General features: G+C 52.4%; 16 protein-coding genes and 4 pseudogenes across 16 annotated transcripts; 9 read left to right on the top strand and 11 right to left on the bottom strand.

Moving 5' to 3' along the window:
• Nucleotides 1-6,837: 6,837 nt before the first annotated feature.
• Nucleotides 6,838-7,615, bottom strand: LOC137673671 (feather keratin 1-like). Its single transcript, XM_068418629.1, has 2 exons — nt 7,543-7,615; nt 6,838-7,160 (listed from the first exon to the last, which is right to left on the bottom strand). Exon 2 carries the CDS (start codon nt 7,156-7,158, stop codon nt 6,838-6,840), a length of 321 nt encoding a protein of 106 aa, XP_068274730.1. The 5' UTR covers nt 7,159-7,160; nt 7,543-7,615.
• A 1,707-nt stretch (nt 7,616-9,322) lies between these two features.
• On the top strand, nt 9,323-13,219 carry LOC137673962 (feather keratin 1-like; annotated as a pseudogene).
• A 3,715-nt stretch (nt 13,220-16,934) lies between these two features.
• On the bottom strand, nt 16,935-18,669 carry LOC137673961 (feather keratin 1-like). The gene is made up of 3 exons (XM_068419024.1): nt 18,619-18,669; nt 17,640-17,792; nt 16,935-17,276 (listed from the first exon to the last, which is right to left on the bottom strand). Exons 1-3 carry the CDS (start codon nt 18,667-18,669, stop codon nt 16,935-16,937), a joined length of 546 nt encoding a protein of 181 aa, XP_068275125.1.
• Nucleotides 18,670-19,428: 759 nt separating this feature from the next.
• LOC137673960 (feather keratin 1-like) lies at nt 19,429-21,257 on the top strand (annotated as a pseudogene).
• A 2,945-nt stretch (nt 21,258-24,202) lies between these two features.
• On the bottom strand, nt 24,203-25,937 carry LOC137673959 (feather keratin 1-like). Its single transcript, XM_068419022.1, has 3 exons — nt 25,887-25,937; nt 24,908-25,060; nt 24,203-24,544 (listed from the first exon to the last, which is right to left on the bottom strand). Exons 1-3 carry the CDS (start codon nt 25,935-25,937, stop codon nt 24,203-24,205), a joined length of 546 nt encoding a protein of 181 aa, XP_068275123.1.
• A 5,542-nt stretch (nt 25,938-31,479) lies between these two features.
• LOC137673958 (feather keratin 1-like) lies at nt 31,480-33,214 on the bottom strand. Its single transcript, XM_068419021.1, has 3 exons — nt 33,164-33,214; nt 32,185-32,337; nt 31,480-31,821 (listed from the first exon to the last, which is right to left on the bottom strand). The coding sequence occupies exons 1-3, from the start codon at nt 33,212-33,214 to the stop codon at nt 31,480-31,482; spliced, it is 546 nt and encodes a 181-aa protein (XP_068275122.1).
• Nucleotides 33,215-35,022: 1,808 nt separating this feature from the next.
• Nucleotides 35,023-35,801, top strand: LOC137673586 (feather keratin 1-like). Its single transcript, XM_068418478.1, has 2 exons — nt 35,023-35,087; nt 35,471-35,801. Exon 2 carries the CDS (start codon nt 35,481-35,483, stop codon nt 35,799-35,801), a length of 321 nt encoding a protein of 106 aa, XP_068274579.1. The 5' UTR covers nt 35,023-35,087; nt 35,471-35,480.
• Nucleotides 35,802-47,623: 11,822 nt separating this feature from the next.
• LOC137673691 (feather keratin 1-like) lies at nt 47,624-47,944 on the bottom strand. Its single transcript, XM_068418651.1, has one exon. The coding sequence runs from the start codon at nt 47,942-47,944 to the stop codon at nt 47,624-47,626; it is 321 nt and encodes a 106-aa protein (XP_068274752.1).
• A 4,457-nt stretch (nt 47,945-52,401) lies between these two features.
• On the top strand, nt 52,402-53,136 carry LOC137673598 (feather keratin 1-like). The gene is made up of 2 exons (XM_068418496.1): nt 52,402-52,474; nt 52,829-53,136. Exon 2 carries the CDS (start codon nt 52,831-52,833, stop codon nt 53,134-53,136), a length of 306 nt encoding a protein of 101 aa, XP_068274597.1. The 5' UTR covers nt 52,402-52,474; nt 52,829-52,830.
• Nucleotides 53,137-67,355: 14,219 nt separating this feature from the next.
• On the bottom strand, nt 67,356-68,090 carry LOC137673591 (feather keratin 1-like). The gene is made up of 2 exons (XM_068418485.1): nt 68,018-68,090; nt 67,356-67,663 (listed from the first exon to the last, which is right to left on the bottom strand). The coding sequence occupies exon 2, from the start codon at nt 67,659-67,661 to the stop codon at nt 67,356-67,358; it is 306 nt and encodes a 101-aa protein (XP_068274586.1). The 5' UTR covers nt 67,662-67,663; nt 68,018-68,090.
• A 2,031-nt stretch (nt 68,091-70,121) lies between these two features.
• Nucleotides 70,122-72,860, top strand: LOC137673957 (feather keratin 1-like; annotated as a pseudogene).
• A 3,623-nt stretch (nt 72,861-76,483) lies between these two features.
• LOC137673888 (feather keratin 1-like) lies at nt 76,484-81,113 on the bottom strand. The gene is made up of 3 exons (XM_068418947.1): nt 81,100-81,113; nt 77,199-77,247; nt 76,484-76,819 (listed from the first exon to the last, which is right to left on the bottom strand). The coding sequence occupies exons 1-3, from the start codon at nt 81,111-81,113 to the stop codon at nt 76,484-76,486; spliced, it is 399 nt and encodes a 132-aa protein (XP_068275048.1).
• Nucleotides 81,114-85,566: 4,453 nt separating this feature from the next.
• On the bottom strand, nt 85,567-85,887 carry LOC137673910 (feather keratin 1-like). The gene has a single exon (XM_068418983.1). It carries the CDS (start codon nt 85,885-85,887, stop codon nt 85,567-85,569), a length of 321 nt encoding a protein of 106 aa, XP_068275084.1.
• Nucleotides 85,888-86,516: 629 nt separating this feature from the next.
• On the top strand, nt 86,517-90,394 carry LOC137673956 (uncharacterized). The gene is made up of 5 exons (XM_068419020.1): nt 86,517-86,565; nt 87,150-87,294; nt 89,464-89,542; nt 89,640-89,792; nt 90,044-90,394. The coding sequence occupies exons 1-5, from the start codon at nt 86,517-86,519 to the stop codon at nt 90,392-90,394; spliced, it is 777 nt and encodes a 258-aa protein (XP_068275121.1).
• Nucleotides 90,395-94,519: 4,125 nt separating this feature from the next.
• LOC137673893 (feather keratin 1-like) lies at nt 94,520-95,312 on the bottom strand. The gene is made up of 2 exons (XM_068418951.1): nt 95,241-95,312; nt 94,520-94,842 (listed from the first exon to the last, which is right to left on the bottom strand). The coding sequence occupies exon 2, from the start codon at nt 94,838-94,840 to the stop codon at nt 94,520-94,522; it is 321 nt and encodes a 106-aa protein (XP_068275052.1). The 5' UTR covers nt 94,841-94,842; nt 95,241-95,312.
• A 3,365-nt stretch (nt 95,313-98,677) lies between these two features.
• LOC137673892 (feather beta keratin-like) lies at nt 98,678-99,489 on the top strand. Its single transcript, XM_068418950.1, has 2 exons — nt 98,678-98,750; nt 99,158-99,489. Exon 2 carries the CDS (start codon nt 99,160-99,162, stop codon nt 99,487-99,489), a length of 330 nt encoding a protein of 109 aa, XP_068275051.1. The 5' UTR covers nt 98,678-98,750; nt 99,158-99,159.
• Nucleotides 99,490-103,631: 4,142 nt separating this feature from the next.
• Nucleotides 103,632-104,424, bottom strand: LOC137673890 (feather keratin 1-like). Its single transcript, XM_068418949.1, has 2 exons — nt 104,355-104,424; nt 103,632-103,954 (listed from the first exon to the last, which is right to left on the bottom strand). Exon 2 carries the CDS (start codon nt 103,950-103,952, stop codon nt 103,632-103,634), a length of 321 nt encoding a protein of 106 aa, XP_068275050.1. The 5' UTR covers nt 103,953-103,954; nt 104,355-104,424.
• Nucleotides 103,951-108,582, top strand: LOC137673889 (feather beta keratin-like; annotated as a pseudogene).
• Nucleotides 108,583-110,937: 2,355 nt separating this feature from the next.
• Nucleotides 110,938-111,258, bottom strand: LOC137673628 (feather keratin 1-like). The gene has a single exon (XM_068418550.1). It carries the CDS (start codon nt 111,256-111,258, stop codon nt 110,938-110,940), a length of 321 nt encoding a protein of 106 aa, XP_068274651.1.
• A 3,827-nt stretch (nt 111,259-115,085) lies between these two features.
• LOC137673629 (feather beta keratin-like) lies at nt 115,086-115,875 on the top strand. The gene is made up of 2 exons (XM_068418552.1): nt 115,086-115,158; nt 115,565-115,875. The coding sequence occupies exon 2, from the start codon at nt 115,567-115,569 to the stop codon at nt 115,873-115,875; it is 309 nt and encodes a 102-aa protein (XP_068274653.1). The 5' UTR covers nt 115,086-115,158; nt 115,565-115,566.
• Nucleotides 115,876-133,734: the final 17,859 nt, after the last annotated feature.

Raw genomic sequence — 133,734 nt, 5'->3', positions numbered from 1 at the left:
AAGAAAGCTGAGAATTTACTGTCAAATGAAATCAGAGAGCGCTGCTGCTTCTTCCTCTCCTCACATTGCTGGGTTTGAAACCACTCGCTTTTGCCTCATGATTGCCTCATTTTGTAACCAAAATATAAGTGTTCAGTGGGGGTAGAAATGACTGGAGAGATACTTTTTCAAAGCAGAAGGCTGGCAATGCAGGGGCCTAGATTCTGCAAACCACCACCTAGGTCCCTTCAGCTGCAGGATGGGGGTGCAGCCCAGTGGTTAGAGCACAGCATCTGCCTGCACGCTGGCTCGTGTGGGCTGGGCTCAAGAGCAGGTCTCAAACCTGCCTGTGCTGCTATGAAGTGGGACACACAGACCTGGAGAGCATGGATGTGTGTGTAAGATGGGTGATTACAGGGTTCATGAGCTCCCCAGTGGCACAGACATGCTCTGCTCCATGAGGGGACCCCTGTCACAGAATCACAGAATCACAGAATCAATCAGGTTGGAAGAGCCCTCTGGGATCATCAAGCCCAACCATTGCCCTGACACCACCATGTCAACTAGACCAGGGCACTAAGTGCCATGTCCAGTCTTTTATTAAACACCTCCAGAGATGGTGACTCCACCACCTCCCTGAGCAGCCCCTTCCAATGGCTAATGACCCTTGCTGAGAAGAAATGCTTCCTTATGTCCAACCTGAACCTCCCCTGGCAAAGCTTGAGGCTGTGTCCTCTTGTCCTATCGCTAGTTGCCTGGGAGAAGAGACCAACTCCCACTCCACTACAACCTCCCTTCAGGTAGTTGTAGACTGCACTAAGGTCAGCTCGGAGCCTCCTCTTCTCCAGGCTAAACAACCCCAGCTCCCTCAGCCATTCCTCGTAGGTCAGACCCTCCAGACCCTTCACCAGCTTGGTCACCCTCCTCTGGACTCGCTCTGACACCTCAACATCTTTCTTGAAGTGCGGGGCACAGAACTGGACACTGTCCTGATGTTACGTAGTGTCTTTCAGGGATGAGGGAAGGAAGCCTTCGTTTCTCTCTCCAGTCCCCCGATTTCCCAGGGCAAGATGAGAAACAAACATCTGAAAAGAGTTTTCCGCTCTTTGGAGGTCAATGCAGACTCCAGTGTGTTACTCCCTTGCAAAGTTTCTTGGTAAAAACAGGCCAAGAGCATCACAACATGGCCGCATGGACCTCATCCATTCCCATCCACCACGCAGACTTTGATACTTCTCACGAAGCACTTCTGAAGCAATTTGGCTTCCAGGGCTGCTTCTCTGCCATGACTGTTCACTAGTTCCAGTGGGGCTCTGAGCTGGAAAGCCCCTCTCAGAGGGGCACATTTGCAGCTAGTTCAGGTGAATGTAGGACCCATGAACTGAAGACATATCCACAGAAAGGTCTGTTGTTAGGCTGAGGCTCTGGCCCCCTTATGCTGCCCACTCTGACAAAAGGAACACTTCCTAGAGGCGTTGTGAAATCTCTCCAGGAGGCTTGGACAATCAAGGGGCCTTGATTGGAAACTGTTTGGAAACACAGTCTAATTCAGTTTATCTACACTCAAAGTGTCTCAGCATGACTGTCTGTCACCACTCCCTGACTCTTCAGGTCAGGATACGTCTTCTCCTCCCAGTTTTAAGGAGTTCAAACCAATGGAGTTAGCTTTACGTACAGGGATAAAAGCCAGGATATCCTGCCCACCTCATGAAGAGCACTCCTGAGTAAATCTACTTCTGTCACGGTGTTAACCGTGTCTGGGATGGGACACAGGCCCCTCGTGTCCAAGTCAAAGCCATGGGCACCTCTGCAGCTAATTGACCTGACACTGAGTCAGGAAGGGTCTGAGACCTTAAGCACGAGGACAGATGACCTAGTGTCACTGTGCTTTGATAGGAAGTACAGACCATCCAGGCTGCAAAGGGAGAGCCAAACAGCTGAAAACTCATTTGGTCTTCAGCCACACAGAGCTTTTATGTCCCATGCTGAAGTCCTATTCTGCCAGGACCTGCCTGGGAAGGAAGGGTTGTCTGATTCATGGCCACGCTCCCCAAATGCTGCTGCTATCCTATGAGGAGTATCAGGAGAGCTCTTTCCCTCAGAGACTGTTGTCAGTGAAAGGAAAGGCACTGCAGGAGTTGGGGAAATGCTTTCCCCATTGAGAACTGCTTCTGCAAGAAACTTCTTCACGTTTCACCTTAGGCTGTTCCTCTCAGAACCACCTTCTCTTCGAGCCAGGCTTTCCATGTCTTTAATCACTGCACAGTGGTGCTTGCTGGTGAGGAATGGGGTGTGCAACAGCACAGACAAATTCTCTACCTGTGACTGAATCCCCTCTTGCCCCATTCCTCCATGTCCCCTGGGCATGGAGGGCATATTTCTGCCCACACCCCCTTCACCTCGACACAGGTAAGAAACATTGGCTTTGGGCTGCTGAGAGGCTCCAAGAGGCAGGCTCTCACTCTGCTGATCCCATTCATGAAACATTTAATCCTGTCACCTCTGGGTGCTACAGCCACTTAGATGTCCCAGGCTGGGTTGCACACATAGAGAGAGACCAGAGAGGAGAGGAGGCTGAGAAAGTGGGGAAATTTCTCCTTAAACCAAGCAGTATAAGGAGAAAGAGTGCTGAAACCAGAAGCACAGCCCATCAGCCTGAAGAGTGACTGCCACTAGACGGTCAGAATGAGCGGGGATAGAGGGAGAGAGAAGGACAGAGCAAGTCCTTGTGCATGGAACCTGTGGGTATACAGCTGAGGACTGCAACACTTGGAGTACTTGGGACCCTTCCTGAAAAAAGACTTGTAAAGGAGCCCACCAGGGTACCCCAATATGATGTGCCCTGCCTGCGTGGGACCTCTTCAGCACTTGAGTTCTCTGCTCAGCACTCTTGCATTCCTGCTTCAGAAGTCCTGGGACCTCCCATTCCATCATTTGGCAGGACTGTCTCTGGCACAAAGGCCATTTCAGAAATGAGGAAAAGAAAAGAAGGCAATGAAGGAAACCAATTACAAGCTGTGTGATTAAGAAGGGTATTCTCCATTTAAGATGAGTCTGTTGAAAAATTACTGCCTGCAGACAGACAGCTTCAAGGCCTGGGGCGATGCAGGAGCGTTATAAAAGTATACACAAGGCCTTGTTCTCTCATCTGCTTCTCTTGCCTTGCTCTCCTTGGGAACCAGGTGAGTCTGCAGGCCTTTCTTCTTCTCATGATTCCCCAGGCTGAGGTCTCACACCAATGGACACCTCAGCCAATGCCTGCTCCATCATGCCAGAACTGGACTTGGAGATTGTTGTAATGGAAACAGGAAGGAGGGAGAAAGTCTAGCATGGAGAAAAACCGGGTCTAGCTGAGGTGTCTCCTGAGCTATGGGCTAGGTGGGGACCTCCCTGGGCTTGGTTGCTATTGGCGGGGCATTTCTGGGCTGAGCGGAGAAGAAACCCATGGGTATCCCTACAGAAACTCCAGCACTCTGCCCAGAATGTGCCTTGCCTCCCTTGGAGTGGGGTGACAGACTGCTTCTCACCAACTCCTCATGCTCTTCTTCTCCCTGCCCTCTCTCCCAGGTGCACTTCTAGTCCCAAAACTTGTCCTGCTACAACGCGTGCCTGCCATGCCAGCCCTGCGGCCTGACCCCGCTGGCCAACAACTGCAATGAACCCTGTGTCAGGCAGTGCCAGGACTCCACCGTTGTCATCCAGCCCTCCCCCGTGGTGGTGACCCTGCCCGGCCCCATCCTCAGCTCCTTCCCACAGAACACCACCGTGGGATCCTCCACCTCTGCTGCTGTTGGCAGCATCCTCAGCTCTGAGGGAGTGCCCATCAACTCTGGGGGCTTTGGTCTCGGGGGCCTTGGCCTCTGTGGCTTTGGCAGCGGCTACTGTGGCAGGAGGTGCTTCCCCTGCTAAAGCTGCTGGTGATGGCCCTGGGAAAGGCCCCAGAGACCCATAAGATGGTACTGGACTGGGGACAGAACATTGGCTTGTTGCTTCCAGAAGAGCTGAACAACCCCAGCACCCCTTGCAAAAGGACGGGGTCAGCCTGGGCTCTCGGAAAGCACGGCCCATGCCTCCCTTTCCCCTCTTCCACTCTCTCCTTTCCCTCCTCTTTCCTTGTTCTCTTGTGCTCCCCTGTGCTTTGAGCCCTACAGAGCCAGCATACGGAGGACCTGCTGGCAATCATTCCTCTGTGGGGAGGCAGATGGCCACCTGGCAGGATCTCTACCACAGCCATGGGTGCGGACTCTTCTCTGCCCCTGGTACTGCCTGCACCGAGATCTCCACTCAGAGCGACCTCCTTTCCCTCTTTTGACTCATTAAAGTTCTGCTGCATCCCAGCCTGTGCCTTTGCATCTTCCTTTCCTCTGCAGACGCTCTCCCAAGATGCCCAGGGAGACGTTGCTCTGGGGTAGTTGTGGGAGGGGGGTGTTGGGGATGGGTGTGCAGGGATTGTCAGCACAGGTTTTCATTGAGTATTCTTAGTTGTGACTTGGGTGTGACCTCTGGTTTCTAAAGTTCTCGGCCTACGTGGGCTCTAGTGGGCTAGAATGACCCGATGTAGTTCAGTCACTACCATCCCTTTGTTGTGTACACCTTTTGTTTTTGCTTGGTAAGCTCAACATTGTGAAGCAAGTAGGGAGGAGGAGGAGGCATGAATGTGTTATTGACAGGGCAGAGGCAATACCTTCCCAGAAAAGCCTAGGAGAACTTGTCCTAGCCACAGCACTGAGATTTAGAGTTGCGGGGTGAGGAGAAGACGAGGTGGAAAATAAAAGCATGAGAAGAGTAAGGAACACACTGCACTGCCACAGCATGTCTGTGAAAACATTGTCCTAAGAGCTGGGATCCACCGATCTTGTGGTCTTCTAGCTGGTGCAGCGATGCTTTTTGCAATCTGTTGTTTCCTTCCACATAGCATTCAGGAGAGCTCCTGCACACTGCCTGTCTCCTTGACTGGGAGGCTGAGCCCCTCCTCCTCATTGCTGGCCTCATCGCCAGTGGGCAGAGGCATAAAAAGGCGGTCCTGAGACCACAGGATCATAGTGTAATCAAGTTGGAAAGGACCTCCAGAGGTCATTGGGCCCAGACCCTTGCTCCAAGCTTAGTCAGCCATGAGCGTCCAAGGAGGGTTACTGCATAACCGGCCCAGGCAGCCTGTTGCACTGCTGGACTTTCCTCTTCGTAAGTACCGTTTCCCTTCAGCCGTGTCCAAACCTCTCATCTTTCAATGTGAACCTGTTGTCTCTAGTCCTGTAGCCACGCACTGCCACAGTGTTGAGTCTGGATCTGTCTTCTGGGGGAGCTCACCATAGCTACTGCAAAGCTGCTCTTAGGTCTCCCACCAAAGTCTTCTCTTCATGCTCAGCAAGCCTCGTGGCCTCAGCCTTTCATCCCCAACCAAGCGCTTCATCTTCTCACCATCCTGGACACCCTGTGCTGAACTCTCCACTTGGTCAAGGTCTTGCATTACATCTTTCTTGTCTGAAAGCAGTGGTTTAGATGCCATCAGATGAGTACTGAGCAGAGCGGGATAGTCAGTACCCTCTGTCTCCTAACTGGGGTCCTGCTCCTATTGCCTAGGATGCTGATGGAAGTCGTTGGTGTTGAGGAACAGTGCTGGGAGTCGCACTTGTTTTGATGGGGTTACTGCAAAAGTACATTTGCTGGGCCTGCTTTTGGGCTGCTACTTCTCAGGGGCTGAAGGATTCGTGGGAAGACAGGGCTGGTTGCTACCAAGCCAGCTGCTGATCAGGGCTCTGGGTGGGTATGTATCATCTTGCCCCGCTGTGTGCTGCAGCAGTTCAGCTGCTCTTCTTCCTCAGCTGCCAGTCTTTCTGCAGTCTTTGCTGCTGGTCACCGCAGTGCTTTGGGGAGCTCCTGGACAGTGCTTTGAGACACTCAGCCTGTACCCGCTGCCTCTTCTCCTGCCCTGAGTCTCTCCCTAGTCCCCTCTCTCCTGAAACTTTCCCAGGAAGTCGTGGGCACAGGCAGGGAAGGAGCAGGGCAAGGAGCACACGCACTGCCTGTGGGTCTGTGTGCTGTGTTGACTAGCACTAAGCACCCACCAGCTGTTCTCTCGGCTGTCCGAGTGGGATGAGGGGAGAATGGGAAGAGCAAGAGAGCGAAATATCCTTGGGTGGAGATGAGGAGAGTTGAAGAGAGGAAGGGGCAAATGAGAAAAAAACAAGTGATGCAAAGGCAATCAGCCAGCCCCTTGCACCAGCAAACTGATGCTCAGCCATCTTCTGAAGAAGAAGTACTTTGGAAAGACTGCCCACAGTCTTTATGTTAACAATCATTGTTTTAACAAGCACTCCACAACCATCCCCCAAAACCTCCTCCCAAAAACCACCCCTGAGAAACATCTGTCTCGCTGTGCATTTTGGGAGGGTGTCTGCAGGGGAAAGGATGATGCAAAGGCACAGGCTGGGATGCAGCAGAACTTTAATGAGTCAAAAGAGGGAAAGGAGGTCGCTCTGAGTGGAGATCTCGGTGCAGGGAATAGCAGGGGCAGAGAAGAGTCCGCAAGCCATGGCAGTGGCAGAGATCCCACCAGGTGTCCATCTGCCTGTCCCACAGAGGGAGCAGGGCCAGCATGTCTTCCCTAGGCTGGCTCTGTGGGGCTCAACAGCCCAGGGGAGCACAAGAGAACAAGGAGACGGGAGGGAGAGAAGAGAGTGGAAGAGGGGAAAGGGAGGCATGGGCCGTGCTTTCCGAGAGCCCAGGCTGACCCCGTCCTTTTGCAAGGGGTGCTGGGGTTGTTCAGCTCTTCTGGAAGCAACAAGCCGATGCTCCGTCCCCAGCCCAGTACCATCTTGTGGGTCTCTGGGGCCTTTCCCAGGGCCATTGCCAGCAGCTTTAGCAGGGGAAGCACCTCCTGCCACAGTAGCCGCTGCCAAAGCCACAGAGGCCAAGGCCCCCGAGACCAAAGCCCCCAGAGTTGATGGGCACTCCCTCAGAGCTGAGGATGCTGCCAACAGCAGCAGAGGTGGAGGATCCCACGGTGGTGTTCTGTGGGAAGGAGGTGAGGATGGGTCCGGGCAGGGTCACCACCACAGGGGAGGGCTGGATGACAACGGTGGAGTCCTGGCACTGCCTGACACAGGGCTCATTGCAGCTGTTGGCCAGCGGGGTGGGGCCGCAGGGCTGGCATGGCAGGCATGTGTTGTAGCAGGACATGTTTTGGGAGTAGAGTTGCACCTGGGAGAGAGGGCAGGGGGAAGAAGAGCATGAGGAGTAGGTGAGGAGCAGCCTGTCACCCCACCACGACGAAGGCAAGGCACGAAGTGTAGACGAGAGTTGGTGTCTGTGTACAGAGGTCCACAGGCTTCTGCTTTCCCTCAAGAGCCCTGCCAAGAGTGAGCAGGCCCAGGGAGATGGCTTCCTACCCAAAGCTCAGGAGACACCTCAGCCAAGACCCAGCCTCTCTCTAGGTCACACCTTCTGTGCGCTTCTCTCTCCCTTGGCCAGCAGTTCCAAGACCCCGCATGGGACAAAGGGGCATGTATGGGCTGAGAAGCCTCAGAGGAGGCGGTGAAGGAGGAGAAAGGGCTTCAGACTCACCTTGTTCTCAAGGAGATGGAGGCGAGAGGAGTGGATGAGAGAGTGAGGAGAAGGGGCCGCTTTTATACTGCTCCTGCACCGCCCCAGGCACACAGTCACTGCACAGGGGCTGTAATTTTCCAGCAGACTCACCTCCAAAGAAAAATATCCGACCTAATGGCATCGGTTGCGTTTTGGTTTCCGTCAACGCTGCCATTTCATTTCCTCATTTCTGACATGCCCTCTAGGTCACGGAGGCTCCTTTCAAGTACCGGGGTGAGAAGCCCAAGGATTTCCCATGCAAGAACACATGAGTACGGGCAGAAGTCAAGGCCCAAGCAGACCCTCGTGGCATTGGGTTCTTCCTCACTACGTGAGGGGTGTGTTGTGTCTTGGGACAATGTCTTGTTCCTCCCACTCTCCTCACACCACCATACACTTTGGCTGCACACTTTGGACCCCGACCAGCAGGAAACACAACGGCCTGGCCACTTTTCCAAACACTCTGACCATCCTGCAAGCCCGCCGAGCTGTGGGAATGCTGGCAAGAAGGTGAGGGTGATAGGAATGGCCATTAGGGCTTCCTGGGGCTGTGTAGTTGGGTAGAGGCCAGTGCTCAGAGCTTGTTTTCCTGGGGCTGGGACGAAGCTGCCGTGGCTACAGGGGAATTCTGACCTGCGTGGACACGGGCCTGCAGACAGCACACAGTCCTGGCTTGGCCTCACACCAAAAGGCTGATACACAGACAATCCAAAATTAGAGCGTGACTTGCTATGCATAGGGAGAGTCTATCCCAGGAAGCTTGCCTACTGAAGGCGTTCCCTTGCCCTCCTGGGACGCGTCCCAGCTGCTTCCATGTCTGCAGGGCAGGGAAGTGCATGGCTCCTTGATGTACTGTTTTTGTGCCCTTCTGATCACATCCCCTCCCTGAGCCTTCTCAGGCACGTGGCACTGCAGTGTCCTGCCGGCCCTCAGTCCTTGGGGAGCTGGAGGACCTTACCTCTGCAATGGTGCTGGTTTCTGCTTCAGGCTGAGGAGGCCTTTGGGGCATGGGAGGGGAGGCACGCTGAAGCCCAAATGCCATGAGAAGGCATATCGCTTGACACCCAGGGATGAGTCCTAAGCAGTGGGGAGATGCTTTCTGCAAGCCTTTCTTTCCCTCCACGGAATATTCAGGAGATGTCCTCACCACAGCCTGGTCTCTTTGGCCAGGAAGATGAGGCCTGTGCATCTGTTCCCTTCCACCCCCCATGACAGTCCCGTCTGCCCGTGCCTCCACGCTCTCACCCTCCCCCTGAAGAGCAGCACAGCTGTCTGCTGTATGAACGTCCTCCTCCCCCAAGTGGCGTGTCATGTGCAGACTTGCTGAGAGTGTAATCCTTGCAACCGTGCAGGTCATTAAAAAAGGGTTGAACAATACTGACCCTAGTGTGGATCCCTGCAGTGCACCAAGAGTGACTGGCCACCAGCTGGACTGCATGCCACTTGTCACAACTCCTGGAAGCCACCAGCCATGCCAGATTTCAATCTCCTGCCCTGTGCTCTTCCCTAGCCTGTATTTCATCAGTTGGTCTGTCAGGATTGTTACAGGAGACAGCATCAAAAGCCTTGGTTAGATGAGATTAACAACATTTGCTGGACTTCTCTCATGCACAAGAGCCAGGCATGTCATCAAAGAGAGCTGTGAGGTTGGTCAGGCCTGCTTTCCCCTCCGTAAATCCAGAAATCCATCCATTCATCCATCCATCCGTCCATCCATCCATCCACTCCCAATCAGCTTCTTGTCCTTTCATCTTGGGAAATGGCTTCCAGGATGATTTGCTCCATCACCTTTGCAGGAATAGAGGTGAGACAGATGAGCCTGTCATTCCATTGTGCCCTTCCTGAAGACAGGAGGCCCATTGTCTTTCTTCCAGTCCTCATATGCATTCCATGACTGCTGTGACTTTCAAAGGGAGTTGAGAGCGAGCTTGTAGGGACACCGTGTCAGTCCAATCCGTGTAAATGTTCCCACACCCGATCCTCGTCTGCTGTGGGTAAGTCTTTTCTGCTGCAGATGTTCTGAGGAATATCAGGAGCTGGATCTTTCGACATCAAATGCTACCAGTATGTTGCCGCTTGTCTGCGGCAAGCTCCGTTCGGTTGCTGGCTGGCCTGAGGCTATCCGCACCCCAGGGCCATTGAGCACTGACACCAATGTGAGGATGCAACAAATGGTGTTTATTTAACTGCGCAACCGCCTTATATAGTCGTCTTGTCCCGTACGAACTCGCACGATACTTGCACATCCCGCTCCTTTCGCCACGCCTACCTTCCGTTACAGCCCGAGATTTTCCGATAGCCGTACCCTAATCTACCTACATTTCCCTCTCCCCATGCTTCAAGTCATGCGAATTAAAGCGTATCGCTGATTCTGGAGCCTTGTGTCAAAGCGTAAGCGTAGCTGGCGGATACAACATCCCGAGCCCAGGTTCTCCAGTAAGATTCCCCTGCAACTCCTGAGATGCAAAGCAAAAGCAAGCTAATCATGAGCGCATTGTTCAAAGCTTTTGTTTCACTCAGCAACGGTCACCGTTCCTCATCTTTCTTGGCGCCCTGCCGCTTTACCAGACTCTCTGTACTGTCATGACTCCTCACGTCTGAAGGTCGAGGCTGGTGCTGTTTCGGCTTCCCCCACAGGTACTCCTGCAAAACATAAAGCTCGGACAGCGTACATATTACTTCGGGTTAGGATTTTGTTTTAAATCAGGGTGCAAACAGCGTGTAGGGACCCACTGTATAACATCATCCCGTTTGATGGCGGCATACCCCCTCCCGTGATGTAGCAGCTCCCAACCTGTTTCCCACTCCGCTGTCCCAGGGAACCAAACCTTGACTGGGGGGCCCACTTCTGGCACCCCTGGACCCCAATGTCGCTCAATTGGGGCACGCTCTTGGTCTCCCCGGGCAAAATGATTTAAAGAATAAAGAGTGTGATGTAAAATGTGAGATTGGTAGTTGACAGGAATTACGTCTGGGAATCCTTCCCCCTCCACAAGAATCTTAATTCTGTGTTTTAGGGCGCACTACCGGTTCTGATGGATCTGTATCTATTTTACTCGCTCCCCGCTCCTCAGCTTTTTTCGGAGCCGTCCGTACCGACGGCGATAAAGGAGTTGCCACCGGTACAGCCACCGGGGCCGTGGGAGGTGTTGGTCCCGCAAACAGTGAGGGGGTAGTAGACGTCTGCGGTCCTAAAGCCATAAAAGCTGTATGTGTGACTTCTCTCTCTGCTTTTATTCCTTTTAACGCTTTGCTAACCAGCCTCCATGTAGCAGACAATTTAAAGGCTTCCTTATCACCACTTGACACCGCATTCCAGAGAGAGTCACCAATCTTCTCCCATAAAGGCACTTCAAAGACATCATTAAAGGTTGTAAAATGTCCTTTATCTTTTGCCCAGAACAGTAACTGCTTTAACGCAGCTTCATCGTATTTAATTCCTCTCTCAGAGAGTATATGTTGGAGGAGTTTCACCACTGCCACTTCTGTCTTGGTCAGGGTAGACACCATGTAAACACGTCCGAGCCACATCCCATGTCGCCCAGTCCTCCCACGCAGCCCGTAGCAGCCACAAGATAACTCCCCATGTTTTTAATTCTTTGGCAGAACCCGCTGCCATAGCTCGCTCAGCGAGCTTCATCGAGCACCGCTCCCAGGTATTCGGCTGTAAACAATCAGCCGGTCCTGCCACCGCCCCCCACTTTAACGAGACGGTCCACACACTGGGCTACGTCTTTCGATTTCACAGAAATCTTAAATTCCCCGCCCAGTAACGAAATCACCTTTATCAAGGTTTTCATGGTTCGCGAACCCACGCCGACCGCCCGCGGTCCGCCAGCCCAGCAATCACGTCGGGGTCACCATTTGTTGCCGCTTGCCTGCGGCAAGCTCCGTTCGGTTGCTGGCTGGCCTGAGGCTATCCGCACCCCAGGGCCATTGAGCACTGACACCAATGTGAGGATGCAACAAATGGCGTTTATTTAACTGCGCAACAGCCTTATATAGTCGTCTTGTCCCGTACGAACTCGCACGATACTTGCACATCCTGCTCCTTTCACCACGCCTACCTTCCGTTACAGCCTGAGATTTTCCGGTCGCCGTACCCTAATCTACCTACACAGTAAAGACCAAGGCCAAGAACCCTTGGAGTACCTCGAACTTTCGTGTATCCCCTGTCATCGGGGAGGCTGCCCTCTTCAATGCTGGGGTTGTCTTTGCCCAAGCCTTGCATTTGCTAGTGAGCCACCTGGAAGAAGACCTTCTTCTTGACCTCCATGTGCTTTACCCGATTCAATGCCAGATGGGTTTTGGCTTTGTTAACACCAACCGTGCATACTCAGAGAGCCTGACAAATGTTCTCCGCAGAGCAACGGGCATCAAGAGGAAGAGAGCTGAAACGTTAGCAGAGCCTGTCTGCCCAGGGGTGCAATGGGCAGTTACTGTTGGAGCGAGCGGAGAGAGAGGGAGGAGAGAGAAGCACGTGGCGTGTCCTCAAGGAAGACAAGCCTTTGGGTGCTCTACTGACGTGTGGTATGGGGCAAAGTTGGGCCTCTTCCTGCAAGGGAGATGCAAGCAACTGCCCTTCACTGCCCCAAGCCAAGATCCCCTGCCCGCACAGGACCCCTCCCTCACTTAGGAGGCATCTTGTTCCCCAAATGACATGGTCTTGCTCAGGATATCCTTTGTCTTCTGATGCAGGCACATGAAAGGAGGCTGCATGGCAGAGCAGGCATGTCAGAAATGAGGAAAGAAAATGGCAGCTTTGACGGAAAGCAGAACACAAGCTGTGCCATTAGGTAGGATATTTTGTGGTGGAGGTGAGTCTGCTGGAAAATTACAGCCCGTGTGCAGTGAGTGTGCGCCTAGGGTGGTGCAGGAGCAGTATAAAAGCGGGCCCTTCTCCTCAGTCTCTCATCCACTCGTCTCGCCTCCATCTCCTTGAGAACAAGGTGAGTCTGAAGCCCTTTCGCCGCCTCCTCGTGGTCCTGCTCCCTCTTCTGGATTTCTCAGCACATACTTGCCCCTTTGTCCCATGCAGGGTCTTGGAGCTGCTCTTCACGGGAGAGGGAAGGGGGCCGGAGGTGTGTCATGGCTGGGTCTTGGCTGAGGTGTATCCTGAGTGATGGGCTAGGAAGGCTTCCCCCTGGGCTTGGTTGGTGATGGCAGGGCTCGTTTGAGGGGAAGAAGGCCGTGTGTCTCCCTGTGCAGTCTCTAACTCTTGCCTGCAGCTCATGTCTCGGCTCCCTCGTGGTGGTGTGACAGGATGCTCCTCACCAACTCCTCATGCTCTTCTTCTCCCTGCCCTCTCTCGCAGGTGCACCTCTAGTCCCAAAACATGTCCTGCTACAACGCGTGCCTGCCATGCCAGCCCTGCGGCCCGACCCCTCTGGCCAACAGCTGCAATGAGCCCTGTGTCAGGCAGTGCCAGGACTCCACCGTTGTCATCCAGCCCTCCCCTGTGGTGGTGACCCTGCCCGGCCCCATCCTCAGCTCCTTCCCACAGAACACCGCCGTGGGATCCTCCACCTCCGCTGCTGTTGGCAGCATCCTCAGCTCTGAGGGAGTGCCCATCAACTCTGGGGGCTTTGGTCTCGGGGGCCTTGGCCTCTGTGGCATTGGCAGCGGCTACTGTGGCAGGAGGTGCTTCCCCTGCTAAAGCTGCTGGCGATGGCCCTGGGAAAGGCCCCAGGGACCCATAAGATGGTACTGGGCTGGGGACAGAGCATTGTCTTGTTGCTTCCAGAAGAGCTGAACCACCCCAGCACCCCTTGCAAAAGGACGGGGTCAGCCTGGGCTCTTGGAAAGCACGGCCCATGCCTCCCTTTCCCCTCTTCCACTCTCTCCTCTCCCTCCTGTTTCCTTGTTCTCTTGTGCTCCCCTCTGAGCCCCACAGAGCCAGCCTAGGGAGGACCTGCTGGCCATCCTCCCTCTGTGGGGAGGCAGATGGCCACCTGGCAGGATCTCTGCCACTGCCATGGGATGCAGACTCTTCTCTGCCCCCTGGTGCTCTGTGTTCTGGTCCCTCCACTTGGATCGACCTCATACCCCTTTTTTTGACTCATTAAAGTTCTGCTGCATCCCAGCTCGTACATTTGCATCTTCCTTTCCTCTGCAGACGCTCTCGCAAGATGCCCAGGGAGATGTTGCTCTGGGGTAGTTGTGGGAGGGGGGTGTTGGGGATGGGTGTGCAGGGATTGTCAGCACAGGTTTGCATTGAGTATTCTTAGTTGTGACTTGGGTGTGACCTCTGGTTTCTAAAGTTCTCGGCCTACGTGGGCTCTAGTGGGCTAGAATGACCCGATGTAGTTCAGTCACTACCATCCCTTTGTTGTGTACACCTTTTGTTTTTGCTTGGTAAGCTCAACATTGTGAAGCAAGTAGTGAGGAGGAGGAGGCATGAATGTGTTATTGACAAGGCAGAGGCAAGACGTTCCCAGAAAAGCCTAGGAGAACCTGTCCTAGCCACAGCACTGAGATTTAGAGTTGCGGGGTGAGGAGAAGACGAGGTGGAAAATAAAAGCATGAGAAGAGTAAGGAACACACTGCACTGCCACAGCATCTCTGTGAAAACATTGTCCCAAGAGCTGGGGTCCACAGACCTTGTGGTCTTCTAGCTGGTGCAGCGATGCTTTTTGCAATCTTTTGTTTCCTTCCACATAGCATTCAGGAGAGCTCCTGCACACTGCCTGTCTCCTTGACCGGGAGGCTGAGCCCCTCCTCCTCATTGCTGGCCTTATCTCCAGTGGGCAGAGGCATAAACAGGCGGTCCTGGGACCACAGGATCATAGTGTAATCAAGTTGGAAAGGACCTCCAGAGGTCATTGGGCCCAGACCCTTGCTCCAAGCTCAGTCAGCCATGAGCGTCTGTCATGGTTTAAAGCTGGGCTGGCGATTAAACCTGCGGCAGATGCCCTCTGTTATCCCCCCCCCTCCCCCCAGAGGGAAAGGGAAAGGGAAAAGGGAGAGAGACTTCTGGGTTGGAAAATTAAAACAGTTTTAATAAACTATAATAATGAAAAAAAAAGTATAATAATAATAATAAAAATAATCAAATATATACAAATATATATACAAAACCAAGATTGAGCTCCCCTGAAGTCAGCCACGTCACCTCCGGCACTGCAGGGCAGGCTCCGGGAAGGCCCAGCCTGGGCCTAGCGATGGTCGAGAGCTGGATTCAGGAACGCACGGATCGGGATCGGGGGCAGCAGGAAAACAGACGGAGTCCTCCCTGGACACCGACCATAGCAGAAAGAGAGCGAGACCCTTGTGATCCCCCCACTTTATACCGAGAATGACGTGTATGGGATGGAATACCCTCGTTGGTCAATTTTGGGTCACCTGCCCTGTCCGCTCCCCTCTGCAGCTGCGACCCCCCTTCGGCTCTTCACTCGTAAGCAATGAGGAATTCAGCAGCGACCTTGGTTTCTCTCAAGAATAAGTACAGCAAGAGCCTTTCTGCACAACATCCCTACCGGTGCCTCAGTGATAACTACAAACTTCGAGCGTTATCAGTCCTGGAAGCAGACACTGTCTGCAAAAACATGCAGTTACTTAGAGGAGACTTAGCTGAAAGTAAAAATCACTGAAAGGAAAATCGGCCTGGTTTAGGCCAAACCAGGACAGCGTCCAAGGAGGGTTACTGCATAACCGCCCCAGGCAGCCTGTTGCACTGCTGGACTTTCCTCTTCGTAAGTACCGTTTCCCTTCAGCCGTGTCCAAACCTCTCATCTTTCAATGTGAGCCTGTTGTCTCTAGTCCTGCAGCCACGCACTGCCACAGTGTTGAGTCTGGATCTGTCTTCTGGGGGAGCTCACCATAGCTACTGCAAAGCTGCTCTTAGGTCTCCCACCAAAGTCTTCTCTTCATGCTCAGCAAGCCTCGTGCCCTCAGCCTTTCAACCTCCCCAACCAAGCGCTCCGTCTTCTCACCATCCTGGACACCCTGTGCTGAACTCTCCACTTGGTCAAGGTCTTGCATTACATCTTTCTTGTCTGAAAGCAGTGGTTTAGATGCCATGAGATGAGTACTGAGCAGAGCGGGATAGTCAGTACCCTCTGTCTCCTAACTGAGGTCCTGCTCCTATTGCCTAGGATGCTGATGGAAGTCGTTGGTGTTGAGGAACAGTGCTGGGAGTCGCACTTGTTTTGATGGGGTTACTGCAAAAGCAGCTTTGCTGGGCCTGCTTTTGGGCTGCTGCTTCTCAGGGGCTGAAGGATTCGTGGGAAGACAGGGCTGGTTGCTACCAAGCCAGCTGCTGATCAGGGCTCTGGGTGGGTATGTATCATCTTGCCCCGCTGTGTGCTGCAGCAGTTCAGCTGCTCTTCTTCCTCAGCTGCCGGTCTTTCTGCAGTCTTTGCTGCTGGTCACCGCAGTGTTTTGGGGAGCTCCTGGACAGTGGTTTGAGACACTCAGCCCGTACCCACTGCCTCTTCTCCTGCCCTGAGTCTCTCCCTAGTCCCCTCTCTCCTGAAACTTTCCCAGGAAGGCCTGGGCACAGGCACGGAAGGAGCAGGGCAAGGAGCACACGCACTGCCTGTGGGTCTGTGTGCTGTGTTGACTAGCACTAAGCACCCACCAGCTGTTCTCTCGGCTGTCCGAGTGGGATGAGGGGAGAATGGGAAGAGCAAGAGAGTGAAATACCCTTGGGTGGAGATGAGGAGAGTTGAAGAGAGGAAGGGGCAAATGAAAAAAAAGCAAGTGATGCAAAGGCAATCAGCCAGCCCCTTGCACCAGCAAACTGATGCTCAGCCATCTTCTGAAGAAGAAGTACTTTGGAAAGACTGCCCACAGTCTTTATGTTAACAATCATTGTTTTAACAAGCACTCCACAACGATCCCCCAAAACCTCCTCCCAAAAACCACCCCTGAGAAACGTCTGTCTCGCTGTGCATTTTGGGAGGGTGTCTGCAGGGGAAAGGATGATGCAAAGGCACAGGCTGGGATGCAGCAGAACTTTAATGAGACAAAAGAGGGAAAGGAGGTCACTCTGAGTGGAGATCTCGGTGCAGGGAATACCAGGGGCAGAGAAGAGTCCGCAAGCCATGGCTGTGGCAGAGATCCTACCAGGTGTCCATCTGCCTGTCCCACAGAGGGAGCAGGGCCAGCATGTCTTCCCTAGGTTGGCTCTGTGGGGCTCAACAGCCCAGAGGAGCACAAAAGAACAAGGAGACGGAAGGGAGAGAAGAGAGTGGAAGAGGGGAAAGGGAGCGATGGGCCGTGCTTTCCGAGAGCCCAGGCTGACCCCGTCCTTTTGCAAGGGGTGCTGGGGTTGCTCAGCTCTTCTGGAAGCAACAAGCCGATGCTCTGTCCCCAGTCCAGTACCATCTTGTCGGTCCCTGGGGCCTTTCCCAGGGCCATTGCCAGCAGCTTTAGCAGGGGAAGCACCTCCTGCCACAGTAGCCGCTGCCAATGCCACAGAGGCCAAGGCCCCCGAGACCAAAGCCCCCAGAGTTGATGGGCACTCCCTCAGAGCTGAGGATGCTGCCAACAGCAGCAGAGGTGGAGGATCCCACGGCGGTGTTCTGTGGGAAGGAGGTGAGGATGGGTCCAGGCAGGGTCACCACCACAGGGGAGGGCTGGATGACAACGGTGGAGTCCTGGCACTGCCTGACACAGGGCTCATTGCAGCTGTTGGCCAGCGGGGTGGGGCCGCAGGGCTGGCATGGCAGGCATGTGTTGTAGCAGGACATGTTTTGGGAGTAGAGTTGCACCTGTGAGAGAGGGCAGGGGGAAGAAGAGCATGAGGAGTTGGTGAGGAGCAGCCTGTCACCCCACCATGAGGGAGGCAAGGCACGAAGTGTAGATGAGAGTTTGTGTCTGTGTACAGAGGTCCACAGGCTTCCGCTTTCCCTCAAGAGCCCCGCCAAGAGTGAGCAGGCCCAGGGAGATGGCTTCCTACCCAAAGCTCAGGAGACACCTCAGCCAAGACCCAGCCTCTCTCTGGGTCACACCTTCTGCGTGCTTCTCTCTCCCTTGGCCAGCAGTTCCAAGACCCCGCATGGGACAAAGGGGCATGTATGGGCTGAGAAGCCTCAGAGGAGGCGGCGAAGGAGGAGAAAGGGCTTCAGACTCACCTTGTTCTCAAGGAGATGGAGGCGAGAGGAGTGGATGAGAGAGTGAGGAGAAGGGCCCGCTTTTATACTGCTTCTGCACCGCCCCAGGCACACAGTCACTGCACATGGGCTGTAATTTTCCAGCAGACTCACCTCCAAAGAAAAATATCCGACCTAATGGCATCGGTTGCGTTTTGGTTTCCGTCAACGCTGCCATTTCATTTCCTCATTTCTGACATGCCCTCTAGGCCACGGAGGCTCCTTTCAAGTACCGGGGCGAGAAGCCCAAGGATTTCCCATGCAAGAACACATGAGTACGGGCAGAAGTTAAGGCCCAAGCATACCCTCGTGGCATTGGGTTCTTCCTCACTACGTGAGGTGTGTGTTGGGGCTTGGGACAATGCCTTGTTCCTCCCACTCTCCTCACACCACCATACACTTTGGCTGCACACTTTGGACCCCGACCAGCAGGAAACACAACGGCCTGGCCACTTTTCCAAACACACTGACCATCCTGCAAGCCCGCCGAGCTGTGGGAATGCTGGCAAGAAGGTGAGGGTGATAGGAATGGCCATTAGGTCTTCCTGGAGCTGTGTAGTTGGGTAGAGGCCAGTGCTCAGAGCTTGTTTTCCTGGGGCTGGGACGAAGCTGCCGTGGCTACAGGGGAATTCAGACCTGCGTGGACACGGGCCTGCAGACAGCACACAGTCCTGGCTTGGCCTCACACCAAAAGGCTGACACACAGAGAATCCAAAATTAGAGCGTGACTTGCTATGCGTAGGGAGAGTCTATCCCAGGAAGCTTGCCTACTGAAGGCATTCCCTTGCCCTCCTGGGACGCGTCCCAGCTGCTTCCATGTCTGCAGGGCAGGGAAGTGCATGGCTCCTTGATGTACTGTTTTTGTGCCCTTCTGATCACATCCCCTCCCTGAGCCTTCTCAGGCACGTGGCACTGCAGTGTCCTGCTGGCCCTCAGTCCTTGGGGAGCTGGAGGACCTTACCTCTGCAATGGTGCTGGTTTCTGCTTCAGGCTGAGGAGGCCTTTGGGGCATGGGAGGGGAGGCACGCTGAAGCCCAAATGCCATGAGAAGACATATCGCTTGACCCCCAGGGATGAGTCCTAAGCAGTGGGGAGATGCTTTCTGCAAGCCTTTCTTTCCCTCCACGGAATATTCAGGAGATGTCCTCACCACAGCCTGGTCTCTTTGGCCACGAAGATGAGGCCTGTGCATCTGTTCCCTTCCACCCCCCATGACAGTCCCGTCTGCCCGTGCCTCCACGCTCTCGCCCTCCCCCTGAACAGCAGCACAGCTGTCTGCTGTATCAACGTCCTCCTCCCCCAAGTGGCATGTCATGTGCAGACTTGCTGAGAGTGTAATCCTTGCAACCGTGCAGGTCATTAAAAAAAGGGTTGAACAATACTGACCCTAGTGTGGATCCCTGCAGTGCACCAAGAGTGACTGGCCACCAGCTGGACTGCATGCCACTTGTCACAACTCCTGGAAGCCACCAGCCATGCCAGATTTCAATCTCCTGCCCTGTGCTCTTCCCTAGCCTGTATTTCATCAGTTGGTCTGTCAGGATTGTTACAGGAGACAGCGTCAAAAGCCTTGGTTAGATGAGATTAACAACATTTGCTGGACTTCTCTCACGCACAAGAGCCAGGCATGTCATCAAAGAGAGCTGTGAGGTTGGTCAGACCTGCTTTCCCCTCCGTAAATCCATAAATCCATTCATCCATCCATCCATCCATCCATCCATCCACTCTCAATCAGCTTCTTGTCCTTTCATCCTGGGAAATGGCTTCCAGGATGATTTGCTCCATCACCTTTGCAGGAATAGAGGTGAGACAGATGAGCCTGTCATTCCATTGTGCCCTTCCTGAAGACAGGAGGCCCATTGTCTTTCTTCCAGTCCTCATATGCATTCCATGACTGCTGTGACTTTCAAAGGGAGTTGAGAGCGACCTTGTAGGGACACCATGTGAGTCCAATCTGTGTAAATGTTCGCACACCTGATCCTCGTCTGCTGTGGGTACGTCTTTTCTGCTGCAGATGTTCTGAGGAATATCAGGAGCTGGATCTTTCGACATCAAATGCTACCAGGAAAGACCAAGGCCAAGAACCCTTGGAGTACCTCGACGTTTCGTGTATCCCCTGTCATCAGGGAAGCTGCCCTGTTCAATGCTGGGGTTGTCTTTGCCCAAGCCTTGCATTTGCTAGTGAGCCACCTGGAAGAAGACCTTCTTCTTGACCTCCATGTGCTTTACCCGATTCAATGCCAGATGGGTTTTGGCTTTGTTAACACCAACCGTGCATACTCAGAGAGCCTGACAAATGTTCTCCGCAGAGCAACGGGCATCAAGAGGAAGAGAGCTGAAACGTTAGCAGAGCCTGTCTGCCCAGGGGTGCAACGGGCAGTTACTGTTGGAGCGAGCGGAGAGAGAGGGAGGAGAGAGAAGCACGTGGCATGTCCTCAAGGAAGAAAAGCCTTTGGGTGCTCTACTGACGTGTGGTATGGGGCAGAGTTGGGCCTCTTCCTGCAAGGGAGATGCAAGCAACTGCCCTTCACTGCCCCAAGCCAAGATCCCCTGCCCGCACAGGACCCCTCCCTCACTTAGGAGGCATCTTGTTCCCCAAATGACATGGTCTTGTTCAGGATATCCTTTGTCTTCTCATGCAGACACATGAAAGGAGGCCGCATGGCAGAGCAGGCATGTCAGAAATGAGGAAAGAAAATGGCAGCATTGACGGAAAGCAGAACACAAGCTGTGCCATTAGGTAGGATATTTTGTGGTGGAGGTGAGTCTGCTGGAAAATTACAGCCCGTGTGCAGTGAGTGTGCGCCTGGGGTGGTGCGGGAGCAGTATAAAAGCGGGCCTTTCTCCTCAGTCTCTCATCCACTCCTCTCGCCTCCATCTCCTTGAGAACAAGGTGAGTCTGAAGCCCTTTCACCGCCTCCTCGTCGTCCTGCTCCCTCTTCTGGATTTCTCAGCACATACTTGCCCCTTTGTCCCATGCAGGGTCTTGGAACTGCTCGTCATGGGAGAGGGAAGGGGGCCGGAGGTGTGTCATGGCTGGGTTTTGGCTGAGGTGTATCCTGAGTGATGGGCTAGGAAGGCTTCCCCCTGGGCTTGGTTGGTCATGGCAGGGCTCGTTTGAGGGGAAGAAGGCCGTGTGTCTCCCTGTGCAGTCTCTAGCTCTTGTCTCCAGCTCATGTCTCGGCTCCCTCGTGGTGGTGTGACAGGATGCTCCTCACCAACTCCTCAGTTTCTTCTTCTCCCTGCCCTCTCTCGCAGGTGCACCTCTAGTCCCAAAACATGTCCTGCTACAACGCGTGCCTGCCATGCCAGCCCTGCGGCCCGACCCCGCTGGCCAACAGCTGCAATGAGCCCTGTGTCAGGCAGTGCCAGGACTCCACCGTTGTCATCCAGCCCTCCCCTGTGGTGGTGACCCTGCCCGGCCCCATCCTCAGCTCCTTCCCACAGAACACCGCCGTGGGATCCTCCACCTCCGCTGCTGTTGGCAGCATCCTCAGCTCTGAGGGAGTGCCCATCAACTCTGGGGGCTTTGGCCTCGGGGGCCTTGGCCTCTGTGGCATTGGCAGCGGCTACTGTGGCAGGAGGTGCTTCCCCTGCTAAAGCTGCTGGCGATGGCCCTGGGAAAGGCCCCAGAGACCCATAAGATGGTACTGGTCTAGGGACAGAGCATGGGCTTGTTGCTTCCAGAAGAGCTGAGCAACCCCAGCACCCCTTGCAGAAGGACGGGGTCAGCCTGGGCTCTTGGAAAGCACGGCCCATGCCTCCCTTTCCCCTCTTCCACTCTCTCCTCTCCCTCCTCTTTCCTTGTTCTCTTGTGCTCCCCTCTGAGCCCCACAGAGCCAACCTAGGGAGGACCTGCTGGCCATCCTCCCTCTGTGGGGAGGCAGATGGCCACCTGGTAGGATCTCTGCCACTGCCATGGGATGCAGACTCTTGTCTGCCCCTGGTGCTCTGTGTTCTGGTCCCTCCACTTGGATCGACCTCATACCCCTTTTTTTGACTCATTAAAGTTCTGCTGCATCCCAGCTCGTACATTTGCATCTTCCTTTCCTCTGCAGACGCTCTCCCAAGATGCCCAGGGAGACGTTGCTCAGGGGTAGTTGTGGGAGGGGGGTGTTGGGGATGGGTGTGCAGGGATTGTCAGCACAGGTTTGCATTGAGTATTCTTAGTTGTGACTTGGGTGTGACCTCTGGTTTCTAAAGTTCTCGGCCTACGTGGGCTCTAGTGGGCTAGAATGACCCGAAGTAGTTCAGTCACTACCATCCCTTTGTTGTGTACACCTTTTGTTTTTGCTTGGTAAGCTCAACATTGTGAAGCAAGTAGTGAGGAGGAGGAGGCATGAATGTGTTATTGACAAGGCAGAGGCAAGACGTTCCCAGAAAACCTAGGAGAACCTGTCCTAGCCACAGCACTGAGATTTAGAGTTGCGGGGTGAGGAGAAGACGAGGTGGAAAATAAAAGCATGAGAAGAGTAAGGAACACACTGCACTGCCACAGCATCTCTGTAAAAACATTGTCCGAAGAGCTGGGGTCCACCGATCTTGTGGTCTTCTAGCTGGTGCAGCGATGTTTTTTGCAATCTTTTGTTTCCTTCCACATAGCATTCAGGAGAGCTCCTGCACACTGCCTGTCTCCTTGACCGGGAGGCTGAGCCCCTCCTCCTCATTGCTGGCCTTATCGCCAGTGGGCAGAGGCATAAACAGGCGGTCCTGGGACCACAGGATCATAGTGTAATCAAGTTGGAAAGGACCTCCAGAGGTCATTGGGCCCAGACCCTTGCTCCAAGCTCAGTCAGCCACGAGCGTCCAAGGAGGGTTACTGCATAACCGCCCCAGGCAGCCTGTTGCACTGCTGGACTTTCCTCTTCGTAAGTACCGTTTCCCTTCAGCCGTGTCCAAACCTCTCATCTTTCAATGTGAGCCTGTTGTCTCTAGTCCTCCAGCCACGCACTGCCACAGTGTTGAGTCTGGATCTGTCTTCTGGGGGAGCTCACCATAGCTACTGCAAAGCTGCTCTTAGGTCTCCCACCAAAGTCTTCTCTTCATGCTCAGCAAGCCTCGTGGCCTCAGCCTTTCATCCCCAACCAAGCGCTCCATCTTCTCACCATCCTGGACACCCTGTGCTGAACTCTCCACTTGGTCAAGGTCTTGCATTACATCTTTCTTGTCTGAAAGCAGTGGTTTAGATGCCACCAGATAAGTACTGAGCAGAGCGGGATAGTCAGTACCCTCTGTCTCCTAACTGAGGTCCTGCTCCTATTGCCTAGGATGCTGATGGAAGTCCTTGGCGTTGAGGAACAGTGCTGGGAGTCGCACTAGTTTTGATGGGGTTACTGCAAAAGCAGCTTTGCTGGGCCTGCTTTTGGGCTGCTGCTTCTCAGGGGCTGAAGGATTCGTGGGAAGACAGGGCTGGTTGCTACCAAGCCAGCTGCTGATCAGGGCTCTGGGTGGGTATGTATCATCTTGCCCCGCTGTGTGCTGCAGCAGTTCAGCTGCTCTTCTTCCTCAGCTGCCAGTCTTTCTGCAGTCTTTGCTGCTGGTCACCGCAGTGCTTTGGGGAGCTCCTGGACAGTGGTTTGAGACACTCAGCCCGTACCCGCTGCCTCTTCTCCTGCCCTGAGTCTCTCCCCAGTCCCCTCTCTCCTGAAACTTTCCCAGGAAGGCCTGGGCACAGGCAGGGAAGGAGCAGGGCAAGGAGCACACGCACTGCCTGTGGGTCTGTGTGCTGTGTTGACTAGCACTAAGCACCCACCAGCTGTTCTCTCGGCTGTCCGAGTGGGATGAGGGGAGAACTGGAAGAGCAAGAGAGCGAAATACCCTTGGGTGGAGATGAGGAGAGTTGAAGAGAGGAAGGGGCAAATGAGAAAAAAGCAAGTGATGCAAAGGCAATCAGCCAGCCCCTTGCACCAGCAAACTGATGCTCAGCCATCTTCTGAAGAAGAAGTACTTTGGAAAGACTGCCCACAGTCTTTATGTTAACAAGCATTGTTTTAACAAGCACTCCACAACCATCCCCCAAAACCTCCTCCCAAAAACCACCCCTGAGAAACGTCTGTCTCGCTGTGCATTTTGGGAGGGTGTCTGCAGGGGAAAGGATGATGCAAAGGCACAGGCTGGGATGCAGCAGAACTTTAATGAGTCAAAAGAGGGAAAGGAGGTCGCTCTGAGTGGAGATCTCGGTGCAGGGAATAGCAGGGGCAGAGAAGAGTCCGCAAGCCATGGCTGTGGCAGAGATCCCACGAGGTGTCCATCTGCCTGTCCCACAGAGGGAGCAGGGCCAGCATGTCTTCCCTAGGCTGGCTCTGTGGGGCTCAACAGCCCAGGGGAGCACAAGAGAACAAGGAGACGGGAGGGAGAGAAGAGAGTGGAAGAGGGGAAAGGGAGGCATGGGCCGTGCATTCCAGGAGCCCAGGCTGACCCCGTCCTTTTGCAAGGGATGCTGGGGTTGTTCAGCTCTTCTGGAAGCAACAAGCCGATGCTCCGTCCCCAGTCCAGTACCATCTTGTGGGTCCCTGGGGCCTTTCCCAGGGCCATCGCCAGCAGCTTTAGCAGGGGAAGCACCTCCTGCCACAGTAGCCGCTGCCAATGCCACAGAGGCCAAGGCCCCCGAGGCCAAAGCCCCCAGAGTTGATGGGCACTCCCTCAGAGCTGAGGATGCTGCCAACAGCAGCAGAGGTGGAGGATCCCACGGCGGTGTTCTGTGGGAAGGAGCTGAGGATGGGTCCGGGCAGGGTCACCACCACAGGGGAGGGCTGGATGACAACGGTGGAGTCCTGGCACTGCCTGACACAGGGCTCATTGCAGCTGTTGGCCAGCGGGGTGGGGCCGCAGGGCTGGCATGGCAGGCATGTGTTGTAGCAGGACATGTTTTGGGAGTAGAGTTGCACCTGGGAGAGAGGGCAGGGGGAAGAAGAGCATGAGGAGTTGGTGAGGAGCAGCCTGTCACCCCACCACGACGAAGGCAAGGCACGAAGTGTAGATGAGAGTTGGTGTCTGTGTACAGAGGTCCACAGGCTTCCGCTTTCCCTCAAGAGCCCCGCCAAGAGTGAGCAGGCCCAGGGAGATGGCTTCCTACCCAAAGCTCAGGAGACACCTCAGCCAAGACCCAACCTCTCTCTAGGTCACACCTTCTGCGTGCTTCTCTCTCCCTTTGTCAGCAGTTCCAAGACCCCACATGGGACAAAGGGGCATGTATGGGCTGAGAAGCCTCAGAGGAGGCATCGAAGGAGGAGAAAGGGCTTCAGACTCACCTTGTTCTCAAGGAGATGGAGGCGAGAGGAGTGGATGAGAGAGTGAGGAGAAGGGGCCGCTTTTATACTGCTCCTGCACCGCCCCAGGCACACAGTCACTGCACATGGGCTGTAATTTTCCAGCAGACTCACCTCCAAAGAAAAATATCCGACCTAATGGCATCGGTTGAGTTTTGGTTTCCGTCAACGCTGCCATTTCATTTCCTCATTTCTGACATGCCCTCTAGGCCACGGAGGCTCCTTTCAAGTACCAGGGCGAGAAGCCCAAGGATTTCCCATGCAAGAACACATGAGTACAGGCAGAAGTCAAGGCCCAAGCAGACCCTCGTGGCATTGGGTTCTTCCTCACTACGTGAGGGGTGTGTTGGGGCTTGGGACAATGCCTTGTTCCTCCCACTCTCCTCACACCACCATACACTTTGGCTGCACACTTTGGACCCCGACCAGCAGGAAACACAATGGCCTGGCCACTTTTCCAAACACACTGACCATCCTGCAAGCCCGCCGAGCTGTCGGAATGCTGGGAAGAAGGTGAGGGTGATAGGAATGGCCATTAGGTCTTCCTGGAGCTGTGTAGTTGGGTAGAGGCCAGTGCTCAGGGCTTGTTTTCCTGGGACTGGGATGAAGCTGCCGTGGCTACAGGGGAATTCAGACCTGCGTGGACACGGGCCTGCAGACAGCACACAGTCCTGGCTTGGCCTCACACCAAAAGGCTGACACACAGAGAATCCAAAATTAGAGCGTGACTTGCTATGCGTAGGGAGAGTCTATCCCAGGAAGCTTGCCTACTGAAGGCGTTCCCTTGCCCTCCTGGGACGCGTCCCAGCTGCTTCCATGTCTGCAGGGCAGGGAAGTGCATGGCTCCTTGATGTACTGTTTTTGTGCCCTTCTGAGCACATCCCCTCCCTGAGCCTTCTCAGGCACGTGGCACTGCAGTGTCCTGCCGGCCCTCAGTCCTTGGGGAGCTGGAGGACCTTACCTCTGCAATGGTGCTGGTTTCTGCTTCAGGCTGAGGAGGCCTTTGGGGCATGGGAGGGGAGGCACGCTGAAGCCCAAATGCCATGAGAAGACATATCGCTTGACCCCCAGGGATGAGTCCTAAGCAGTGGGGAGATGCTTTCTGCAAGCCTTTCTTTCCCTCCACGGAATATTCAGGAGATGTCCTCACCACAGCCTGGTCTCTTTGGCCAGGAAGATGAGGCCTGTGCATCTGTTCCCTTCCACCCCCCATGACAGTCCCGTCTGCCCGTGCCTCCAGGCTCTCGACCTCCCCCTGAACAGCAGCACAGCTGTCTGCTGTATCAACGTCCTCCTCCCCCAAGTGGCGTGTCATGTGCAGACTTGCTGAGAGTGTAATCCTTGCAACCGTGCAGGTCATTAAAAAAAGGGTTGAACAATACTGACCCTAGTGTGGATCCCTGCAGTGCACCAAGAGTGACTGGCCACCAGCTGGACTGCATGCCACTTGTCACAACTCCTGGAAGCCACCAGCCATGCCAGATTTCAATCTCCTGCCCTGTGCTCTTCCCTAGCCTGTATTTCATCAGTTGGTCTGTCAGGATTGTTACAGGAGACAGCGTCAAAAGCCTTGGTTAGATGAGATTAACAACATTTGCTGGACTTCTCTCACCCACAAGAGCCAGGCATGTCATCAAAGAGAGCTGTGAGGTTGGTCAGGACTGCTTTCCCCTCCGTAAATCCAGAAATCCATTCATCCATCCATCCATCCATCCATCCACTCCCAATCAGCTTCTTGTCCTTTCATCTTGGGAAATGGCTTCCAGGATGATTTGCTCCATCACCTTTGCAGGAATAGAGGTGAGACAGATGAGCCTGTCATTCCCTGGCTCCTCCGTTGTGCCCTTCCTGAAGACAGGAGGCCCATTGTCTTTCTTCCAGTCCTCATATGCATTCCATGACTGCTGTGACTTTCAAAGGGAGTTGAGAGCGACCTTGTAGGGACACCATGTGAGTCCAATCTGTGTAAATGTTCGCACACCTGATCCTCGTCTGCTGTGGGTAAGTCTTTTCTGCTGCAGATGTTCTGAGGAATATCAGGAGCTGGATCTTTCGACATCAAATGCTACCAGGAAAGACCAAGGCCAAGAACCCTTGGAGTACCTCGACGTTTCGTGTTTCCCCTGTCATCAGGGAAGCTGCCCTGTTCAATGCTGGGGTTGTCTTTGCCCAAGCCTTGCATTTGCTAGTGAGCCACCTGGAAGATGACCTTCTTCTTGACCTCCATGTGCTTTACCCGATTCAACGCCAGATGGGTTTTGGCTTTGTTAACACCAACCGTGCATACTCAGAGAGCCTGACAAATGTTCTCCGCAGAGCAACGGGCATCAAGAGGAAGAGAGCTGAAACGTTAGCAGAGCCTGTCTGCCCAGGGGTGCAACGGGCAGTTACTGTTGGAGCGAGCGGAGAGAGAGGGAGGAGAGAGAAGCCCGTGGCATGTCCTCAAGGAAGACAAGCCTTTGGGTGCTCTACTGACGTGTGGTATGGGGCAGAGTTGGGCCTCTTCCTGCAAGGGAGATGCAAGCAACTGCCCTTCACTGCCCCAAGCCAAGATCCCCTGCCCGCACAGGACCCCTCCCTCACTTAGGAGGCATCTTGTTCCCCAAATGACATGGTCTTGCTCAGGATATCCTTTGTCTTCTCATGCAGGCACATGAAAGGAGGCTGCATGGCAGAGCAGGCATGTCAGAAATGAGGAAAGAAAATGGCAGCGTTGACGGAAAGCAGAACACAAGCTGTGCCATTAGGTAGGATATTTTGTGGTGGAGGTGAGTCTGCTGGAAAATTACAGCCCGTGTGCAGTGAGTGTGCGCCTGGGGTGGTGCGGGAGCAGTATAAAAGCGGGCCCCCTCTCCTCACTCTCTCATCCACTCCTCTCGCCTCCATCTCCTTGAGAACAAGGTGAGTCTGAAGCCCTTTCGCCGCCTCCTCGTGGTCCTGCTCCCTCTTCTGGATTTCTCAGCACATACTTGCCCCTTTGTCCCATGCAGGGTCTTGGAGCTGCTTGTCACGGGAGAGGGAAGGGGGCCGGAGGTGTGTCATGGCTGGGTCTTGGCTGAGGTGTATCCTGAGTGATGGGCTAGGAAGGCTTCCCCCTGGGCTTGGTTGGTCATGGCAGGGCTCGTTTGAGGGGAAGAAGGCCGTGTGTCTCCCTGTGCAGTCTCTAACTCTTGCCTGCAGCTCATGTCTCGGCTCCCTCGTGGTGGTGTGACAGGATGCTCCTCACCAACTCCTCATGCTCTTCTTCCCCCTGCCCTCTCTCCCAGGTGCAACTCTACTCCCAAAACATGTCCTGCTACAACGCGTGCCTGCCATGCCAGCCCTGCGGCCCGACCCCTCTGGCCAACAGCTGCAATGAGCCCTGTGTCAGGCAGTGCCAGGACTCCACCGTTGTCATCCAGCCCTCCCCTGTGGTGGTGACCCTGCCCGGCCCCATCCTCAGCTCCTTCCCACAGAACACCGCCGTGGGATCCTCCACCTCTGCTGCTGTTGGCAGCATCCTCAGCTCTGAGGGAGTGCCCATCAACTCTGGGGGCTTTGGCCTCGGGGGCCTTGGCCTCTGTGGCATTGGCAGCGGCCTCTGTGGCAGGAGGTGCTTCCCCTGCTAAAGCTGCTGGTGATGGCCCTGGGAAAGGCCCCAGGGACCCATAAGATGGTACTGGACTGGGGACAGAGCATCGGCTTGTTGCTTCCAGAAGAGCTGAGCAACCCCAGCACCCCTTGCAGAAGGACGGGGTCAGCCTGGGCTCTTGGAAAGCACGGCCCATGCCTCCCTTTCCCCTCTTCCACTCTCTCCTCTCCCTCCTCTTTCCTTGTTCTCTTGTGCTCCCCTCTGAGCCCCACAGAGCCAACCTAGGGAGGACCTGCTGGCCATCCTCCCTCTGTGGGGAGACAGATGGCCACCTGGCAGGATCTCTGCCACTGCCATGGGATGCAGACTCTTGTCTGCCCCTGGTGCTCTGTGTTCTGGTCCCTCCACTTGGATCGACCTCATACCCCTTTTTTTGACTCATTAAAGTTCTGCTGCATCCCAGCTCGTACATTTGCATCTTCCTTTCCTCTGCAGACGCTCTCCCAAGATGCCCAGGGAGATGTTGCTCTGGGGTAGTTGTGGGAGGGGGGTGTTGGGGATGGGTGTGCAGGGATTGTCAGCACAGGTTTGCATTGAGTATTCTTAGTTGTGACTTGGGTGTGACCTCTGGTTTCTAAAGTTCTCGGCCTACGTGGGCTCTAGTGGGCTAGAATGACCCGATGTAGTTCAGTCACTACCATCCCTTTGTTGTGTACACCTTTTGTTTTTGCTTGGTAAGCTCAACATTGTGAAGCAAGTAGTGAGGAGGAGGAGGCATGAATGTGTTATTGACAAGGCAGAGGCAATACCTTCTCAGAAAAGCCTAGGAGAACCTGTCCTAGCCACAACACTGAGATTTAGAGTTGCGGGGTGAGGAGAAGACGAGGTGGAAAATAAAAGCATGAGAAGAGTAAGGAACACACTGCACTGCCACAACATCTCTGTGAAAACATTGTCCGAAGAGCTGGGGGCCACAGATCTTGTGGTCTTCTAGCTGGTGCAGCGATGCTTTTTGCAATCTTTTGTTTCCTTCCACATAGCATTCAGGAGAGCTCCTGCACACTGCCTGTCTCCTTGACTGGGAGGCTGAGCCCCTCCTCCTCATTGCTGGCCTTATCGCCAGTGGGCAGAGGCATAAACAGGCGGTCCTGGGACCACAGGATCATAGTGTAATCAAGTTGGAAAGGACCTCCAGAGGTCATTGGGCCCAGACCCTTGCTCCAAGCTCAGTCAGCCATGAGCGTCCAAGGAGGGTTACTGCATAACCGCCCCAGGCAGCCTGTTGCACTGCTGGACTTTCCTCTTCGTAAGTACCGTTTCCCTTCAGCCGTGTCCAAACCTCTCATCTTTCAATGTGAGCCTGTTGTCTCTAGTCCTCCAGCCACGCACTGCCACAGTGTTGAGTCTGGATCTGTCTTCTGGGGGAGCTCACCAGAGCTACTGCAAAGCTGCTCTTAGGTCTCCCACCAAAGTCTTCTCTTCATGCTCAGCAAGCCTCGTGGCCTCAGCCTTTCATCCCGAACCAAGCGCTCCATCTTCTCACCATCCTGGACACCCTGTGCTGAACTCTCCACTTGGTCAAGGTCTTGCATTACATCTTTCTTGTCTGAAAGCAGTGGTTTAGATGCCATCAGATGAGTACTGAGCAGAGCGGGATAGTCAGTACCCTCTGTCTCCTAACTGAGGTCCTGCTCCTATTGCCTAGGATGCTGATGGAAGTCCTTGGCGTTGAGGAACAGTGCTGGGAGTCGCACTTGTTTTGATGGGGTTACTGCAAAAGCAGCTTTGCTGGGCCTGCTTTTTGGCTGCTGCTTCTCAGGGGCTGAAGGATTCGTGGGAAGACAGGGCTGGTTGCTACCAAGCCAGCTGCTGATCAGGGCTCTGGGTGGGTATGTATCATCTTGCCCCGCTGTGTGCTGCAGCAGTTCAGCTGCTCTTCTTCCTCAGCTGCCAGTCTTTCTGCAGTCTTTGCTGCTGGTCACCGCAGTGCTTTGGGGAGCTCCTGGACAGTGGTTTGAGACACTCAGCCCGTACCCACTGCCTCTTCTCCTGCCCTGAGTCTCTCCCTAGTCCCCTCTCTCCTGAAACTTTCCCAGGAAGTCCTGGGCACAGGCAGGGAAGGAGCAGGGCAAGGAGGACACGCACTGCCTGTGGGTCTGTGTGCTGTGTTGACTAGCACTAAGCACCCACCAGCTGTTCTCTCGGCTGTCCGAGTGGGATGAGGGGAGAATGGGAAGAGCAAGAGAGCGAAATACCCTTGGGTGGAGATGAGGAGAGTTGAAGAGAGGAAGGGGCAAATGAGAAAAAAGCAAGTGACGCAAAGGCAATCAGCCAGCCCCTTGCACCAGCAAACTGATGCTCAGCCATCTTCTGAAGAAGAAGTACTTTGGAAAGACTGCCCACAGTCTTTATGTTAACAAGCATTGTTTTAACAAGCACTCCACAACGATCTCCCAAAACCTCCTCCCAAAAACCACCCCTGAGAAACGTCTGTCTCGCTGTGCATTTTGGGAGGGTGTCTGCAGGGGAAAGGATGATGCAAAGGCACAGGCTGGGATGCAGCAGAACTTTAATGAGTCAAAAGAGGGAAAGGAGGTCGCTCTGAGTGGAGATCTCGGTGCAGGGAATAGCAGGGGCAGAGAAGAGTCCGCAAGCCATGGCTGTGGCAGAGATCCCACGAGGTGTCCATCTGCCTGTCCCACAGAGGGAGCAGGGCCAGCATGTCTTCCCTAGGCTGGCTCTGTGGGGCTCAACAGCCCAGGGGAGCACAAGAGAACAAGGAAAGAGGAGGGAAAGGAGAGAGTGGAAGAGGGGAAAGGGAGGCATGGGCCGTGCTTTCCAAGAGCCCAGGCTGACCCCGTCCTTTTGCAAGGGGTGCTGGGGTTGTTCAGCTCTTCTGGAAGCAACAAGCCGATGCTCTGTCCCCAGCCCAGTACCATCTTATGGGTCCCTGGGGCCTTTCCCAGGGCCATCGCCAGCAGCTTTAGCAGGGGAAGCACCTCCTGCCACAGTAGCCGCTGCCAATGCCACAGAGGCCAAGGCCCCCGAGGCCAAAGCCCCCAGAGTTGATGGGCACTCCCTCAGAGCTGAGGATGCTGCCAACAGCAGCAGAGGTGGAGGATCCCACGGCGGTGTTCTGTGGGAAGGAGCTGAGGATGGGTCCAGGCAGGGTCACCACCACAGGGGAGGGCTGGATGACAACGGTGGAGTCCTGGCACTGCCTGACACAGGGCTCATTGCAGCTGTTGGCCAGCGGGGTGGGGCCGCAGGGCTGGCATGGCAGGCATGTGTTGTAGCAGGACATGTTTTGGGAGTAGAGTTGCACCTGGGAGAGAGGGCGGGGGGAAGAAGAGCATGAGGAGTTGGTGAGGAGCAGCCTGTCACCCCACCACGACGAAGGCAAGGCACGAAGTGTAGACGAGAGTTGGTGTCTGTGTACAGAGGTCCACAGGCTTCCGCTTTCCCTCAAGAGCACCGCCAAGAGAGAGCAGGCCCAGGGAGATGGCTTCCTACCCAAAGCTCAGGAGACACCTCAGCCAAGACCCAGCCTCTCTCTGGGTCACACCTTCTGCGCGCTTCTCTCTCCCTTGGCCAGCAGTTCCAAGACCCCGCATGGGATAAAGGGGCATGTATGGGCTGAGAAGCCTCAGAGGAGGCGGCGAAGGAGGAGAAAGGGCTTCAGACTCACCTTGTTCTCAAGGAGATGGAGGCGAGAGGAGTGGATGAGAGAGTGAGGCGAAGGGGCCGCTTTTATACTGCTTCTGCACCGCCCCAGGCACACAATCACTGCACAGGGGCTGTAATTTTCCAGCAGACTCACCTCCAAAGAAAAATATCCGACCTAATGGCATCGGTTGCGTTTTGGTTTCCGTCAACGCTGCCATTTCATTTCCTCATTTCTGACATGCCCTCTAGGTCACGGAGGCTCCTTTCAAGTACCGGGGTGAGAAGCCCAAGGATTTCCCATGCAAGAACACATGAGTACGGGCAGAAGTCAAGGCCCAAGCATACCCTCATGGCACTGGGTTCTTCCTCACTACGTGAGGGGTGTGTTGTGTCTTGGGACAATGTCTTGTTCCTCCCACTCTCCTCACACCACCATACACTTTGGCTGCACACTTTGGACCCCGACCAGCAGGAAACACAATGGCCTGGCCACTTTTCCAAACACACTGACCATCCTGCAAGCCTGGTGAGCTGTGGGAATGCTGGGAAGAAGGTGAGGGTGATAGGAATGGCCATTAGGTCTTCCTGGAGCTGTGTAGTTGGGTAGAGGCCAGTGCTCAGAGCTTGTTTTCCTGGGGCTGGGACGAAGCTGCCGTGGCTACAGGGGAATTCAGACCTGCGTGGACACGGGCCTGCAGACAGCACACAGTCCTGGCTTGGCCTCACACCAAAAGGCTGACACACAGAGAATCCAAAATTAGAGCGTGACTTGCTATGCGTAGGGAGAGTCTATCCCAGGAAGCTTGCCTACTGAAGGCGTTCCCTTGCCCTCCTGGGACGCGTCCCAGCTGCTTCCATGTCTGCAGGGCAGGGAAGTGCATGGCTCCTTGATATACTGTTTTTGTGCCCTTCTGAGCACATCCCCTCCCTGAGCCTTCTCAGGCACGTGGCACTGCAGGGTCCTGCTGGCCCTCAGTCCTTGGGGAGCTGGAGGAACTTACCTCTGCAATGGTGCTGGTTTCTGCTTCAGGCTGAGGAGGCCTTTGGGGCATGGGAGGGGAGGCACGCTGAAGCCCAAATGCCATGAGAAGACATATCGCTTGACCCCCAGGGATGAGTCCTAAGCAGTGGGGAGATGCTTTCTGCAAGCCTTTCTTTCCCTCCACGGAATATTCAGGAGATGTCCTCACCCCAGCCTGGTCTCTTTGGCCAGGAAGATGAGGCCTGTGCATCTGTTCCCTTCCACCCCCCATGACAGTCCCATCTGCCCGTGCCTCCACGCTCTCGCCCTCCCCCTGAACAGCAGCACAGCTGTCTGCTGTATGAACGTCCTCCTCCCCCAAGTGGCGTGTCATGTGCAGACTTGCTGAGAGTGTAATCCTTGCAACCGTGCAGGTCATTAAAAAAAGGGTTGAACAATACTGACCCTAGTGTGGATCCCTGCAGTGCACCAAGAGTGACTGGCCACCAGCCGGACTGCATGCCGCTCGTCACAACTCCTGGAAGCCACCAGCCATGCCAGATTTCAATCTCCTGCCCTGTGCTCTTCCCTAGCCTGTATTTCATCAGTTGGTCTGTCAGGATTGTTACAGGAGACAGCATCAAAAGCCTTGGTTAGATGAGATTAACAACATTTGCTGGACTTCTCTCACCCACAAGAGCCAGGCATGTCATCAAAGAGAGCTGTGAGGCTGGTCAGGCCTGCTTTCCCCTCCATAAATCCAGAAATCCATCCATCCATCCATCCATCCATCCATCCATCCACTCCCAATCAGCTTCTTGTCCTTTCATCTTGGGAAATGGCTTCCAGGATGATTTGCTCCATCACCTTTGCAGGAATAGAGGTGAGACAGATGAGCCTGTCATTCCATTGTGCCCTTCCTGAAGACAGGAGGCCCATTGTCTTTCTTCCAGTCCTCATATGCATTCCATGACTGCTGTGACTTTCAAAGGGAGTTGAGAGCGACCTTGTAGGGACACCGTGTCAGTCCAATCTGTGTAAATGTTCGCACGCCTGATCCTGGTCTGCTGTGGGTAAGTCTTTTCTGCTGCAGATGTTCTGAGGAATATCAGGAGCTGGATCTTTCGACATCAAATGCTACCAGGAAAGACCAAGGCCAAGAACCCTTGGAGTACCTCGACGTTTCGTGTATCCCCTGTCATCAGGGAAGCTGCCCTGTTCAATGCTGGGGTTGTCTTTGCCCAAGCCTTGCATTTGCTAGTGAGCCACCTGGAAGAAGACCTTCTTCTTGACCTCCATGTGCTTTACCCGATTCAACGCCAGATGGGTTTTGGCTTTGTTAACACCAACCGTGCATACTCAGAGAGCCTGACAAATGTTCTCCGCAGAGCAACGGGCATCAAGAGGAAGAGAGCTGAAACGTTAGCAGAGCCTGTCTGCCCAGGGGTGCAACGGGCAGTTACTGTTGGAGTGAGCGGAGAGAGAGGGAGGAGAGAGAAGCACGTGGCGTGTCCTCAAGGAAGAAAAGCCTTTGGGTGCTCTACTGACGTGTGGTATGGGGCAGAGCTGGGCCTCTTCCTGCAAGGGAGATGCAAGCAACTGCCCTTCACTGCCCCAAGCCAAGATCCCCTGCCCGCACAGGACCCCTCCCTCACTTAGGAGGCATCTTGTTCCCCAAATGACATGGTCTTGTTCAGGATATCCTTTGTCTTCTCATGCAGGCACATGAAAGGAGGCTGCAAGGCAGAGCAGGCATGTCAGAAATGAGGAAAGAAAATGGCAGCATTGACGGAAAGCAGAACACAAGCTGTGCCATTAGGTAGGATATTTTGTGGTGGAGGTGAGTCTGCTGGAAAATTACAGCCCGTGTGCAGTGAGTGTGCGCCTGGGGTGGTGCGGGAGCAGTATAAAAGCGGGCCCTTCTCCTCACTCTCTCATCCACTCCTCTCGCCTCCATCTCCTTGAGAACAAGGTGAGTCTGAAGCTCTTTCGCCGCCTCCTCGTGGTCCTGCTCCCTCTTTGGGATTTCTCAGCACATACTTGCCCCTTTGTCCCATGCATGGTCTTGGAGCTGCTTGTCACGGGAGAGGGAAGGGGGCCGGAGGTGTGTCATGGCTGGGTCTTGGCTGAGGTGTATCCTGAGTGATGGGCTAGGAAGGCTTCTCCCTGGGCTTGGTTGGTCGTGTCAGAGCTCGTTTGAGGGGAAGAAGGCCGTGTGTCTCCCTGTGCAGTCTCTAACTCTTGTCTCCAGCTCATGTCTCGGCTCCCTCATGGTGGTGTGACAGACTGCTCCTCATCAACTCCTCATGCTCTTCTTCCCCCGTCTTCTCTCGCAGGTGCACCTCTAGTCCCAAAACATGTCCTGCTACAACGCGTGCCTGCCATGCCAGCCCTGCGGCCCGACCCCGCTGGCCAACAGCTGCAATGAGCCCTGTGTCAGGCAGTGCCAGGACTCCACCGTTGTCATCCAGCCCTCCCCTGTGGTGGTGACCCTGCCCGGCCCCATCCTCAGCTCCTTCCCACAGAACACCGCCGTGGGATCCTCCACCTCTGCTGCTGTTGGCAGCATCCTCAGCTCTGAGGGAGTGCCCATCAACTCTGGGGGCTTTGGTCTCGGGGGCCTTGGCCTCTGTGGCATTGGCAGCGGCTACTGTGGCAGGAGGTGCTTCCCCTGCTAAAGCTGCTGGCGATGGCCCTGGGAAAGGCCCCAGGGACCCATAAGATGGTACTGGACTGGAGACAGAGCATGGGCTTGTTGCTTCCAGAAGAGCTGAGCAACCCCAGCACCCCTTGCAAAAGGATGGGGTCAGCCTGGGCTCTCAGAAAGCACAACCAATGCCTCCCTTTCCCCTCTTCCACTCTCTCCTTTCCCTCCCCTCTACTTGTTCTCTTGTGCTGTTATCCCCACAAAGCCACCCTATGGAAGACCTGCTCCCTCTGTGGGGGAGGCAGATGGCCACCTGGTGGGATCTCTGCCACAGCCATGGGATGCAGACTCTTGTCTGCCCCTGGTTCTCTGTGTTCTGGTCCCTCCACTTGGATCGACCTCATATCCCTTTTTTTGACTCATTAAAGTTCTGCTGCATCCCAGTCCATGCTTCTGTGTCATCATTCTCTCTTCAGGCACCCTCCCAGTGTACCCAGGGTGAGGTATATTGCTCAGGGGAGGGTGTTTTGGGGGGTTTTAGTGACTGCCTGGAGCAGTGACTGTTAACACAGGCTTGCTTTGAGTTTTCTCAGTCATGCACTGTGTGACTCTGTGTTTTATAAATTTCTCTGCCTATCTGGGGCTGGATAGAATGACCCGACTCAGTTCAATGACCATAGCTACTCGAAAGCTGCTTTTAGGTCTCCCACCAAAGCATTCTCTTCTCCATGCTCAGCAATCCCCACACCCACAGCCTCTCCTCACCATCCTGTCCACCCTCCAGTGAACTAGCTCCACTTGGTCAAGGTCTTTCTTGTATTACAGCCCCAAAGTTGACAGCATTCTAGATGCCATCAGGCGAGTGCAGAGCAGAGTGGGATCATCACTCACATCGATCTCCTGGCTACACTCTTGCTCACAGAATCCAGGTTTTTGATGAGAGTCCTGGGAGGTTGAAAACTTGCACATGAGTCAGCAATGTTCCCTTGCAGCCTAGAAAGCCAATCGTATCATGGACTGCATTGAAAGAAGCATGGCCAGCAGGTCTAGGGAGGTAATTCTCTGCTTCTAGTCCACTCTCGTTAGACCCCACCTGGAGTACTGCATCCAGTCTGGGGTCCCCAGTACAGAAAAGAGATGGCCCTGTTAGAGCAGCTCCAGAGAAGGGCTCCAAAAATGATGAGAGGGCTGCAACGCTCTCTGATGAAGAAAGGCAGAGGGAGTTGGGGTTTTTCATCCTGGAGAAGAAAAGACTCTCAGGAAACCTTGTTGCAGCCTTTCCATATATAAAAGGGACTTATAAGGAAGTCAGAGAGAGACATTTAATCAAAGCCTGCAGTGACAGGACAAGGAGTCACAGTTTAAAACTCAAGTAAGGTAGATGAAGTTTGGAAATAAGGAAGAAATTTATTATGATGAGGGTGGTGAGACACTGGGAAAGGTTGCCCAGAAAATGGTGGGATGCCTCATCATTGGCATTGGAAGTGTTCAAGGCCAGGCTTGATGGAACCTTGAGTAGTGTGATGTAGTGACAGATGTTCCTGCCCATGGCAGGGGGATTGGACTAGACGATCTTTGAAGGTCTCTTCCAACCAAACCAATTCTATGATTGTATGATAATATGGTTCTAGTATAAGGCAGCCCACTGCACTCTGTTCCTCCCTTTGAGAATGCTATAGTTAGGATGGGTGATCCTGGTGTCTCCTGGGACACTTCAGGTCATTAAGGGAGAGATGCAACATATAGATGGGCTCACGACCGAATGGTGGACTCAACCACGGACTCTATTGCACAGGTTGTCCATGACTGTGAAACATGTGCCGCAATTAAGCAAGCAAAATGTTTAAAACCTTTGTGGTATAATGGGCGGTGGCTGAAATATAAATATGGGGAGACCTGGCAGATTGAGTATATCACACTCCCTCACACCCACCAGGGCAAATGCTACGTGCTTACCATGGTGGAAGCAGCCACTGGATGGCTGGAAACATATTCTGTGCCCCACAGCACTACCCGAAACACTGTTCTGGGCCTTGAAAAGCAAATCTTGTGGTGACACGTCACACCAGAAAGAATTGAGTTGGACAGTGGGACTCATTTCAAAAACAATCTCATAGGCAACTGGGCCAAAGAGCATGGCATCAAGTGGGTATATCATGTCTCTGGTAAAACTGAACGATACAATGGGCTATTAAGAATTACCCTGGAATGAATGGGTGGTGGAAGCTTTAAAAACTGGGGTAAGCATTTGGCACAAGCTACCTGGTTAGTTAACACCAGGGGATCTATCAACCGAGCTGGCCCTGCTCAGTCAGACCTTTTAAATATGGTAGAAGGGGATAAAGTCCCCGTGGTGCATGAAAGGAATTTATTAGGGAAAACTGTCTGGGTCCTTCCTGCTTATGGCAAAGGCAAACCCATCTGTGGGATCTCTTTCGCTGAAGGGCCTGGTTGTACTTGGTGGGTGATACTGAAGGTTGTCTCCCTGAAGGTGATCTAATTCTGTGTGAGAATACTTAATTCTGAACTGTATGTTGTTAATTGCTACATAATACTAACAGTGTTCAATAAGTGTCTTTCAGTTAATGCAGTGGTGATGAGACTGGAGCTAGCTTCATCAAGTGGCATCCAGTAAGCTCCTTGAGACTGACATCTTTAACCTGCACCCCATGGGCACAAACCATGAGAAATCTCATACCATCTCTGCTGCAATGAGAGACTGCTATGCCAGATGGAAACCCGCAATCATGAACTTGATGAACGTAACTGACTTTTTGTATAGACAGATGAATTTTAGAATCATAGAATCATAGAAATGTTTTTTTGTTGGAAAGGACCTTTAAGATCATCGAGTCCAACTGTTAACCCAGCACTGCCAAGCCCACCACTAAACCATATTCCTAAGCACCACATCTCCACGGCTTTTAAATCCCTCCAGGGATGGTGACTCCACCACTTCCCTGGGCAGCCTGTTCCAGTGCTTGACAACCCTTTTGGGGAAGATATTTTCCTTGATCTCCAATCTAAACCTCCCCTGGCACAAATTGAGGCCATTTCCTCTCGTCCTATCACTTGTTCCTTGGGAGAAGAGACCGACCCCTGAGGAGAAGGAACACGCCTCCACAAAATCCAATGTGAATCAAAGTGAAGATGCTTTATTAAGCATAGGCTGTTCCTTTTATACATTTTGTACTTTCCCTGGCTGTAAGCATGTGCATTGCTACTGGTTAATAATACTAAACATATTCTTCTTTGATGTGTTGATTGGTCACTGCTCTGCCACTGGTCCTTCCTTAATTGGCTCCATCAGTTCTTGTTTCTTCTCCTCTGTGTTCGGCTTCCACCGGCTACTCCCTCAATTCTTGTTTGCTCAGCTACTGTTTTTCCTCATCTCTCCAAGGTCGGCTTGTTGACACTAGCTACATGAATCTTCTCACGCAGCTAGGCCTTCACTCCATACTCTCATACTTCTGGCTCATTACATGACCATTCTGCTTCAAAAACCCCTCTACATTTCCCCCTTTCTTTTCTTGAGCCAGAAAGGCCGTGTTTATTGTCCGCTGCAGGGCCCTTTGCAAGCAGGAGAATAAACACGGTAATACAAGGATGATAATACAAATCACAAACAATCCCATCAATAACATTTTAATCAATCCGACCAGCCACCCTCCAATTCCCAAATTACCCAACCAGTCATCTAGGAACCCATGCTGTTTCCGTATTTTCTGTGTGGCATCCATGAGCTCTTTGATCTGCTTATGAATTGACCTGGAATGATCGTTCAGATCCATGCAACACATCCCATCAAACTCCTGACATCCGTGACCGTGCACTAATAATAAAAAATCTATAACAGCTCTATTTTGTAAGGTAGCATGTCGAATACTATCTACATCATTGGCTAATGTTCCTAAAATTCTAGAAGTTTGATCAGCTCTTTTTGCAACCCAGCAAGCTAAATTTCGCAATTGTGTTAGTTCTTGTGCAGCAGCCACACCCGGTGCAAAAATAGAAGAAAGAACTACTTTGGTCCTAGACCATAGTTCTACCTCATCTTTACATTCTTTCCCTAAGGTAGTGACACTTCTTTTAATCTTGTGTAGGTTAGTGTGGTTTAATATGACCTTTCGTGTAGGCATTAGTAAGCTTAATTTACCTATGGTACACGGACCTCCCAGTTTTTTACTGGCCAGCCCTGGCCAAGCCCTATCTCCACAAATTAGGAATAAACCTTCTGGTAATTTTCTAGGCATGGCCAAATCTGGCGCTGTCTCTGTTCGACTGCGCCCTACGTTTGCACACCAGATAGATTCATTTTGCCACAATGGATTACTGGGTGTGACATTTTGTAATCTCTTTATGTTGTTCTGATAAATGTTTGATCCCTCTGTGTAACTGAAAAACACACAGGATTCTGCCTCTAAAGTTCCTAGGATGTCAAGGTCTTTTGGCTCTAAGGGACTGACAGGCAAGCTATCGTCCCATAAATCCCAATGTTCGCCACATTTCATTGCATTCTCACAGAGGTTCTGTTTCAGCACATTCAACCCTGCCACTATCTCCTTACTTTCAGATCTGTTTAAGGGGACCCCCACTAGAAATGTATGAAAGGGTTGTTCAGGCTGAGCTAAGGAGGCACAAAACTGCGTCTGGTTCAAGCTCCGCATCAGAGTCACCCAAACGTTGTGACTCCCCTTCCACGGTGTCGGTGGAAGGACTATCGGTTGATGACCTTTTGTCAGGTCCAGGATCCAAAGCAGGCTTAACACAGAAAAAACAACCCCTTGCTTCATCATGACTGCGCCTTTTGCTCCCTTTTCTATACCTCCCACGCAAACCTTTTTTCACACTTCCCGCAGTCAGGGCACTGGATCTCTCGAGAGGTCAGTGTTCCGAGGCAGATCCTGAGTTGGCTCCTGTAGTTCAGGTTGTTTTTGTAGCCACGGCTTCACCCACTTAGCTGGTACCCATTTGGCTCCTGTATCTGTAACAACACATGCATACCCTCGACCCAACGTTATTAATTTCATTGGACCTTCCCACACACCAGTCACCCCATTTTTTACCATCACTTTGGCTTGTTCCTGTTCTTTCTGAAAAGCCTCCATACCTCCCTTTAACCCTGCACCATGTTTTACTGCTGGAGGTACAGAGTAGTCCTGTGGCAAGCGTAAAAAGTTTAGTACATAAAGCGCTTTACACAACCTGTCAGGAGGAGATAGCCCTGGCTCTCCCCCTTTTTGTTTTTGTAAAAGGTGTTTCAGAGTTTGATTCATGCGCTCCACAATAGCTTGTCCCGTTGGTGAATGTGGGACACCTGTTACATGCGTTATACCCCACAGTTGGAAAAAGTCCTGTGTGGCACGTGCCACATAGCCTGGGCCATTGTCCGTTTTAATCGTCTGTGGAATGCCCAGGGCTGCAATAGCAGAACGCATGTGTCGTTGAACGTGTTTGCTGGATTCGCCTGTTTGTGCTGTAGCCCAGGTAGCAAGGGAGAAACAGTCAACACTCACGTGGACATATTTCAGCCGTCCATATTCGGGGATGTGTGTTACATCCATTTGCCATATCTCCAACGGTCCAGTACCGCGGGGGTTGACACCAGGTGCTAAACCACCCCCAAGATGTTGACAGTCTGGACAGGACTGGACTATCCCACATGCATCTGCACTGTGTAGCCCAAACTGACGCCGCAGTACCTTAGCAGATTGATGGAAAAAGGCATGGGATCGTTGTGCTTGAGCGAAGCGATCAATTGAAGGCGCAGCCCAGGCAGGTGCAACAAGTTTGTCTGCCCGAGCATTGCCTTCAGCTAAGCCTTCCAGGAGTCCTGTGTGACTACAGATATGTGTGATGAAATATGGATGCAGTCGCTCTGTCAGCAAAAGCCATAATTCATGAAAAAGTTGGTATAGTTGTTCATTAGCTATCTCTTTGAGCAGAGCACACTCCTTCCTCTGGGAATGTATGTGCCCAGGCCACATACATTTGACACATTGTCGGTGAATTTTTCATTCCCTGTGGTAACACAACCCAATGATAGCGTTTCATAGGTGCAGCTTTGTTCACTGATGGCACCGAAAAAGCAAATTTCTGACAGTCATCAGGGTGCAAAGGGATGGTGAAGAAACAATCTTTTAAGTCAATGATTAAAATGTCCCAATCTTTAGGGATCATATTGGGGGATGGGAGCCCTGGTTGTAGGGTTCCCATATCATCCATGACCTCATTGATTTTTCGAAGGTCATGTAACAAACGCCATTTGCCACTTTTTTTTTGGAATAGTAAATATTGGGGTGTTCCATGGGCTTGTTGTGGGCTCAATATGACTTTTTTCCAGTTGCTCCTGTACCAAGCTTTCAAGGTGGGCGATTTTTTCTGCAGACAGCGGCCATTGATCAACCCAAACTGGAGTTTCTGTTTTCCAGGTTAGTTTTAGGATTGGTCGCCCTTCATCAATGGCTGCCTCTAAAAACCCTCACTGTTAGTTACCAAACGTGCCTCTAATTGACTTAATGCATCTCTCCCCAGTAAACAAATGGGGACAGGCATCACATATGGTCTTACTGTACAGGTACTCCCATCCTGCAATTTGCAACAAATCACATTTGTACTGATTTTAGTGGTCTGTATTCCCCCGACCCCCAAAATGGGCGTAGGGGGGATCTCCAATGGCCACGAATGAGGCCACGCTGCTTGACTGATTATTGTAACGTCTGCTCCAGTATCAATCAGCATAATGACCACGCAAGTTTTCCCACCAGGTTCTTTTAGTGTTACCCGTTCTGTTGGTTTTGCCTTGCTGATATCCATTGCCAGATAAATGTCAGCCTGGCCTGTTGATCCAAAACCCCCAGCCCCTCTTATCTGATTCCCAGCTGTGGGCACAGCTGATTTAAAGGGGACCAGTTGTCCAATTTTTTCTCCTTTGGGTATATGAATTGGTGGCAGGGGGGTCCATACCATAATAGATATGACCCCTGTAAAATCGGCATCGATTATACTGGGTAAAACGAAAAGACCTTTTCGGGTCGTAGAGGATCGCCCGATAAGTAAGGCACTCAACCCGTGACCCAGTGGGCCTTTCATATCGGTGGGTATACATTGTACTTGCGGGTCTATCAGAGTCACCTCTACTGCTGTGGCAATGACCACCCCAGCACTCCCTCTTGTGGTGGCGGCGACGCCATCCAGGCAGCCCTGGTGGAAGACCTGTTTTGTGTCATCGCGCTGGGTCTCCTCGCGCTCGCCCCCCCAGTTTCCCAGCTTAGTGAATCTAGATCGGCATTCATCTGCACGGTGACCGTATTTCCGGCAGCGATTGCAGGTCCCCACAAACTCGTGACTTTTTACTCGGCATTGAGCCTTAAGGTGTCCCGGTTTGCCATAGTTGTAACATTTTGGTCCCCGATCGCCTCTCCCTGATCGTACTAGAGGTTTCACCGCAGCCGCAAAGGCTGACGCCATGTATCCTGCTGTTTCTTCCGTTGTTCCTACGCGCTCACACGCATCCATCATTTCTGCCAGGCTAGAATTTTTGGGTAATGTCTGTAAAATGCGCTTACAAGTAGGATTAGCATTGTCGACTGCCAACGACATTAGCAACGCCTCTCGAGCTACGTCGGTCAGCGATGCCCTTTCCAATGCTTCACGCAATCTTTCTAAAAATGTCATATAAGGCTCAGATGGACCTTGCCTTATTTTTTGTATAGGCAGGAATTACTTTCCCATCTTCTGGGAGGGTTTTAAAAGCCTCTTGGGCTAAGGTGGCAGTAAGTGCCAAGGCTTCTGGTCTAAGTCGTGCCTGTCGTTGTGGATCACTAAACTGCCCTTCTCCCACCAGTTGGTCAAATGTTATCCCTAAAAGTGGATCATTATCTCCCCTCCCCAGGTTTTCCACCACTGCAGCCTGTGCTGTGTCATGCCACCTCGTCCACCACAAGAGTTCCTGCATCGGGGTTAAAATCATCGCCATCAATTGCTTAAAATCAAAAGGTGTTAAAAGCGTAGACATAAAGATACTATTTATAAATGCTTGGGTATAAGGTGCATGCAACCCATTTTGTTGTACCGCTTTCCGTGCCTCCTTAACAATCTCCCACTGTAATCCTACCCAGCGTGGTGGTTCTCTCTGATTTCCCAAAATAACTGGGAAAGCTGTGGGCAGAATTTCCCCCTCCACTAGCGCATTCTGTATAACTCCTCGCCACCGTAATCACAGATCGTCTCCTCCCCCGTCCCCCATGACAGAGTGCATACCAACATTCCCATCCATGTTTCTCATGCGGCTAGTCCCAGCCGCCTCAGCACCCCCCCCAGCCCCCCTGGCCCCCCTGCGTAAGCGTTCCCTTTCTTCGTCTCTCCTCTGCTCCTCCTTATGTTGTCGCTCAGTTAAGGTCATCTGTCTTTCCAGGTCTTGTAATTTTGCTAACAATTTTTCCGCCCAAGCCACCGGATCCTTAAATTTCCCTGGACCGCCGGCAGGCGATGGGGGAGACGACGGGGGCAAAGGGGGATTTTCATATTCGGCGCGATTTGTGAGATTGGCGGCTCGCGGAGGCTTGAAGGGTGGGGGGGTGGGCTCGGGCTGATGCTCATCAACCTCCATTTCCTCCGGTTTAGGGGGCTCCCCTGTTGGTTTAGGGGGTATTTCAATTTTCTCCTGCTCTTCTGGTGGTGCGGAGGGGGTTGAAAAAACCGGTATTGGCAGCTGACCAAAAACACGAAGACCTCTCGCCCCAGGGTTAACCTCTGTTGGACGCAGAGCCGTAAAAGCCCCTGCTGCAACAGCCCTCTCTGCTTTCATTTCTTGAAGAGCAGTAAGAACAGCCCTCCATGCAGTTGCCAGTTCTATTGCCTCCTTTTACCCACTGCTTATCGTGTCCCATAAACCCTTTCCAATATCTTCCCAAGTGTCCACCTTAAAAGCGCTCTGGGGGTCTGAAGGGAACCCATGCTCTCGACACCAAACTAAAAGTCTCCGGAGCAAATGCTCATCATATTTCACTCCTCTCTTAGAGAGGATATGTAGGAGAAGCCTTACTATCGCACTTTCTTCTTTCGAAATATTTTGGCCCATCTCCTTTTTCCCCCCGAACTTGCCGTCGATCAGTGTCCCATCGGGGTCACCATCTGAGGAGAAGGAACACGCCTCCACAAAATCCAATGTGAATCAAAGTGAAGATGCTTTATTAAGCATAAGCTGTCCCTTTTATACATTTTGTACTTTCCCTGGCTGTAAGCATGTGCATTGCTACTGGTTAATAATACTAAACATATTCTTCTTTGATGTGTTGATTGGTCACTGCTCTGCCACTGGTCCTTCCTTAATTGGCTCCATCAGTTCTTGTTTCTTCTCCTCTGTGTTCGGCTCCCACCGACTACTCCCTCAATTCTTGTTTGCTCAGCTACTGTTTTTCCTCATCTCTCCAAGGTCGGCTTGTTGACACTAGCTACATGAATCTTCTCACGCAGCTAGGCCTTCACTCCATACTCTCATACTTCTGGCTCATTACATGACCATTCTGCTCCAAAAACCCCTCTACAGACCCCCACCTCGCTACACCCTCCTTTCAGGCAGTTGTAGAGAGCGAGAAGGTCTGCCCTCAGCCTCCTCTTCTCCAGGATAAACACCCCCAGGTCCCTCAGCCGCTCCTCATCACACTTGTGCTCTAGACCCTTTACCAGCTTCATTGCCATTATATGGACACTCTCCAGCACCTCAAGGTCTTTCTTGTAGTGAGGGGCCAAAAACAGAACCCAGTATTCAAGGTACGGCCTCACCAGTGCCAAGTACAGAGGGATGATCACTTCCCTTGTTCTGCTGGCCACACTATTTCTGATACAAGCCAGGATGCTGTTGGCCTTCTTGGCCACATGGGCACAGTGCTGGCTCATATTCAGCTGCCATCGAATAACTTCCCCGTTGTTTTTCCACCAGGCAGCTTTCCAGCCACTCTTCCCCCAGCCTGTAGCGTTGCATGGGGTTGTTGTGACCCATGTGCAGGACCCAACACTTGGCCTTGTTGAACCTCACACAGTGGCCTCGGCCCATTGATCCAACCTGTCGAGATCCCTCTGCAGATCCTTCCTACCATCAAGGAGATCAACACTCCCACCCAATTTGTTGTCATCTGTGTACTTACTGAGGGTGCACTCGATCCCCTGGTCCAGATCATTGATGAAGATACTAAACAGAACTGGCACCAGTACTGAGCCCCGGGAACACCACTTGTGACCGGCCACCAACTGGATTTAACTCCATTCACCACAACTCTTTGGGCCCAGCCATCCAAGCAGTTTTTACCCAGTGAAGCATACGTATGTCCAAGCCATAAGCAGTCAGTTTCTCCAGGAGAATGCTGTGGGAAACAGTGTCAACGGCTTTACTAAAGTCCAGGTAGACAACATGCACAGCCTTTCCCTCATCCAGTGAGAGGGTCATCTTGTCATAGAAGGAGATCAGGTTAGTCAAGCAGGACCTGCCTTTCATAATCCCATGCTGACTTGTCCTGATCGCCTGGTTATCCTGTATGTACCGCATGATGGCACTCAAGATGATCTGCTCCATAACCTTCCCTGGTACTGAGGACAGACTGACAGGCCTGTAGTTCCCCGGATCCTCCTTCTGACCCTTGTTGTAGATGGGTGTCGCATTTGCTAATGAACAGTCACCTGGGACCTCCCTGGTTAGCCAGGACTGCTGATAAATGATGGAAAGTGGTTTGGTGAGCACTTCTGCCAGCTGTCTCAGTACCCTTGGGTGTATCCCATCCAGCCCCATAGACTTTATAAACTAGTAGACATATAGACATTATAAACTAGTAATATCTGTATATATTTGAAAATGTAAAAAAAATGTAGTGATCTGAGCATGACATAAATGGTATGGAATAAGGTGTGGAATGTCCTGGTTTGGACTGAAACAGAACCAATTCTCCTTTTGGTGATTTTTCCTTTCAGCTAAGTCTCTTTTAAGTAACTGCACTTTCTGAAACTAACTGCGTGTTTTCCAGACAGTGTCTGCTTCTAGGACTGACAGTGCTCTAAGTTTATAATTATTACTGAGGTACCAGTAGGAATGGTATGCAGAAAGGCTCTTGCTTGCACTTGCTGAGGGTACAGCACTTGCTGAGAGTGGAGAAGAGAATGCTTTGGTAGGAGACTGAAAAGAAGCTCTTGAGTAGCTATGGTCATTGAGCTGTGTTGGGTAACTCTTCCAGCCCCAAACAGGTAGCGAAATCTCAAAAGCAGAGCGTCACCCTAAGTATGGCTAAGTATACTCAAAGCAAGCCTGTATTAACAATCACAGCAGTACCACCCCCAAAATATCTTTCCCAGAACCACCCCGAGCAATATGTGTCTCCCTGGGTATCTTCAGAAAGTGTCTGCAGGGAATAGGATGACACAGAAGCATGGACTAGGATGCAGAAGAATTTTAATGAGTCAAAAGAGGGAAATGAGGTCAATCAGAGTGGGGTCCCAGTACAGAGAGCACCAGGGGCAGAGAAGAGTCTGCACCCCATGGCTGAGGCAGAGATCCCACCAGGTGTCCATCTGCCTGTCCCACAGAGGGAGCAGGGCCAGCAGGTCTTCCCTAGACTGGCTTTGTGGGGCTCACAGCCCAGGGGAGCACAAGACAACAAGGAGACGGGAGGGAAAGGAGAGAGTGGAAGAGGGGAAAGAGAGGCATGGGTTGTGCTTTCTGAGAGCCCAGGCTGACCCCATCCTTTTGCAAGGGGTGCTGGGGTTGCTCAGACTCTCCGAAAGCAACAAGCCGATGCCCTGTCCCCTGCCCAGTACCATCTTATGGGTCCGTGGGGGCCTTTTCCAGGGCCATTGCCAGCAGCCTTAGCAGGGGAAGCACCTCCTGCCACAGTAGCCGCTGCCAAAGCCCCCGAGGCCAAGGCCCCCGAGGCCAAAGCCCCCAGAGTTGATGGGCACTCCCTCAGAGCTGAGGATGCTGCCAACAGCAGCAGAGGTGGAGGATCCCACGGCGGTGTTCTGTGGGAAGGAGCTGAGGATGGGTCCAGGCAGGGTCACCACCACGGGGGAGGGCTGGATGACAACGGTGGAGTCCTGGCACTGCTTGAAACAGGGCTCATTGCAGCTGTTGGCCAGCGGGGTTGGGCCGCAGGGCTGGCATGGCAGGCACTGGTTGTAGCAGGACATGTTTTGGGACTAGAGTTGCACCTGGGAGAGAGGGCTGGGGGAAACAGAGCGTGAGGGGTGGGTGTTGAGTATCCTGTCAGCCTACCAAAGGTAGACTCTTTCCCTCAGCCCAAAAGAGCCCTCCAAGTAAGATGAAGCCCAGGGAGGTCCCCACCTAGCCCACAGCTCAGGAGACAGACCTCAGCCAAGCCCCAGAATCTCTCCATGCCCCACTGTCTGCCCTCTTCCTTATCCCAAGCAAGCAGCTCCAAAACCCAGCGCAGGACAAAGGGGCAATATGTGCTGAGAAATATCAGAGGAGCAGAGGAGAAGGAGGAGGAGGAGGAGGAGGAGGAGGAGGAGGAAGACAAGAAAGGGTCCAAGCTCACTGTGTTCCCAAGGAGATGGAGGCGAGAGGAGTGGATGAGAGAGTGAGGAGAAGGGCCCGCTTTTATACTGCTCCTGCATCACCCCAGGGCCACAGTCACTGTATGCGGGTAGTAATTTTCCAGCAGACTCACCTCCAAAAGAAAATATCTGACCTAATGGCACAAGTTGTGTTTTGTTTTCCGTCAATGCTGCCATTTCATTTTCTCATTTCTGAAATGACCATTAGGCCACAGAAGCTATTTTGAAATATTGGGGTGAGAGGCCCAATAATTTCCTGAGCAGGATCATGTTGGTACAGGCAGAAGATGTACCCCCGAGTGCTGGGAGGTGTCTGTGCAGACAGAGGACATAGGTCTGGGGAAATCTGGTAAGATGAGATCAAGCCCCTGTGCAGGAAGGCGGGCATATCTTCCCACCAATGCTGTCCTCTCCTGGGTGCCCAAAGGCTTCTGTGAATGAGGACATGCTGCATCCTTCTCCCTCCCTGACTGCCTCCCTGCTCCCTCCAGCAGTCGTGGGTCATTGCCTCTGAACCCAGGTGGGCTGTACTACTCTTTTCAAATGCCTTTTCCCAATGAAAGCTTCTCCTTCCTGGAGACATTTGCTGGTTTCTTTGGCAAAGTCACCCCCTCTCATGGCAGTCTCTGGGGGTCCCCAAGCAGTGCCTTCAGCATGCTTGTGGAAGGAGAACATTGCCCTCATGAACCCTGTGATTCCTCAACAAGCCCTGGAGAGTTGTGCCCCTCTCCCCTCACTACATGAAGGGTGTGTGGAGGCTTTGGACAGCGCTTTGTTTCTCCCACTCTCCTCACACGACTGTGCACTTGGACCATATGCTTTGGACTCTGACCAGCGGGAGACACAAAGTCCTGGCCACTTTTCCAAAACACGCTGGCCATCCTGCCACTCCCCAAGCTCTGGGAATGCTGGCAAGAAGGTCAGGCTGAGGGCAATGGCCATTGGGGCTGCCTGGAGCTGTGTACTTGGCTGCAGCCCAGTGCTCAGAGACAGTTTTCCGAGGGCCGTGATGGAGCTGCCCTGGCCAGAAAGGAATTCAGCCCTGCGTGGGACACCAGCCTGCAGACAGCATGCACTCCTGGCTCGGCCTCATGCCAAAAGGCAGACACATGGACAATCCAACATTGGAGTGTGACTCGTCATGCGTAGGGAGTCTATTCCAGGAATCTTGCCTACTGAAGGCGTTCCTTTGCCATCTTGGGACAGGTCCCAGCTGCCTCTATGCCTGCAGGGCAGGGGTGCATTGACTCTCTGAAGTAGCCTGAGAGCTGGTTTTGTACCCAAGGCCCTTCTGAGCACATCCCCTCCCTGAGCATCCTCAAGCACGTGGCACTGCAGGGTCCTGACAGCTCTCACTCCATGGGGAGCTGGGGCTAGTTTCTTTGCCTCTCCAATGGTGCTCGGTTGTCCCTCAAGCTCAGGAGGCCTTTGGGACATGGGAAAGAGGCATGCTTAAGTACTAATGCCATGAGAAGATATATCGCCTGAGACCCAGGGATGAGTCCCAACCAATGGGTAGATGCTTTCTGCAACTCTTTCTTGCATCTATTCCCTTCCACCCTCCATGCCCCTCTCCAAGACTGACCATGCCCCCACGGGCAGATCTACCCAGATGAGGTGTGAGGGCTCTACGATATAGCATAGTTCAGTCCCCAGTCCATACTGCTGCAAGAGGTTCTTCGTTTCCAGGGGCAGGACTTGCCATTTGTCCTTCTTAATGCCACGAGGCTCCTGTGGCCCAGTCCTCCAGCCAGTCTAGGTCTCCCTTTACAGTAGCTCTGTCCTGGAGCACATGAGCTGTCCACTTTTCTCAGGCAGGCCTTGATTTGATGCCCACCCACAGCTGGGAGGGCTTCCCCTCCTTCCTTCAACTCTTTCTGAGGGCACAGAAGCCTGGGAGAACATAAAGATGGAGAGAGAGACGTCATTGGCTCCCCTCAGCCGGCTCTCTGTCCACTCTTCAGGAAATCAGCTGCCCCAGTCAGCAGTGAGCCCACCTTGTCCTCTGTCACTCTTTGGCTACTCTTGCAGGGGTCCATCTTGCTCTTGATGGTTTTTCCCTGTTGCTCTTGATGCCCCTTGCAATATTCAAGGCAGGCTGAGCGTTGGCTTCCCTAACAGCATCCCAACATGTCTAGGAATTATTTCCAAATTCCTCCTTTGCAGCTCATCCCTCCTCCCACCTCCAGGATGCTTTCTTTTGACGTTGGTGCTCCGCCTTGTGTACCCATACTAGCCAAAGCCAGTCTGCTGAGACATCTGTTTGTTTTCCTGAGTGCTGGGCTGGAATGTCCTTCCTCTTGAGCCATGAAGTGCCTACGGTGCTGCCAGCTTTTCTGAGCTCTTTTGTGCTTCACAGCTGCCTCCACGGCATCCATTCTACCAGCTTCATTGCCCTTCTTTGGACTCGCTGCAGCACCTCAAGGTCTTTCTTGTAGTGAGGGGCCCAAAACTGAACCCAGCATTCGAGGTGCGGTCTCACCAGTGCTGAATACAGGGGGACGATCACTGCCCTAGTCCTGCTGGCCACACTATTTCTGATACAAGCCAGGATGCTGTTGACCTTCTTAGCACCTGGGCACACTGCTGGCTCATATTCAGCCAGCTATCAACCAACACCCCCAGGTCCTTACAGATCAACTGATGAAATACAGGCTAGGAAAGAGCACAGTGCAGGAGACTGAAATCTGGCATGGCTGCTGGTCTCCAAGGGTTGTGATGAGTGGCACGAAGGCCAGCTGGCAGCCAGTCTGGCTGGTGCACCACACAGGTCCAGACTGGGGCCAATTGTGTTTATGCCCTGTATGCAAAGTCCTGCAGTGGGGGAGAAAAACCTCCTGCGTCTCTACAGGTTGGGGCTGATGGGCTGACAGACAGCTTTGCAGCAGAGGACATGGGTCATGGAGTACACCATGTGGCAGCCCTGCACCCTTGCAGAAATTGCATCCATCAGCATCTGGGGCTGCATTAGGAAGTCATTCGCTATCAGATTGTGGAAGGTGATCCCTCTTCTTGGCTGAACACTAGCAAGACCAAAACTGCTGTCCAGTTTGTGGCTCCTCAGTATGAGAGGTGCACGGCCATACTGGTGCGAGCCCAGCAAAGGGCCATGGAGGCCATGAAGCGACTGGAGCCCCTGAAGCAGGAGGGGCTGCAAGAGGTGGGGTTTTTCACCCTGGAGAAGAGAAGGCCACAGGGCACGCCTCATAGCAATGGGTAAAAGAGCTGATGGGAGGCAGTCAAGAACAAAGAGCCAGGCGGTCCTGAGTTCTGCCCTGTGAAGGGACAACAGGTAATAGGCACATGACAAAACACGGGAAATCCCACAATAACACGGCTTCCTTAGTATGAGGCTGGTAAAGCACCATCTGCAGTTGCCATAGACAGATGGTGGTCTACCCTGTAGACCGACCATCCTTGTAGGTATTCAGAGCTTGGCAGGACTTGGCTGTGATCATCCTCTAAAGGCTGACCATGCTTTGGGCAGGGGCAGTTGGACTAGACAGTCTCCAGAGGCCCTTTCCAACTTAAAGGATCCTGCGGTTTGGAGGAATTTGGAAATAATAACTAGACTTGTTGGGATGCTGTTAAGAAAGTCAAAGTTCAGCCTGCCTTGAGTCTTGCAAGGGGCATCAAGAGCAACAGGGAAAACCATCTCAAGCAAGATGGACGCCTACAAGAGTAGCTAAAGACTAATAGAGGACAAGGGGGGCCCACTGCTGACTGGGGCAGCTGATTGCCTGCAGGGGCAGCCCACTTTCCTGCACAGAGGCTTGAACACAACGTTACCAGACCCATGTCCTCTGTCTGCACAGACACCTCTCAGGATTTGGGGTACATCTTCTGCCTGTACCAACGTGATCCTGCTCAGGAAATCATTGGGCCTCTCATCCCAGCATTACAAAAGAGCTTCTGAAGCCTAATGGTCAAGTCAGAAATGAGGAAATGAAATGGCAGCATTGACAGAAAACAAAACACTTGTGCCATTAGGTAGGATATTTTGCTTTGTAGGTGAGTCTGCTGGAAAATTACTGCCCGCGTGCAGTGACTGCGTGCCTGGGGCGGTGCAGGAGCAGTATAAAAGCGGGCCCTTCTCCTCACTCTCTCATCCACTCCTCTCGCCTCCATCTCCTTGGGAACAAGGTGAGTTTGGACCCTTTCTTGCCTTACTCCTCCTCCTCCTGCTCCTACTCCTCCTCCCTTAGGATTTCTCAGCCCATACCTACCCCTTTGTTCTATGCTGGGTCTTGAGCCTGATTGCCATCGGAGAGGGAAGGTGGCAGAGAGAGTGGAATGGAGAGAGGTTGGGGCTTGGCTGAGGTCTGTCTCCTGAGCTGTGGGCTAGGTGGGGACCTCCCTGGGCTTCATCTTACTTGGAGGGCTCTTTTGGGCTGAGGGAAAGATTCTACCTTTGGTAGGCTGACAGGATACTCAACACCCACCCCTCATGCTCTGTTTCCCCCAGTCCTCTCTTCCAGGTACACCTCCAGTCCCACAACATGTCCTGCTACAACCAGTGCCAGACATACCAGCCCTGCGGTCCAACGCCGCTGGCCAACAGCTGCAATGAGCCCTGTTTTAAGCAGTGCCAGGACTCCACCGTTGTCATCCAGCCCTCCCCCGTGGTGGTGACCCTGCCCGGACCCATCCTCAGCTCCTTCCCACAGAGCACTGCCGTGGGATCCTCCACCTCTGCTGCTGTTGGCAGCATCCTCAGCTCTGAGGGAGTGCCCATCAACTCTGGGGGTTTTGGCCTCTCCGGCTTCGGTAGCCGCTACTGTGGCAGGAGGTGCTTCCCCTGCTAAAGATGCTCCCTGCACTGAGGCCTCCACTCAGAGCGACATTGTTTTCCTCTTTTGGCTCATTAAATTCTTCTGCATCCCTGCCCTTGCCTCTGTGTCATCCTTATCCCTGCAGTCAGCCTCTAAAGATGCCCAAGGAGAGAGATGTTGCTCAGGGGTTGTTCTGGGATGGGTTTTATTGGGGATGTTAATGCCCTAATTCTTAACACAGGTTTCCTTTGAGTATGCTTAATCGTATTAGGGTGACCCTTTGCTTTCTGAACTTCCCTGCCTATCTGGGTCTGGAAGAGTTACCCGACAGCTCAATGACCCTAGCTACTCAAAAGCTTCTTTTAGGTCTCCCACCACAGCGTTCTCTTCTCCACGCTCAGCAAGCCCTGTGCCCTCAGCCTGTCATCCCCAAGGAAGTGCTCCAGTCCTCTCACCACACAGGCCACCCTCTGTTGAACTCATTCCACTTCGTCACAGTCCTTCTTGAATTACAGCCCAAAACTTGACATAGTGTTCTAGATGCTGTCAGGTGGGTGCTCAGCAGAATGGCTTCATTGCTGCCATCAATCTCCTGGCTACACTCCTGCTCATATAGTCTAGGATGTTGATGACAGTCTTTGGTGTCTGGGAGCAGTGCTGAGATTCGCATCTCTTTCGATGGCATTAACACAAAAGAACCTTCTCCTGGCCTTGCTTTTGGGCTGATGCTTTTCAGGGGTGGAAGAATGTGTGGGGAGACAGAGCTGGTTGCTGCCAAGCCATTTACTGGTCACGGCTCTGCCCACAGTTTTATTGTTGAACATGATGTTTCGTTACATGTCACAGCTCTTTCGTCAATTCCGGTCATCCAATCAGGGTCATTTCATGCTTCAGTTTCCTCCCCAAGCACAGCAGCAGCAAGGGGCAAGAGGAACTGCTACCCGCCCTCTCAGCTCTCTTCTTCTCCCAGCCTGACTAATTCCCAGGAACCTGTGGTGCTGCTGTCCTCCCAGGGCTTCCCGCAGCCCAGGCTCCTCAACCAACATCAGCAGTGGCCATGCACACCTTCTGCAGCAAGTGCACTGAGGCCGAGAAGGCATGTCTGGGCAGAGGTTCAGCAAAGCTGGGCCTGATGGCCAGGGGCTCTGGTGGAGTCATGGATGACTTCCTCTCCTGAAAGTGACAGTGCCCCAAGGGGGCCCACTGCACTGTGTCCCACCCTCCCCTCCTTTTGGCAATGATGAAGGCTCCCCAAGTGCCCCATGCACTCCCAGGGCAACGCTTTCCTCATCCTTGGTGCTGCAGTGTCCACAGAGGGAAGGACCATGCAGAGGCAGTGAACAATCATGCTTGTAGTGGGTTGACCTTGTCTGGCTGCCAGGTGATGGGGATACAGTTGTTATCTCATGAGCCCAACCACAGAGATGTGACAGCATCCACCCTGCCATTTTACTCACAAGAACTGCACCCTCTGTGCAGATCCTTTGACCTTGCTTCTTTTCATGGCCAGTCTACCTTTCAGAAGAATCAGAATTATTCCTTTGCCCTTCTGAAACCCTTCTCTCCTTTCTTGCCCAACATGATGGGGTAACTAAACTGCAACTAAACTGACAGGCTTTTTGCTCAGCCCCTTCATAGTAGCTGTCTTCCCCCTCATTTCATGTACACAGGCATTCAGCTTAAAAGTGGGCTCACCATCCCACTTCCCCTGGTCATGCAGGAAGAACGAGAGAGGGCCATGCAGCATGAGCTTGGGGCTCCCTTTCCTGCTGACCACAGCAGGAGGGTCCATGGGGCTCCATGGGGCGCCCCTCACAGCTGAGGTGCTGGCCTGTGAGGACAAGGAGGGAGAGAGATTCTCTTCAAAATTTCAGAGACAGGATGATGCTCTCTCCACAGTTGGCCGATTCAAATCCGGGCAATACGTTGCTGCCAAGCTCTTCGAATATGACACCTGTGCATTTTGTACCACCTTTTTCACATGGCCTGTATACACAGGGCATTCTCCAGACATTTGGAGACCTCATTGTCATCAAGGTAGATGACTTCCAGCACCGCTCATTCTTTCAGGTACTTGATGCCTTCCTAAGCAGTAGACCACGTTCCCTGCCAAATCACAAGATCTTCCTCGAATGGCTATCTTGCCCTCACACTTGACAGGAGATGCCTCCAGAGATTGCAATTCGTTGCCTCTTTTCCAATTCCTCTTCTGCTTCTTTGCTGAAGGATTCACTTCCCGATCAGACTCTTCCTCCTCCTCACTCCCTTACTAATCAATGATATGGACCCGTTCACCCACTTGTCCACTACTTCTTTTTCACTGCTGGGGCAATTACTGAAGATATTGTTTGGGTCCCTATCTCAACCATGGTGTCCTCACATGTTGTTTGAGTCTGTGCCTCAGCTACTGTGTTCTTAGATATAGTTTGGATCCCTGGCTCAATCATGGCATTCTCAGAGGTGGTTTGGGTCCCTGTCTTAACAACGGTCCTCTGATAGTACTGAATCGTGGCTTGTCAGGCACAGGTGAAGCCCCAGTACAGTGCTAAAAGAGGCTGGTTTTCAAGCAGCTGCCACCCAGAGACTGGCCACCTCATGGCACGTTTCACTGTTGCTGCACCCAAAAGTTTTCTCCTCTTACACCTGCCTAACACCAAATTCCGCAAACCTTGCAACAGTCCAACAGTGTTAATTAGTGGTATTAAACACCTCATATTAGGGTGAACAAGGAACTTGGGAGCTTGCACATCAAAACAACCCACCTCAGTTCCAGATGGGAAGAGGGACGTGTATTCCCTCATCCTCTCCACATGTTAGCTCCCCCAGCACAGTAAGGGCCTCAATGCCAGGGCAAAGCGCATAGCTTTTGGTTCTATTAACATGTTCCAAGCTCAGCCAAAAAAAGAGATAGACAGTGGAGGAAGCAAACTCCTTGACCCATGCACGGCCTCTTCTCCCAGTCAACTAGTGACAGGACTAGAGGATGTAGTCTCAAACTGCACCAGGGGAGGTTCAGGTTAGACATTAGGAAAAATTTCTTTACAGAAAGGGTTATTAGGCTTTGGAACAGGCTACCCAGGGAGGTGGTGGAGTCATGATGCCTGGAGGTGTTTAAGAAAAGACTGGATGTGACACTTAGTGCCATGGTCTAGTTGACACAGTGATGTTACGTCGAAGGTTGGACTTGATAATCCCAGAAGTCTCTTCCAACCTAGTTCATTCTGTGATTCTGTGATTCTGTGAGGCCTGTTAATTATTAACTACTAAAGCTGTAGCATGCTCAGTTCAAAACTGTCATTGTCTCGAGCCTCACATTAAGCACCAAAAAGGCTGGGGCGAGTTGACCTTCTCTGACAGCCAGATGCTCACCAATATGTTCTTTCACTCCCCTTCCTCAGCAAGAAAGGGGGCAAAATAAGATGAAAAACTCATGGGTCAAGATACAGGCAGTTTAATGAAGAGAAGCAGAGGCCATGTGCAGAAGCAGAGCAAAGTGAAAAGATTTATTCTCTTCTTTCCATCAACAGGCGATGCCCAGCCACTCCTGGGAAGCAGGGCTACAGTATGCTTAGCTGTTGCTTCAGAAGACAAATGCCTTAATGATGAATTCTTCCCCCCCCACCCCGTCTCCTCCTTTCTCAGCATTTATTGCTGACCATGATGTCCTATGGTATGGGATATCCCTTTGGTCAGTATGGGTCAGCTGTCCTGACTATGTCTCTCCCAATTGCTTGCCTACCTCCAGCCTACTGGACTTTTGATGAGAGAGTTGGAGTGAAAGCATTGCTGTTCGGCAAGCACTGCTCAGCAGAACCCAAAACATTTATGTGTTATCAGAACCGTTATAGCTGTAACTACAAAGCAGAGAACTATGTGTTCTTGTCTGTGACCAGCGAAGAACTTGCGGGACATGTGATGGCTGGAGGCCGTCTTGGGCATAGCGATCAGGAAATGATAGAGTTTTTAGTTCTTGGAGAAGTAAGGAAGGGGGTCAGCAGAACTGCTCCCTTGGACTTCCAGAGGGCAGACTTTGGCCTGTTTAGGAGCCTGGTTGACAGAGTTCCTCGGGAGGCAGTCCTGAAGGGCAAAGGAGTCCAGGAAGACTGGACACTCTTCAAGAAGGGAATCTTAATGGAGCAGGAGCAGGGCTTCCCCATGTGTCAAAAGACGAGCCAGTGGGGAAGAAGAGCGGCCTGGCTGAACAGAGAGCTTTGGCTGGAACTCAGGAAAAAAAGGAGAGTTTACGACCTTTGGAAGAAGGGGCAGGCCACCCAGGAGGACTACAAGAATGTCGTGAGGCTATACAAGGAAAAAAATTAGGAGGACCAAAGCCCAACTAGAACTTAGTCTGACCACTGCCATAAAAGGCAATAAAAAAAATGTTTCTATAAATACATTAGCCACAAGAGGAGGGCCAAGGAAAATCTCCATCTTTTATTGGATGCAAGGGGAAACATAGTGACAAAGGCTGAGGAAAAGGCTGAGGTGTTTGATGCCTTCTTTGCCTCAGTCTTTAGTAGTAAGACTAGTTGTTCTCTGGCTACCAAGTCCCCTGAGCTGGAAGACAGGGACCGGGAGCAGAACGAAGACCCATAATGCAAGGGGAAATGGTTAGTGACCTGCGATGCCACTTAGACACACACAAGTCTATGGGGCTGGATGGGATACACCCAAGGGTACTGAGACAGCTGGCAGAAGTGCTCACCAAGCCACTTTCCATCATTTATCAGCAGTCCTGGCTAACCAGGGAGGTCCCAGGTGACTGTTCATTAGCAAATGTGACATCCATCTACAACCAGGGTCAGAAGGAGGATCCGGGGAACTACAGGCCTGTCAGTTTGCCCTCAGTGCCAGGGAAGGTTATGGAGCAGATCATCTTGAGTGCCATCATGCGGCACGTACAGGATAACCAGGCGATCAGGACCAGTCAGCACGGGATTATGAAAGGCAGGTCCTGCTTGACTAACCTGATCTCCTTCTATGACAAGATGACCCTCTCACTGGATGAGGGAAAGGCTGTGCATGTTCACAGAATCACAGAATCACAGAATGTTAGGGATTGGAAGGGACCTCGAAAGATCATCCAGTCCAATCCCCCTGCCGGGGCAGGATTGCCTAGATCATATCACACAGGAACGCGTCAAGGCAGGTTTTGAATGTCTCCAGAGAAGGAGACTCCACAACCTCTCTGGGCAGCCTGTGCCAGTGTTCAGTCACCCTTACAGTAAAGAAGTTTTTCCTCATATTTAAGTGGAACCTCCTGTGTTCCAGCTTGCACCCATTGCCTCTTGTCCTGTCAAGGGATGTCACTGAGAAGAGCCTGGCTCCATCCTCATGACACTTGCCCTTTACATATTTATAAACATTAATGAGGTCACCCCTCAGTCTCCTCTTCTCTAAGCTAAAGAGACCCAGCTCCCTCAGACTCTCCTCATAAGGGAGATGTTCCACTCCCTTAATCATCTTCGTGGCTCTGCGCTGGACTCTCTCTAGCAGTTCCCTGTCCTTCTTGAACTGAGGGGCCCAGAACTGGACACAATACTCCAGATGCGGCCTCACCAGGGCAGAGTAGAGGGGGAGGAGAACCTCTCTCGACCTGCTGACCACACCCCTTCTAATACACCCCAGGATGCCATTGGCCTTCTTGGCCACAAGGGCACACTGCTGGCTCATGGTTGTCCTGTTGTCCACTGGGACCCCCAGGTCCCTTTCCCCTACGCTGCTCTCCAACAGGTCTGCCCCCAACTTGTACTGGTACATGGGGTTGTTCTTGCCCAGATGCAGGACTCTACACTTGCCCTTGTTATATTTCATTAAATTTCTCCCCGCCCAACTCTCCAGCCTGTCCAGGTCTCTCTGAATGGCTGCGCAGCCTTCTGGCGCGTCAGCCACTCCTCCCAGTTTTGTGTCATCAGCGAACTTGCTGACAGTGCACTCTATTCCCTCATCCAAGTCATTAATGGATATATTGAATAGAACTGGTCCCAGTACCGACCCTTGCGGGACTCCGCTAGACACAGACCTCCAACTGGACTCTGTCCCATTGACCACCACTCTCTGGCTTCTTTCCTTCAGCCAGTTCACAATCCACCTCACTACCCGATCATCCAGACCACACTTCCCCAGTTTAGCTGCGAGGATGCTGTGGGAGACCGTGTCAAATGCTTTACTGAAATCGAGATAGACCACATCCACAGCTTTACCATCATCTATCCACCGGGTAACATCCTCATAAAAGGCTATCAAGTTGGCTGAGCATGACTTCCCCTTGGTGAAGCCATGCTGAGTGCCCCTAATGATGCCCCTATCCTTGATGTGCCTAGAGACAGCACCAAGGACAAGTTGTTCCATCACCTTTCCAGGGATGAAGGTGAGGCTGACCGGTCTATAGTTACCCGGGTCCTCCTTCTTGCCCTTTTTGAAGACTGGAGTGACATTCGCTTTCCTCCAGTCCTCAGGCACCTCTCCCGTTGCCCACGACTTAGCAAAGATGATGGAGAGTGGCCTAGCAATGACTTCCGCCAGCTCCCTCAGCACCCTGCGGGTGCATCCCATCAGGGCCCATGGATTTATGGACGTCCAGATTGCTTAATTGGTCCCTGACCCAGCCCTCATCAACCAAGACAGATTCCTCCTCTATCCTGACTTCTTCTGAGGCCTCAGGGGTCCGGAGCTCCTCAGGACAGCCTCCAGCAGTATAGACAGAGGCAAAGAAGGCATTCAGTAACTCCGCCTTCTTTTTATCCTCTGTCTCCAGGGCCCCCACCTCATTCATCAGTGGGCCTACATTGCCTCTAGTGTTGGCTTTACCTGCAATGTATTTGAAGAAGCCCTTTCTGTTGTCCTTGACCTCTCTTGCAAGGTTTAATTCCAAGGAGGCCTTAGCTTTCCTAGTTGCCTCCCTACATCCTCTGACAACAGACTTATATTCCTCCCAAGTGGCCAGCCCCTCCTTCCATGATCTGTACACCCTCTTCTTCCACTTGAGTTTGCCCAGCAGTTCCCTGTTTAACCATGCAGGTCTCCTGGTACCCTTCCTTGACTTCCTACTTGTTGGGATGCTCTGATCTTGAGCTCGGAAGAAGCAGTCCTTGAATGCTAACCAACTGTCCTGGGCCCCCTTACCTTCTAGTACCCTGTCCCATGGGATTTCCCCTAGCAATTGCTTGAAAAGGCCAAAGTTGGCCCTCCTGAAGTTCAGGGTTGCGATTCTGCTAGCTATTCTGTTCCTGCCACATGAGATCCTGAACTCTACCATCTCATGGTCACTACAACCAAGGCTGCCCTCAACCTTCACCTCTTCAACCAGACCCTCCTTGTTAGTGAGGATAAGATCCAGCAGCGCTCCTCTCCTAGTTGGCTCATCCACCATTTGCATCAGAAAGTTATCATCAATGCACTGGAGGAACCTCCTGGACTGAGGATGGCTGGCTGAGTAGGCCTCCCAGCAAATATCAGGGTAGTTGAAATCCCCCACGACAACCAGGCCCTGTAATTGCGAGACTGCTCTCAGCTGCCTGTAGAAGGCCTCATCACCCTCCTCATCCTGATCCGGTGGCCTGTAATAGACACCCACAACAGTATCACCCCTGCCAGCCTGCCCCTTAATTCGCACCCACAAACTCTCAACTCGCTCCTGATCCACCCCTGGACAGAACTCAATACATTCTAGCTGCTCACTCACATAAAGAGCAACTCCACCACCTATCCTTAGCGGCCTGTCTTTCCTGAACAAGACATAGCCATCCATGACCACATTCCAGTCACGCGAGGCTTCCCACGAAGTCTCTGTAATTGCCACTAGATCATAGCCCCCCGACCGAACACGGATTTCCAACTCCTCCTGTTTATTCCCCATGCTGCGTGCATTGGTGTACAGGCATTTCAGGGAGCGAGCTGAGCACACCGATTTCACCCCAGGGGGATGGGAGGCCTCCTGGTCTACCTCAACACTAGAGCGTTGCCCCAGTGGTGCAAGCCCAGCTACTACCCCATCCCCCTTCGAATCTAGTTTAAAGCTCTCCGAATGAGCCCTGCTAATTCCTGTCCCAGAACCCTTTTGCCCCTACGACATAAGCCTTTCCCATGTATTACCGTCACGCCTGATGTCTTATAAAACCAGCCATTATCAAAGAACCCAAAGCCCTGCCTGTAGCACCAGTTTCGTAGCCAGGCATTAATAGAGAGAATCCTACTATTCCATCCCACGTCATCACCTGAAAATGGAAGGAGGGAGGAGAAAACAACTTGTGCCCCAGACTCTTTCACCAACCGTCCTAGGGCTTTGTAGTCTTTCTTCATCCCCCTCAGACTACGGGATGCAGCTTCTTCCCCACCTGTCTGGAAGATCAGCAGGGGGTAGTAGTCTGTGGCCTTCACCAGGTTGGGGAGTTTCCTGGTGATATCCCTGATTTGGGCTCCAGGCAGGCTGCAGACCTCGCTGTGATGGGGGTCAGCTCTGCATATGTTGTCTACCTGGACTTTAGTGAAGCCATTGACACCATGTCCCACAGCATTCTCCTAGAGAAACTGACTGCTTATGGCTTGGATGGGCGTACACTGCACTGAGTCAAAAAATGGCTGGATGGCTGGGCCCAAAGAGTTGTGGTGAATGGAGTTAAATCCAGTTGGTGGCCGGTCACAAGTGGTGTTCCCGGGGCTCAGTGTTGGAGCCAGTTCTGTTTAGTATCTTCATCAATGATCTGGACCAGGGGATCAAGTGCACACTCAGTAAGTTCGCAGATGACACCAAATTGTACAGGAGTGTTGATCTCCTTGATGGTAGGAAGGCTCTGCAGAGGGATCTCGACAGGTTGGATCGATGGGCCAAGGCCACTGTGTGAGGTTCAACAAGGCCAAGTGTTGGGTCCTGCACATGGGTCACAACAACCCCGTGTAATGCCACAGGCTTGGGGAAGAGTGGCTGGAAAGCTGCCTGGTGGAAAAAGACCTGGGGGAGTTATTTGACGGCCGGCTGAATATGAGCCAGCAATGTGCCCATGTGGCTAAGGCGGCCAACAGCATCCTGGCTTGTATCAGAAATAGTGTGGCCAGCAGAACAAGGGCAGGAATCATCCCTCTGTACTCAGCACTGGTGAGGCCACACCTTGAATATTGGGTTCAGTTTTGGGCCCCTCACTACAAGAAAGACCTTGAGGTGCTGGAGAGTGTCCAAATAATGGCAATGAAGCTGGTAAAGGGTCTAGAGCACAAGTCTGCTGAGGAGCAGCTGAGGGTACTGGGGGTGTTTAGTCTAGAGAAAAGGAGGCTGAGGGCAGACCTTCTCACTCTCTACAACTACCTGAAAGGAAGGTTTAGCGAGGTGGGGGTCGGTCTCTTCTCCCAAGGAACAAGTGATGGGACAAGAGGAAATGGCCTCAAGTTGTGCCAGGGGAGGTTTAGATTGGAGATAGGGAAAATGTCTTCCCCGAAAGGGTTGTCAAGCACTGGAACAGGCTGCCCAGGGCAGTGGTGGAGTCCCCATCCCTGGGGGGATTTAAAAGTTGTGGAGATGTGGTGCTGAGGGCCATGGGTTAGTGGTGGGCTTGGCAGTGCCAGGTTAACAGTTGGACTTGATGATCTTAAAGGTCCTTTCCAACCAAAAGAGTTCTATGATTCTGTGAGGGCTGCTATGGGGAAAATTAACATCCCAGCAAGAATCAATACAATTATGTTAGCAATCCCTGCACAACCATCCCTAACAAGCCCTTCCCAGAATCATCCTGGAGCAACATCTCTCTCCTTGGGCATCTTGGGCAATTGTCTGCAGGGGAAAGGATGACAGAGGCATTGGCTGTGATGCAGCAAAACTTTAATGAGTCAAAAGAGGAAAACAAGGTTGCTCTGAGTGGAGCTTCCAGTGCAGAGAGCACCAGGGGAAGAAAGTCTGTGTCCCACATGGAGAAGATGCCACCAGGTGTCCGTCTGCTTGAAGAACAGAGGGAGAAGAGCCAGCAGGTCCTCTCTATGCTGGCTTTGTGGGGCTCACAGCCCAGGGGAGCACAAGAGAATGAGAAGACAGGAGGGAGAGAGTGCCGCGAGAGGGCATGACTTTGCCAAAGAAACTAGCAAATGTCTCCAGGAAGGAGAAGCTTTCCCCTGCTAAAGCTGCTGCCAATGGCTCTGGGAAAGGCCCCAGGGACCCACGAGGTGGTACCAGACTGGGGATGGAGCATGGGCTTGTTGCTTTCAGACGGGCTGAAGCAACCCCAGCACCCCTTGCAAAGGACGGGGTCAGCCTGGGCTCTCAGAAAGCACGGCCCATGCCTCCCTTTCCCCTCTTCCATTCTCTCCTTTCCCTCGCATCTCCTTGTTCTCTTGTGCTCCCCTGAGCTGTGAGCCCCACAAAGCCAGCCTAGGGAAGACCTGCTGGCCCTGCTCCCTCTGTGGGGCAGGCAGATAGACACCCTGCAGGATCTCCACTACAGCCATGTTTCGCAGACCTTGTCTGCCCCTGGTGCTCTGTGTACTGGCACCTTCACTCAGAGCAACCTTGTTTTCCTCTTTTGACTCATTAAAGTTCTGCTGCATCCCAACCCATACCTCTCTGTCATCCTTTTCCCCTGCAGACAATTTCACAAGGTGTCCAGGGAGAGAGATGTTTCTCAGGGGTAATTCTGGGAAGGTGCTCTTCGAGATGGTTTTGCATTGGTTGTTAACACTACTGTGTTGTGTCTGACTCGCATGGAATTAAGTTTCCCCATACCAGCCTTCATTGTGCTGTGCTTTGTAATTGTAGCTAGAACAGTTCTAATAACACACCAATGTCTTGGCTTTTGCTGACCAGCACTTGCACAGCAGCAAGGCTGTCTCTCCAACCTCACTGCCAAAGGACAGTAGGCTGAGGTTAGGCAAGAGGCTGGGAGAGGACATAGCCAGGACAGCTGACTCAGCCTGACCAAAGGATATCCAATACCAGACGACGTTGTGCTCAACAGTAAAAGTTAAGAGAAATAAGGAGGAGGCAGAGGGGTGTTTCGATATTAAGGCATTCATCTTCCAAATAAACCACTACACATACTCTGGCTGTGCCTTGCAGGAAGTTGTTGAAAATCACCTGCTGATGGAAAGCAGAGAATAAATCTTTTTGCTTTGCTTTGCTTCTGCACATGGCCTTTGAATTTATTTATTAAACTGCATTTATCTCAACCCAGAATTTTACAATCTTATTTTCTACCTGTCCCACTGAGGACGGGGAATGACAGAGAACCTTGGTGGGCACCTAGTGACCAGACCAGGTCAAGTCTCCCCAGTCTTTTTGATGTTTAACATGGGACTCGAGACAACGATAGTTTTGAATTGAGCACGCTACAGCTGTAGTAGTTATTAATTGACAGGCCTCTGTGCGGGCCAGAAAGTTTGCTTACTGCATTGCCTATGTCTTTTTTTGGCTGAGCTTGGAACATGTTAATAGAACCAAAAGTTATGCACTTTGCCCTGGCATTGAGGCCCTTACTGTGCTGGGGGAGCTAACATGTGGAGAGGATGAGGGAATACACGTCCCTCTTCCCATCTGGAACTGAGGTGGGTTGTTTTGATGTGCAAGCTCCCAAGTTCCTTGTTCACCCTAATATGAGGTGTTTAATACCACTAATTAACACTGTTGGACTGTTGCAAGGTTTGCGGAATTTGGTGTTAGGCAGGTGTAAGAGGAGAAAACTTTTGGGTGCAGCAACAGTGAAACGTGCCATGAGGTGGCCAGTCTCTGGGTGGCAGCTGCTTGAAAACCAGCCTCTTTTAGCACTGTATTGGGGCTTCACCTGTGCCTGACAAGCCACGATTCTGTACTATCAGAGGACCGTTGTTAAGACAGGGACCCAAACCACCTCTGAGAATGCCATGATTGAGCCAGGGATCCAAACTATATCTAAGAACACAGTAGCTGAGGCACAGACTCAAACAACATGTGAGGACACCATGGTTGAGATAGGGACCCAAACAATATCTTCAGTAATTGCCCCAGCAGTGAAAAAGAAGTAGTGGACAAGTGGGTGAACGGGTCCATATCATTGATTAGTAAGGGAGTGAGGAGGAGGAAGAGTCTGATCGGGAAGTGAATCCTTCAGCAAAGAAGCAGAAGAGGAATTGGAAAAGAGGCAACGAATTGCAATCTCTGGAGGCATCTCCTGTCAAGTGTGAGGGCAAGATAGCCATTCGAGGAAGATCTTGTGATTTGGCAGGGAACGTGGTCTACTGCTTAGGAAGGCATCAAGTACCTGAAAGAATGAGCGGTGCTGGAAGTCATCTACCTTGATGACAATGAGGTCTCCAAATGTCTGGAGAATGCCCTGTGTATACAGGCCATGTGAAAAAGGTGGTACAAAATGCACAGGTGTCATATTCGAAGAGCTTGGCAGCAACGTATTGCCCGGATTTGAATCGGCCAACTGTGGAGAGAGCATCATCCTGTCTCTGAAATTTTGAAGAGAATCTCTCTCCCTCCTTGTCCTCACAGGCCAGCACCTCAGCTGTGAGGGGCGCCCCATGGAGCCCCATGGACCCTCCTGCTGTGGTCAGCAGGAAGGGGAGCCCCAAGCTCATGCTGCATGGCCCTCTCTCGTTCTTCCTGCATGACCAGGGGAAGTGGGATGGTGAGCCCACTTTTAAGCTGAATGCCTGTGTACATGAAATGAGGGGGAAGACAGCTACTATGAAGGGGCTGAGCAAAAAGCCTGTCAGTTTAGTTGCAGTTTAGTTACCCCATCATGTTGGGCAAGAAAGGAGAGAAGGGTTTCAGAAGGGCAAAGGAATAATTCTGATTCTTCTGAAAGGTAGACTGGCCATGAAAAGAAGCAAGGTCAAAGGATCTGCACAGAGGGTGCAGTTCTTGTGAGTAAAATGGCAGGGTGGATGCTGTCACATCTCTGTGGTTGGGCTCATGAGATAACAACTGTATCCCCATCACCTGGCAGCCAGACAAGGTCAACCCACTACAAGCATGATTGTTCACTGCCTCTGCATGGTCCTTCCCTCTGTGGACACTGCAGCACCAAGGATGAGGAAAGCGTTGCCCTGGGAGTGCATGGGGCACTTGGGGAGCCTTCATCATTGCCAAAAGGAGGGGAGGGTGGGACACAGTGCAGTGGGCCCCCTTGGGGCACTGTCACTTTCAGGAGAGGAAGTCATCCATGACTCCACCAGAGCCCCTGGCCATCAGGCCCAGCTTTGCTGAACCTCTGCCCAGACATGCCTTCTCGGCCTCAGTGCACTTGCTGCAGAAGGTGTGCATGGCCACTGCTGATGTTGGTTGAGGAGCCTGGGCTGCGGGAAGCCCTGGGAGGACAGCAGCACCACAGGTTCCTGGGAATTAGTCAGGCTGGGAGAAGAAGAGAGCTGAGAGGGCGGGTAGCAGTTCCTCTTGCCCCTTGCTGCTGCTGTGCTTGGGGAGGAAACTGAAGCATGAAATGACCCTGATTGGATGACCGGAATTGACGAAAGAGCTGTGACATGTAACGAAACATCATGTTCAACAATAAAACTGTGGGCAGAGCCGTGACCAGTAAATGGCTTGGCAGCAACCAGCTCTGTCTCCCCACACATTCTTCCACCCCTGAAAAGCATCAGCCCAAAAGCAAGGCCAGGAGAAGGTTCTTTTGTGTTAATGCCATCGAAAGAGATGCGAATCTCAGCACTGCTCCCAGACACCAAAGACTGTCATCAACATCCTAGACTATATGAGCAGGAGTGTAGCCAGGAGATTGATGGCAGCAATGAAGCCATTCTGCTGAGCACCCACCTGACAGCATCTAGAACACTATGTCAAGTTTTGGGCTGTAATTCAAGAAGGACTGTGACGAAGTGGAATGAGTTCAACAGAGGGTGGCCTGTGTGGTGAGAGGACTGGAGCACTTCCTTGGGGATGACAGGCTGAGGGCACAGGGCTTGCTGAGCGTGGAGAAGAGAACGCTGTGGTGGGAGACCTAAAAGAAGCTTTTGAGTAGCTAGGGTCATTGAGCTGTCGGGTAACTCTTCCAGACCCAGATAGGCAGGGAAGTTCAGAAAGCAAAGGGTCACCCTAATACGATTAAGCATACTCAAAGGAAACCTGTGTTAAGAATTAGGGCATTAACATCCCCAATAAAACCCATCCCAGAACAACCCCTGAGCAACATCTCTCTCCTTGGGCATCTTTAGAGGCTGACTGCAGGGATAAGGATGACACAGAGGCAAGGGCAGGGATGCAGAAGAATTTAATGAGCCAAAAGAGGAAAACAATGTCGCTCTGAGTGGAGGCCTCAGTGCAGGGAGCATCTTTAGCAGGGGAAGCACCTCCTGCCGCAGTAGCGGCTACCGAAGCCGGAGAGGCCAAAGCCCCCAGAGTTGATGGGCACTCCCTCAGAGCTGAGGATGCTGCCAACAGCAGCGGAGGTGGAGGATCCCACGGCGGTGTTCTGTGGGAAGGAGCTGAGGATGGGTCCGGGCAGGGTCACCACCACAGGGGAGGGCTGGATGACAACGGTGGAGTCCTGGCACTGCTTGAAACAGGGCTCATTGCAGCTGTTGGCCAGCGGCGTTGGACCGCAGGGCTGGTATGTCTGGCACTGGTTGTAGCAGGACATGTTGTGGGACTGGAGGTGTACCTGGAAGAGAGGACTGGGGGAAACAGAGCATGAGGGGTGGGTGTTGAGTATCCTGTCAGCCTACCAAAGGTAGAATCTTTCCCTCAGCCCAAAAGAGCCCTCCAAGTAAGATGAAGCCCAGGGAGGTCCCCACCTAGCCCACAGCTCAGGAGACAGACCTCAGCCAAGCCCCAACCTCTCTCCATTCCACTCTCTCTGCCACCTTCCCTCTCCGATGGCAATCAGGCTCAAGACCCAGCATAGAACAAAGGGGTAGGTATGGGCTGAGAAATCCTAAGGGAGGAGGAGTAGGAGCAGGAGGAGGAGGAGTAAGGCAAGAAAGGGTCCAAACTCACCTTGTTCCCAAGGAGATGGAGGCGAGAGGAGTGGATGAGAGAGTGAGGAGAAGGGCCCGCTTTTATACTGCTCCTGCACCGCCCCAGGCACGCAGTCACTGCACGCGGGCAGTAATTTTCCAGCAGACTCACCTACAAAGCAAAATATCCTACCTAATGGCACAAGTGTTTTGTTTTCTGTCAATGCTGCCATTTCATTTCCTCATTTCTGACTTGACCATTAGGCTTCAGAAGCTCTTTTGTAATGCTGGGATGAGAGGCCCAATGATTTCCTGAGCAGGATCACGTTGGTACAGGCAGAAGATGTACCCCAAATCCTGAGAGGTGTCTGTGCAGACAGAGGACATGGGTCTGGTAACGTTGTGTTCAAGCCTCTGTGCAGGAAAGTGGGCTGCCCCTGCAGGCAATCAGCTGCCCCAGTCAGCAGTGGGCCCCCCTTGTCCTCTATTAGTCTTTAGCTACTCTTGTAGGCGTCCATCTTGCTTGAGATGGTTTTCCCTGTTGCTCTTGATGCCCCTTGCAAGACTCAAGGCAGGCTGAACTTTGACTTTCTTAACAGCATCCCAACAAGTCTAGTTATTATTTCCAAATTCCTCCAAACCGCAGGATCCTTTAAGTTGGAAAGGGCCTCTGGAGACTGTCTAGTCCAACTGCCCCTGCCCAAAGCATGGTCAGCCTTTAGAGGATGATCACAGCCAAGTCCTGCCAAGCTCTGAATACCTACAAGGATGGTCGGTCTACAGGGTAGACCACCATCTGTCTATGGCAACTGCAGATGGTGCTTTACCAGCCTCATACTAAGGAAGCCGTGTTATTGTGGGATTTCCCGTGTTTTGTCATGTGCCTATTACCTGTTGTCCCTTCACAGGGCAGAACTCAGGACCGCCTGGCTCTTTGTTCTTGACTGCCTCCCATCAGCTCTTTTACCCATTGCTATGAGGCGTGCCCTGTGGCCTTCTCTTCTCCAGGGTGAAAAACCCCACCTCTTGCAGCCCCTCCTGCTTCAGGGGCTCCAGTCGCTTCATGGCCTCCATGGCCCTTTGCTGGGCTCGCACCAGTATGGCCGTGCACCTCTCATACTGAGGAGCCACAAACTGGACAGCAGTTTTGGTCTTGCTAGTGTTCAGCCAAGAAGAGGGATCACCTTCCACAATCTGATAGCGAATGACTTCCTAATGCAGCCCCAGATGCTGATGGATGCAATTTCTGCAAGGGTGCAGGGCTGCCACATGGTGTACTCCATGACCCATGTCCTCTGCTGCAAAGCTGTCTGTCAGCCCATCAGCCCCAACCTGTAGAGACGCAGGAGGTTTTTCTCCCCCACTGCAGGACTTTGCATACAGGGCATAAACACAATTGGCCCCAGTCTGGACCTGTGTGGTGCACCAGCCAGACTGGCTGCCAGCTGGCCTTCGTGCCACTCATCACAACCCTTGGAGACCAGCAGCCATGCCAGATTTCAGTCTCCTGCACTGTGCTCTTTCCTAGCCTGTATTTCATCAGTTGATCTGTAAGGACCTGGGGGTGTTGGTTGATAGCTGGCTGAATATGAGCCAGCAGTGTGCCCAGGTGCTAAGAAGGTCAACAGCATCCTGGCTTGTATCAGAAATAGTGTGGCCAGCAGGACTAGGGCAGTGATCGTCCCCCTGTATTCAGCACTGGTGAGACCGCACCTCGAATGCTGGGTTCAGTTTTTGGCCCCTCACTACAAGAAAGACCTTGAGGTGCTGCAGCGAGTCCAAAGAAGGGCAATGAAGCTGGTAGAATGGATGCCGTGGAGGCAGCTGTGAAGCACAAAAGAGCTCAGAAAAGCTGGCAGCACCGTAGGCACTTCATGGCTCAAGAGGAAGGACATTCCAGCCCAGCACTCAGGAAAACAAACAGATGTCTCAGCAGACTGGCTTTGGCTAGTATGGGTACACAAGGCGGAGCACCAACGTCAAAAGAAAGCATCCTGGAGGTGGGAGGAGGGATGAGCTGCAAAGGAGGAATTTGGAAATAATTCCTAGACATGTTGGGATGCTGTTAGGGAAGCCAACGCTCAGCCTGCCTTGAATATTGCAAGGGGCATCAAGAGCAACAGGGAAAAACCATCAAGAGCAAGATGGACCCCTGCAAGAGTAGCCAAAGAGTGACAGAGGACAAGGTGGGCTCACTGCTGACTGGGGCAGCTGATTTCCTGAAGAGTGGACAGAGAGCCGGCTGAGGGGAGCCAATGACGTCTCTCTCTCCATCTTTATGTTCTCCCAGGCTTCTGTGCCCTCAGAAAGAGTTGAAGGAAGGAGGGGAAGCCCTCCCAGCTGTGGGTGGGCATCAAATCAAGGCCTGCCTGAGAAAAGTGGACAGCTCATGTGCTCCAGGACAGAGCTACTGTAAAGGGAGACCTAGACTGGCTGGAGGACTGGGCCACAGGAGCCTCGTGGCATTAAGAAGGACAAATGGCAAGTCCTGCCCCTGGAAACGAAGAACCTCTTGCAGCAGTATGGACTGGGGACTGAACTATGCTATATCGTAGAGCCCTCACACCTCATCTGGGTAGATCTGCCCGTGGGGGCATGGTCAGTCTTGGAGAGGGGCATGGAGGGTGGAAGGGAATAGATGCAAGAAAGAGTTGCAGAAAGCATCTACCCATTGGTTGGGACTCATCCCTGGGTCTCAGGCGATATATCTTCTCATGGCATTAATACTTCAGCATGCCTCTTTCCCATGTCCCAAAGGCCTCCTGAGCTTGAGGGACAACCGAGCACCATTGGAGAGGCAAAGAAACTAGCCCCAGCTCCCCATGGAGTGAGAGCTGTCAGGACCCTGCAGTGCCACGTGCTTGAGGATGCTCAGGGAGGGGATGTGCTCAGAAGGGCCTTGGGTACAAAACCAGCTCTCAGGCTACTTCAGAGAGTCAATGCACCCCTGCCCTGCAGGCATAGAGGCAGCTGGGACCTGTCCCAAGATGGCAAAGGAACGCCTTCAGTAGGCAAGATTCCTGGAATAGACTCCCTACGCATGACGAGTCACACTCCAATGTTGGATTGTCCATGTGTCTGCCTTTTGGCATGAGGCCGAGCCAGGAGTGCATGCTGTCTGCAGGCTGGTGTCCCACGCAGGGCTGAATTCCTTTCTGGCCAGGGCAGCTCCATCACGGCCCCCGGAAAACTGTCTCTGAGCACTGGGCTGCAGCCAAGTACACAGCTCCAGGCAGCCCCAATGGCCATTGCCCTCAGCCTGACCTTCTTGCCAGCATTCCCAGAGCTTGGGGAGTGGCAGGATGGCCAGCGTGTTTTGGAAAAGTGGCCAGGACTTTGTGTCTCCCGCTGGTCAGAGTCCAAAGCGTATGGTCAAAGTGCACAGTCATGTGAGGAGAGCGGGAGGAACAAAGCGCTGTCCAGAGCCTCCACACACCCTTCATGTATTGAGGGGAGAGGGGCGCAACTCTCCAGGGCTTGTTGAGGAATCACAGGGTTCATGAGGGCAATGTTCTCCTTCCACAAGCATGCTGAAGGCACTGCTTGGGGACCCCCAGAGACTGCCACGAGAGGGGGTGACTTTGCCAAAGAAACCAGCAAATGTCTCCAGGAAGGAGAAGCTTTCATTGGGAAAAGGCATTTGAAAAGAGTAGTACAGCCCACCTGGGTTCAGAGGCAATGACCCACGACTGCTGGAGGGAGCAGGGAGGCAGTCAGGGAGGGAGAAGGATGCAGCATGTCCTCATTCACAGAAGCCTTTGGGCACCCAGGAGAGGACAGCATTGGTGGGAAGATATGCCCGCCTTCCTGCACAGGGGCTTGATCTCATCTTACCAGATTTCCCCAGACCTATGTCCTCTGTCTGCACAGACACCTCCCAGCACTCGGGGGTACATCTTCTGCCTGTACCAACATGATCCTGCTCAGGAAATTATTGGGCCTCTCACCCCAATATTTCAAAATAGCTTCTGAAGCCTAATGGTCATTTCAGAAATGAGAAAATGAAATGGCAGCATTGACGGAAAACAAAACACAACTTGTGCCATTAGGTTGGATATTTTCTTTTGGAGGTGAGTCTGCTGGAAAATTACTACCCGCATACAGTGACTGTGGCCCTGGGGTGATGCAGGAGCAGTATAAAAGCGGGCCTTTCTCCTCACTCTCTCATCCACTCTTCTCGCCTCCATCTCCTTGGGAACAAGGTGAGTTTGGAGCCCTTTCTTGCATTACTGCTCCTCCTCCTCCTCCTCCTCCTTCTCCTTCTCCGCTGCTCCTCTGATATTTCTCAGCACATTTTTCCTGTGCTGGGTTTTGGAGCTGCTTCCTTGGGAGAAGGAAGGGGGCAGAGAGTGTGGAATGGAGAGAGGTTGGGGCTTGGCTGAGGTCTGTCTCCTGAGCTGTGGGCTAGGTGGGGACCTCCCTGGGCTTCGTCTTACTTGGAGGGCTCTTTTGGGCTGAGGGAAAGAGTCTACCTTTGGTAGGCTGACAGGATACTCAACACCCACCCCTCATGCTTTGTTTACCCTGGCCCTCTCTTCCAGGTGCACCTCCAGTCCCACAACATGTCCTGCTACAACACATGCCTGCCACGCCAGCCCTGCGGCCCAACCCCGCTGGCCAACAGCTGCAATGAGCCCTGTTTTAAGCAGTGCCAGGACTCCACCGTAGTCATCCAGCCCTCCCCTGTGGTGGTGACCCTGCCCGGACCCATCCTCAGCTCCTTCCCACAGAGCACCGCCGTGGGATCCTCCACCTCCGCTGCTGTTGGCAGCATCCTCAGCTCTGAGGGAGTGCCCATCAACTCTGGGGGCTTTGGCCTCGGGGGCTTTGGCCTCGGGGGCTTTGGCAGTGGCTACTGTGGCAGGAGGTGCTTCCCCTGCTAAAGCTGCTGCTGCTGGCCCCAGGGAAGGCCCCCATGGACCCACAAGATGGTACTGGGCTGAGGGCGGAGCATGGGCTTGTTGCTTTCGGAGAGTCTGAGCAACCCCAGCACCCCTTGCAAAAGGACGGGGTCAGCTTGGGCTCTTGGAAAGCACGGCCCATGCCTCCATTTCCCCTCTTCCACTCTCTCCTTTCCCTCCCGTCTCCTTGTTGTCTTGTGCTCCCCTGGGCTGTGAGCCCCACAGAGCCAGCCTAGGGAAGACCTGCTGGCCCTGCTCCCTCTGTGGGACAGGCAGATGGACACCTGGTGGGATCTCTGCCTCAGCCATGGGGTGCAGACTCTTCTCTGCCCCTGGTGCTCTCTGTACTGGGACCCCACTCTGATTGACCTCATTTCCCTCTTTTGACTCATTAAAATTCTTCTGCATCTTAGTCCATGCTTCTGTGTCATCCTTTTCCCTGCAGACACTCTCTGAAGATACCCAGGGAGACACATATTGCTCAGGGGTGGTTCTGGGAGAGGTGTTTTGGGGGTGGTAATGCTGTGATTGTTAATACAGGCTTGCTTTGAGTATACTTAGCCATACTTAGGGTGACACTCTGCTTTTGAGATTTCGCTACCTGTTTGGGGCTGGAAGAGTTACCCAACACAGCTCAATGACCATAGCTACTCAAAAGCTTCTTTTCAGTCTCCTACCAAAGCATTCTCTTCTCCACGCTCAGCAAGCCCCGCACCCTCAGTATCTCATTCGCAAGGAAGTGCTCCAGTTCTCTCACCACCCTGGCCACCCTCTGCTGAACTCATTCCACTTGGTCAAGGTCTTTTTGAATTACAGCCCAAAACTTAACGTAGTGTTCTAGATGCTGTCAAGTGGGTTCTGAGCAGAGTGGAATCATCTATCCCATTGTTGTCCTGGCTACACTCCTGCTCATATAGTCTACGATGTTGATGACAGTCCTTGGTCTTCAGGAAAAGTTCTGAGAGTTTCAGCTGGTTTGATAAGGTCACCACAAAAGCACCTTTTCCTGGCCCTTTCCTACAAGAAAGACCTTGAGGTGCTGGAGCAAGTCCAGAGAAGGGCATCGAAGCTGGTGAAGGGTCTGGAGCACAAGTGTGATGAGGAGCAGCTGAGGGACCTGGGGGTGTTTGGTCTGAAGAAAAGGAGGCTCAGGGGAGAACCTATCTCTCCGTACAACTACCTGAAAGGAGGTTGTAGCAAGGCAGGTGTTTGTCTCTTCTCCCAGGTAACAAGTGATAGGACAAGAAGAAAGAGCATCAAGTCACACCAGGGGAGGTTTAGATTGGATATCAGGAAAAATGTCTTCCCCGAAAGGGTTGTCAAGCATTGTAACAGGCTGCCCAGGGCAGTCGTTTTGTCACCATCCCTGGAGGTATTTAAAAGACATGGAGATTTGGTGCTTAAGGACATAGTTTAGTGGTGGGATTGGCAGTGTCAGATTTATGGTTCAAGTTGATAATCTAAAAGGTCTTTTGGAACCAAAACAATTCTATGATTATATGACAGGCCTTGACAAAGTAGAGCAAGTTCAGCAGAATCAGGAAAGAATGGTGAGGGAAGAGGAAGAGGGAGGAGAGGAGCACTGGCAATTCATCTTGCCCTGCCTACTGCTGAGTTGGGGGAGGAGGCTCGAGAAGAAAATGGCCACAGAGAACAACAGGAGACAGAATGGGAGAACCAGCCTGTACTGGCGTTGGCTGGGATGGAGGTAATTTTCTTCATAGCAGCCCATATGGTGATGTGCTTCAAATGTGTGGCTAAAGCAGTGCACAGAACACACCAAAACTTCAGCTATTACTGCAGAGTGCTTGCACACCATTAAGGCCATCTCTCTCTCTCATTCTGCACCCCCTGCAGTGGAGGCTAGAGGTGGGCAAGCCGCTGGAAGGCGTGCAGCCACGATGGCTGACTGGAATTGACCAAAGGGCTACTCCATGCCATAGAACATCATGCTCAGCAACAAAACTGTGGGCAGTCTTTCCAAAGTAGCCGTTGGTTGGAGAACAGCTGCGAATCGTTCTGCTGGTGTGAAGTGGTAGGTGATTGCCTTTGCAGCACTTTTTTTTTCTCTTTTGTCCCTTCCCCTCTTCGACTGTCCTGATCTTCACCCAAGGGTATTTTGCTCTCTTGCTGTTCCAAATCTCCCCTCATCACACTGGGACAGCGGATGGAGAAAACGGCTGGTGTGTGCTTAGTGCTGTCAGGATCAAGACACTACTCAGGCACACAGGCAGTATATGTTCTCCTCATCTTGCTCCTTCCCTGTCTGTGCCCAGGCTTTCCTGGGAATGTTTCTGGAGAGAGGGAGGCAGGGAGAGACTCAGGGCAGGAAAAGAGGCAGCGGGTGCAGGCTGAGTGTTTCAAAGGGCTGTGCAGCAGCTCTCCAAAGCAGTGCAGTGACCAGCATCAAAGGCTGCAGAGAAGCTTGCAGCCAAGGAAGGGGAGCTGCTGAACTGCAGCACATGACACAGCTGGGCATGATGATACAGGTTGACCCAGAGCCCTGATCAGCAGCTGGCTTGGTAGCAACCAGCCCTGTCTCTCCACACATGCTTCAGCCCCTGAGGAGCAGCAGCCCAAAAGCAGGGCCAGGAAAAGATGCTTTTGTGGTAACACCATCAAAGGAGGTGTGACTCTCAGCACTGTTCCCGGATGCCAAGGACTGTCATCAACATCCTGGACTATATGAGCAGGAGTGCGGCCAAGAGATCGATGGGAGTGACGATCCCACTCTGCTCTGCACTCGTCTGATGGCATCTAGAACACTACTCTAGTGCAAGAAAGCACAAATTCAAGAAAGGTCTTGACCAAGTGGAGCAAGTTCAGCAGAGGGTGTCCAGGATGGTGAGAGGGCTGTAGCACTTGGCTGGGGAAGAGAGGCTGAGGGTGTGGGGCTCACTGAGCATGGAGTAGAGAATGCTTTGGTGGGAGAACTAAAATCATCTCTGGAGTCGCTATGGTCATTGAAGTGTGTCAGATAATTCTACCAAGCCCCAGCTAGGCAGGGAAGTTTAGAAAGCAGAGGGCCACCCTAAGTATGACTAAGCCTGCTCAAAGCAAGCCTGTGTTAACAGTCACTGCACAACCACGCCCAACAACCCCTCTACCAAGTCCTGATCAACATGTGTCTCCGTGGGCACCTTGGTAGAGCATCTGCAGGGGAAAGGACAACACAGAGGCTTGGTCTTGGATGCAGCAGAACTTTAATAAGTCAAAAGATGGAAACGAGGTCGCTTTGAGTGCAGGGAGCACCAGGGGCAGACGAGAGCCTGCGTCACACGGCGGTGACAGAGATGCCACCAGGTGTCCCTCTGCCTGCCCCACAGAGGGAGCAGGGCCAGCAGGTCTTCCCTAAGCTGGCTTTGTGGGGCTCACAGCCCAGGGGAGCACAAGAGAACAAGGAGATGGGAGGGAAAGGAGACAATGGAAGAGGGGAGAGGTGGACACGGGTTGTGCTTTCTGAGAGCCCAAGCTGACCCCTTCCTTTTGCAAGGGGCACTGGGGTTGCTCAGCCCCTATGAAAGCAACAAGCCCATGCTCCTTCACCAGTCTGGTACCATCCTTTGGGTCTGTGGGGACCTTCCCCAGGGCCATTGGCATCACCTTTAGCAGGGGAAGCACCTCCTGCCACAGTAGCCGCTGCCGAAGCCCCCGAGGCCGAAGCCCCCGGAGTTGATGGGCACTCCCTCAGAGCTGAGGATGCTGCCAACAGCAGCGGAGGTGGAGGATCCAACGGCGGTGTTCTGTGGGAAGGAGCTGAGGATGGGTCCGGGCAGGGTCACCACCACAGGGGAGGGCTGGATGAAAACTTGGGAATCCTGGCACTGCCTGACACAGGGCTCATTGCAGCTGTTGGCCAGCGGGGTCGGGCCGCAGGGCTGGCATGGCAGGCAAGGCTGGCACCGGTTGTAGCAGGACATGTTGTGGGGCTGGACGTGCACCTGGGAGAAAGGGCAGGGGAATTAGAGTATGAGGGTGAGGAGCAGCCTATCATGCCAACATGAGGGAGAAAGCCATGGGCTGGGAAGAGAGTTGGAGGTCTTGTAGGGAGGTCCACGGCCTTCTCCTTCCCCTCAGCCCAAAAGTGCCTTGGAAGCACATCCAAGCCCAAGGAGAACCTTTCCTAGCCCATAGCCTAGGAGACACCTAACCAAGGCCCAACTTTTCTCCCTCCCTTGTCTTCTGCCCCCTTCCTTCTCACATGAGAAGCAGCCCCATGACCCCGTGTAGGAGAAAAAGGCAGTTTTGTGCTGAGAAACCCTGGAGCAGGACGAGGCAAAGGATGATGAGAAGGAAGAGGAGACAGGGCTTCAGACTCACCTTGTTCCCAAAGAGACGGAGGCGAGAGGAATGGATGAGAGAGTGAGGAGAAGGGCCGCTTTTATACTGCTCCTGCACCGCCCCAGGCACACAGTCACTGCACGCGGGCAGTAATTTTCCAGCAGACTCACCTCCGCAGCAAAATATCCTACCTAATGGCACATGTTATGTTTTGGTTTCTGTCAACACTGCCATTTATTTTCCTCATTTCTGACATGCCTGGTCTGCCATGCAAGCTCCTTTCATGTGCGAGGATGAGATGCCCAAGGATATCCCGGGTAAGATCGTGTCTGTGCAGGCCAAAGCTGTGCCCCCAAGTGTTGGAGGGGTCCCGTGACAGGCAGGGGATGTTGGCTCGGGACAGTGAAGTGCAATTGTTTGCAATTCCCTTTGCAGGAAGAGGTTTCAGCTTGATGGCCTTTGCTCTGGGGAGAACATTTGCCAGGCTGTCTGAGGATGCACGGCTGGGTTTAGGAAAGCCAAAGCCCACCTGGAATTGAAGCAGGCAAATGACGTGGAGGGCAACAACAAGGTCTTGTTCCAGGTAGGTCAGCATCAAAAGGGAGGCTTGGGCAAAGGCTGAATGGGTCAGCTTCACTGGGGACAAGGGTTACAGGAAAGGTGGAGGTACTCCAAGGGTTCTTGGCCTTGGTCTTTACTGGCAGGATTTGCTGTCAAGAATTCGGGCTCTTGACATTCCTCAGAAAGTCTGGAGCAGGAAAGACTTATGTGCACTAGAGGAGGATCAGGTATGGGGACATTTTAACAGGTTGGGCGGACATGAGTGCATGCAACCTGAGGCCACGCACCCAAGGGAGATGATTGGTGTCAGTACAAGACTGCTCTCAACTCCCTTTGAAAGACACAGCATCAGGGAGTCTGTCTGAGGACTGGAAGAAAGACAATGGGCCTCTTGTCTTCAGGAAGGCCACGAAGGAGGAGACAGGGAACAACAGGCCTGTCGGCCTCGCCTCGATCCCTGCAAACGTGATGGAACAAATCAACCTGTAAGGCCTTTCCCAAGAAGAAAGTACAAGAAGGTGATTGTGAGTGGACAGCATGATTTAAGGAGGGGAAAGCAGGCCTGACCAACCTCACGGCCTTCTTTGATGACTTGTCTAGTTCTGGTGTGTAAGGGACGTTCAGTAAAAGTTTTTAATCTCATCTAACCAAGGCTTTTGGTGCAGTCTCCTGTAACAATCCTGACAGACCAACTGACGAAATATGGGCTAGGGAAGAGGGCAGTGCAGGGGACTGAAATCTGTCATGGATTCTTGTCTCCAATGGTTGTGATGTGTGGCACGAAGTCCAGCTGGCAGCCGACTGGCTGGTGCACCATGGGGGTCCAGAGTGGGGCAAGAGCATGTAACCCCTTCATGCAAAGTCCTGCCGTGGGGGAGGAAAAACCTTCTACGCCACTGCAGGCTGAGACTGATGGGCTGTCAAAGAGCTTTGCAGCAGAGGACGTGAGTCCTGATGGACACCATGAGGCAGCCTTGTGCTGTGGTAGAAATGGCATTTGACAGCATGCTGGGCTGCATTAGGAAGGGGTTTGCTATGAGGTCGAGGAAGGTGATCCCTGAAGAGTGGGCAGAGAGCATGCTGTGGGAAGTCAACACCTTCTCTCTCTCCGTCTTCACCGACAAGGTCTCCCAGGCTGCTGTGCCCTCTGAAAGAGATGAAGGAAGGAGGAGGAGCCTTCCGTGCAGTGGGTGGACATCAAGTCAAGGACTGCCTGAGTAAAGTTGACCCATAGAAGCCAGCTGATGCTCTCCAGGGGAGTGCTGCTGTAAAGGGAGACCCAGACTGGCTGGAGGACTGGGCCACAGGAGCCTCGTGGCACTAAGAAGGACAAATGGCAAGTCCTGCATCTGGAAAGGAAGAACATCTTGCAGCAGTACGGCCTGGGGAATGAACTGTGCTACGATCTCAGAGCCCTCAGACCTCTGTGGTGAGAGGGGGTGAGCCTTGTGGAGAGACTTGGACGGTGGAAGGGAACAGATGCACAGGCCTCATTTTCCTGGCCAAAGAGACCGGGCTGCAGTGGGGAGCTCTCCTGAATGTCCCATGGAGGGATAGAAAGGATTTCAGAAAACATCTCCCCACTGATTGGGACTCATCCCTGGGTCCCATGTGGTACATCTTCTCCTGGCATTAGTGCTTCGGAATGTCTCCTTTCCCATGCCCCAAAGGACGACTCAGCCTGGAGCACAACCCAACACCACTGGGGAGGCAAGGAAACTCACCCAAATCTACAGTGAACGGAGCGCTGTCAGGACCCTGCAGTGCCACGTGCCTGAGAATGCTCAGGGAGGGGATGTGCTCAGAAGGTCGTGGGTACAAAAACATCTCTCAAAGACGTCAAGGAGAGATGCACTTCCCTGCCCTGCAGACATGGAGGCAGCTGGGACGCGTCCCAGGAGGGCAAGGGAATGTCTTTAGTAGGCAAGCTTTGTGGGGTAGACTCTCCCTACCCATGGTGAGTCACACGCTAATTTGGGATTGTGCGTGTGTCAGTGTTTTGGCGTGAGGCCAAGCCAGGAGTGTGTGCTGTCTTCAGGCCCATGTCCCATGCAGGGCTGAATTTGCCTGCGGCCAGGGCAGCTCCATCCACAGCCCAGGAGAACTGGTCCAAGCACTGGCCTGTACCCGAGTTCACAGCTGCAGGCAGCTGCAACGGCCATTGTGCTCAGCATGACCTTCTTGCTGGCACTCCCACAGATGGGGGGTTGCAGGACAGTCAGCGTGTTTTGGAAAAGTGTCTCCTGCTGGTCAGGTCCAAAGCGTGCAGCCAAAGTGCGTGGTGGTGTGAAGAGAGTGGGAGGAATGAGACAGTGTCCTAAGCCCCAACACATCCCCTCATGTAGTGAGGAGGGCCCAGTCTCCACCAGGCTTGTTGAGTAATCATGCTGTTTAGAAGGGTAATGTTTTCCTTCTTCATGCCTGCTGATGGCAGTGATCAGAGACCCACAGAGACTGCCACGAGAGGGGGAAGACTTTGCCAAAAAACTGGTAAAGTACTGGGGGAGAAGGATGCATCACATCGTCAGGCACAGGAGCCTTTGGGTAGCCAGGGTGGACTGCATTGGCAGGAGAATATGGGCACCTTCTTGTCATGGGGGTTGAAAGCAACCTCACCAGATTTCCTCAGTTCATTGTCCGTTGTCTACACAGATGCCTCCTGCACTTGGGGGTACAGCTTCTGCCTGTACTGCCATGATACTTTCTGGGAAATCCTTGGGCCTGTCATCCAGGTACTTGAAAGGAGCCTCCATACCTAATGGGCATGTCAAGAATGAGGAAATGTAATGGCAGTAGTGATAGAAAACAAAACACAGGCTGTGCCATTAGGTAGGATATTTTGCTGTGGAGGTGAGTCTGCTGGAAAATTACTGCCCGCGTGCAGTGACTGTGTGCCTGAGGCGGTGTGGGAGCAGTATAAAAGCGGGCCCTTGTCCTCACTCTCTCATCCACTCCTCTCGCCTCCATCTCCTTGGGAAGAAGGTGAGCCTGAAGCCCTTTCTCCTCTTCCTGCTTTTCTTCTTTCGCCTTATCCTCCTGCAGGATTTCCCAGCGCAAAACTGCCTTTTTGTCCTGCGCTGGGTCATGGGGCTGCATTTCATGGGAGAAGGAAGGGCGTAGAAGGTGAGGCAGGGGTGGAAGTTGGGGCTTGGTTAGGTGTCTCCTGAGCTATGGGCTAGGAAGGGATCTCCCTGGACTTGGTCGCTCTTGGCAGGGCTCTTTTGGGTTGACGGGAAGGAGATGCCCGTGGACATTCTTACATAGCCTCCAGCTCTCGGCTACAGCTCGTGGCTTTTCTCCCTCGTGTTGGGGTGCCAGACTGCTCCTCACCCATCCCTCTTGCCCTGCTTCCCCTTGTCCTTTCTCCCAGGTGCACGTCCAGCCCCAAGACATGTCCTGCTACAACCGGTGCCAGCCTTGCCTGCCATGCCAGCCCTGCGGCCCGACCCCGCTGGCCAACAGCTGCAATGAGCCCTGTGTCAGGCAGTGCCAGGACTCCCACGTTGTCATTGAGCCCTCCCCTGTGGTGGTGACCCTGCCCGGACCCATCCTCAGCTCCTTCCCACAGAACACCGCCGTGGGATCCTCCACCTCCGCTGCTGTTGGCAGCATCCTCAGCTCTGAGGGAGTGCCCATCAACTCTGGGGGCTTTGGCCTCGGGGGCTTCGGCCTCGGGGGCTTCGGCAGTGGCTACTGTGGCAGGAGGTGCTTCCCCTGCTAAAGGTGATGCCGATGGCCCTGGGAAGGCCCCCACGGACTCACAGGATGGTACCGGACTGGGGATGGAGCATGGGCTTGTTGCTTTCAGAGGTGCTGAGCAACCCCAGCGCCCCTTGCAAAGGTCGGGGTCAGCCTGGGCTCTCAGAAAGCACATCCCATGTCCACCTCTCCCCTCTTCCATTGTCTCCTTTCCCTCCCATCTCCTTGTTCTCTTGTGCTCCCCTGCGCTATGAGCCCCACAAAGCCAGCCTAGGGAAGACCTGCTGGCCCTGCTCCCTCTGTGGGGCAGGCAGATGGACAGCTGGTGGCATCTCTGCTACAGCCATGTCTTCCCCTGGTGCTCCCTGCACTCAGAACGACCTCGTTTCCATCTTTTGACTCATTAAAGTTCTGCTGCATTCCAGCCTGCGCTTCTGTGTCATCCTTTTCCCTGCAGATGCTCTCCCGAGATGCCCAGGGAGACAGATGTTGCTCAGGGGGGGCTTTTGGGAGGGGCTTGTTGGGGGTGGTTTTGCAGTGATAGTCAACACAGGCTTGCATCTAGTATGCTTAGTCGTATGATCCTCTAGCTTCTAAATTTGTCTGCCTCTTTGCGTCTGGATAGAATTACCCAACATAGTTCAGTGACTACCACCCACTTTGTTGTGCACAACTTTTCTTTTTCCTTGGTAAGCTCAACACTGGGATGCAAGTAGTCAGGAGGGAATGTGGTATTGACAAGACACAGGCACTAGCTTCCCAGGAGATGCCAGCATCTCCCATCCTAACCACAGCATTCTCAAAGAGAAGAACAAAGTGCAGTGGGCTGCCTTACTGTAGAACCATTGTATAGAATCATAGAATGATTTGGATTGGAAGAGACCTTTAAAGATCATCTAGTCCACCCCCCCTGCCATGGGCAGGCATAGCTGTCACTACATCGCACTACGCACAATTCCGTGAAACCTGACCTTGAACACTGGTAATGATGGGGCATCCCATCGTTCTCTGGGCAACCTTTTCAGGTATCTCAGCACCCTCATCGCAATAAATTCTTATGTCCAACCTACACCTGCCCTATTTCAGTTTAAAGTGTTGCTCCTTGTCCTGTCACTGCAGGCCTTGATAATGTCCCTCTCTGACTTCATTATAAGCCCCCTTTATATATTGAAAGGCTGCAACAAGTTTTCCCCAGAGCTTTCTCCAGACTGAAACACCCAACTCCTTCAGCCTTTCTTCACAGGAGAGCTGTTGCAGCCCTCTCATCATTCTTGGAGCCCTTCTCTGGAGCTGCTCGAACAGGTCCATCTCTTTTTTGTACTGGGGACCCAGACTGCATGCAGTACTCCAGGTGGGGTCTAACAAGAGTAGACTAGAAGTGGAGAATCACCGCCCTCGACGTGCTGGCCACGCTTCTTTCGATGTAGCCCAGGGTACACTTGGCTTTCTGGGCTGCAAGCGCACATTGCTGGCTCATGTCTAACTTTTCAACCTTCAGTATCTCCAAGTCCTTCTCTGCAGGGCTGCACTCAACCATTCATCCGCGAGTCTGTACTGATATTGAGGATTGCCCCAACCCACGTGCAGGGACTTGCACTTGGCCTTGTTGACGTTTTACAGGAGACCATTCCTCAAGCTGTGAAGATCCTTCTAGACAGCATCCCTTCCCAGAAGCATATCAGTTGCGCCCCTCAGCTTGGTGTTATCCACAAACTTGCTCTGGTTGCACTCAATCCCACTGTCTATGTCATGATGAAAACATGAAGTAGGATTGGTTCCAGTACAGACCCCCAAAGGACACTACTCGTCACTGGTTTCCACTTAGACATTGAGCCATTGACTGTAACTCCTTGGATGCAGCCAAAGTGCCCTTGGGGCACTGTCACTTGCAGGTGAGGAAGGCATCCATGACTCTGCCAGAGTCCCTGGCCATCAGGCTCGGCTTTGCTGAGCCTCTGCTCAGACATTCTCTCTTGACCTCGGTGCACTTGCTGCAGAAAGGGCGCATGGCCACTGCTGATGCCAGCTGAGGAGCCTGGGCTGTGGAAGGCCCTGGGAGGGCAGCAGCACCACAAGCTCCTGGGAAGTGGGCAAGAGGGGAAAGGTAGAGGGAGGAGAGGAGCACCGGCAATTCATCTTGCCCTGGCTGCCATTGTGCTGGGGGAGGAGGCTTGAGAAGGAAATGGCCACAGAGGACAACAGGAGAAGGAATGGGAGAACCAGCCTTTACTGGCGTTGGCTGGGATGGAGGTAATTTTCTTCATAGCAGCCCATATGGTGATGTGCTTCAAATGTGTGGCTAAAGCAGGGCACAGAACACACCAAAATTTCAGCTATTGCTGCACAGTGCTTGCACACCATTAAGGCCATCTCTCTCTCTCATTCTGCACCCCCTGCAGTGGAGGCTAGAGGTGGGCAAGCCGCTGGAAGGCGTGCAGCCACGATGGCTGACTGGAATTGACCAAAGGGCTACTCCATGCCGTAGAACATCATGCTCAGCAACAAAACTGTGGGCAGTCTTTCCACAGTAGCCGTTGGTTGGAGAACGGCTGCGCATCGTTCTGCTGGTGTGAGGTGGTAGGTGATTGCCTTTGCAGCACTTTTTTTTTCTCTTTTGTCCCTTCCCCTCTTCGACTGTCCTGATCTTCACCCAAGGGTATTTTGCTCTCTTGCTGTTCCAAATCTCCCCTCATCACACTGGGACAGCGGATGGAGAAAACGGTTGGTGTGTGCTTAGTGCTGTCAGGATCAAGACACTACTCAGGCACACAGGCAGTATATGTTCTCCTCATCTTGCTCCTTCCCTGTCTGTGCCCAGGCTTTCCTGGGAATGTTTCTGGAGAGAGGGAGGCAGGGAGAGACTCAGGGCAGGAAAAGAGGCAGCGGGTGCAGGCTGAGTGTTTCAAAGGGCTGTGCAGCAGCTCTCCAAAGCAGTGCAGTGACCAGCATCAAAGGCTGCAGAGAAGCTTGCAGCCAAGGAAGGGGAGCTGCTGAACTGCAGCACATGACACAGCTGGGCATGATGATACAGGTTGACCCAGAGCCCTGATCAGCAGCTGGCTTGGTAGCAACCAGCCCTGTCTTTCCACACATGCTTCAGCCCCTGAGGAGCAGCAGCCCAAAAGCAGGGCCAGGAAAAGATGCTTTTGTGATAACACCATCAAAGGAGGTGTGACTCTCAGCACTGTTCCCGGATGCCAAGGACTGTCATCCACATCCTGGACTATATGAGCAGGAGTGCGGCCAAGAGATCAATGGGAGTGACGATCCCACTCTGCTCTGCACTCGTCTGATGGCATCTAGAACACTACTCTAGTGCAAGAAAGCACAAATTCAAGAAAGGTCTTGACCAAGTGGAGCAAGTTCAGCAGAGGGTGTCCAGGATGGTGAGAGGGCTGTAGCACTTGGCTGGGGAAGAGAGGCTGAGGGCGTGGGGCTCAATGAGCATGGAGTAGAGAATGCTTTGGTGGGAGAACTAAAATCATCTCTGGAGTCGCTATGGTCGTTGAAGTGTGTCAGATAATTCCACCAAGCCCCAGCTAGGCAGGGAAGTTTAGAAAGCAGAGGGCCACCCTAAGTATGACTAAGCCTGCTCAAAGCAAGCCTGTGTTAACAGTCACTGCACAACCACGCCCAACAACCCCTCTACCAAGTCCTGATCAACATGTGTCTCCGTGGGCATCTTGGTAGAGCATCTGCAGGGGAAAGGACAACACAGAGGCTTGGTCTTGGATGCAGCAGAACTTTAATAAGGCAAAAGATGGAAACGAGGTAGCTCTGAGTGCAGGGAGCACCAGGGGCAGACGAGAGCCTTCGTCACACAGTGGTGACAGAGATGCCACCAGGTGTCCCTCTGCCTGCCCCACAGAGGGAGCAGGGCCAGCAGGTCTTCCCTAAGCTGGCTTTGTGGGGCTCACAGCCCAGAGGAGCACAAGAGAAGAAGGAGATGGGAGGGAAAGGAGAGAGTGGAAGAGGGGAAATGGAGGCATGGGCCGTGCTTTCTGAGAGCCCAGGCTGACCCCTTCCTTTTGCAAGGGGTGCTGGGGTTGCTCAGCACCTCTGAAAGCAACAAGCCCATGCTCCTTCCCCAGTCTGGTACCATCCTCTGGGTGCATGGGGACCTTCCCCAGGGCCATCGGCATCACCTTTAGCAGGGGAAGCACCTCCTGCCACAGTAGCCACTGCCGAAGCCCCCGAGGCCAAGGCCCCCGAGGCCGAAGCCCCCGGAGTTGATGGGCACTCCCTCAGAGCTGAGGATGCTGCCAACAGCAGCGGAGGTGGAGGATCCCACGGCGGTGTTCTGTGGGAAGGAGCTGAGGATGGGTCCGGGCAGGGTCACCACCACAGGGGAGGGCTGGATGTAGACGTGGGAATCCTGGCACTGCCTGACACAGGGCTCATTGCAGCTGTTGGCCAGCGGGGTGGGGCCGCAGGGCTGGCATGGCAGGCACTGGTTGTAGCAGGACATGTCTTGGGGCTGGACGTGCACCTGGGAGAGAGGGCAAGGGAATTAGTGCATGAGGGTGAGGAGCAGCCTGTCACCCCAACACGAGGGAGAAAGCCATGGGCTGGGAAGAGAGTTGGAGGTCTTGTAGGGAGGTCCACGGCCTTCTCCTTCCCCTCAGCCCAAAAGTGCCTTGGAAGCACAACCAAGCCCAAGGAGAACCTTTCCTAGCCCATAGCCTAGGAGACACCTAACCGAGGCCCAACTTTTCTCCCTCCCTTGTCTTCTGCCCCCTTCCTTCTCACATGACAAGCAGCCCTATGACCCCGTGTAGGAGAAAAAGGCAGTTTTGTGCTGAGAAACCCTGGAGCAGGACGAGGCAAAGGATGATGAGAAGGAAGAGGAGACAGGGCTTCAGACTCACCTTGTTCCCAAGGAGATGGAGGCGAGAGGAATGGATGAGAGAGTGAGGAGAAGGGCTGCTTTTATACTGCTCCTGCACCGCCCCAGGCACACAGTCACTGCACGCGGGCAGTAATTTTCCAGCAGACTCACCTCCACAGCAAAATATCCTACCTAATGGCACATGTTATGTTTTGGTTTCTGTCAACACTGCCATTTATTTTCCTCATTTCTGACATGCCTGGTCTGCCATGCAAGCTCCTTTCATGTGCGAGGATGAGATGCCCAAGGATATCCCGGGTAAGATCGTGTCTGTGCAGGCCAAAGCTGTGCCCCCAAGTGTTGGAGGGGTCCCGTGACAGGCAGGGGATGTTGGCTCGGGACAGTGAAGTGCAATTGTTTGCAATTCCCTTTGCAGGAAGAGGTTTCAGCTTGATGGCCTTTGCTCTGGGGAGAACATTTGCCAGGCTGTCTGAGGATGCACGGCTGGGTTTAGGAAAGCCAAAGCCCACCTGGAATTGAAGCAGGCAAATGACGTGGAGGGCAACAACAAGGTCTTGTTCCAGGTAGGTCAGCATCAAAAGGGAGGCTTGGGCAAAGGCTGAATGGGTCAGCTTCACTGGGGACAAGGGTTACAGGAAAGGTGGAGGTACTCCAAGGGTTCTTGGCCTTGGTCTTTACTGGCAGGATTTGCTGTCAAGAATTCGGGCTCTTGACATTCCTCAGAAAGTCTGGAGCAGGAAAGACTTATGTGCACTAGAGGAGGATCAGGTATGGGGACATTTTAACAGGTTGGGCGGACATGAGTGCATGCAACCTGAGGCCACGCACCCAAGGGAGATGATTGGTGTCAGTACAAGGCTGCTCTCAACTCCCTTTGAAAGACACGGCATCAGGGAGTCTGTCTGAGGACTGGAAGAAAGACAATGGGCCTTTTGTCTTCAGGAAGGCCACGAAGGAGGAGACAGGGAACAACAGGCCGGTCGGCCTCGCCTCGATCCCTGCAAACGTGATGGAACAAATCAATCTGTAAGGCCTTTCCCAAGACGAAAGGAAAAGAAGGTGATTGTGAGTGGACAGCATGATTTAAGGAGGGGAAAGCAGGCCTGACCAACCTCACGGCCTTCTTTGGTGACTTGTCTGGTTCTGGTGTGTAAGGGACGTTCAGTAAAAGTTTTTAATCTCATCTAACCAAGGCTTTTGGTGCTGTCTCCTGTAACAATCCTGACAGACCAACTGACGAAATATGGGCTAGGGAAGAGGGCAGTGCAGGGGACTGAAATCTGTCATGGATTCTTGTCTCCAATGGTTGTGATGTGTGGCACGAAGTCCAGCTGGCAGCCGACTGGCTGGTGCACCATGGGGGTCCAGAGTGGGGCAAGAGCATGTAACCCCTTCATGCAAAGTCCTGCCGTGGGGGAGGAAAAACCTTCTGCGCCACTGCAGGCTGAGACTGATGGGCTGTCAAAGAGCTTTGCAGCAGAGGACGTGAGTCCTGATGGACACCATGAGGCAGCCTTGTGCTGTGGTAGAAATGGCATTTGACAGCATGCTGGGCTGCATTAGGAAGGGGTTTGCTATGAGGTCGAGGAAGGTGATCCCTGAAGAGTGGGCAGAGAGCATGCTGTGGGAAGTCAACACCTTCTCTCTCTCAGTCTTCACCGACAAGGTCTCCCAGGCTGCTGTGCCCTCTGAAAGAGATGAAGGAAGGAGGAGGAGCCTTCCGTGCAGTGGGTGGACATCAAATCAAGGACTGCCTGAGTAAAGTTGACCCGTAGAAGCCAGCTGATGCTCTCCAGGGGAGTGCTGCTGTAAAGGGAGACCCAGACTGGCTGGAGGACTGGGCCACAGGAGCCTCGTGGCATTAAGAAGGACAAATGGCAAGTCCTGCATCTGGAAAGGAAGAACATCTTGCAGCAGTACGGCCTGGGGAATGAACTGTGCTACGATCTCAGAGCCCTCAGACCTCCTCTGTGGTGAGAGGGGGTGAGCCTTGTGGAGAGACTTGGACGGTGGAAGGGAACAGATGCACAGGCCTCATTTTCCTGGCCAAAGAGACCGGGCTGCAGTGGGGAGCTCTCCTGAATGTCCCATGGAGGGATAGAAAGGATTTCAGAAAACATCTCCCCACTGATTGGGATGCATCCCTGGGTCCCATGTGGTACATCTTCTCCTGGCATTAGTGCTTCGGAATGTCTCCTTTCCCATGCCCCAAAGGACGACTCAGCCTGGAGCACAACCCAACACCACTGGGGAGGCAAGGAAACTCACCCAATCTACAGTGAACGGAGCGCTGTCAGGACCCTGCAGTGCCACGTGCCTGAGAATGCTCAGGGAGGGGACGTGCTCAGAAGGTCGTGGGTACAAAAACATCTCTCAAAGACGTCAAGGAGAGATGCACTTCCCTGCCCTGCAGACATGGAGGCAGCTGGGACGCGTCCCAGGAGGGCAAGGGAATGTCTTTAGTAGGCAAGCTTTGTGGGGTAGACTCTCCCTACCCATGGTGAGTCACACTCTAATTTGGGATTGTGCGTGTGTCAGTGTTTTGGCGTGAGGCCAAGCCAGGAGTGTGTGCTGTCTTCAGGCCCATGTCCCATGCAGGGCTGAATTTGCCTGCGGCCAGGGCAGCTCCATCCACAGCCCAGGAGAACTGGTCCAAGCACTGGCCTGTACCCGAGTTCACAGCTGCAGGCAGCTGCAACGGCCATTGTGCTCAGCATGACCTTCTTGCTGGCACTCCCACAGATGGGGGGTTGCAGGACAGTCAGCGTATTTTGGAAAAGTGTCTCCTGCTGGTCAGGGTCCAAAGCGTGCAGCCAAAGTGCGTGGTGGTGTGAAGAGAGTGGGAGGAACGAGACAGTGTCCTAAGCCCCAACACATCCCCTCATGTAGTGAGGAGGGCCCAGTCTCCACCAGGCTTGTTGAGTAATCATGCTGTTTAGAAGGGTAATGTTTTCCTTCTTCATGCCTGCTGAAGGCAGTGATCAGAGACCCACAGAGACTGCCACGAGAGGGGAAGACTTTGCCAAAAAACTGGTAAAGTACTGGGGGAGAAGGATGCATCACATCGTCAGGCACAGGAGCCTTTGGGTAGCCAGGGTGGACTGCATTGGCAGGAGAATATGGGCACCTTCTTGTCATGGGGGTTGAAAGCAACCTCACCAGATTTCCTCAGTTCATTGTCCGTTGTCTACACAGATGCCTCCTGCACTTGGGGTACAGCTTCTGCCTGTACTGCCATGATACTTTCTGGGAAATCCTTGGGCCTGTCATCCAGGTACTTGAAAGGAGCCTCCATACCTAATGGGCATGTCAAGAATGAGGAAATGTAATGGCAGTAGTGATAGAAAACAAAACACAGGCTGTGCCATTAGGTAGGATATTTTGCTGTGGAGGTGAGTCTGCTGGAAAATTACTGCCCGCGTGCAGTGACTGTGTGCCTGAGGCGGTGCGGGAGCAGTATAAAAGCGGGCCCTTCTCCTCACTCTCTCATCCACTCCTCTCGCCTCCATCTCCTTGGGAAGAAGGTGAGCCTGAAGCCCTTTCTCCTCTTCCTGCTTTTCTTCTTTCGCCTTATCCTCCTGCAGGATTTCCCAGCGCAAAACTTGGTAGCTCTTGGCAGGGCTCTTTTGGGTTGACGGGAAGGAGATGCCCGTGGACATTCTTACATAGCCTCCAGCTCTCGGCTACAGCTCGTGGCTTTTCTCCCTCGTGTTGGGGTGCCAGGCTGCTCCTCACCCATCCCTCTTGCTCTGCTTCCCCTTGTCCTTTCTCCCAGGTGCACGTCCAGCCCCAAGACATGTCCTGCTACAACCGGTGCCAGCCTTGCCTGCCATGCCAGCCCTGCGGCCCGACCCCGCTGGCCAACAGCTGCAATGAGCCCTGTGTCAGGCAGTGCCAGGACTCCCACGTTGTCATTGAGCCCTCCCCTGTGGTGGTGACCCTGCCCGGACCCATCCTCAGCTCCTTCCCACAGAACACCGCCGTGGGATCCTCCACCTCTGCTGCTGTTGGCAGCATCCTCAGCTCTGAGGGAGTGCCCATCAACTCTGGGGGCTTCGGCCTCGGGGGCTTCGGCCTCGGGGGCTTCGGCAGTGGCTACTGTGGCAGGAGGTGCTTCCCCTGCTAAAGGTGATGCTGAAGGCCCTGGGAAGGCCCCCACGGACTCACAGGATTGTACCGGACTGGGGATGGAGCATGGGCTTGTTGCTTTCAGAGGCGCTGAGCAACCCCAGCGCCCCTTGCAAAGGTCGGGGTCAGCCTGGGCTCTCAGAAAGCACAACCCGTGTCCACCTCTCCCCTCTTCCATTGTCTCCTTTCCCTCCCATTTCCTTGTTGTCTTGTGCTCCCCTGGGCTGTGAGCCCCACAAAGCCAGCCTAGGGAAGACCTGCTGGCCCTGCTCCCTCTGTGGGGCAGGCAGATGGACAGCTGGTGGCATCTCTGCTACAGCCATGTCTTCCCCTGGTGCTCCCTGCACTCAGAACGACCTCGTTTCCATCTTTTGACTCATTAAAGTTCTGCTGCATTCCAGCCTGCGCTTCTGTGTCATCCTTTTCCCTGCAGATGCTCTCCCGAGATGCCCAGGGAGACAGATGTTGCTCAGGGGGGGCTTTTGGGAGGGGCTTGTTGGGGGTGGTTTTGCAGTGATAGTCAACACAGGCTTGCATCTAGTATGCTTAGTCGTATGATCCTCTAGCTTCTAAATTTGTCTGCCTCTTTGCGTCTGGATAGAACTACCCAACATAGTTCAGTGACTACCACCCACTTTGTTGTGCACAACTTTTCTTTTTCCTTGGTAAGCTCAACACTGGGATGCAAGTAGTCAGGAAGGAATGTGGTATTGACAAGACACAGGCACTAGCTTCCCAGGAGATGCCAGCATCTCCCATCCTAACCACAGCATTCTCAAAGAGAAGAACAAAGTGCAGTGGGCTGCCTTACTGTAGAACCATTGTATAGAATCATAGAATGATTTGGATTGGAAGAGACCTTTAAAGATCATCTAGTCCACCCCCCCTGCCATGGGCAGGCATAGCTGTCACTACATCGCACTATGCACAATTCCGTGAAACCTGACCTTGAACACTGGTAATGATGGGGCATCCCATCGTCCTCTGGGCAACCTTTTCAGGTATCTCAGCACCCTCATCGCAATAAATTCTTATGTCCAACCTACACCTGCCCTATTTCAGTTTAAAGTGTTGCTCCTTGTCCTGTCACTGCAGGCCTTGATAATGTCCCTCTCTGACTTCATTATAAGCCCCCTTTATATATTGAAAGGCTGCAACAAGTTTTCCCCAGAGCTTTCTCCAGACTGAAACACCCAACTCCTTCAGCCTTTCTTCACAGGAGAGCTGTTGCAGCCCTCTCATCATTCTTGGAGCCCTTCTCTGGAGCTGCTCGAACAGGTCCATCTCTTTTTTGTACTGGGGACCCAGACTGCATGCAGTACTCCAGGTGGGGTCTAACAAGAGTAGACTAGAAGTGGAGAATCACCGCCCTCGACGTGCTGGCCACGCTTCTTTCGATGTAGCCCAGGGTACACTTGGCTTTCTGGGCTGCAAGCGCACATTGCTGGCTCATGTCTAACTTTTCAACCTTAGGTATCTCCAAGTCTTTCTCTGCAGGGCTGCACTCAACCATTCATCCGCGAGTCTGTACTGATATTGAGGATTGCCCCAACCCACGTGCAGGGACTTGCACTTGGCCTTGTTGACGTTTTACAGGAGACCATTCCTCAAGCTGTGAAGATCCTTCTAGACAGCATCCCTTCCCAGAAGCATATCAGTTGCACCCCTCAGCTTGGTGTTATCCACAAACTTGCTCTGGTTGCACTCAATCCCACTGTCTATGTCATGATGAAAACATGAAGTAGGATTGGTTCCAGTACAGACCCCCAAAGGACACTACTCGTCACTGGTTTCCACTTAGACATTGAGCCATTGACTGTAACTCCTTGGATGCAGCCAAAGTGCCCTTGGGGCACTGTCACTTGCAGGTGAGGAAGGCATCCATGACTCTGCCAGAGTCCCTGGCCATCAGGCTCGGCTTTGCTGAGCCTCTGCTCAGACATTCTCTCTTGACCTCGGTGCACTTGCTGCAGAAGGGGCGCATGGCCACTGCTGATGCCAGCTGAGGAGCCTGGGCTGTGGAAGGCCCTGGGAGGGCAGCAGCACCACAAGCTCCTGGGAAGTGGGCAAGAGGGGAAAGGTAGAGGGAGGAGAGGAGCACCGGCAATTCATCTTGCCCTGGCTGCCATTGTGCTGGGGGAGGAGGCTTGAGAAGGAAATGGCCACAGAGGACAACAGGAGAAGGAATGGGAGAACCAGCCTTTACTGGCGTTGGCTGGGATGGAGGTAATTTTCTTCATAGCAGCCCATATGGTGATGTGCTTCAAATGTGTGGCTAAAGCAGTGCACAGAACACACCAAAATTTCAGCTATTGCTGCACAGTGCTTGCACACCATTAAGGCCATCTCTCTCTCTCATTCTGCACCCCTTGCAGTGGAGGCTAGAGGTGGGCAAGCCGCTGGAAGGCGTGCAGCCACGATGGCTGACTGGAATTGACCAAAGGGCTACTCCATGCCGTAGAACATCATGCTCAGCAACAAAACTGTGGGCAGTCTTTCCAAAGTAGCCGTTGGTTGGAGAATGGCTGCGCATCATTCTGCTGGTGTGAGGTGGTGGGTGATTGCCTTTGCAGCATTTGTTTTTTTCTCTTTGTCCCTTCCCCTCTTCGACTGTCCTGATCTTCACCCAAGGGTATTTTGCTCTCTTGCTGTTCCAAATCTCCCCTCATCACACTGGGACAGCAGATGGAGAAAACGGCTGGTGTGTGCTTAGTGCTGTCAGGATCAAGACACTACACAGGCACACAGGCAGTATATGTTCTCCTCATCTTGCTCCTTCCCTGTCTGTGCCCAGGCTTTCCTGGGAATGTTTCTGGAGAGAGGGAGGCAGGGAGAGACTCAGGGCAGGAAAAGAGGCAGCGGGTGCAGGCTGAGTGTTTCAAAGGGCTGTGCAGCAGCTCTCCAAAGCAGTGCAGTGACCAGCACCAAAGGCTGCAGAGAAGCTTGCAGCCAAGGAAGGGGAGCTGCTGAACTGCAGCACATGACACCGCTGGGCATGATGATACAGGTTGACCCAGAGCCCTGATCAGCAGCTGGCTTGGTAGCAACCAGCCCTGTCTCTCCACACATGTTTCAGCCCCTGAGGAGCAGCAGCCCAAAAGCAGGGCCAGGAAAAGATGCTTTTGTGGTAACACCATCAAAGGAGGTGTGACTCTCAGCACTGTTCCCGGATGCCAAGGACTGTCATCAACATCCTGGACTATATGAGCAGGAGTGCAGCCAGGAGATCGATGGGAGTGACGATCCCACTCTGCTCTGCACTCGTCTGATGGCATCTAGAACACTACTCTAGTGCAAGAAAGCACAAATTCAAGAAAGGTCTTGACCAAGTGGAGCAAGTTCAGCAGATGGTGTCCAGGATGGTGAGAGGGCTGTAGCACTTGGCTGGGGAAGAGAGGCTGAGGGCGTGGGGCTCACTGAGCATGGAGTAGAGAATGCTTTGGTGGGAGAACTAAAATCATCTCTGGAGTCGCTATGGTCATTGAAGTGTGTCAGATAATTCCACCAAGCCCCAGCTAGGCAGGGAAGTTTAGAAAGCAGAGGGCCACCCTAAGTATGACTAAGCCTGCTCAAAGCAAGCCTGTGTTAACAGTCACTGCACAACCACGCCCAACAACCCCTCTACCAAGTCCTGATCAACATGTGTCTCCATGGGCATCTTGGTAGAGCATCTGCAGGGGAAAGGACAACACAGAGGCTTGGTCTTGGATGCAGCAGAACTTTAATAAGGCAAAAGATGGAAACGAGGTAGCTCTGAGTGCAGGGAGCACCAGGGGCAGACGAGAGCCTTCGTCACACAGTGGTGAGAGAGATGCCACCAGGTGTCCCTCTGCCTGCCCCACAGAGGAAAGCAGGGCCAGCAGGTCTTCTCTAGGCTGGCTTTGTGTGGCTCACAGTCCAGGAGAGCACAAGAGAAGAAGGAGATGGGAGGGAAAGGAGAGAGTGGAAGAGGGAAATGGAGGCATGGGCCGTGCTTTCTGAGAGCCCAGGCTGACCCCTTCCTTTTGCAAGGGGTGCTGGCGTTGCTCAGCGCCTCTGAAAGCAACAAGCCCATGCTCCATCCCCAGTCTGGTACCATCCTCTGGGTGCATGGGGACCTTCCCCAGGGCCATCGGCATCACCTTTAGCAGGGGAAGCACCTCCTGCCACAGTAGCCACTGCCGAAGCCCCCGAGGCCAAGGCCCCCGAGGCCGAAGCCCCCGGAGTTGATGGGCACTCCCTCAGAGCTGAGGATGCTGCCAACAGCAGCGGAGGTGGAGGATCCCACGGCGGTGTTCTGTGGGAAGGAGCTGAGGATGGGTCCGGGCAGGGTCACCACCACAGGGGAGGGCTGGATGTAGACGTGGGAATCCTGGCACTGCCTGACACAGGGCTCATTGCAGCTGTTGGCCAGCGGGGTCGGGCCGCAGGGCTGGCATGGCAGGCACTGGTTGTAGCAGGACATGTCTTGGGGCTGGACGTGCACCTGGGAGAGAGGGCAAGGGAATTAGAGCATGAGGGTGAGGAGCAGCCTGTCACCCCAACACGAGGGAGAAAGCCATGGGCTGGGAAGAGAGTTGGAGGTCTTGTAGGGAGGCCCACGGCCTTCTCCTTCCCCTCAGCCCAAAAGTGCCTTGGAAGCACAACCAAGCCCAAGGAGAACCTTTCCTAGCCCATAGCCTAAGAGACACCTAACCGAGGCCCAACTTTTCTCCCTCCCTTGTCTTCTGCCCCCTTCCTTCTCACATGACAAGCAGCCCTATGACCCCGTGTAGGAGAAAAAGGCAGTTTTGTGCTGAGAAACCCTGGAGCAGGACGAGGCAAAGGATGATGAGAAGGAAGAGGAGACAGGGCTTCAGACTCACCTTGTTCCCAAGGAGATGGAGGCGAGAGGAATGGATGAGAGAGTGAGGAGAAGGGCCGCTTTTATACTGCTCCTGCACCGCCCCAGGCACACAGTCACTGCACGCGGGCAGTAATTTTCCAGCAGACTCACCTCCACAGCAAAATATCCTACCTAATGGCACATGTTATGTTTTGGTTTCTGTCAACACTGCCATTTATTTTCCTCATTTCTGACATGCCTGGTCTGCCATGCAGGCTCCTTTCATGTGCGAGGATGAGATGCCCAAGGATATCCCGGGTAAGATCGTGTCTGTGCAGGCCAAAGCTGTGCCCCCAAGTGTTGGAGGGGTCCCGTGACAGGCAGGGGATGTTGGCTTGGGACAGTGAAGTGCAATTGTTTGCAATTCCCTTTGCAGGAAGAGGTTTCAGCTTGATGGCCTTTGCTCTGGGGAGAACATTTGCCAGGCTGTCTGAGGATGCACGGCTGAGTTTAGGAAAGCCAAAGCCCACCTGGAATTGAAGCAGGCAAATGATGTGGAGGGCAACAACAAGGTCTTGTTCCAGGTAGGTCAGCATCAAAAGGGAGGCTTGGGCAAAGGCTGAATGAGTCAGCTTCACTGGGGACAAGGGTTACAGGAAAGGTGGAGGTACTCCAAGGGTTCTTGGCCTTGGTCTTTACTGCAGGATTTGCTGTCAAGAATTCGGGCTCTTGACATTCCTCAGAAAGTCTGGAGCAGGAAAGACTTATGTGCACTAGAGGAGGATCAGGTATGGGGACATTTTAACAGGTTGGGCGGACATGAGTGCATGCAACCTGAGGCCATGCACCCAAGGGAGATGATTGGTGTCAGTACAAGACTGCTCTCAACTCCCTTTGAAAGACACAGCATCAGGGAGTCTGTCTGAGGACTAGAAGAAAGACAATGGGCCTCTTGTCTTCAGGAAGGCCACGAAGGAGGAGACAGGGAACAACAGGCCGGTCGGCCTCGCCTCGATCCCTGCAAACGTGATGGAACAAATCAACCTGTAAGGCCTTTCCCAAGAAGAAAGTACAAGAAGGTGATTGTGAGTGGACAGCATGGATTTAAGGAGGGGAAAGCAGGCCTGACCAACGTCATGGCCTTCTTTGATGACTTGTCTGGTTCTGGTGTGTAAGGGACGTTCAGCAAAAGTTTTTAATCTCATCTAACCAAGGCTTTTGGTGCTGTCTCCTGTAACAATCCTGACAGACCAACTGACGAAATATGGGCTAGGGAAGAGGGCAGTTCAGGGGACTGAAATCTGTCATGGCTTCTTATCTCCAAGGCTTATGATGAGTGGCACGAAGTCCAGCTGGCAGCCAGTCACTCCTGGTGCACCATGGGGGTCCAGAGTGGGGCCAAGAGCATGTAACCCCTTCATGCAAAGTCCTGCCGTGGGGGAGGAAAAACCTTCTGCGCCACTGCAGGCTGAGACTGATGGGCTGTCAAAGAGCTTTGCAGCAGAGGACGTGAGTCCTGATGGACACCATGAGGCAGCCTTGTGCTGTGGTAGAAATGGCATTTGACAGCATGCTGGGCTGCATTAGGAAGGGGTTTGCTATGAGGTCGAGGAAGGTGATCCCTGAAGAGTGGGCAGAGAGCATGCTGTGGGAAGTCAACACCTTCTCTCTCTCCGTCTTCACCGACAAGGTCTCCCAGGCTGCTGTGCCCTCTGAAAGAGATGAAGGAAGGAGGAGCAGCCTTCCGTGCAGTGGGTGGACATCAAATCAAGGACTGCCTGAGTAAAGTTGACCCGTAGAAGCCAGCTGATGCTCTCCAGGGGAGTGCTGCTGTAAAGGGAGACCCAGACTGGCTGGAGGACTGGGCCACAGGAGCCTCGTGGCACTAAGAAGGACAAATGGCAAGTCCTGCATCTGGAAAGGAAGAACATCTTGCAACAGTACGGCCTGGGGAATGAACCGTGCTACGATCTCAGAGCCCTCAGACCTCCTCTGTGGTGAGAGGGGGTGAGCCTTGTGGAGAGACTTGGACGGTGGAAGGGAACAGATGCACAGGCCTCATTTTCCTGGCCAAAGAGACCGGGCTGCAGTGGGGAGCTCTCCTGAATGTCCCATGGAGGGATAGAAAGGATTTCAGAAAACATCCCCCCACTGATTGGGATGCATCCCTGGGTCCCATGTGGTACATCTTCTCCTGGCATTAGTGCTTCGGAATGTCTCCTTTCCCATGCCCCAAAGGACGACTCAGCCTGGAGCACAACCCAGCACCACTGGGGAGGCAAGGAAACTCACCCAAATCTACAGTGAACGGAGCGCTGTCAGGACCCTGCAGTGCCACGTGCCTGAGAATGCTCAGGGAGGGGACGTGCTCAGAAGGTCGTGGGTACAAAAACATCTCTCAAAGACGTCAAGGAGAGATGCACTTCCCTGCCCTGCAGACATGGAGGCAGCTGGGACGCGTCCCAGGAGGGCAAGGGAATGTCTTTAGTAGGCAAGCTTTTTGGGGTAGACTCTCCCTACCCATGGTGAGTCACACTCTAATTTGGGATTGTGCGTGTGTCAGTGTTTTGGCGTGAGGCCAAGCCAGGAGTGTGTGCTGTCTTCAGGCCCATGTCCCATGCAGGGCTGAATTTGCCTGCGGCCAGGGCAGCTCCATCCACAGCCCAGGAGAACTGGTCCAAGCACTGGCCTGTACCCGAGTTCACAGCTGCAGGCAGCTGCAACGGCCATTGTGCTCAGCATGACCTTCTAGCTGGCACTCCCACAGATGGGAGGTTGCAGGACGGTCAGCGTGTTTTGGAAAAGTGTCTCCTGCTGGTCAGGTCCAAAGCTTGCAGCCAAAGTGCGTGGTGGTGTGAAGAGAGTGGGAGGAACGAGACAGTGTCCTAAGCCCCAACACATCCCCTCATGTAGTGAGGAGGGCCCAGTCTCCACCAGGCTTGTTGAGTAATCATGCTGTTTAGAAGGGTAATGTTTTCCTTCTTCATGCCTGCTGAAGGCAGTGATCAGAGACCCACAGAGACTGCCACGAGAGGGGGAGACTTTGCCAAAAAAACTGGTAAAGTACTGGGGGAGAAGGATGCATCACATCGTCAGGCACAGGAGCCTTTGGGTAGCCAGGGTGGACTGCATTGGCAGGAGAATATGGGCACCTTCTTGTCATGGGGGTTGAAAGCAACCTCACCAGATTTCCTCAGTTCATTGTCCGTTGTCTACACAGATGCCTCCTGCACTTGGGGGTACAGCTTCTGCCTGTACTGCCATGATACTTTCTGGGAAATCCTTGGGCCTGTCATCCAGGTACTTGAAAGGAGCCTCCATACCTAATGGGCATGTCAAGAATGAGGAAATGTAATGGCAGTAGTGATAGAAAACAAAACACAGGCTGTGCCATTAGGTAGGATATTTTGCTGTGGAGGTGAGTCTGCTGGAAAATTACTGCCCGCGTGCAGTGACTGTGTGCCTGAGGCGGTGTGGGAGCAGTATAAAAGCGGGCCCTTGTCCTCACTCTCTCATCCACTCCTCTCGCCTCCATCTCCTTGGGAAGAAGGTGAGCCTGAAGCCCTTTCTCCTCTTCCTGCTTTTCTTCTTTCGACTTACCCTCCTGCAGGATTTCCCAGTGCAAAACTGCCTTTTTGTCCTGTGCTGGGTCATGGGGCTGCATTTCATGGGAGAAGGTAGGGCATAGAAGGTGAGGCAGGGGTGGAAGTTGGGGCTTGGTTAGGTGTCTCCTGAGCTATGGGCTAGGAAGGGATCTCCCTGGACTTGGTCGCTCTTGGCAGGGCTCTTTTGGGTTGACGGGAAGGAGATGCCCGTGGACATTCTTACATAGCCTCCAGCTCTCGGCTACAGCTCGTGGCTTTTCTCCCTCGTGTTGGGGTGCCAGGCTGCTCCTCACCCATCCCTCTTGCTCTGCTTCCCCTTGTCCTTTCTCCCAGGTGCACGTCCAGCCCCAAGACATGTCCTGCTACAACCGGTGCCAGCCTTGCCTGCCATGCCAGCCCTGCGGCCCGACCCCGCTGGCCAACAGCTGCAATGAGCCCTGTGTCAGGCAGTGCCAGGACTCCCACGTTGTCATTGAGCCCTCCCCTGTGGTGGTGACCCTGCCCGGACCCATCCTCAGCTCCTTCCCACAGAACACCGCCGTGGGATCCTCCACCTCCGCTGCTGTTGGCAGCATCCTCAGCTCTGAGGGAGTGCCCATCAACTCCGGGGGCTTCGGCCTCGGGGGCTTCGGCCTCGGGGGCTTCGGCAGCGGCTACTGTGGCAGGAGGTGCTTCCCCTGCTAAAGGTGATGCCGATGGCCCTGGGAAGGCCCCCACGGACTCACAGGATGGTACCGGACTGGGGATGGAGCATGGGCTTGTTGCTTTCAGAGGCGCTGAGCAACCCCAGCGCCCCTTGCAAAGGTCGGGGTCAGCCTGGGCTCTCAGAAAGCACAACCCATGTCCACCTCTCCCCTCTTCCATTGTCTCCTTTCCCTCCCATCTCCTTGTTGTCTTGTGCTCCCCTGGGCTGTGAGCCCCACAAAGCCAGCCTAGAGAAGACCTGCTGGCCCTGCTCCCTCTGTGGGGCAGGCAGATGGACAGCTGGTGGCATCTCTGCTACAGCCATGTCTTCCCCTGGTGCTCCCTGCACTCAGAACGACCTCGTTTCCATCTTTTGACTCATTAAAGTTCTGCTGCATTCCAGCCTGCGCTTCTGTGTCATCCTTTTCCCTGCAGATGCTCTCCCGAGATGCCCAGGGAGACAGATGTTGCTCAGGGGGGGCTTTTGGGAGGGGCTTGTTGGGGGTGGTTTTGCAGTGATAGTCAACACAGGCTTGCATCTAGTATGCTTAGTCGTATGATCCTCTAGCTTCTAAATTTGTCTGCCTCTTTGCGTCTGGATAGAATTACCCAACATAGTTCAGTGACTACCACCCACTTTGTTGTGCACAACTTTTCTTTTTCCTTGGTAAGCTCAACACTGGGATGCAAGTAGTCAGGAGGGAATGTAGTCAGGAGGGAATGTGGTATTGACAAGACACAGGCACTAGCTTCCCAGGAGATGCCAGCACCTCCCATCCTAACCACAGCATTCTCAAAGAGAAGAACAAAGTGCAGTGGGCTGCCTTACTGTAGAACCATTGTATAGAATCATAGAATGATTTGGATTGGAAGAGACCTTTAAAGATCATCTAGTCCACCCCCCCTGCCATGGGCAGGCATAGCTGTCACTACATCGCACTACGCACAATTCCGTGAAACCTGACCTTGAACACTGGTAATGATGGGGCATCCCATCGTCCTCTGGGCAACCTTTTCAGGTATCTCAGCACCCTCATCGCAATAAATTCTTATGTCCAACCTACACCTGCCCTATTTCAGTTTAAAGTGTTGCTCCTTGTCCTGTCACTGCAGGCCTTGATAATGTCCCTCTCTGACTTCATTATAAGCCCCCTTTATATATTGAAAGGCTGCAACAAGTTTTCCCCAGAGCTTTCTCCAGACTGAAACACCCAACTCCTTCAGCCTTTCTTCACAGGAGAGCTGTTGCAGCCCTCTCATCATTCTTGGAGCCCTTCTCTGGAGCTGCTCGAACAGGTCCATCTCTTTTTTGTACTGGGGACCCAGACTGCATGCAGTACTCCAGGTGGGGTCTAACAAGAATAGACTAGAAGTGGAGAATCACCGCCCTCGACCTGCTGGCCACGCTTCTTTCGATGTAGCCCAGGGTACACTTGGCTTTCTGGGCTGCAAGAGCACATTGCTGGCTCATGTCTAACTTTTCAACCTTAGGTATCTCCAAGTCCTTCTCTGCAGGGCTGCACTCAACCATTCATCCGCGAGTCTGTACTGATATTGAGGATTGCCCCAACCCACGTGCAGGGACTTGCACTTGGCCTTGTTGACGATTTACAGGAGACCATTCCTCAAGCTGTGAAGATCCTTCTAGACAGCATCCCTTCCCAGAAGCATATCAGTTGCACCCCTCAGCTTGGTGTTATCCACAAACTTGCTCTGGTTGCACTCAATCCCACTGTCTATGTCATGATGAAAACATGAAGTAGGATTGGTTCCAGTACAGACCCCCAAAGGACACTACTCGTCACTGGTTTCCACTTAGACATTGAGCCATTGACTGTAACTCCTTGGATGCAGCCAAAGTGCCCTTGGGGCACTGTCACTTGCAGGTGAGGAAGGCATCCATGACTCCGCCAGAGTCCCTGGCCATCAGGCTCGGCTTTGCTGAGCCTCTGCTCAGACATTCTCTCTTGACCTCGGTGCACTTGCTGCAGAAGGGGCGCATGGCCACTGCTGATGCCAGCTGAGGAGTCTGGGCTGTGGAAGGCCCTGGGAGGGCAGCAGCACCACAAGCTCCTGGGAAGTGGGCAAGAGGGGAAAGGTAGAGGGAGGAGAGGAGCACCGGCAATTCATCTTGCCCTGGCTGCCATTGTGCTGGGGGAGGAGGCTTGAGAAGGAAATGGCCACAGAGGACAACAGGAGAAGGAATGGGAGAACCAGCCTTTACCGGCGTTGGCTGGGATGGAGGTAATTTTCTTCATAGCAGCCCATATGGTGATGTGCTTCAAATGTGTGGCTAAAGCAGTGCACAGAACACACCAAAATTTCAGCTATTGCTGCACAGTGCTTGCACACCATTAAGGCCATCTCTCTCTCTCATTCTGCACCCCTTGCAGTGGAGGCTAGAGGTGGGCAAGCCGCTGGAAGGCGTGCAGCCACGATGGCTGACTGGAATTGACCAAAGGGCTACTCCATGCCGTAGAACATCATGCTCAGCAACAAAACTGTGGGCAGTCTTTCCAAAGTAGCCGTTGGTTGGAGAATGGCTGCGCATCGTTCTGCTGGTGTGAGGTGGTGGGTGATTGCCTTTGCAGCATTTGTTTTTTTCTCTTTTGTCCCTTCCCCTCTTCGACTGTCCTGATCTTCACCCAAGGGTATTTTGCTCTCTTGCTGTTCCAAATCTCCCCTCATCACACTGGGACAGCAGATGGAGAAAACGGCTGGTGTGTGCTTAGTGCTGTCAGGATCAAGACACTACACAGGCACACAGGCAGTATATGTTCTCCTCATCTTGCTCCTTCCCTGTCTGTGCCCAGGCTTTCCTGGGAATGTTTCTGGAGAGAGGGAGGCAGGGAGAGACTCAGGGCAGGAAAAGAGGCAGCGGGTGCAGGCTGAGTGTTTCAAAGGGCTGTGCAGCAGCTCTCCAAAGCAGTGCAGTGACCAGCATCAAAGGCTGCAGAGAAGCTTGCAGCCAAGGAAGGAGAGCTGCTGAACTGCAGCACATGACACAGCTGGGCATGATGATACAGGTTGACCCAGAGCCCTGATCAGCAGCTGGCTTGGTAGCAACCAGCCCTGTCTCTCCACACATGTTTCAGCCCCTGAGGAGCAGCAGCCCAAAAGCAGGGCCAGGAAAAGATGCTTTTGTGGTAACACCATCAAAGGAGGTGTGACTCTCAGCACTGTTCCCAGATGCCAAGGACTGTCATCCACATCCTGGACTATATGAGCAGGAGTGCAGCCAGGAGATCGATGGGAGTGACGATCCCACTCTGCTCTGCACTCGTCTGATGGCATCTAGAACACTACTCTAGTGCAAGAAAGCACAAATTCAAGAAAGGTCTTGACCAAGTGGAGCAAGTTCAGCAGAGGGTGTCCAGGATTGTGAGAGGGCTGTAGCACTTGGCTGGGGAAGAGAGGCTGAGGGCGTGGGGCTCACTGAGCATGGAGTAGAGAATGCTTTGGTGGGAGAACTAAAATCATCTCTGGAGTCGCTATGGTCATTGAAGTGTGTCAGATAATTCCACCAAGCCCCAGCTAGGCAGGGAAGTTTAGAAAGCAGAGGGCCACCCTAAGTATGACTAAGCCTGCTCAAAGCAAGCCTGTGTTAACAGTCACTGCACAACCACGCCCAACAACCCCTCTACCAAGTCCTGATCAACATGTGTCTCCATGGGCATCTTGGTAGAGCATCTGCAGGGGAAAGGACAACACAGAGGCTTGGTCTTGGATGCAGCAGAACTTTAATAAGGCAAAAGATGGAAACGAGGTAGCTCTGAGTGCAGGGAGCACCAGGGGCAGACGAGAGCCTTCGTCACACAGTGGTGAGAGAGATGCCACCAGGTGTCCCTCTGCCTGCCCCACAGAGGGAGCAGGGCCAGCAGGTCTTCTCTAGGCTGGCTTTGTGTGGCTCACAGTCCAGGAGAGCACAAGAGAAGAAGGAGATGGGAGGGAAAGGAGAGAGTGGAAGAGGGGAAATGGAGGCATGGGCCGTGCTTTCTGAGAGCCCAGGCTGACCCCTTCCTTTTGCAAGGGGTGCTGGCGTTGCTCAGCGCCTCTGAAAGCAACAAGCCCATGCTCCATCCCCAGTCTGGTACCATCCTCTGGATGCATGGGGACCTTCCCCAGGGCCATCGGCATCACCTTTAGCAGGGGAAGCACCTCCTGCCACAGTAGCCACTGCCGAAGCCCCCGAGGCCAAGGCCCCCGAGGCCAAAGCCCCCGGAGTTGATGGGCACTCCCTCAGAGCTGAGGATGCTGCCAACAGCAGCGGAGGTGGAGGATCCCACGGCGGTGTTCTGTGGGAAGGAGCTGAGGATGGGTCCGGGCAGGGTCACCACCACAGGGGAGGGCTGGATGTAGACGTGGGAATCCTGGCACTGCCTGACACAGGGCTCATTGCAGCTGTTGGCCAGCGGGGTCGGGCCGCAGGGCTGGCATGGCAGGCACTGGTTGTAGCAGGACATGTCTTGGGGCTGGACGTGCACCTGGAAGAAAGGGCAGGGGAATTAGAGCATGAGGGTGAGGAGCAGCCTGTCACCCCAACACGAGGGAGAAAGCCATGGGCTGGGAAGAGAGTTGGAGGTCTTGTAGGGAGGCCCATGGCCTTCTCCTTCCCCTCAGCCCAAAAGTGCCTTGGAAGCACAACCAAGCCCAAGGAGAACCTTTCCTAGCCCATAGCCTAAGAGACACCTAACCGAGGCCCAACTTTTCTCCCTCCCTTGTCTTCTGCCCCCTTCCTTCTCACATGACAAGCAGCCCTATGACCCCGTGTAGGAGAAAAAAGGCAGTTTTGTGCTGAGAAAACCCTGGAGCAGGACGAGGCAAAGGATGATGAGAAGGAAGAGGAGACAGGGCTTCAGACTCACCTTGTTCCCAAGGAGATGGAGGCGAGAGGAATGGATGAGAGAGTGAGGAGAAGGGGCCGCTTTTATACTGCTCCTCGCACCGCCCCAGGCACACAGTCACTGCACGCGGGCAGTAATTTTCCAGCAGACTCACCTCCACAGCAAAATATCCTACCTAAATGGCACATGTTATGTTTTGGTTTCTGTCAACACTGCCATTTATTTTCCTCATTTCTGACATGCCTGGTCTGCCATGCAGGCTCCTTTCATGTGCGAGGATGAGATGCCCAAGGATATCCCGGGTAAGATCGTGTCTGTGCAGGCCAAAGCTGTGCCCCCAAGTGTTGGAGGGGTCCTGTGACAGGCAGGGGATGTTGGCTTGGGACAGTGAAGTGCAATTGTTTGCAATTCCCTTTGCAGGAAGAGGTTTCAGCTTGATGGCCTTTGCTCTGGGGAGAACATTTGCCAGGCTGTCTGAGGATGCACGGCTGAGTTTAGGAAAGCCAAAGCCCACCTGGAGTTGAAGCAGGCAAATGATGTGGAGGGCAACAACAAGGTCTTGTTCCAGGTAGGTAGCATCAAAAGGGAGGCTTGGGCAAAGGCTGAATGAGTCAGCTTCACTGGGGACAAGGGTTACAGGAAAGGTGGAGGTACTCCAAGGGTTCTTGGCCTTGGTCTTTACTGGCAGGATTTGCTGTCAAGAATTCGGGCTCTTGACATTCCTCAGAAAGTCTGGAGCAGGAAAGACTTATGTGCACTAGAGGAGGATCAGGTATGGGGACATTTTAACAGGTTGGGCGGACATGAGTGCATGCAACCTGAGGCCATGCACCCAAGGGAGATGATTGGTGTCAGTACAAGACTGCTCTCAACTCCCTTTGAAAGACACAGCATCAGGGAGTCTGTCTGAGGACTGGAAGAAAGACAATGGGCCTCTTGTCTTCAGGAAGGCCACGAAGGAGGAGACAGGGAACAACAGGCCTGTCGGCCTCGCCTCGATCCCTGCAAACGTGATGGAACAAATCAACCTGTAAGGCCTTTCCCAAGAAGAAAGTACAAGAAGGTGATTGTGAGTGGACAGCATGGATTTAAGGAGGGGAAAGCAGGCCTGACCAACGTCATGGCCTTCTTTGATGACTTGTCTGGTTCTGGTGTGTAAGGGACGTTCAGCAAAAGTTTTAATCTCATCTAACCAAGGCTTTTGGTGCAGTCTCCTGTAACAATCCTGACAGACCAACTGACGAAATATGGGCTAGGGAAGAGGGCAGTTCAGGGGACTGAAATCTGTCATGGCTTCTTATCTCCAAGGCTTATGATGAGTGGCACGAAGTCCAGCTGGCAGCCAGTCACTCCTGGTGCACCACAGGGGTCCAGAGTGGGGCAAGAGCATGTAACCCCTTCATGCAAAGTCCTGCCGTGGGGGAGGAAAAACCTTCTGCGCCACTGCAGGCTGAGACTGATGGGCTGTCAAAGAGCTTTGCAGCAGAGGACGTGAGCCTGATGGACACCATGAGGCCAGCCTTGTGCTGTGGTGGAAATGGCATTTGACAGCATGCTGGGCTGCATTGGGAAGGGGTTTGCTATGAGGTCGAGGAAGGTGATCCCTGAAGAGTGGGCAGAGAGCATGCTGTGGGAAGTCAACACCTTCTCTCTCTCAGTCTTCACCGACAAGGTCTCCCAGGCTGCTGTGCCCTCTGAAAGAGATGAAGGAAGGAGGAGCAGCCTTCCGTGCAGTGGGTGGACATCAAGTCAAGGACTGCCTGAGTAAAGTTGACCCGTAGAAGCCAGCTGATGCTCTCCAGGGGAGTGCTGCTGTAAAGGGAGACCCAGACTGGCTGGAGGACTGGGCCACAGGAGCCTCGTGGCATTAAGAAGGACAAATGGCAAGTCCTGCATCTGGAAAGGAAGAACATCTTGCAGCAGTACGGCCTGGGGAATGAACTGTGCTACGATCTCAGAGCCCTCAGACCTCCTCTGTGGTGAGAGGGGGTGAGCCTTGTGGAGAGACTTGGACGGTGGAAGGGAACGGATGCACACGCCTCATTTTCCTGGCCAAAGAGACCGGCTGCAGTGGGGAAGCTCTCCTGAATGTCCCATGGAGGGATAGAAAGGATTTCAGAAAACATCTCCCCACTGATTGGGATGCATCCCTGGGTCCCATGTGGGTACATCTTCTCCTGGCATTAGTGCTTTGGAATGTCTCCTTTCCCATGCCCAAAGGACGACTCAGCCTGGAGGCACAACCCAACACCACTGGGGAGGCAAGGAAACTCACCCAAATCTACAGTGAACGGAGCGCTGTCAGGACCCTGCAGTGCCACGTGCCTGAGAATGCTCAGGGAGGGGATGTGCTCAGAAGGTCGTGGGTACAAAAACATCTCTCAAAGATGACAAGGAGAGATGCACTTCCCTGCCCTGCAGACATGGAGGCAGCTGGGACGCGTCCCAGGAGGGCAAGGGAATGTCTTTAGTAGGCAAGCTTTTTTGGGGGTAGACTCTCCCTACCCATGGTGAGTCACACGCTAATTTGGGATTGTGCGTTGTGTCAGTGTTTTGGGCCGTGAGGCCAAGCCAGGAAGTGTGTGCTGTCTTCAGGCCCATGTCCCATGCAGGGCTGAATTTGCCTGCGGCAGGGCAGCTCCATCCACAGCCCAGGAGAACTGGTCCAAGCACTGGCCTGTACCCCGAGTTCACAGCTGCAGGCAGCTGCAACGGCCATTGTGCTCAGCATGACCTTCTTGCTGGCACTACCACAGATGGGGGGTTGCAGGACAGTCAGCGTTGTTTTGGAAAAGTGTCTCCTGCTGGTCAGGTCCAAAGCGTGCAGCCAAATGGGCGTGGTGGTGTGAAGAGAGTGGGAGGAACGAGACAGTGTCCTAAGCCCCAACACATCCCCTCATGTAGTGAGGAGGGCCCAGTCTCCACCAGGCTTGTTGAGTAATCATGCTGTTTAGAAGGGTAATGTTTTCCTTCTTCATTGCCTGCTGAAGGCAGTGATCAGAGGACCCACAGAGACTGCCACGAGAGGGGAAGACTTTGCCAAAAAACTGGTAAAGTACTGGGGGAGAAGGATGCATCACATCGTCAGGCACAGGAGCCTTTGGGTAGCCAGGGTGGACTGCATTGGCAGGAGAATATGGGCACCTTCTTGTCATGGGGGTTGAAAGCAACCTCACCAGATTTCCTCAGTTCATTGTCCGTTGTCTACACAGATGCCTCCTGCACTTGGGGGTACAGCTTCTGCCTGTACTGCCATGATACTTTCTGGGAAATCCTTGGGCCTGTCATCCAGGTACTTGAAAGGAGCCTCCATACCTAATGGGCATGTCAAGAATGAGGAAATGTAATGGCAGTAGTGATAGAAAACAAAACACAGGCTGTGCCATTAGGTAGGATATTTTGCTGTGGAGGTGAGTCTGCTGGAAAATTACTGCCCGCGTGCAGTGACTGTGTGCCTGAGGCGGTGCGGGAGCAGTATAAAAGCGGGCCCTTCTCCTCACTCTCTCATCCACTCCTCTCGCCTCCATCTCCTTGGGAAGAAGGTGAGCCTGAAGCCCTTTCTCCTCTTCCTGCTTTTCTTCTTTCGCCTTATCCTCCTGCAGGATTTCCCAGCAAAACTGCCTTTTTGTCCTGTGCTGGGTCATGGGGCTGCATTTCATGGGAGAAGGAAGGGCGTAGAAGGTGAGGCAGGGGTGGAAGTTGGGGCTTGGTTAGGTGTCTCCTGAGCTATGGGCTAGGAAGGGATCTCCCTGGACTTCGCTCTGGCAGGGCTCTTTTGGGTTGACAGGAAGGAGATGCCCGTGGACATTCTTACATAGCCTCCAGCTCTCGGCTACAGCTCGTGGCTTTTCTCCCTCGTGTTGGGGTGCCAGGCTGTCCTCACCCATCCCTCTTGCTCTGCTTCCCCTTGTCCTTTCTCCCAGGTGCACGTCCAGCCCCAAGACATGTCCTGCTACAACCGGTGCCAGCCTTGCCAGCCCTGCGGCCCGACCCCGCTGGCCAACAGCTGCAATGAGCCCTGTGTCAGGCAGTGCCAGGACTCCCAAGTTTCATTGAGCCCTCCCCTGTGGTGGTGACCCTGCCCGGACCCATCCTCAGCTCCTTCCCACAGAACACCGCCGTGGGATCCTCCACCTCCGCTGCTGTTGGCAGCATCCTCAGCTCTGAGGGAGTGCCCATCAACTCTGGGGGCTTTGGCCTTGGGGGCTTTGGCAGCGGCTACTGTGGCAGGAGGTGCTTCCCCTGCTAAAGGTGATGCCGATGGCCCTGGGAAGGCCCAAGGACTCACAGGATGGTACCGGACTGGGGATGGAGCATGGGCTTGTTGCTTTCAGAAGAGCTGAGCAACCCCAGCGCCCCTTGCAAAGGTCGGGGTCAGCCTGGGCTCTCAGAAAGCACAACCCATGTCCACCTCTCCCCTCTTCCATTGTCTCCTTTCCCTCCCATCTCCTTGTTGTCTTGTGCTCCCCTGGGCTATGAGCCCCACAAAGCCAGCCTAGGGAAGACCTGCTGGCCCTGCTCCCTCTGTGGGGCAGGCAGAGGGACAGCTGGTGGCATCTCTGCTACAGCCATGTCTTCCCCTGGTGCTCCCTGCACTCAGAACGACCTCGTTTCCATCTTTTGACTCATTAAAGTTCTGCTGCATTCCAGCCTGCGCTTCTGTGTCAACCTTTTCCCTGCAGATGCTCTCCCGAGATGCCCAGGGAGACAGATGTTGCTCAGGGGGGGCTTTTGGGAGGGGCTTGTTGGGGGTGGTTTTGCAGTGACAGTCAACACAGGCTTGCATCTAGTATGCTTAGTCGTATGATCCTCTAGCTTCTAAATTTGTCTGCCTCTTTGCGTCTGGATAGAATTACCCAACATAGTTCAGTGACTACCACCCACTTTGTTGTGCACAACTTTTCTTTTTCCTTGGTAAGCTCAACACTGGGATGCAAGTAGTCAGGAGGGAATGTGGTATTGACAAGACACAGGCACTAGCTTCCCAGGAGATGCCAGCATCTCCCATCCTAACCACAGCATTCTCAAAGAGAAGAACAAAGTGCAGTGGGCTGCCTTACTGTAGAACCATTGTATAGAATCATAGAATGATTTGGATTGGAAGAGACCTTTAAAGATCATCTAGTCCACCCCCCTGCCATGGGTGTTCCAAATCTCCCCTCATCACACTGGGACAGCAGATGGAGAAAACGGTTGGTGTGTGCTTAGTGCTGTCAGGATCAAGACACTACACAGGCACACAGGCAGTATATGTTCTCCTCATCTTGCTCCTTCCCTGTCTGTGCCCAGGCTTTCCTGGGAATGTTTCTGGAGAGAGGGAGGCAGGGAGAGACTCAGGCAGGAAAAGCAGCGGGTGCAGGCTGAGTGTTTCAAAGGGCTGTGCAGCAGCTCTCCAAAGCAGTGCAGTGACCAGCATCAAAGGCTGCAGAGAAGCTTGCAGCCAAGGAAGGGGAGCTGCTGAACTGCAGCACATGACACAGCTGGGCATGATGATACAGGTTGACCCAGAGCCCTGATCAGCAGCTGGCTTGGTAGCAACCAGCCCTGTCTCTCCACACATGCTTCAGCCCCTGAGGAGCAGCAGCCCAAAAGCAGGGCCAGGAAAAGATGCTTTTGTGGTAACACCATCAAAGGAGGTGTGACTCTCAGCACTGTTCCCGGATGCCAAGGACTGTCATCAACATCCTGGACTATATGAGCAGGAGTGCGGCCAGAGATCGATGGGAGTGACGATCCCACTCTGCTCTGCACTCGTCTGATGGCATCTAGAACACTACTCTAGTGCAAGAAAGCACAAATTCAAGAAAGGTCTTGACCAAGTGGAGCAAGTTCAGCAGAGGTGTCCAGGATGGTGAGAGGGCTGTAGCACTTGGCTGGGGAGAGAGGCTGAGGGCGTGGGGCTCACTGAGCATGGAGTAGAGAATGCTTTGGTGGGAGAACTAAAATCATCTCTGGAGTCGCTATGGTCATTGAAGTGTGTCAGATAATTCTACCAAGCCCCAGCTAGGCAGGGAAGTTTAGAAAGCAGAGGGCCACCCTAAGTATGACTAAGCCTGCTCAAAGCAAGCCTGTGTTAACAGTCACTGCACAACCACGCCCAACAACCCCTCTACCAAGTCCTGATCAACATGTGTCTCCGTGGGCATCTTGGTAGAGCATCTGCAGGGGAAAGGACAACACAGAGGCTTGGTCTTGGATGCAGCAGAACTTTAATAAGGCAAAAGATGGAAACGAGGTAGCTCTGAGTGCAGGGAGCACCAGGGGCAGACGAGAGCCTTCGTCACATGGTGACAGAGATGCCACCAGGTGTCCCTCTGCCTGCCCCACAGAGGGAGCAGGGCCAGCAGGTCTTCCCTAGGCTGGCTTTGTGGGGCTCACAGCCAGAGAGCACAAGAGAAGAAGGAGATGGGAGGGAAAGGAGAGAGTGGAAGAGGGGAAATGGAGGCATGGGCCGTGCTTTCTGAGAGCCCAGGCTGACCCCTTCCTTTTGCAAGGGGTGCTGGGGTTGCTCAGCCTCTGAAAGCAACAAGCCCATGCTCCTTCCCCAGTCTGGTACCATCCTCTGGGTGCATGGGGACCTTCCCCAGGGCCATCGGCATCACCTTTAGCAGGGGAAGCACCTCCTGCCACAGTAGCCACTGCCGAAGCCCCCGAGGCCAAGGCCCCCGAGGCCGAAGCCCCCGGAGTTGATGGGCACTCCCTCAGAGCTGAGGATGCTGCCAACAGCAGCGGAGGTGGAGGATCCCACGGCGGTGTTCTGTGGGAAGGAGCTGAGGATGGGTCCGGGCAGGGTCACCACCACAGGGGAGGGCTGGATGTAGACGTGGGAATCCTGGCACTGCCTGACACAGGGCTCATTGCAGCTGTTGGCCAGCGGGGTCGGGCCGCAGGGCTGGCATGGCAGGCACCGGTTGTAGCAGGACATGTCTTGGGGCTGGACGTGCACCTGGGAGAGAGGGCAAGGGAATTAGAGCATGAGGGTGAGGAGCAGCCTGTCACCAACACGAGGGAGAAAGCCATGGGCTGGGAAGAGAGTTGGAGGTCTTGTAGGGAGGCCCACGGCCTTCCCTTCTCAGCCCAAAAGTGCCTTGGAAGCACATCCAAGCCCAAGGAGAACCTTTCCTAGCCCATAGCCTAGGAGACACCTAACCAGGCCCAACTTTTCTCCCTCCCTTGTCTTCTGCCCCCTTCCTTCTCACATGACAAGCAGCCCTATGACCCCATGTAGGAGAAAAAGGCAGTTTTGTGCTGAGAAACCCTGGAGCAGGACGAGGCAAAGGATGATGAGAAGGAAGAGGAGACAGGGCTTCAGACTCACCTTGTTCCCAAAGATGGAGGCGAGAGGAATGGATGAGAGAGTGAGGAGAAGGGCCGCTTTTATACTGCTCCTGCACCGCCCCAGGCACACAGTCACTGCACGCGGGCAGTAATTTTCCAGCAGACTCACCTCCACAGCAAAATATCCTACCTAATGGCACATGTTATGTTTTGGTTTCTGTCAACACTGCCATTTATTTTCCTCATTTCTGACATGCCTGGTCTGCCATGCAGCTCCTTTCATGTGCGAGGATGAGATGCCCAAGGATATCCCGGGTAAGATCGTGTCTGTGCAGGCCAAAGCTGTGCCCCCAAGTGTTGGAGGGGTCCCGTGACAGGCAGGGGATGTTGGCTTGGGACAGTGAAGTGCAATTGTTTGCAATTCCCTTTGCAGGAAGAGGTTTCAGCTTGATGGCCTTTGCTCTGGGGAGAACATTTGCCAGGCTGTCTGAGGATGCACGGCTGAGTTTAGGAAAGCCAAAGCCCACCTGGAATTGAAGCAGGCAAATGATGTGGAGGGCAACAACAAGGTCTTGTTCCAGGTAGGTCAGCATCAAAAGGGAGGCTTGGGCAAAGGCTGAATGAGTCAGCTTCACTGGGGACAAGGGTTACAGGAAAGGTGGAGGTACTCCAAGGGTTCTTGGCCTTGGTCTTTACTGGCAGGATTTGCTGTCAAGAATTCGGGCTCTTGACATTCCTCAGAAAGTCTGGAGCAGGAAAGACTTATGTGCACTAGAGGAGGATCAGGTATGGGGACATTTTAACAGGTTGGGCGGACATGAGTGCATGCAACCTGAGGCCATGCACCCAAGGGAGATGATTGGTGTCAGTACAAGACTGCTCTCAACTCCCTTTGAAAGACACAGCATCAGGGAGTCTGTCTGAGGACTAGAAGAAAGACAATGGGCCTCTTGTCTTCAGGAAGGCCACGAAGGAGGAGACAGGGAACAACAGGCCGGTCGGCCTCGCCTCGATCCCTGCAAACGTGATGGAACAAATCAACCTGTAAGGCCTTTCCCAAGAAGAAAGTACAAGAAGGTGATTGTGAGTGGACAGCATGGATTTAAGGAGGAGAAAGCAGGCCTGACCAACCTCACGGCCTTCTTTGATGACTTGTCTGGTTCTGGTGTGTAAGGGACGTTCAGCAAAAGTTTTTAATCTCATCTAACCAAGGCTTTTGGTGCTGTCTCCTGTAACAATCCTGACAGACCAACTGACGAAATATGGGCTAGGGAAGAGGGCAGTTCAGGGGACTGAAATCTGTCATGGCTTCTTATCTCCAAGGCTTATGATGAGTGGCACGAAGTCCAGCTGGCAGCCAGTCACTCCTGGTGCACCACGGGGGTCCAGAGTGGGGCAAGAGCATGTAACCCCTTCATGCAAAGTCCTGCCGTGGGGGAGGAAAAACCTTCTGCGCCACTGCAGGCTGAGACTGATGGGCTGTCAAAGAGCTTTGCAGCAGAGGACGTGAGTCCTGATGGACACCATGAGGCAGCCTTGTGCTGTGGTGGAAATGGCATTTGACAGCATGCTGGGCTGCATTAGGAAGGGGTTTGCTATGAGGTCGAGGAAGGTGATCCCTGAAGAGTGGGCAGAGAGCATGCTGTGGGAAGTCAACACCTTCTCTCTCTCAGTCTTCACCGACAAGGTCTCCCAGGCTGCTGTGCCCTCTGAAAGAGATGAAGGAAGGAGGAGCAGCCTTCCGTGCAGTGGGTGGACATCAAGTCAAGGACTGCCTGAGTAAAGTTGACCCGTAGAAGCCAGCTGATGCTCTCCAGGGGAGTGCTGCTGTAAAGGGAGACCCAGACTGGCTGGAGGACTGGGCCACAGGAGCCTCGTGGCATTAAGAAGGACAAATGGCAAGTCCTGCATCTGGAAAGGAAGAACATCTTGCAGCAGTACGGCCTGGGGAATGAACTGTGCTACGATCTCAGAGCCCTCAGACCTCCTCTGTGGTGAGAGGGGGTGAGCCTTGTGGAGAGACTTGGACGGTGGAAGGGAACAGATGCACAGGCCTCATTTTCCTGGCCAAAGAGACCGGGCTGCAGTGGGGAGCTCTCCTGAATGTCCCATGGAGGGATAGAAAGGATTTCAGAAAACATCTCCCCACTGATTGGGATGCATCCCTGGGTCCCATGTGGTACATCTTCTCCTGGCATTAGTGCTTCGGAATGTCTCCTTTCCCATGCCCCAAAGGACGACTCAGCCTGGAGCACAACCCAGCACCACTGGGGAGGCAAGGAAACTCACCCAAATCTACAGTGAACGGAGCGCTGTCAGGACCCTGCAGTGCCACGTGCCTGAGAATGCTCAGGGAGGGGACGTGCTCAGAAGGTCGTGGGTACAAAAACATCTCTCAAAGATGACAAGGAGAGATGCACTTCCCTGCCCTGCAGACATGGAGGCAGCTGGGACGCGTCCCAGGAGGGCAAGGGAATGTCTTTAGTAGGCAAGCTTTTTGGGGTAGACTCTCCCTACCCATGGTGAGTCACACTCTAATTTGGGATTGTGCGTGTGTCAGTGTTTTGGCGTGAGGCCAAGCCAGGAGTGTGTGCTGTCTTCAGGCCCATGTCCCATGCAGGGCTGAATTTGCCTGCGGCCAGGGCAGCTCCATCCACAGCCCAGGAGAACTGGTCCAAGCACTGGCCTGTACCCGAGTTCACAGCTGCAGGCAGCTGCAACGGCCATTGTGCTCAGCATGACCTTCTTGCTGGCACTCCCACAGATGGGGGGTTGCAGGACAGTCAGCGTGTTTTGGAAAAGTGTCTCCTGCTGGTCAGGTCCAAAGCGTGCAGCCAAAGTGCGTGGTGGTGTGAAGAGAGTGGGAGGAACGAGACAGTGTCCTAAGCCCCAACACATCCCCTCATGTAGTGAGGAGGGCCCAGTCTCCACCAGGCTTGTTGAGTAATCATGCTGTTTAGAAGGGTAATGTTTTCCTTCTTCATGCCTGCTGAAGGCAGTGATCAGAGACCCACAGAGACTGCCACGAGAGGGGAAGACTTTGCCAAAAAAACTGGTAAAGTACTGGGGGAGAAGGATGCATCACATCGTCAGGCACAGGAGCCTTTGGGTAGCCAGGGTGGACTGCATTGGCAGGAGAATATGGGCACCTTCTTGTCATGGGGGTTGAAAGCAACCTCACCAGATTTCCTCAGTTCATTGTCCGTTGTCTACACAGATGCCTCCTGCACTTGGGGGTACAGCTTCTGCCTGTACTGCCATGATACTTTCTGGGAAATCCTTGGGCCTGTCATCCAGGTACTTGAAAGGAGCCTCCATACCTAATGGGCATGTCAAGAATGAGGAAATGTAATGGCAGTAGTGATAGAAAACAAAACACAGGCTGTGCCATTAGGTAGGATATTTTGCTGTGGAGGTGAGTCTGCTGGAAAATTACTGCCCGCGTGCAGTGACTGTGTGCCTGAGGCGGTGCGGGAGCAGTATAAAAGCGGGCCCTTCTCCTCACTCTCTCATCCACTCCTCTCGCCTCCATCTCCTTGGGAAGAAGGTGAGCCTGAAGCCCTTTCTCCTCTTCCTGCTTTTCTTCTTTCGCCTTATCCTCCTGCAGGATTTCCCAGCGCAAAACTGCCTTTTTGTCCTGTGCTGGTGGTCATGGGGCTGCATTTCATGGGAGAAGGAGGGCAGAAGGTGAGGCAGGGGTGGAAGTTGGGGCTTGGTTAGGTGTCTCCTGAGCTATGGGCTAGGAAGGGATCTCCCTGGACTTGGTCGCTCTTGGCAGGGCTCTTTTGGGTTGAGAGGAAGGAGATGCCCGTGGACATTCTTACATAGCCTCCAGCTCTCGGCTACAGCTCGTGGCTTTTCTCCCTCGTGTTGGGGTGCCAGGCTGCTCCTCACCCATCCCTCTTGCTCTGCTTCCCCTTGTCCTTTCTCCCAGGTGCACGTCCAGCCCCAAGACATGTCCTGCTACAACCGGTGCCAGCCTTGCCATGCCCCCTGCGGCCCGACCCCGCTGGCCAACAGCTGCAATGAGCCCTGTGTCAGGCAGTGCCAGGACTCCCACGTTTTCATTGAGCCCTCCCCTGTGGTGGTGACCCTGCCCGGACCCATCCTCAGCTCCTTCCCACAGAACACCGCCGTGGGATCCTCCACCTCCGCTGCTGTTGGCAGCATCCTCAGCTCTGAGGGAGTGCCCATCAACTCTGGGGGCTTTGGCCTCGGGGGCTTTGGCAGCGGCTACTGTGGCAGGAGGTGCTTCCCCTGCTAAAGGTGATGCCGATGGCCCTGGGAAGGCCCAAGGACTCACAGATGGTACCACTGGGGATGGAACATGGGCTTGTTGCTTTCAGAGGCTGAGCAACCCCAGCGCCCCTTGCAAAGGTCGGGGTCAGCCTGGGCTCTCAGAAAGCACAACCCATGTCCACCTCTCCCCTCTTCCATTGTCTCCTTTCCCTCCCATCTCCTTGTTGTCTTGTGCTCCCCTGGGCTGTGAGCCCCACAAAGCCAGCCTAGGGAAGACCTGCTGGCCCTGCTCCCTCTGTGGGGCAGGCAGAGGGACAGCTGGTGGCATCTCTGCTACAGCCATGTCTTCCCCTGGTGCTCCCTGCACTCAGAACGACCTCGTTTCCATCTTTTGACTCATTAAAGTTCTGCTGCATTCCAGCCTGCGCTTCTGTGTCATCCTTTTCCCTGCAGATGCTCTCCCGAGATGCCCAGGGAGACAGATGTTGCTCAGGGGGGGCTTTTGGGAGGGGCTTGTTGGGGGTGGTTTTGCAGTTATAGTCAACACAGGCTTGCATCTAGTATGCTTAGTCGTATGATCCTCTAGCTTCTAAATTTGTCTGCCTCTTTGCATCTGGATAGAATTACCCAACATAGTTCAGTGACTACCACCCACTTTGTTGTGCACAACTTTTCTTTTTCCTTGGTAAGCTCAACACTGGGATGCAAGTAGTCAGGAGGGAATGTGGTATTGACAAGACACAGGCACTAGCTTCCCAGGAGATGCCAGCATCTCCCATCCTAACCACAGCATTCTCAAAGAGAGAACAAAGTGCAGTGGGCTGCCTTACTGTAGAACCATTGTATAGAATCATAGAATGATTTGGATTGGAAGAGACCTTTAAAGATCATCTAGTCCACCCCCCCCTGCCATGGGTGTTCCAAATCTCCCCTCATCACACTGGGACAGCAGATGGAGAAAACGGTTGGTGTGTGCTTAGTGCTGTCAGGATCAAGACACTACACAGGCACACAGGCAGTATATGTTCTCCTCATCTTGCTCCTTCCCTGTCTGTGCCCAGGCTTTCCTGGGAATGTTTCTGGAGAGAGGGAGGCAGGGAGAGACTCAGGGCAGGAAAAGAGGCAGCGGGTGCAGGCTGAGTGTTTCAAAGGGCTGTGCAGCAGTTCTCCAAAGCAGTGCAGTGACCAGCATCAAAGGCTGCAGAGAAGCTTGCAGCCAAGGAAGGGGAGCTGCTGAACTGCAGCACATGACACAGCTGGGCATGATGATACAGGTTGACCCAGAGCCCTGATCAGCAGCTGGCTTGGTAGCAACCAGCCTGTACTGGCGCTGGCTGGGATGGAGGTAATTTTCTTCATAGCAGCCCATATGGTGATGTGCTTCAAATGTGTGGCTAAAGCAGTGCACAGAACACACCAAAAGTTTAGCTTCTTTGTGCCCTGGTAGGGGAGCTTTGCTGTGCCCCTGCTTCAGGGCCCTGGTCTATTACCACCCAGAGCCCCAGGGAACAGCCTGTAGTGCATGGCCCTCATGTGCTGGGACAAGGACACCTCCAGCAGGGTCAGAGAATCGGGAGCTGCTGTGAAAGTTACATCTCACTTCCCATTCCCCATGGGTTTCTCCTGGGTCCCTGAGTACTCAGAAAGAGGAGCTGGAAGGAGGGAATAGCAAGCCCTAGAGATGTTGACATGCAGGAAGAAAGTGGAAGCCACAGTGTGCTGCATTGCATGTGTCAGCCACAAGAGAGCCTGGGATATCCTAATATTGTTTACAGGAAAAGAACTTTCAATTTCCTGCTTTCCCTGCAGAATATTGATGTATCTGTGTTGTACAAGGAAAAATTCACATCTGCAGGACAACAGGGAGCTCCCACAGTCATACACATCTGTAATGAGTTAACCTCATCTGGCTACCAGGTGCTCACCCAGCTGTTCTATCACTCCCCCTATTGATCAGGACAGGGGGAGAACATATGGTGAAAAAGCTCGTGCATTGAGATAAGGCCAGGGAGATCATTTACCAATTACCATCACAGGCAAAACAGACTCATCTTGGGGAAAATGATTTAATTTAATGCCAATAAATAAGATGAGGATAGTGAGAAATAAAACAAATCTAAAACCACTTCCCTCCCCTCCCCCCCCTTCTTCTCAGGTTCACCTTCACTCCTGACTCTTTTACCTCCTCCTTCACTGCCCTGATCTATGCAAAGGGGTAGGGAATGGTTGTGGACACATCATAATGCTTCATCTCTGCTGCTCCTTCCTCACACTGCTCCAGCGTGGGGTCCTACCCACAGGAGACAGTCCTCCATGAACTTCTCCAATGCGGGTCCTTCCAATGGGCTGCGGTTCTTCATGAACTGCTCCAGCATGGGTCCTTTTCAGGCTGCAGTTGCTCAGGAGCAGACTGCTCCAGTGTCGGTCCCCCGCAGGGTCACAGGTCCTGCCTGAAAACCTGCTACAGCATAGGCTCCTCTCCATGGGATTGCAGTTCCTGCAAGTAACCTGTTCCAGTACAGGGTCTCCATGGGGTCACAGCTTCCTTCAGGACACATACGCCTGCTCCACGGTGGGGTTCTCCACAGGCTGCAGGGTGGATATCTGCTCCACCGTGGACTTCCATGGGCTGCACAGGGACAGCCTGCCTCACCATGGTCTTCACCATGGCTTGCAGGGGAATCTCTGCTCCGGCACCTGGAGCACCTCCTCCCCCTCCTTCTTCACTGACCTTTGTGTTTGCATAGTTGTTTCTTTCACATATTCTCAGTTCTGTCTCCTGGCTGCTATTACACAACAATTTTTACCCCTTCTTAAATATGTTATCACAGAGACACTACCAATGTTGCTGATTGGTTCAGCTTTGGCCAGCAGCGGGTCCATCTTGGAGACAGCTGGAACTGGCTCTGTCTGACATGGGGACAGCTTCTAGTGTCTTCTCACAGAAGCCACCCCTGTAGCCCCCCTGCTGTCAAAAGGTAAAGTCAATACATTAATACAGTCAACGGAGTCACAGCCACTATTCACCTAATTCTAAATGTCCCCCTGCAGCCACGTGAATTATACGTTGGAGATGGGCATGTGACTCCAGTTGTTTCTGTGGTAACTGCCATGGAGAGAGAGCGCTCTCTCTCCCCTGCCACCTGGTGGACGACTCACATGAGTTGAAGTTAATGCCACTTCACCTGTCTGGAAAAATTTCTTTCTGGTTGTTGAAGCATAGGAGGCATGTCTATAACACAAAGCCCTCCCTCCAAGAACTTATTTTGCCTCTGGCCCAGATAGGTAAGAAAACTAAAACAGAATCAGAGTAGCACAGAAAGGTACTTATGTCAGTTTAGTGAGAGGAGACAGACCAAATCTGCTCTCATAACTCCCTGGACAGACATGAAGAGGCCAGATGATTCACAGAGATGGTAACTCTGTTTGCCCTAGCCACCTATCTAACTTCAGTCATCTTTGTAATTTGGCCACCCATTCATTCATTCCCAAAAAAGCTCTGCAAAATTGGAGCCAAGGAGTCAGAGTAAACAGAATGGTCTGTTTATTTGGGAGGGGGCAACAGTGATAAAGAGGAAGAATCTAGGAGGGGGAAAAAGCAGAAAATGGGGATATGAGACAAAATTAGATTATGTGATCAAGGCCTGTGGCATGATGACTTGCTTCCAGCCAGAAGAGACAGAATCACAGAATCACAGAATCACAGAATCAACCAGGTTGGAAGAGACCTCTGGGATCATCGAGTCCAACCATTGCCCTGACACCACCCTGTCAACTAGACCAGGGCACTAAGTGCCATGTCCAGTCTTTTCTTAAACACCTCCAGAGATGGTGACTCCACCACCTCCCTGGGCAGCCCATTCCAATGTCTAATGACCCTTTCTGAAAAGAAGTTTTTCCTAATGCCCAACCTGAACCTCCCTGGCGAAGCTTGAGGCTGTGTCCTCTTGTCCTATCGCTAGTTGCCTGGGAGAAGAGGCCACTCCCACTTCACTACAACCTCCCTTCAGGTAGTTGTAGACTGCAATAAGGTCACCTCTGAGCCTCCTCTTCTCCAGGCTAAACAACCCCAGCTCCCTCAGACGTTCCTCGTAGGTCAGACCCTCCACCAGCTTGGTCGCCCTCCTCTGGGCGAAGACCTAGTGTGCCTTCCCTGGTATTGGTGAGGGAGTCTGGGAGCACTCTTCCCAGCATCAGTGAGGAATATATGGAGGGTACTGCCTAACACACAATCCCTCTTCAGGTTCTTAGCAGAAAACTTTGCGTAAAGCTTTTAATTTCCTAGGGCCCTAGGACATATTTCAGCAGTTGTAGGCACACCCTCCAGCTCGTGGTGGTCAAGTTGTGCATAAGATTGCAGATGGCTCAGTAGCAATCATAGGTCATTGTGATGATCAGATCTCTATGTGACCAAAAGGTGAAGAAAATTATCTAAGCGATGAAACCTTCAAAAGAAATGGCCTTCTTTACAGAAAAGAGACCAGCCAGCATGCTGGGCACTGTGACTGAGGAATCACAGATGCCAGCAAAAGTGACATTGTTGCAAAAGTGTGTGGATGTGTGGAGCCATCTGTCATGGAAAATAAACACTGTGAAGAAGCTAAAATGAGGGTGCACAGGTGTCCTGGTTTCACTGGGATTTGGTTTCAGTTTGTGGCCAGCCATGGTGATCAAGGCCCTCAGCAATTAAATCCTGAGCAGCTGACCCTGGCTGGCCCACAGGTGTATTCTATACCATTGACATCAAGTTCACTATAAAAGAGAGGGTTTGGGAGGAAAAGGGGGACTCTTCCTGCTTTCCTTGTCTCTCCTTTCTTCTCTGTCTTTCTTGTGATTCCTGGAGCAACTGGCCAGTGATCTGTGGCTAAGTATACTTTTGTCTGTTTTGTGTTGTCATTTATATTGACTTCTTCATTTCATTCAATCTGGTTAACTTAATCCCATGAGTCTCCCTCTCCTTTTCCCAATTCCCTTCCTCATTTGGGGAAGGGACATTGGGTGAGAGAAAAACTGCTATTGTTTAGCCCCGGGCGCGGGCTAAACGGAGACAGTTTATTTGGCGCCCAACATGGGGCTCGAACCCACGACCCTGAGATTAAGAGTCTCATGCTCTTCAAATAAGCAATGTCTCTTTCTCCAATTTTTACTTCCTGAAAGGGAAGGGGAAATTGCTTATAGAAAGTTAGCCTATTTTTGGTCTTTTTTTTTTTTCTGGATTTTTGTGTTCCTCTGCATGCTGATGACACTAGGAAGAGCAAACTAGTAGAATACAAAGCATTCTTTTTCACAATTCAGATCTTACTCTTGACTCACTGACTGTAAAAACACAGACAATCATCAGATGATATGAGAAGATATTTACCATATTGGGTTTCTGGAGAATTTGCAATATTTTTGAAGTTCAGCCTTTTAATTCTCCTTCACCCTAGAGATTATCAAGTCTGTCTGGTAACCCTGGTAGATTTTTGGTCTTAGAGCTGCCACATATTGCTGATATTCATTGCTCTACAGAGAAAAGGGGAAAAAAAAAAAAAAAAAAAAGTCTTTCAGATTGATAATTCTTTTTTTGTTCTATTCTACTAAAAATATTCATTTTTATCCTCGCCACATAAAAACACAGAACATATATAATCAAGAGTTAAATATCTTATGAAGTGCTTCCTTTTGATGAAGCATCCTTGTGAGTAAAAATTAAGAAAATCAATCTATAGCATTCTCCATGAAAACGTATAGGAATGGTTTGTTCAAAATCTCTGAAGTCTGTCCAAGTATAATAGAAGACCTTTAGATGGAGCAGAAGTACCCTACATTGTCTATGAGTCAGGACTAGACACAAAGCATGCAATTTCAATAGGAAAATTAATAGCTGGAGAATTTACCAATGACAATGAAGGATAGACCATTCTTGCCAAACGAACATCTTCCCCACTCCAAAAAGACCCCAACAAACTGCAAAGTTGTATGTTCATTTTGGAAGACTTGCTTAGATTGTACTAGGAATGTAATTCAGTGGAGCTTCTGGTCCTTGTGTTACTTAGGAGGTCCAGCTAGGTAATATCTTTGTCACGAAAGCAGCTAGGAGTCTGGATTCTATTATTAAAGAAGAGTATTAATAAAAATTTAGGTGAAGTTAGATCAATTACATGGAGGTGGTAAAATGGGAAGTACAACAAAAGAAACACAAACTGTTATCCATTGTAAGAACCTCCACCAAAATGGTACCCAAGGGATATAACTGTTTTGAGTCAGAAATACAAAAATTCATATTACAGCTACATATTGCTGCACATGGGTTTTCTCTGGGAAGAGACTCACCTACCTCAATCTGCTGGCAGTGCTCTTCCTAATGCAGCCTGGGATGCTGTAGGCCTTCTTTGTTAGGGGAATGCATTGCTGTGTCCAATGTGGTGTCCAGCACTAGGACCCTCCAGTCTTTCTCTCCAAAACTGCTTATCAGGTTGTCAGCCCAGCCTGTACCAGTGAATGGGATTATTCTTCCCCAGGTGCAGGAGTTTGCATTTCCTTTTGTTGAATTGCATGACTCTTGTCTCTTCATTTCTCCAACCTGTTGAGGTCCCTCTGAATGGCAGCACAATGGTACCACCCCTCCCAGTTTTGTGTCATCTGCAAACCTGCTGTGGGTGCACTCTATCCCATTGTCCAGGTCACTAATGAAGAGGTTAAACAGTAGAGAGCAGAAATGATGACTAGAATTGTTTTATTCCAAGAAAATCCTAAAAGAGCTCAAAGGGCCAAAATAACAGCAATAACAGCAAAACCAAAACCACAGCATTCTGTGCCATGCCCTGATTGGAGGTCTGTCTGATGCTATACAACTTAGGGTTCCCAGAATCTGAAAGGATCTAAGATTGTCAATCCTCTTTTTCTTTCTTGTGATAGGTTCAATAAATGGTATTTTAACCAATACCTTGTGGACTCTCAGTGCTTTTCTTACCAGGATCATAACAAACACTAGCCCTAATGCCTTATATCAGTACACTGCAGTCACAAGGAGATCTGTCTGGAGCAGCAGTGAGAGAGTTTTGCTACACCTTATGGGCTGAGATTCCTGGATGCAACATTTCTGAATTGCCTACTTGGCTACCTCTTTGTAAGGAAAATTATCCTCACGTCTCACTGGGAAGAGTTTATAACAAATGCTTATGCTGCTTTTCAGCTGTGATGCAAACCCTTGGGTGGAGAATTCAGAGTTTGTATTTGGAAAGAGTAAGGAATGCTGGGTGAGATCTACTGATGTCTGTGCAGACAGAAGCTAAGCTCTGATGAGACAGATACCTTCTTAGGTGAGCCTCCCTCAGGAGCAATTATGATCTGTTCATCGAAGACCATATGACATCCCTTTGCCATGTCCAAAAAGAAAGGACCTAAAATTTTCACACTGACTTCAGTAGAACCAGCGTGACAAGGGCTAGATGGCTATTTATCCCTTCTGTTCATGACGAATTACTCCAAAGCCTTCTTCCTTGTTGCTTTTGAGGCTTCAAAACATACTTCCAAAATTCTCCTTCTCACCCTCAGCCCCTGCTGTTTCCCCAGTCCCTCCTCAGAAGGTATTCACTATTTTTGAGAGCTGTGGCACTGCCACAGTCACAGATGATGTCTTACAGTGGTTGTAGAGCGGGGTGCTGGGGAAGTTCCCTCAGACATGTCCCTTACTTTTTGGAACTTGATTTCTGTCTGCCAGTCAGGGTGTGTGGACAACTTCTCCCCTCCAAATTCACACACTTGCACAATCCTCCTTTTCTCACAGCCCTTATCCCACTTCCTGGCTTGGGCACATTCCCCCTTCTGTCCATCTCAGGAGACTGTGGGAGGACAGGCTGCAACCAGCTCCAGAGTGGTCTCTAAGGAGAGGAGTTGTTGGCTGGGCAAGGCTCCATCAACCTTGGGACTCTTCACATATTCAGAGATACTACTTGAATGATGAAGAGGTTCAGAACTTTTGTGGGGTAGGGGTGTCTAAGAGATCCTGAAGACTTAATGCTCCCAACCTTACTGTGGGGATGGGGAAGAAAGATTATGATTATGATTTTTTGGAGCCTTTTGGGAGAAAACTCAAATTTAGAATGAACTGAAAGGATCAGAGCTTATCATTGCAGTGGCTGGTGTACGTGGTCATCCTGGATGTGGCCCTAAAAGGCGGGGGGGCATCCCAAATTCTCCATCAACCCATCCCTTCACGTCCCCTTCCTGCTCCAGGGCGCAGGGTTGTGCCATCCACATCACTCAGTGTAGCACACCGGTAAGTACCCCATGTGCTCCCTGTTGTGTGGTAGGTGTCCCTCATCCTTCTGCCAACCCCTCATCTTTCACCCAAGTAAATAAGATGTTCTTGTCACCTCTGGGTTTGTGGCAATCCTAAAGACCCTGCTGGACACTGGTTCCTTGCTGTGGTTGAAGGTTGTCCTACCAGAACAGAACACAGCCAGGCTCATGGGATGATGCAGAACGTCATTTGCAGAAAGCGGAAAAACTGGCAGAATAGTGAGGACCTCTATTCCCAGAAAAAAACAGTACTGTCTCCAAAAAACTGGGGACCCCAGGGAAGGTATAAAACTGCAGTGGGGCAAAACCCATGAAATCCCCAACGGCCAAATAAACATGTGCAGAAGAGCAGGCGTTTTTTGCTAGGCAGGTGAGGACTCCACTGAGACACCATGCCAGGAAGAGCCCTTTCCTTCCATGGGGATTCTGGACACCTCCCCCCACCCCACCCCCCAATTCCCCTTGCTTCTGGCCTTTTTCAAATGACAGTGGTCACTTGCTTTCCTCCAGTCCTCAGGCACCTCTCCCAGTCACTATGATTGTTCAAAGATTATTGAGAGTGGCCTCACAATTACATCAGCCACCTCCTCAGCACTCATGGGTGTGTCCTATCAAGGTCCACAGACTTATGTATGTCCAGTTTCACTGAGTATTGTCTAACCTGATTCTCTTCTACCAAGGGTATCTCTTCCTTGCCTCAGACTTTCCCCCTGGTCTGTGGGGCCTGGGGTTCATGAAGGCCGGTCTTGCAAGTAAAGACTGAGGCAAAGAAGAAATTAATATCCTGTGTCACCAGGGCCTCTGCCCCATTCAGCAGCAGGCCCACATTTTCCCTAGTCTTTCTTTTGCCATTTACGTACTTGGGATACACAGCTTTTGATCTTGGAGAAGATGATCCTTGAATATTAACCAGCTTTTCTGTCACCTTCTTCCCTCCAGGGCCTTATCCCATGAGCATTTTCTGAGTAGATCTCTGAAATGCCAAAATCTGCTCTCCTGAAGTCCAGGGCTTGCTTCTTTCTTTTTGCCCTGCTCCCTCTTTGCATGATCCTGAATGCCATCATTTCAAGGTCACTTCATCCAAGGCTGCTTTTGACTTTCACATCACTAACAAGCCCCTCCTTATTAGTGAGTATGAAGTCCAGCAGAGCACCTCTTCCCACTGGCTGCTCTATCACTTGGGTCAGGAAGTTGTCATTGGTGCCCTCCATGAACCTTCTGGATTGCTTGTGCACTGTTGTGTTGTTCCTTCAGCAGATAATGGGGTGGTTGAAGATACATGTGAGGACCAGGGCCAGTGAATGTGAAACTACTTCTAGCTGTCTGTAGAGGGCCTCATTCACTTGTTCTTGCTGTTCAGGTGGCATACAGCAGAACACACTACAGTGTAACCAGTACTGGTCTGCTCTTCAGTCCCTACCCATAAGCAGTCAATCGGTTCCTCATCAATCCCCAAGTGGAGCTTGATGCACTCCAGTTGCTCTCTCACAGAAAGGGCAACTCCACCTCCTTGTCTTCCTGGCCTGTATCCCCCTAGTGCAACACTGCGGTCAAGCAACCTATCCCACCGTGTCTCCATGATCCCAACATGTTGCCCTGCAACTGCACACAGATTTCTAGGTTTCCTAGTGTGTTTGAAAACCTCCGTGACAATCTGCTTATAACTGAAGAAAAGAGCAGTCAAGAGACTCAGCAAACAGCAGGAGTGTCCTGTGCTTCTGTGTTCGTATGGCAGGACTAGTGCTTGAGCCAAGTGACTGCCTGTGGGGCCAGGAGGGAATGGGGGAAGCCTGGGGAACATGGGCAGGGGAGAGGAGCTGGAGCTGCATGACACTGATGACCCACTCAGGTGCTGGTGCTGCAGGTCTTGGTGGGAAGGAGGTGAAGCCTGGGTGTCTGGGCATGGTAAGAATGTACCCAGTAGCTGAAGTGGTGAAGAGGGATGGTGGCTCTTCCCCAGACCATGGATGGAGGAGCATAAGGGGAATCTTGTTGGTCTGTGGGACCCTGTGTGCCTGAACCCTTATTCTGAGCCCAGTGGTGCCTTCAGGAATTCCTGCTTTGCAACCAGGTGACCATGGATGCCTGAGAGGTGCCAATGCTTTAATTGCTACCTTGAGTTGAGGTAGAAAGTTTCAATTTTTTCAAGTTTAATGAAAAAGAATATGTAAATGCTGTCAATAATAGGGAACCCAAGTCACCTTAACAGAGCCTCAGTGGAATTGAATTGTATAAACGAGCTAGATGCAGCTGTAAACTGTTTTGAAACTGCTGTGTTATCTGTGGGGAAGCAGCAGGTCATGGGACCCTGGCCAGCCCAACAGGGTATCTCTTTTTCTCACTGCTATCAGCCCGGCACCAACAATCTATGAAGTGTGAAGTGATGGTTCAAACAATCGCATTCCTTCACCTGTTTTCAGTGAGCAGATCTTTTGGGATTCCAAACAACTGCAAAGCGCAACTCATATGGTTAGTGGGTGACCATCTAGAGTGTTAGCACTTGAGAAGTTGTGGGTTTGCTTTGTGGGCATTGAATTATTGGCGGAGCCACAGAGGTGACTCTGAACAGCTAAGTTCAACTTCAAAGAAATAATATCTAACATTGTCTATGGTGTTTCCTGCGAATTACCTGACTCTAAACAATTCAGGTAACACCATGATTCAACCTGTGGTTCCCAGAAGAGCTGTGTGGCTTTGCGATTGTGTCTGGATGGTCTGTTCACCATTCTGCCCGCAAACCCTGTGATATTTGGAACCATTCTCTTGTCCTTCCTTCTGAGGTTCCACATCCCCTGTTGTTTTCCAGTGGGACCAGACTCCAAGGCTCTAGAGGAGAGTTCAACGTAGGACCATACCATCAAGCAGACGTGGGCAGCTGCCCAGGAAAAGGACATTTCTACCACATGAAGTCGCATCACTGCAGACTTTCCTTCTACTATGGAGGCCAAGGAAGGGCTGAGATACACACCTCCTGGCTGAAAATAGTAACCACGCAATTACAGTTGGAGGAAAGTAATTTCCAAAGCTGCAGATCTGGTCGACTGCATTGTCCATCACGGGCTTTTCCTCGGAAAGGCCCCTGACATGCTGGGGCCTGTGAGCCTAAATGACAGGAAAAGAAGGCACCCTCCTGAAGCAAGAGCCACTCACCAGGATGGGCTCACAGGTGCTCCTGGATGCAGAACTGTTGAGAGGGCACGGAGTAAATGCACGCAGACCAATATGATCGTTAAGCAGATCCCGTTTATTTACGTATCTGAGGGTACATTTATACTATTCTATTTTTGTACACACTCTGTGTACATGTCATTTCTATTATGATTGGTTAGTATGCTTTGTTCACACACCTCTATATTAATTCTCATTGGCTTACGCTAAAAAGCTATATCTTGCAGGTGCAGCATTCTTTCTTATGTTTCAACTTCCCCATATCTTATTTTTCTCATAGCCAAGGTCCTTGTTCTCTATTATCATTGTCTAGTTCATCACCACCCCATTACCACCCCCTGGACATGCCTGGACATAGCTCGTTCAGTACGTGACCATTGTCCCGTGGGAACCCCACAAATCCCCCTTTTTGTTTTTGAACGAGCTATGTTCTCTCTTGTCCTTTTTGTCTTTGTTTCTTACTCAAACCCGGTTCCCTGTGTCTCGCAAAGCCCGGTCAGAGAATCCCAACCTTGGTTACCCATAAATCCTGCTCTCTGTTGTTGTGCCAAAAAGGCTGTATTGACCATTCGTTGCACAGTTTTCTGCAAACATGCAAACAAACAGGGTAACACAAGTAGGATAATGCCTATTATAAACATTCCCATAAGTGAACTCTATCTACAAAACATGCAGTTTACTTCAGAACATACTGTTATTCTCTGTTATTCTAGCTGAAAGGAAAATTACTGACAGGAAAGTTGATTCTGTGTAAAGGTAACACAGAGCAGGCCTTTTAGAGCCTATGCTGAGGCCTACTCTTGCTAAACTGTTGCTAAACCATCTGGTACCAATTTCCCCCTTTGGAAGTAGTTAGATTTATTATCTCACTATTTCCATATACTTTTCTCAATGATTGTCTTAACACAACCCACTCAGATCCCTATGATAACTATAATCACAACTACATAAACTATTCCCTCTAATAATGTGGCTAACCATCCTTTTAGAGACAATCCACCTAATTCTTGCAGGATTTTGTTGAACCAACTATTTCCTGCTGCATCCCTGGTTGCCCTGCTGTCTTCTGCTACTCTCTGTCGGATCTCTGGATCTAGATTCCACCTCCACATATGGTTTAATACACTTGATCGGAAACCATCATACTCCTGTGCCTGTAGAGACAGAAGCATAACCTCGACCCATTAGTAATAGTTCCCCTGGTCCTAACCACTCGTTAGTACCTGGTTCCCTATACCACACTTTGCCTTTGTTTTGCACATAGTTTGCTCCCTGTCGAACTGCCTCCCAATGTATTACAATTGGGGGTCGCTCCTTATCTCCTGCTAAAGTTAAATGGTTAAGTACATAAACAGCTTTTGCAAGTCTCTCAGAAGGTTCAGTCACCTCTCCCCCTTTTTGTTTTTTTCAGAAGCTGTTTCAATGTACTATGAGCACGTTCCACAATCGCCTGACCCGTAGGCAAATGAGGAATCCCAGTGACATGTGTAATACCCCATAGTTGACAAAATTGACAAAAAATCTGTGGACAGTATGCTGGTCCATTATCAGTCTTAATCTGTTGTGGAACCCCAAGACTTGCAAAGCAAGCAAGTAAATGTCGTTTGACATGACGACCTGTTTCCCCAGTTTGTGCTGTTGCCCATATTACATGTGAAAACGTATCAACAGATACATGAACATATTTGAGCCTTCCAAACTCTGCAATGTGAGTAACGTCCATTTGCCACAGTTGCAATGCACTCAGTCCTCGAGGATTTACCCCTGTTCCAATTTCCATGCCAATTTTCTGACAACTAGGACAAGCACTAACCAATTCGTGTGCTTGTGCCATGGTGAGGTGAAATTGTTTCGCTAGCATTTTCGCTGATTGATGAAAGAATTGATGGGATAGGCGAGCTTGTTCAAATAAATTTGGTGATATTTGCGTATAGGACACAAGTGTGTCTGCTTTATTATTTCCAGTGCTCAAACCTTGATCAAATTGATGACTATGAATGTGTGTAACAAAATAAGGTACCTCTCTGAGGTTTATTGCTTGATGCAACTGTAGCAGAATGGTGTAAAGTCACATATTCTTCACTGGTCATATAAAAGCTCTTCCAATTCGATTTACAATGCCTGCTGCATAAAGAGAGTCTGTTACAATATTTACAGGTAAGTCCTTCCATTTTACAAAGACCTGTTATATTGCAAAAAGTTCAAGTGTCTCTAATGAGTCCTCAGTTTGTCCTGAGAATTTGTAATGTTTCCATTGTCCATCCTCTTGCCAGGTAATAACTGCTGAATGTGATCGCTTTCCTGCATCAGTAAAAACAGTTAGTCCAGTCACAGGTATCTCTGATCTGATAGGTTTTTCTTCCCAATCCTGTTTGCAAATAAACTGTAGCTTTTTATCTTTTGGCAAATGTGTCAACAATTGTCCAGTAAAGTCCTGTAAGGCCACTTGAAAAATAGTTGACTGATTTGTTAACCACTGTAGATATTCCTTTCTGATAGGTAAATAGATATAATCTGAGTCTACTCCGGTAATGTCTGTAATTCTTTTACGCACTTTGACAAGCAATTGGGCTATTGCTTCCACTTTAGCCACAATATTCCGAGCATCACTGTGTGACAAATGAAATTGTCGTCGCAGTGTCCAATGTCCTTGATGAAAAAAAAAACAAACTCGTGTGACATACGTGCCTGCTGTTTAATGTCCGGCACCTGCACAGTCATTGCAGTAGAATTTGCTTACATATAAAACGTAAAACAATGCAGTTCGGATTTGAATTTCTTGCCACAGAGCTCGCAGCAATTCAAAAACACACTGATTACATATATACTCTATAACAGATCTGTCCAATTGCTTTACAATGCCAGCTACATATGCTGAATCAGTAATCAAATTAAAGGGAATGGGAAAATTCTGAAATACTTCTAATACAGCTCGTAATTCTACCACCTGAGGTGAACCCTTTTGTTGTACTACCATAGATTCCCACTTGCCGTCAGAATACCAGACAAGGCCCGCCTTGCCTGTTTTCCCAGATCCATCTGTAAAAATGGTAAGTCCATCCACAGGAGTGTCTGCGCACCACACTCCTGTGGCAATTGTAAGTTCCACACTCAATTTTATAACAGGATGGGAGGGCAAGTGGTAAACAACCTGTCCCGAGAAATTCTCCACAGCTGTTTGCAAAGCAAAGCTATTAGCCATACACTACTCAAAATATTGAGCTGCAATAGGAACGGTTAGTGATGCAGGATCTCTGGCCACAAGCTCCCGACATCGCATCCGTCCTTTGATGATAATCTGTGCCAATAGCTCTGTAACGAATCTGATCACTCTGAATTCCATTGACAATTATTGCATACGGAATTTGCCTATCAAACAAAGTGATAATTTGTATTTCCTGATTCAAAGCAATACGATGTACAAATTTGGAATGTAGCCTGCTTTCTACTTCTGTAATCAGTTGCTGTACCTCTGCAGTAGTCTGTCGTGGTGCTGTTAAATTTGTGTCCCCTGCTAACAATTGGAATAGAGGCTGCAATTGTGACGACGCAAGCCCCAAGTACAGCCGCAGCCATAACTTGAGCCTTATGTTCCACATTCGCACTCGTTCTACAACGGCCTGGCCGTTGTGTGTTACGTCCTGTGCTCCCTGCAGTTCAGGCTGCGAGTTGACTGCTTAGGTCTGGAACTGGTTGGGAAGATTCATTTGTGTCAGCTCAAGGTTCCTCCCCGCGTTCTTTCTCCAGTTTCCCTGTATTCTGCAGCTGGTTGTTATCAGCTGACCTTGAGCATTATACTTAGAACTGCACAGCTTCACAAAATGCCCCAGCTTCCCACAGCAATGACACATCAAAACAGAGTTATCTCTCCCACTCAGCTTCGACTTCTTAAGGCAGTTTTTCTTAAAGTGACCTTCTTGCCCGCATGTATAACAACGATGAACTACCTTAACTGCTGCCGCAAAAGTTTTTGCTAAGTGCTCCATCTGAAATGTGGTGGTTCCTACTTTCCCGCAAGCATCCATTAGCTCGGTTAAGGTGGGGCCACGATTTGCCATCCCTGCAATAACTTTCCTGCAGTCCTCATCTGTGTTGTCCCTCGCTAACTGTAGTAACAATGCTTCTTTTACAATTTTCCAGTCTATTGGTTGCCAAATATTTCTTCCCTCAGGACCCACACCCACAATCACCGGATATGCTTGTGGAATTGTAACTCCTTCTAATAGTGCATCCCGAATAATGCCTTTCCATTTTACTCCTCCCCTCGCTTCCCCTGTATACGCGGGCGGACGCTGACCCTCTCCCTCACCTCCCACATTACCAGATGGATGCAGACCTCCCCCCCGGCCCTGACCTAAAGGTGGAGTAGGGAGTTGTAAAGGAGGTTGAGGTGGCCCTAATACTTGTCCCGAACACAGAGGGGGATTTGGGGGAGACATAGTCACGTGTCCTGAGGCGTTGGCTGAACGATGCTGCTGCAATTCCGTCTTTAATTCTTCCAGTTGTCTACCAAGCTCTGTCATGTCAATTTCGTGTCCATTTTGTGATGGTAACAGTCCTTTAAATCCTTGTGACTCTGGTACTGCTGACTCCGTAAATGGCAAATCCAGTAAAGGTGGATACAAAACAGGTTTACCCTCCTTCTTGTCCTCCTGCTCAGCCTCATCCATAGAGAGATCAATGAGAGGAGGGGGTTTTGGAGAGGGTTTCGGCCAAGTCTCCTGTTCAGTGTCTGAATCAATTAGTCCAAATCGAGTTCGTGTTTTAGGGTGCACTACCGGTTCTGATGGATCTGTATCTATTTTACTCGCTCCCCACTCCTCAGCTTTTTTCAGAGCCGTCCGTACCCACGGTGGTAAAGGAGCTGCCACTGGTACAGCCACCGGGGCCGTGGGAGGTTTTGGTCCTGCAAATAGTGAGGTAGTAGTAGGCGCCTGCGGTCCTAAAGCCATAAAAGCTGTATGTGTGACTTCTCTCTCTGCTTTTATTCCTTTTAACACTTCGCTAACCAGCCTCCATGTAGTAGACAATTTATAGGCTTCCTTATCACCACTTGACGCCGCATCCCAGAGAGAGTCACCAATCTTCTCCCATAAAGGCACTTCAAAGACATCATTAAAGGTTGTAAAATGTCCTTTATCTTTTGCCCAGGACAGTAACTGCTTTAACGTAGCTTCATTGTATTTAATTCCTCTCACAGAGAGTATATGTTGGAGGAGTTTCACCACTGCCACTTCTGTCTTGGTCAGGGTAGACCCCAGCTCCTCCCCAGCTGCCTGGGAAGCCGTACCCAGGTTTTCCTTTGCTAGCAAAACTCTGACTTACCGCATCTGTTTCCCGGTGCGAACCGCATCCGTTTCTTTCTCCCGGTGCGAAAATCCAGTGCCGGGGCAGCACTCTACAGCTGGCTTCCTCTCATCCCCCTTTCGGTCTATTGTCCGCTGCTTCTCCGCAGTCTCCGGGCCGAAGAGTCCCTATTCAGGGCGCCACTTGTTGGTGTTCGCGAGAGGGCACGGAGTAAATGCACGCAGACCAATATGATCGTTAAGCAGATCTCGTTTATTTTCATATCTGAGGGTACATTTATACTATTCTATTTTTGTACACACTCTGTGTACATGTCATTTCTATTATGATTGGTTAGTATGCTTTGTTCACACGCCTCTATATTAATTCTGATTGGCTTATGCTAAAAAGCTATATCTTGCAGGTGCAGCATTCTTTCTTATGTTTCAACTTCCCCATATCTTATTTTTCTCATAGCCAAGGTCCTCATTCTGTATTATAATTGTCTAGTTCATCACCACCCCATTACCACCCCCTGGACATGCCTGGAAATAGCTTGTTCAGTACGTGACCATTGTCCCGTGGGAACCCCACACAGAACCACCTTCCAGTGCCACCGCCACTCGGCAGTAGAGTCAGGGAGACAGGCTACTCACTCAGGCAGTGGTTGAATACCCCATCATCTGCAGGGTGTGACTGAAAGTTGAGGAGACCATTTTGTGTGCAGGGATGCAGCAAGGAGAGCCCTGGCTGCTGCTGGCTCTGCGGGAGCCAGGGACATCTTCATCAGCTGTGAGGGACAGAGTCTTGAAAGGAGCCCACTGCCTGTGTCTCACACTCCCCTTCCTCTGGGAATGCTCAGGGCTCTCCTTTTTATGTGCAAGATCTCCCCAGAGTGACACCTTTCTCTCTGGCATCCGGGGACAGCGTCTGGAGAGAGAATGAACACGCAGAGGCCCAGGCTGGAATGCAGCAGAACTTTAATGAGTTGAAAGAGGGAAAGCAGGTGTTCTTAATGTGGAACACGGTGCAGGGAGCACCAGGGGTAGTTCAGAGTCTTTGCCCCTTGGCCAGGGTGCAGTTCACACTGGGCATCTGCTGGCCTGCATGCCTGCCTGCCCACAAGATGGAGAAGGGCAGCAAG

This window comes from Nyctibius grandis, chromosome 26 (genome assembly GCF_013368605.1).
Source record: "Nyctibius grandis isolate bNycGra1 chromosome 26, bNycGra1.pri, whole genome shotgun sequence".
NCBI classification, from domain to species: Eukaryota; Metazoa; Chordata; class Aves; order Nyctibiiformes; family Nyctibiidae; genus Nyctibius; species Nyctibius grandis.
The sequence above is the reverse complement of the archived record's forward strand: the minus strand, read 5'-3'. Positions and strand labels throughout refer to the sequence as shown.

Bases quoted from the DNA above. Each gene is read 5' to 3' on its own strand.
- LOC137673671 (XM_068418629.1), bottom strand. From the start codon at position 7,158: ATGTCCTGCTACAACACATGCCTGCCATGCCAGCCCTGCGGCCCCACC.
- LOC137673961 (XM_068419024.1), bottom strand. From the start codon at position 18,669: ATGCCCCAAAGGCCTCCTCAGCCTGAAGCAGAAACCAGCACCATTGCA. The intron at 17,793-18,618 runs GTAAGGTCCTCC...CGATGCCATTAG, and splicing joins AAACCAGCACCATTGCAGAG to GTCGGATATTTTTCTTTGGA. The intron at 17,277-17,639 runs GTGAGTCTGAAG...CCTCTCTCACAG, and splicing joins TCCATCTCCTTGAGAACAAG to GTGCAACTCTACTCCCAAAA.
- LOC137673959 (XM_068419022.1), bottom strand. From the start codon at position 25,937: ATGCCCCAAAGGCCTCCTCAGCCTGAAGCAGAAACCAGCACCATTGCA. The intron at 25,061-25,886 runs GTAAGGTCCTCC...CGATGCCATTAG, and splicing joins AAACCAGCACCATTGCAGAG to GTCGGATATTTTTCTTTGGA. The intron at 24,545-24,907 runs GTGAGTCTGAAG...CCTCTCTCCCAG, and splicing joins TCCATCTCCTTGAGAACAAG to GTGCAACTCTACTCCCAAAA.
- LOC137673958 (XM_068419021.1), bottom strand. From the start codon at position 33,214: ATGCCCCAAAGGCCTCCTCAGCCTGAAGCAGAAACCAGCACCATTGCA. The intron at 32,338-33,163 runs GTAAGTTCCTCC...CGATGCCATTAG, and splicing joins AAACCAGCACCATTGCAGAG to GTCGGATATTTTTCTTTGGA. The intron at 31,822-32,184 runs GTGAGTCTGAAG...CCTCTCTCCCAG, and splicing joins TCCATCTCCTTGAGAACAAG to GTGCAACTCTACTCCCAAAA.
- LOC137673586 (XM_068418478.1), top strand. From the start codon at position 35,481: ATGTCCTGCTACAACGCGTGCCTGCCATGCCAGCCCTGCGGCCCGACC.
- LOC137673691 (XM_068418651.1), bottom strand. From the start codon at position 47,944: ATGTCCTGCTACAACCAGTGCCTGCCATGCCAGCCCTGCGGCCCAACC.
- LOC137673598 (XM_068418496.1), top strand. From the start codon at position 52,831: ATGTCCTGCTACAACCAGTGCCAGACATACCAGCCCTGCGGTCCAACG.
- LOC137673591 (XM_068418485.1), bottom strand. From the start codon at position 67,661: ATGTCCTGCTACAACCAGTGCCAGACATACCAGCCCTGCGGTCCAACG.
- LOC137673888 (XM_068418947.1), bottom strand. The intron at 76,820-77,198 runs GTGAGTCTGAAG...CCTTTCTCCCAG, and splicing joins TCCGTCTCTTTGGGAACAAG to GTGCACGTCCAGCCCCACAA.
- LOC137673910 (XM_068418983.1), bottom strand. From the start codon at position 85,887: ATGTCCTGCTACAACCAGTGCCTGCCATGCCAGCCCTGCGGCCCCACC.
- LOC137673956 (XM_068419020.1), top strand. From the start codon at position 86,517: ATGCAAGCTCCTTTCATGTGCGAGGATGAGATGCCCAAGGATATCCCG. The intron at 86,566-87,149 runs GTAAGATCGTGT...TCCCTTTGAAAG, and splicing joins GATGCCCAAGGATATCCCGG to ACACGGCATCAGGGAGTCTG. The intron at 89,543-89,639 runs GTACTTGAAAGG...CTGTGCCATTAG, and splicing joins TCCTTGGGCCTGTCATCCAG to GTAGGATATTTTGCTGTGGA.
- LOC137673893 (XM_068418951.1), bottom strand. From the start codon at position 94,840: ATGTCCTGCTACAACCAGTGCCTGCCATGCCAGCCCTGCGGCCCGACC.
- LOC137673892 (XM_068418950.1), top strand. From the start codon at position 99,160: ATGTCCTGCTACAACCGGTGCCAGCCTTGCCTGCCATGCCAGCCCTGC.
- LOC137673890 (XM_068418949.1), bottom strand. From the start codon at position 103,952: ATGTCCTGCTACAACCAGTGCCTGCCATGCCAGCCCTGCGGCCCGACC.
- LOC137673628 (XM_068418550.1), bottom strand. From the start codon at position 111,258: ATGTCCTGCTACAACCGGTGCCTGCCATGCCAGCCCTGCGGCCCGACC.
- LOC137673629 (XM_068418552.1), top strand. From the start codon at position 115,567: ATGTCCTGCTACAACCGGTGCCAGCCTTGCCATGCCCCCTGCGGCCCG.